General features: G+C 37.5%; 3 protein-coding genes and 1 long non-coding RNA gene across 4 annotated transcripts; 3 read left to right on the forward strand and 1 right to left on the reverse strand.

Annotated features, from left to right (window-relative positions):
* The first annotated feature begins 23,113 nt into the window (after positions 1 to 23,113).
* LOC121386296 lies at positions 23,114 to 25,367 on the forward strand. The gene is made up of 4 exons (XR_005959628.1): positions 23,114 to 23,216; positions 23,792 to 23,876; positions 24,041 to 24,294; positions 25,245 to 25,367. It is a non-coding gene; the product is annotated as an uncharacterized LOC121386296 (long non-coding RNA).
* A 1,031-nt stretch (positions 25,368 to 26,398) lies between these two features.
* Positions 26,399 to 32,536, forward strand: LOC121386293. Its single transcript, XM_041517145.1, has 3 exons — positions 26,399 to 27,192; positions 27,534 to 27,761; positions 32,226 to 32,536. The coding sequence occupies exons 1-3, from the start codon at positions 27,169 to 27,171 to the stop codon at positions 32,280 to 32,282; spliced, it is 309 nt and encodes a 102-aa protein (XP_041373079.1). The 5' UTR covers positions 26,399 to 27,168; the 3' UTR covers positions 32,283 to 32,536.
* An 18,350-nt stretch (positions 32,537 to 50,886) lies between these two features.
* LOC121386011 (asialoglycoprotein receptor 2-like) lies at positions 50,887 to 58,349 on the reverse strand. Its single transcript, XM_041516805.1, has 7 exons — positions 58,326 to 58,349; positions 57,442 to 57,712; positions 56,995 to 57,054; positions 54,994 to 55,188; positions 53,744 to 53,829; positions 51,625 to 51,727; positions 50,887 to 51,316 (listed from the first exon to the last, which is right to left on the reverse strand). The coding sequence occupies exons 1-7, from the start codon at positions 58,347 to 58,349 to the stop codon at positions 51,024 to 51,026; spliced, it is 1,032 nt and encodes a 343-aa protein (XP_041372739.1). The 3' UTR covers positions 50,887 to 51,023.
* Positions 58,350 to 58,541: 192 nt separating this feature from the next.
* LOC121386012 lies at positions 58,542 to 91,278 on the forward strand. The gene is made up of 6 exons (XM_041516806.1): positions 58,542 to 58,668; positions 73,481 to 73,696; positions 77,264 to 77,539; positions 85,935 to 86,023; positions 88,222 to 88,327; positions 90,744 to 91,278. The coding sequence occupies exons 1-6, from the start codon at positions 58,542 to 58,544 to the stop codon at positions 91,028 to 91,030; spliced, it is 1,101 nt and encodes a 366-aa protein (XP_041372740.1). The 3' UTR covers positions 91,031 to 91,278.
* The last annotated feature ends 52,901 nt before the right edge of the window (positions 91,279 to 144,179 follow it).

The following is a 144,179-nucleotide window of genomic DNA, read 5'->3' on the forward strand; positions in this document are numbered from 1 at the left end:
CATGGCTTGAATTTAACGGCAGCCATGTGGTAAATTGCTATATGCTGCGATGCCCTGAAAATTAAACAATCTCACGTCCAAACTAGCTGTACCATATTTTGCAGCTTAAGATACCTTAAAGCAGGATAAAGCCGATATCTTAAGACAGTAACCAGTTATTTCTTTTATCCTGCAATCCTACAGGAATAGTCGGAAAATCATTATTTATTCCAGTTTTGTGTACACAAATCGAGTATTGTCAACCTACCAAGTCTTTTGCCGTATGACGTCATTATTTGTAAGATGCTAGCTACTTTCTGTTACATTAAAATAAATATACAAGTTTGGTATTGTTATCGCAAAACTACAAGTTATTTGTATAGACCGGACACCAAACCATATATACGGCGTAATGAATTGTTTGCCGTCATAAACCACAACACGCAACTACCGCGCTCCCATTATTGACTAAGCGTATGTTTGTTGAAAATCTAATCTGTAATACTATAGTTGAGACAGGCTTATGTCACATGACCTATATTTCTGGTCAGTGACAGAAAATATAGAGATTTATCTAGTCATCATATCTTGCCAATGTATACTCTTCAAAAAAAGAAACGCAAAAGGGTACAAATGGGTTATAACTCCGATTTTATGTTTCCTACCGGTTCATGCTTTGTGAATATAAGGTCATTGCATGTCCCAAACACATTCCCATTCGATAAAACGCAGCTACTGTACAATAAAGTTCCAAAATGTGCATATTCGCAAAAACGCAGCCACGTGCAAACCATGTCACCACTGCACGTGCGTTGTCTGCACGTGCAACATGAACACCGACAGTATAAAAGTGCAGGGTGTTCGCTTGCCTGGCCTCTGTATCTGGCCGACAGTTGACAATCCAGGACATGCCACGTCTCAGTGAACCGCAGAGAAACAATGCCATCGGCCGACTAGACGCAGGCGAATCCAGAACGGCCGTTGCCAGGGCATTCCATGTGTCCCCAAGCACCATCTCCAGACTGTGGGACCGTTACCAGCAACATGGATCAACACGTGACCTCCCTAGATCCGGTCGACCATGGGTCACTACCCCCGGGCAGGACCGCTACATCCGGGTACGCCACCTTCGGGAACGATTGACTACTGCCACCTCCACAGCCGCAGCAATACCAGGTTTGCGCAGGATACCCGACCAGACCGTACGGAACCGCCTACGTGAGGTAGGAATTCGTGCCAGACGTCCAGTTCGAGGTGTCATCTTAACACCACAACACCGTCGACTCCGACTGCAGTGGTGCCAGATTCATCGACAATGGCCTCAACTGCGATGGAGACAGGTGTGGTTCAGTGACGAGTCCCGATTTCTGCTCCGACGTCATGATGGAAGATGTCGCGTGTATAGGCGTCGTGGTGAACGTTATGCGGCAAACTGCGTGCAGGAAGTGGACAGATTCGGCGGGAGTAGTGTCATGGTGTGGGCAGCCATCTCACACACTGGCAGAACTGACCTGGTCCACGTGCAGGGCAACCTGAATGCACAGGGCTACATTGACCAGATCCTCCGGCCACACATCGTTCCAGTTATGGCCAACGCCAACGCAGTGTTCCAACATGACAACGCCAGGCCTCACACAGCACGTCTCACAACGGCTTTCCTACAGAACAACAACATTAATGTCCTTCCTTGGCCATCGATATCACCGGATTTGAACCCAATTGAGAATCTATGGGACGAGTTGGACCGACGCCTCCGACAGCGACAACCACAGCCCCAGACCCTGCCCGAGCTGGCAGCAGCCTTGCAGGCCGAGTGGGCCACCATCCCCCGGGACGTCATCCGTACTCTGGTTGCTTCAATGGGCAGGCGGTGCCAGGCAGTTGTCAACACACGCGGAGGCCACACCCGGTATTGACTCCAGATGACCTTGACCTTGCTGGTGTGTCCTATCACTTACTCACAATGGACTAGAGTGAATTGTGAATAATCCTGCAACATTTGGTAATTATCGGACTCACCATTCAATAATTAAATCAATTCTCCAAATGTTACGACAATGTGGTTTTGCGGTTCTTCTTTTGAAGAGTATATATAATGTGATTGCAGGATAAATGTTATTGGTTTCCAAGAACAAAATAATTCTATACTTAGACACGATGATGCTGACTTGTTTATTACCAGATAGTTCTATACTTAGACACGATGATGCTGACTTGTTTATTACGAGATAGTTCATTGAATGGGTTATATAAATAATTCTATACTTAGACACGATGATGCTGACTTGTTTATTACGAGATAGTTCATTAAATGGGTTATATAAATGATTCTATACTTAGACACGACGATGCTGACTTGTTTATTACCAGATAGTTCATTAAATGGGTTATATAAATGATTCTATACTTAGACACGACGATGCTGACTTGTTTATTTCCAGATAGTTCATTAAATGGGTTATATAAATGATTCTATACTTAGACACGACGATGCTGACTTGTTTATTTCCAGATAGTTCATTAAATGGGTTATATAAATAATTCTATACTTAGACACGACGATGCTGACTTGTTTATTTCCAGATAGTTCATTAAATGGGTTATATAAATGCAGAGGGTGGGACATAGCCCAGCGGTAAAGCATTCGCTTGATGCACGGTCGGTCTAGGATCGATCCTCGTCTGTGGACCCATTGGGCTGTTTCTACTTCCAGCCAGTGCTCCATAACTGGTGTAACAAAGGCCGTGGTATGTACTATCCTGTTTGTGGGATGGTACATATAAAAGATCCCTTGCTGCTAATCAAAAAGAGTAGCCCATGAGGTGGCGACAGCGGGTTTCATCTCTCAATATGTGTGTGGCCCTTAACCATATGTCTGACGCCATATAACCGTAAATAAAATGTGTTGAGTGCGTCGTTAAATAAAACATTTCGTTGTTGTTGGTTGGTGGGGTGTTTTTTTAGTTTGGTTTGTTTATTTTGTTAAAAAAAAATTTGTGGGGGTTACTATTATTACTCTCCTTCAATAGAAAATTACAAAGTGCATGCGAATATACAGAAATTGTAGCAGCGGGGGGGGGGGGGGGGGGGCATGACAATAGCGAGGGAAGTTTAAACGGGGGGAGGGGGTCGAGTCATGCTCCCGCGGAAAAACACACACACACACACACACACATATATATGCTTGGTGCGCGGTCGGTTTGGTATCGACCCCTGTCGGTGGGCCCATTGGGTTATTTTCTGTCCCAGCCAGTGCATCACGACTGGTCTTTCAAAGGCCGTGATATATGCTATCCTGTCTGTGGGATGATGCATATAAAAGATCCCTTGCTACTAATGGAAAAATGTAGCAGGTTTCCTCTCTAAGACTAAATGTCAAAATTACCAAATGTTTGACATCGAACAGCCGATGATTAATAAATCAATGTGCTCTAGTGGTGTCTTTAAACCAAAACAAAAAACAAGCTACGTACGCACATTTCTGTTATTTCTGTTTTAGCGAGATCTATGTGGCTCATTGGCAGGCCTACAGTGCTAGCGTGAGGAACTATAGGCGCTAGGTTCGATGTCCTTGGGGGTATACCTGTTTTGAAATACCTGGGTTTATTACGTATAGGGGAATGTCAGAGTAACTCTCCATTCCTGAAAAATAATTGAGACAAGGCCCGCTAGGGCCGAGTCTCATTATTTTTTTCAGGAATGGAGAGTTAGAGGATATTCCCCTACTTAAAATACACCACTAAATAATAACTTTATACCAATATATGTTAGTATGGAGTTTAACACTAGTGATATTGGTGGGTTAATTAAGTAGGGTTTCATCTCTTCATTACTGAAAAATAATGGAGCGTTGAGACAATACTGTGACGTCACAGGTGTATTTTAACATTACCGAATGTCCTCGACACGTTTTTCGGGAATTATTATTATTATATATGTATATATTTTTTATTTTTTATTTTTTTATTTTTTTTTTTATTTTTTTTGGGGGGGGGGGGGGGGGGGGGGGGGGTTGTTGGCAACCCAATGAAAAACATTTTTAAAGCCATAAAAAAAGAATGAACGAAGGTATGATTGTTTAATGATATTGAATGATGTTGAATGTTAATTTATTGAACCGAATTATTATTAATAAAAAATAAAAAATAAAAAAATAAAATTGAAAGTAAACATCTGCGAACGACCAACACAACATGCCAAATTAAAATCTTTGAAAAGACAAAAACAAACGCTGTTGTCAGACCATGGAAACAGTGCATTAAGCTGTGGTAAACAAACCAACATTGCTAAAAACGAATAACATATCTCAAAACACTATGACAGATGTTGGTAGAACTTATGTAGAACAATGTAGAAAATTGTAAGATATACTGAATTTGTGCTGTATTCGCCATTCTCAAGGAGACACTTCAGAATGTTGGCACCCCTGCACCACGACGAGAAACAGCGCACACAGGGGCCACAAAAAGAGGCACCTGAATATATTTAGGGGCGGGTCCCCTGCACCCTGGATCTGCCTTTGGTTGTGTTGAAACAACGCGCGCGTGTCACGACATTGTTTTTCTGTCAGGAGAAAAGGCAGGCGCAGATCCGAAGGGGAGGGAGGGTGCTGGGAGTTCGTGCACCTTCCAGAAATTCGAAGTAGCACCCACAATTACGTATTTAGCAAAAAATTCCATTTAAAAGGTTTGTGTGGGGTTCATGTAGTATCTTGGTCAGCTTGATGTTTTCGTGGAAAGCTACCATATAGATAAATTATGTCAGTCTAGGCGGGATTTAGCTCAGTCGGTTGAGTACTCGCTTGACGTGCTTGCGTCGCAGGATCAAACCACCTCCGCGGATCCATTCAACTGATTGGGTGTCTTCTCGTTTCAAGCAGCTGATCAAAGGCCTTGGTTTGTTTGTTTGTTTGGTGTGTGTGTGTGTGTGTGTGTTGGGGGGGGGGGGGTCTGTGGGAAAGTGCATATAAAAGATCCCTCCTTGTTGCATTAGGAAAAATGTATCGGGTTTTCTCTGATGACTACGTCAGATTTAACACGTTTGACATCCAATAGCCGATGATTAATTAATCAATGTGGTCTAGTGGTGTCGTTAAACAAAACAAACATGTCTGTCTAGGTCAACATCTACATCCCTAACTACCTTCCCCATCCATTTGTTCCTTCCACATTCCCCTTGTCTAAACCATTCCCACAAAGACGGTGCGGATAACTACCACATGCCCCTAACTATCTTCCCCATCTATTTGTTCCTTCCACATTCCCCTTGTCTAAACCATTCCCACTCAAAGACGGTGTGGACAACTACCACATGCCCCTAACCATCTTCCCCATCTATTTGTTCCTTCCAACTTCCCCTTGTCTACACCATTCCCACTCAAAGACGGTGTGGACAACTACCACATGCCCCTAACCATCTTCCCCTTCTATTTGTTACTTCCACATTCCCTTTTGTTAGACCATTCTGACACAACGACGGGGTGGACAACACTACATGCCCCTAACCATCTTCCCCATCTATTTGTTACTTCCACATTCCCCTTTGTTAGACCATTCTCACACAACGACGGGGTGGACAACACTACATGCCCCTAACCATCTTCCCCATCTATTTGTTACTTCCACATTCCCCTTTGTTAGACCATTCCCACACAAAGACGGTGTGGACAACTACCACATGCCCCTAACCATCTTCCCCATCTATTTGTTACTTCCACATTCCCCTTTGTTAGACCATTCTCATACAACGACGGGGTGGACAACACTACATGCCCCTAACCATCTTCCCCATCTATTTGTTACTTCCACATTCCCCTTTGTTAGACCATTCTCACACAACGACGGGATGGACAACACTACATGCCCCTAACCATCTTCCCCATCTATTTGTTCCTTCCAACTTCCCCTTGTCTACACCACGACTGGTACATCAAAGGCCGTGGTATGTGCTATACTGTCTGTGGGATGGTGCATATAAAAGATCCCTTGATGCTACTCGAAAAGAGTAGCCCATGAAGTGGCGACAGCGGATTTTCTCTCTCAATATCTGTGTGGTCCTTAACCATATGTCCGACGCCATATAACCGTAAATAAAATGTGTTGAGTGCGTCGTTAAATAAAACAGTTCCTTCCTTCCCCTTGTCTAGATCATTTCCACATAAAGACGGGGTGGACAACATCCACATGCCCCTAACATGTCGGAAGGTAGTCCCTTGCTACTAATAGAACAATGTAGCGAGTTTTTTCTCTAAGACGTTGTCAAAATTACCAAAAGTTTGACATCCAATAGCCGATGATTAATAAATCAAGGTGCAATAAATCAACAAAACAAAAGGTTAGCTTTAACTCCATCGTTTGCAGCCTGAGTACTCTGCCGTTCGAGAGCTAGATGAACATTTTTGACGGCGATCATAACCTCAATGTGCTCTAGTTGTGTCGTTAAACAAAAACAAACTTTAACATTTATTTACATCTAGATACGCCTGTGGTATTACCGGTGTTCGTGTCATCTTGGTGTAATTCGATTGTTAATCACTCACCAGTGCACCATGACTGGTATATCAGAGGCCGTGGTATGTACTATCCTGTCTGTGGGATGGTGCATATAAAAGATCCCTTGCTACTAATGAAAAAAATGTAGCTGGTTTCCTCTTCATGACTGTCAAAAATGACCGTATGTTTGACATCCAATAGCAACAGAAACAAATAAAATCGTAGCCTTGGATTATAACACACATCACATATATTTTGGGGTGGACCTAAGAATTGTTTTAGTATGGATATATGTATATATTTGTAGGCATAAGAATTTGTAACAGTCCGTTAAAGCTTATGCACACAACATTGATTTATTTCATCACTGGGATATAGATACATGCATATGTTTTTTGTTTTTTTTAACCATGAACATGTATAAACTGCATCTGTGAAACCTTCCAAACTGATCACCAAAGGAAACGCAAATATCATTTTCAGCTGTAACATCAGATTTTGTTTTTAAAGAAGGGATTAACACATTGAGAAGAAGTTAGTTTTGTTTAACGACACCACTAGAGCACATTGCTTTATTAATCATCGGCTATTGGATGTCAAACATATCGTAATTTTGACACAGTCATAGAGAGGAAACCCGCTACATTTTTCCATTAGCAGCAAGGGATATTTTATATGCACCATCCCATAGACAGGACAACACATACCACGGCCTTTGATATACCAGTCGTGGTGCACTGGCTGGAACGAGATATAGCCCAATGGGTCCACCGACAGGATCGATCTTAGACCGACCGCGCATCAGACGTGCGCTTCACCACTGGGCTACGTCCCGCCTCATTTAGATTCATGTAGAAGAATCACAGGTTGATTATACAATACATCATTTATAAGAACTGAGCGTTTGTAATCAGATAAACCTATTCTAATTACAAAACTAAGGCCAGTATTTTTTTTATTATTATTCGGTTTACGACGTAAATTTTGCTCAAATAAAAAAATTTAAAAGTCGTATTTTTCACTTTTATTTTTTATTTTTTTGCCGCCGACTTCCACAAATAGCTCTAAAGAGAAAAAAAGTTACTATTCTAGTCTGTTGTGGCGCATTTCGTAAGGTAACAGTGAGAGAAAAAAAATAATCACCCCTACTAATACACTCCAAACAGGGTTCTCCCCCCACCCCCCTCCTCCTACCTTTGTGCACAAAAGTTCTTGTTCGTGAACCTAAAAATTTTAAAATACTGGCCTAACCTACAACCTTCATTTGCAGAAGTTTGTTTTCGTTGTTGATTATTTTTGGGTCCTCTGTATAAGATAAGTACGTTAAAACTGGTCCCTAGGCAAAGCCTGTTTATCCTAGTAGCACATGTAGCACGTGCTACGGGCCCCGCGCTTCACGGGGCCCCGGGGTGATGTGTACATTTATTTTCTTCAGGTCATTTTCCCCTCTCTACACGAGGGGGTTGCAGAATATATATCCTGGGAAGGGGGTACCCGCTGTTATTTCATATGTCGTTCCTACCGGCCTGTAAAATGCTGCTGCTGTTGTTGTTGATTGTCACCATGATGATGATGATGATGACGATTCTTCCCCTTTTTCATAGAACGCTCAGGGGTGATATCGAGCTCAGTCTATAGAGCGTTCGCCTGAGGTGATTGCGTCGTAGGATCGAATCACCTCAGCGGTACCACTCTCTGATTGTTTTTACCCGCCCAAACCAGTGCAACTCGACTGGTATATGAAAGGCCGAGGCATGTGCTGTCCTGCCTGTGGCAAAATGCACATAAAATATCCCTTGCTGCTAATGAAAATGTCGCGGGTCAGACTATGTCAAAATTACCAATAGCCGATGCTTAATAAATAAATGTGCACTAGTGGTGTCGTTAAACACTAAGAACAAGAAGTTTGTTTTGTTTAACGACACCACTAGAGCACATTGATTAATTAATTGATTTTTTTTCTGATGCAGCAAGGGATCTTTTATATGCACTTCCGCACAGACAGGATAGCACATACCACAGCCTTGTATATACCAGTCGTGATGCACTGGCTGGAACGAGAAATAGCCCAATGGTCCCACCGACGGGGATCGATCCCAGTCGTATGTTGTTGTACACTGCAGGTTCTCTTTTGGGCCGAACACTTCCTCCTGCAGGGGTTCGTCTGAAGGTTGCATAGTACCAAAGAAGATAGTTCCGTGTCAAAGTTTGAGGCGCACCGTAAAAGCAGGTGTGGGTTTGATTGGTAGTAATATGTCACATTGATTATTTGTGCAAATACTATTATCCATTGCCAATAAATAAATACACTTTTATTTGTTATACAGTTGTTATGCAGTATATACCAGTGGCAAAGCGTTCGCTTGATGCGCGGTCGGTTTAGGATCGATCCCCGTCAGTGGGCCCATTGGGCTATTTTTCGTTCTAACCAGTGCACCACGACTGGCACATCAAAGGCCGTTATCTGTGCTATTCTGTCTATGGGATGGTGCATATAAAAGATCCCATGCTGCTAATCGCAAAGAGTAGCCCATGAAGTGGCAACAGCAGGTTTCCTCTGTCAATATCTGTGTGGTCCTTAACCATATGTCTGACGCCATATAACCGTAAATAAAATGTGTTGAGTGCGTCGTTAAATAACACATTTATAGTAGCTGTCTCTGCTGTTAAGGTCTGGGTGTTTTGTTGGAGCCACCGTGATGCTGATTCTACAGCTATGTTCCCTTCTTGGGTAAATGACGAATTAATGAAAAAGAAAGCAGGGTGCCTCAACATGCATGGGCTGGTTTTGAACAGTGTTAGGGTTTGGCGTACGGGCTTCCATTGTTATTTTTTGCGGAGAGGGGGAGGCTGAGTTTTGCCAGAATTTAAACGAATCTCGTACGCTGGGATATATAAATTATAAAGACCCAGTAAGGTATCTACTAGCCATAAACCAGATAGCGCCATTTCCCTACCTTTCCCCCTCGTCTCCCCTCAGCCAATAATCCTGTCTCCAATTCATTTTATTTCAGTGCTTATAATCAACTTAGGTTCAAGCACGCTGTCCGTAGCATACATCTCAGCTATTTACTGAGTATCTAAGCCTACACCGTCTACAAGGATTAGGTCATCTAGGCCTACACCGTCTACAAGGATTAGGTCTTATAATGGTTAGTAGTTAGTGAGAAAGGTGGTGTCGTGGTTGAGCTATCGGACATATAAGGCTGGTAGGTACAGCGTTCGCAGCCCGATACCGGCTCCCACCCAGAGTGAGTTTTAACTACTCAATAGGTAGTTGTTAGACCACTACACTCTCTTCTCTCTCTAACCACTAACTTACTGTTCTGGACAGACAACCCAGATAGCTGAGATGTGTACCCAGGAGAGTGTGCTTGAACCTTAATTGGATATAAGCACAGAAATAAGAGTAGAGAGAGAGAGAGAGAGAGAGAGAGAGAGAGAGAGAGAGAGAGAGAGAGAGAGAGAGAGAGAGAGAGAGAGAGAGAGAGAGAGAGAGAGAGAGAGAGAGAGAGAGATTAAAACCCATTCCCGCCGACGTAAATTTTGCTAAAATAATTTTTTTTTTACAGTCGTATTTTTCACTTTTATTTTTTATTTGTTTTTGCCGCCAACTTCCACAAATAGCAACCGACCTCAGTGGCGTCGTGGCAGGCCATCGGTCTACAGGCTGGTAGGTACTGGGTTCGGATCCCAGTCGAGGCATGGGATTTTTAATCCAGAGACCGACTCCAAACCCTGAGTGAGTGTTCCGCAAGGCTCAGTGGGTAGGTGTAAACCACTTGCACCGACCAGTGAACCATAACTGGTTCAACAAAGGCCATGGTTTGTGCTATCCTGCCTGTGGGAAACGCAAATAAAAGATCCCTTGCTGCTACTCGGAAAGAGTAGCCCATGTAGTAGCGACAGCGGGTTTCCTCTCAAAATCTGTGTGGTCCTTAACCATACGTCTGACGCCATATAATCGTAAATAAAATGTGTTGAATGCGTCGTTAAATAAAACATTTCTTTCTTTCTTTCTTTTCATTCTAGGTGGGAGCCGGTGCCGAGGTGCGAACACAGTACCTCTCAGTCAGTAGCTTAATCACTACGGCACCGGGTCTGGCGTCCCATTTCTTTTGATCCCTGATTTTAAAATGACAGGACAACAGTCATATAATGAGATCTCGCGAGTATTAGCAGATAGCATTGATCCGATTGGCTGTTGGGCACTTAGCACTGTCTTGGTTATAGTTTCTGTAGCGTGCTCTACAAATCGATAACGGCGCGTTTTCTAAGATGAAAGAGCGCGTATAATTTGTTAGCCGAGAGCAGGCGGATGGATCTCTCTTCCAATAGAAATGTCTGTATAAATTAACAGTGTATTTACTGAGAATGGGTATATTGGCACTCAGTGGTGGATGCAGGGTTTTTCTAGGGAGGAACCAACGCGTGTGCGGAGCTGGTCCCCGGTCCCAATTTTACAAAACATCGTAAGCCTAGTTTTGCACGTAAATCTACGACTAAATCAGTTCGTATTATAGTATTATAGCAGGTCCGTAGGAACCGGGGGGGGGGGGGGGGGGGGGGGGGGCAGGTGGGGGGGGGGGGGGTGTGGGGGGGGGGTTCCTGGGGCCTGGGGGGGGGGGGGGGGGGGGGTTTAGAAATGGGGGGGGGGGGGGGGGGGGGGGGGGAAAACTGGGGGGTCCGGGGGGGGGGGGGGGGGGGGCGCGGGTGGGGGGGGGGGGGGGGTGGTTCCCCAACTTGTGAGCCTTTTTTTTTTTTTAATAGTTTGTACCCGATCCGTCAGTGTCCCCCCCCCCCCCCCCCCCCCCAAAGTCGTTCCTACGGGCCTGTATAGTACAACAAATATAGTTAGAAATACACGTATTTCATTTTCTTTTGTCCCTAGAAAACTCCATTTTCCGTAAGTTGCAGACGTAAACTTACGATGTTTAGTGAAATAGGCTCCCGGGTATTGGTGGTCGAACCCTCCCTGCTCCAAACAAATTTTTAAAATGTATTTTATAGCGCAAAAAACCCGACCCCCCCCCCCCCCCCCCCCCCCCACAAACATACACAGCAAGTACACTTGTCACATTTCCTGCACACGCGCCTGAGGAGGTACAACATTTAAAAAAGGCATCGCCAATATTCAGGGAGGAGATACAACGTTTAAAAAGGGCAAAAGTATATTGACATTTATTATATCACTGGGCTACGTCCCGCTCCTTGTGGTTAAGATAATAAGATTTAGTTCCTTGATCTGCCCCTAATTCTGAAAATAATGGATTGACCCTCCCCCAGGACTTAGGCCGTAGGAGCCGGGTGCCTGTGCCCTACCCCCACCCACCCCCGCCAACTGAGGACAAAAAATATACGATTGTTTTTGTCCTACTCTGTATAAAAAAATCTGCTTGTGCAACATGACGACTCGTTTGGGTGTTATTTTTAAAGATACCTACACCCCAATTAAAAAGAATCTTACTAACACCAAATGACGAAGTTAAAGCTATAATTTGTTTTGTTTAACGATCCCACTACGGCACATTGCTTTATTAATCATCGGCTCTTGGATGTCAAACCTTTGGTGAATTTGACATTCAGTCTTAGAGAGAAAACTCGCTATATTTTTCCATTAGTAGCAAAGGATCTTTTGCATGTACCATTCCACAGACAGGATAGCACATACCACATCCTTTTATATACCAGTCGTGGTGCACTGGCTGGAACGAGAAATAGACCAATGGGTCCACCGACGGGAATCGATCCTAGACTGACCATGCATCAGGCGAACGCTTTACGACTGGGCTATGTGCTGCCCTGGGCCCCGTTCCACGAAGCAATCTTAGCACTAAGCTCACCTTAAGTGCATAACTACTCAATGCACTTAAGGGGATCGTAGCGCTAAGATCGCTTCGTGGAACGGGGCCCTGCAGTGTTTTAAGATGACCATGCAAAATATGACTTCGTGATGGAGCCTCACTTGAGTTGTGGTAGGTCACAGGAGTTATTCCCCTTGATATATAGACCTATCCAGTCAGTGATTTACCACTGGTGAATATACGGGGGTAGGAGGGAGGGGAGGGGGTGGGGGACAGCTAATTTATCAGGAAGGGGGCTGAACCAGTATTGTTTTTCTAAGGAGGAAATATGTAGAAATATCCCTTCTGGTGCAAAAATGTATGGCTTGAAAATTATTGATCGGGTTGGGATGGGCGGTACTGTCGCTTCGCCCTGTTACCCTTTGGTCTTGGCATGTCGAAAAGTTTGATATGCGCCAATATTCTGTTTGTGACAGGCCCGTAGACGGTTAATCGGATTGCGTCTTCCCCACCTTTAGAATATGCTGGAAGCTGCTAAATAATATTGTGAATGTGCCTTAAAGGGACATTCCTGAGTTTGCTGCATTGTAATATGTTTCTGACTAATAAAATATTTCTACGATTAAACTTACATATTACATATATTTTCTTGTTTAGAATAGCAGTGTCTGTATATTCAATGTGTTTCTGGTCGTCTTAATATTTGTGAAAAGCCCAAACTGGATTTTGTCTTCAAATAATTTCGTACGTACGAAAAAAAATCTCTTTTTGGAAATAAAATGAAATTTAACCTAGTACAAATATTAGAACGATCAGAAACACGTTTAGTATACAGCCACTGATATTTTATGCAGAAAAAATATATTTGATATGTAATTACAATCGTTAAAAAGTCTCTTTTAGTCGATACCATCTTAAAAATTGCAGCAAACTCAGGAATGTCCCTTTAATTAAATATCTGCCCACCCCCACCCACATTGGCTACGTTTTTTGTTGAAAAAGCCCATATACGAAAACAAGAAGATGAAGAAGAACAACGAAATGAAGCTTGTAACACCATTAGAAGATTTTTAATTTATTTAGCTATTGGATTTCAAACGTTTGGTAATTATGACACGTAGTCGCCAGTGAAAACCCGTTACATTTTTTCTTTAACAAACAAACAAACACTTTATTATTTCATTGGCCATATTACATGACATGACGAAGAGAATATTTGTCAGACAAAAAACAAACAAAAACACAACATAATGTGACACTCGAGGAATACAGTAGTTTCCTGCAACACATTAAAAAATTTAAGAGATTGTTTTAAAGATGATTTTTACAAACTGAGATAGATTTCTTAATACTGGCAAACTTTTACTATTAAACAATTCGTGAACTTTTTTTTTTTTTTTTTTTTTTCTTTTTTAGAGTATTTGGCCTGAACAAGTATTTTGACTTAATATATTTCTTATGAGTATCGACAAACAATTAATTTTTATTACAAAGAGTAGATTTCCTTTATTCTCGTGGTCTATTTTTCCACCTGCCCTTTTCAACAGGGAGTTGGTGTTTACTTAATGTCAATTATGTAATAGGTATTGATAGTTTCTTAGGTAAAAAAAGATGATATTTTTTTTCTAAATTATTATTACATTTAATAATACGATAAAAAAGAGATTTGGGGGAATCGGATACTATAACAAAACAAGGAGAGGGCACCGTAATTTGGGTAACTTGTGCCCAATCCATTTGCAGTGGCAGATCCAGAAAATGCATTGCGGGGGGGGGGGGGGGGGCAGTGACGAGATGGAATGCCAAGGGAACTTTGGGGGAGGTTTTGAGGGGGATCATAAACAAATGAAAATTAATATATAATAAAATTATAACTATCGCAACATTTAACGGGGGGGGGGCGGGCCCCTACCCCCTAGATTCGCCTCTCATTTGTACATTATATGCAATAAAATATGTTTCAATCAATCAACAAAACAGAGAATAAATTCCATTCGGCTAAATTATGTGCCAGTTTTTAACACATTGATACGGTATTCTTTGTTTGATAATCTATTTAAGCCAGTTTATATTAGGAACAGTTTAAGACGGATCTTTATCGATTGATTGATTGATTGACTGGTTGGCTGGCTGTCTGCTGTTTGGCTGTCTATCTGTTTGTTTTTCTGTCTGTCTGTCTGTTTGTCCGTCTGTCTGTCTGTGTCTGATTGACTGATTACTTGATTGGTTTGTTGGCTGGTTGGCTGATTGCTTGGTTTGTTTTTTGTTTTTCGTTTTTGATTGTTTATTAATTGGATAGTTAGATGTAGTTAGATTATTTATTTTAAAAATAATTTCCTTCGGCACTTATAAATTTATTAAATTTTTATCATGAAAAATTATAATGACTAAACATGATAAAATGAATTCAGTAACTAGATTGCCAAAATGGGCCTAAATGTGCACAGGACACAAAAAAACAACATTTAAAATAAATTGAGCAAATAATAACAGGCCCGTAGGAACGACTTTGGCAGTGTGTGTGTGTGTGGGGGGGGGGGTGGGGGGGGGGGGGGGGGGGGGCACTGACGGATTGGGTACAAACTCTATATCAGATTTTGGTTACAATGAATTATATAGGCATACAAGGTGGGGGTGGGGGTACACGTGCCCAACCCCCTTGCCCCACCCCTCTCCCGGTTCCTACGGGCCAGTGCATAATTAGAAAACAATGAGACTCAGTATTTTTGTCCATAGGACAAATTTAATAAAAAAGTCTAGACTCTCTGTAAGAAAGAAAAGTAAAAGTGTTTTAGAAATAACATGTTTATGGGTTGTGTAGTGGTGTAGGAAGGAAAAAAACAATTTAAAGTGTGTATGTGGTGGTGGCGGGGGCACGGGTGCGGGGCGGTGCTGGGGGGGCCGCGCGCGCGCACACCATGTACCTAGAGCTTCCTAACGTAAGAAGAAAAGTAAAAGTATTTTTTAGAATAACATGTTTTTATGTGTACAATTTAGTGGTGTAGGAAAGGTGCCAATTTAAAGTGTAGTATGTGTGGTAGGTGGTGGTCGGGGGCCGGGGCGGGGCCGGTCAGAGTTTTTTTTTTCCGCGCGAGAGCGCGCACCACACACACACACAAACACACACATGTGCACATACAAGTACATACATATATACATAACATGCCCAACCGGGTACCCAACCCCCTTGCCCCACCCCCTTCCGCTTCCTATGCCAGTGAAATTTAGAAAACAATCAGCTCAGAAATAAATGAATGAAAAAGGCGCTCTCTGTGGGAAAGACTATAGTAATATAATACAAATCGACATTTGGCGGGTTGTGTACATTTTAAAAGAAAAAAACAAAAAGTAAGATGGCACACTGGAGGGAACAGTTATGTGTTAAATCCAAGTAACAAAATGTCCATAACAAATTCCAAAATAATGAAGCGTTGAAAACACACCAAGACACAACGTTCTGTAAACGATCACCGACTTCCGGTAGTGCTTTCTTTTGCGTCCGCGTTCTTCCTATATAAGAACGCCCCGTAACCAACGACAATAATTATTGTAGTCTTCCACTTCAAATGTTGTTGGAAACGGATATGTCTAGGTCCCGGTCTGGGCCTGTTGCTTCCCAGACCGGGTCCTTCCAGTCGAAGTATCCACTGCTGAAATGACAAATAAGGAGAACTCTTGGGAAAGGACTGGGCAAAGGACTTAATCATGAAAATAGTGGATGTCATCTGCACCATCGATTACAAAAAAAAAAGGAGGAACATTTGCTTGGGCAATTCAAAAATAGATTGCCACTACCCACATGGCAAATGTTCCTCCGGCATCGCTGAAATGACAAATAAGTACAAGTCTTTGGAAAGGACTGGGCTAAGGAATTCTGATTCGACGGAAAGGTACAAAAAGCACTGGCCTCACAGGTCGTTACCGTCTAGGCTTTGCCAAGGATCATCAAAGTCCATCGAAAAGTAGATCATCAAAGTCCATCGAAAAGTAGATCATCAAAGTCCATCGAGAAGTGGATCATCAAAGTCCATCGAGAAGTGGATCATCAAAGTGCATCGAGAAGTGGATGATCAAAGTGGATCGAAAAGTGGATCATCAAAGTGCATCGAGAAATGGATCATCAAAGTCCATCGATAAGTGGATCATCAACGTGCATCTAGAAGTGGTTCATCAAAAGGTGCATCGAGAAGTGGTTCGCAGGGTGCATCGAAAGTTACATTGCGAAGTAGATCGCAAAGTGAATCAAAGAGACCCGCTAAATCACGATGTACATCGCGAAAACTATCTAACTCTAGGACAAGCCAATCCGGACTTCTTTGATCCCGATGTGCATCGAAAGGTGCATAGATCTAGGAGTGGATTATCGAGAAGTGGATCGCTGTGTCCAAAAAGGCGACCAACACGGGATGAAGTGGATCACGAGAACGAAAACGACTGAAGCGTTGTTCATCGCGACGTGCATAAAAGAAACCTGCTAAATCACGATGATAAACGCGAAAACGATCTAAATATATGAGAAGCCGATCCAGACTTCTCCGGTCCCGGTGAGCATCGAAAGGTGCATCTAGGAGCGGACGATCAGGAAGTGGATCGCAACGTCCAAAACGGCGATCGCCACGCGATGACGATGACGCAGTTCGTCATACAAGGGCTCCAGGGGAAAAAAAGAAAGAAAAGAGGTGCAACAGAGGCGAAGGCAAGAGAGGCGAGAAAGAGCATGAACAAAACAGTGTGCAAACACGTTTGATATTCAGCGGCTTTAGTGGTGACATTAAAGAAAAGAAACTTTAACTTTTTAACTTTAACAAATCACCAAGCGTTCACACATCTCTTTTCAGGGCTACCAAAGCGACTTGAATGTCCTTTTGGTACGAAGGGAAATGTTTTGTTAACATTGCTTAACAGTTTCGGGGCGAGACGTAGCACAGTGGTAAAGCGCGGACAATTTGAGATCGATCCCCATCAGTGGGCCCATTGGGCTATTTCTCGTGTGGGATGGTGCATATAAAAGATCCCTTGCTGCTAATCGAAGAGTAGCCCATTAATGGCGACAACGGGTTTCCTCTCTCAATATCTGTGTGGTCCTTAACCATCTGCTTGACGCCATATAACCGTAAATGTGTTGAGTTCGTCCTTGTCATTTCCTTCCTTCCTTCCTCCCTTCCTTCCTCAACACATTTAATTACATGTGGCGTCAGACACATAGTACAGGGCCACACATACTGAGAGAGGAAACCCGCTGTCGTCACTTCATGGGCTGCTCTTTTCTATTAGTAGCAAGGGATCTTTGTATGCACCATCCCACAGACAGGATAGTACATACCACGGTCTTTGGTGTATGTTACACCAATTGTGGGTCACTGGCTGGAACGAGAAATAGCCCAATGGATCAGCGCATCAAGCGAACGCTTTACCACTGTCTGCGTCCCACCCCTTTTTGGCATAAATAAAAATTAAAATAAAACCACTTGAATGTTATTTTTGCATGAATAAAAAAACCAAAAAACAACCAACAGCACCAGACCCCTCCACAAACACAGACACACACACACACATACCCCCCACACCAAACCCACCCACAACAAAACCAACCCAAACCCCCCCCAAAACCCCCCCCCCCCCCCCCCCCCCCCCCCCCCCCCCCCCCACCCCCCCCCCCCCCCCCCCCCCACCCCCCCCCCCCCCCCCCCCCCCCCCCCCCCCCCCCCCCCCCCAACCAAAAACAATAAGATTCTAGTGCACGTGTCCTCTCTTTGGCTGAACAAAGCCGTGCTACACTATTTTAAAACGTAATACCAATAATATTCAGTGGCGGATCCACTGTGAAACCGAACAGGGGTTTCAATGAGGTTGTGAAGCTGGCGGATGAGGGAGGAGAGGTGTAGTACATTTTGCATTCTTTTTATTAAAAAAAAAATTTTAAAATTTTTAACGACACCACTAGAGCACATTGATTTATTAATCATCGGCTATTGGATGTCAAATATATGGTCATATTGACACAGTCATAGAGAGGAAACCCGCTACATTTTTTCCATTAGTAACAAGGGATCTTTTATATGCACCATCCCACAGACAGAATAGCACATACCACAGCCTTTGATATACCAGTTGTTGTTCACTGGCTGGAACAAAAAATAGCCCAATGGGTCCACCGACAGGGATCGATCCCAGACCGACCGCGCATCGAGCGAGCGCTGTACCACTGGGCTATGTCCCGCCTCTAGTGGAGAGGTGTAGTACATTTTGCATTGTTTTTAAAAATAATTGTTGTTTAACGACACCACTAGAGCATATTGATTTATTAATTATCGGCTATTGGATGTCAAATATATGGTCATAATGACACAATCATAGAGAGGAAACCCGCTACATTTTTTTCCATTAGTAGCAAGGGATCTTTTATATCCCACAGACAGGATAGTACATACCACAGCCTTTGATATACCAGTCGTGGTGCACTGGCTGGAACGAGAAATAGCCCAATGGGCCCACCGACGGGAATCGATCCCAAACCGACCGACCGCGCATCAAGCCAGCGCTTTATTACTGGGCTACGTCCCGCCCCATGTTTTTATATTGTCCATTTTCTTACACACCCGTTGGTGAGAACACCATGCGTTATTTTTGGTTACATATGGTTGGTAACACATGTGCGTGCGTTAACAATTTCAAGACATACGACTGGCTGCTCCTACATGATGGAAATCGATTAGACTGTGACGTATAGTTAACCTTATTTGCACGTGTCTGTAACGTGTAAGTCAGCTACAAGTGCAACGGCTGTAAATAACTTTTAGAAACAAAATATGTTAAAATTGGCTTAACAACTGGGTTATGAGGATATGTAAGAAATAGAATAATACATTCGTGTCCGTTAGATACCATTTATCGTTGTTTAAAAACGTATCGAACTCGCTTTCGCTCGTTAGATACATTTTAAAGCAACTCGTTGTGATAGAAATGGTATCTAACGGACAATCATGTATTATTCTCTATGTCCATCAGAATATGCATGCATTAAAAATAAAAGCCAGTTCTTTGTCAAAATGAGGATAAGTTAACATTCAAATTCACAATTTGGCGTCACGTGTTAACAAAAAACAATAGTAGTTGACAAAATATCATTCTTCTTCTTTTCTTTTAAAATATAATTTCAAACAAAATATAAAAGTATCTTTTTAATTATTATTTATGCCTGATGGTAATTTAGTGTTGATCTGGCTCTACGTTGGGCCGACAGCGCGTCGCTATGGGCAAAATTTCTTTATAATGAGCTGTTGTGTATGGGTTTCTTTCTTCTTCTTTTTTCTTCTTTTTTTTTTAGACATATCTACATAATTATTATTTATATCCAAAGATAAATTCATGTTGCTTTAGCCACAGAAAATATTGCCATCGCACCAACGGCGGACCACTGTAAGCAAAAAAAAAAATTTATTTTTTTTATTTTTTATAATTCAAGCAAAATATGGACAAATCTGTACATAATTATTATATATGCATTGTGGTAAATTAGACTTCAACTACCCATGAAAAAATATCACTGTTGTGCTGATGCAGAGCCAACAGCGTCCGCTGTAGACCTACATGAATCCAAACATATTTTATGAGCTTTTTTTTTCTTCTTTTAAAAAACTGTTTTTACAAAAAAAATGTATACATACAAATATACCCCCCCCCCCCCCCCCCCTAAATTTAGTTACAGTTATATTTTTATTTATTTTAAGTTGGTTAATCCTAAGAATCCCTTCGGGAACATGTGTGGCCTTCACGACATGTTACTGTTGTCATATTTTGTGGTTTCGCCGGTTCATAACATTTGCTATTACACTGAACGCATACGATATATATTGATATTCCAATCAAATAATTTCTTATAAATGTTTATTTTTGCGCAGACGCAGTTTAATTACAGACGTCATTAATATTAATGAGTTCATCCATGATCTTGTTCACGATAAAGATGGCGTTCGTAAATTGTGACACTACGCTAGATTCTGCTGTTTCGTCGTCTTGTGGAAGTTGTACAAACAGATCTAACACTTCATCATATAGAGTATATATTTATTTTAGAAAACCTACACTTTAAATTTAATTTGTTTAATATTTATAATTCATATTGCACCGATAATGCAATTCAAATTTGTCAACTTTTAGGTTATTTCGGGCAAAAACGTAGTTCGATCTTCCTAAATTGTTATAGCTGTTGTTTGTCTGAAATCAAATCCTTTTGTACATACACCCCCATCAAAATTAGTACTAGAGGAAACACATACTGTCTAAGGGTTGTCCAATTTAATGTTGCCAGGTTAAGTGTAGTTAGCGACTGAACAAACAAAAAATCTTGGTTAGGGGCTTAACTTTCCTATGTATTTACTAAAATGTAGTCTATCATTGTGTAACCATTTCTGAGTGCCCATTATTGATCTATTAACATCGGCTGTTAAACAGTGGAAACACCATGTGAATTGTTTGATAAGCATTAGAAGATGTTTGTTGATACTGAAGGCAGAGAAGTGTAATAAAAGTGCAGTTGTGCTTGTATTTTGCATTACTGATCAATGTTAAAACATAGTAACTAGCACTAGCTGATTTAATTAAAATGCTTTGTATTTGGCTCAACATTAAATTTTTGTGTCTAGTTTGTTCCTCACAAACTAAAGTTCTAGAGCAATGAAAGTTGATTTATAATTGCATTTATTAGGGTTTGCACGCATTCTGGAAAGTGCTTAAAAATATATTCCTCCTGGAAAGTGCTTAAAACTGGAAAAATCAGTCAACCTGGAAATTCCTGGAATTTAAAAAATTTGTTTCTACAAATAAATTTTTAATTTTCAGATTCAAATCATGTTCAGTCAAACTGGAAATTCCGGAATGCGGCACAAAGCAACGCTTTATTAGAGGCACTGATTTTCCGTTTCAGATTTTTCCCTTTTCCGTTTCATAATGTTACAGATTCCGTTTCAGTATTAAACAAATTCTGTTTTTGTTTCACACACACACACACACACACACACACACACACACACACACATACACACACACAACAATTAATTGCTGGTATAAAATAAATATGCAATGAGGCAAAACATGTCAGTAGTTTGTATTTATTTTTGGTTTAAATTTAACACGAATACGCCACGACACAGACTTCGGACATTTTCGGTTTTCTTTACGATATGATCGGAAAAATAATTACAAACGATCACACTATAAACCACTTCCCTTGTATAATTTATTTTGAACAAAGCCTGGAATACAATATGCAATTACTGCATTCCTTTGTGAGATCGGAAATATGGCAATGCCTCAAATGTTAAAAATTAATAAGCAAACATAACATAATATATCTTTCACTTGAGTAAATATCAGACAATTTTAGCTCACAATGTTCGGTTTCTCCCGTTAAAGCGCCGGGAATAAGCTAAGAAAACACGACTGGTAAAACGTCTAGATACTTTACATTTGGCATAACATACAAAGGTACTAGTGTCATAGCGGTGTCCATAGTTTCTACTTCGAAAAATAAATTTTAATTAATCAAATGCGCTATTTAAAGTTAAATAATGTTTTGGAAAAAAATCGGGAATTCCGTTTCAGATAGGTATTTTCACGATTCCGCGATCGCGGAAAATCAGTGCCTCGACTTTATATTTACTCGCCCATTGGCTAGTGAATGGAAAAATCCACTAGCCAAATCACTGTTGTTACTCGTCAGGTAACATTTCAGGTATTAGCATAGATACATGTTCATGTACATATTTAATAAAAGACAACAAACTTTAAATACTAACCTCAGATGCCCTTTCAAAATACAGATTAAAAATCTAATGGTTTACCATCCTATAAATATGACACCATTATATGTTGGATAGTCTTCTAGTCACTAATTTATTTGTCTGAGCCCGATTTCGTAATTATTAGCCACTAGATCATCGTCTTTCTTTTTAGACAATGTTTGACCATCAGAATCGTTGTCTGAAATTCATCTACATACACTTGAAATAAGCGGTTATTTTATTTTCGTAGTTTTTTTGTTTGTTTTTGTTTGTTTTGGGGGTTTTTTAAAGAAAAAAAAAAAATGTTTTTGTTTTTTTCCCCCAGGTGACATAGCTAACAAATTTAGCCGGAAAGTGTTAATTTATAGAGTTGCGTTTTTTTTTGTTTTGTTTTTTTTCTCTGTTTTTTTTTTTCTTGTGGCTTGCAGTTTTCTGACAAGTGTACCGACAACGTTTATCGATAGCGGATACTAAGACAAATTATACTTCCATTGACGGTTCACTTTACATTACAACAATATACTTTTAGAAAATATTTGTTGCCATCTAACATTCAGCATAACATTTTGCGCAAACAAAGAGGTTTTTTATTTTAAAAAATTATAAGCAAAACATGTTGGATATATGGAGTCACCCGAAAGTGTTATTAGAATTTACTTGCAATCGGATTTTTTGATGTGTTACTGGGCTTACAGAATGTAAAACATCATTCGGAACTCGCTGACTTTGCCTAGAAGTGTAAATTGGATACCAATGAGCAAATCCTGTGTTTAGTTCAAACATACAAGTTACAACGTGAAACTCTTGCTCATAATAAGAACTACTTCAATATTTTTAGTTTGTTTTCGTGAGCATCCTTATAAATGAGTCAGTAATAATAATAATAATTTACAGGGCTTGAAATTAGGATCTTGATGTATAGCCTTATTTATTTTTCGCATTTACCTTCGACAAGCTGTCATTTCTTTCTAAGTTACATATCTAATATTAAAAAAACAACAACAACTTTGTCGAAGTATTTAAAAACTAGGGTCTGTGATGATAATATTGTCAACATATTTTTTAATAACTGGATTTTGGCAACATCCTATTAACCAGAAACTATGATGGTGATTGTGAGCACAGAAGTGCGATGTATAAACATTTTAGTCATGTGACAGGTATCCTGCATCTAACATTCAGCTTGGGCATGCTCATTTAGGAATTAGGATTAGCAATTCTAGAAACTGGAATATTCAGCATCCCAAACGAGTGATATATAATTCCGTTTTGATGGGATTCTGACAATTTATTTAGTGGGAATGTATATTTACATATATATATATATATATATATATATATATATATATATATATATATATATATGTAATACACACAAGGGATGTGCCAAAGCCAGGTGGTGCTGGGCATGGCTGCACTCCACTGAAATTTACTACCGGGAACTTTTAAGAAATTTGGACTTCACCTGGCACTAACATTTTGTATGTAATTTTTTTTTTCTTAAAATTTTACACTAAAGTTTGTATTATTATTTTGCTAGACAACATTGGTTTCACTTCGGCAACCTTTTTTATTGACGCTTGATCACAGTTACACTTTTACCACTGTATTAATGTAATGTTAACTTTAGTCAGCGAGCTTAGCAGAAAAATGATGGCTAGACTTGTCCGGCACCTAAATTTTTCTAGGCACAACCCTGATATATAATTATATTGTCCTTTCTTTTTCATATAAGACTGTCTTTGGTGTAGGATCAAGAAGTAGGCCAGAACTTAATTGCAGACCCGACAGTGTTCTGCAACACTTGTCACAACATAATGGTAAGTTTGGACCAAAGTATTTTTTATTAACTACTAAATGTTTAAATCATATGTGAACATAATTTATAAATGTGATTTTTCAAAGTGTAAGTTGATACATGCAGCAGTTGTGTAAACCACAGTTATGTAAATTATATTTTTATAAATTCTTGCTGTATTTTCAGACTGGAAGTCTGCTTTCATTGATCTAATGAAAAACTGTGCTGCAGTCATCAGGGCTGATGGAACACTAGCAGCAGCAATAACGGGGATGGGTCTTTTGTCATTTCTTATGACTCTGGAGTCTTCTTTATTGGGCATGTCAAGTCCAGCTTTAACAGATGGGATTTTTTTTTTTTCAGTCTCTTCCAGATTCATGGACATTTGTATGTCCGTTACTTTGAATCTGGAAGGCTGTCTGGATTTTTCAGATCCAAAGGTTTGCCTTTAAACTGGATTTTATACTAAAATCATTATGTAAAAAGCCAGTTACTTTGAATAGCCATGGAAAAAACCCAACTCATAACAAATTATAATTTATTAGCACTCACTGATAAAAGTAGAAAATCGTTGGCAGATATTGTATTTGAAATTATGATATTACACGAAATGTTTACAATGGTCGAAATTCATTTTATGGAATGAGAAGCAACCTTTGCTTCTCAAATTTTAATCTGGAGGCGAATGCTATAACCTGAGAAGCAGTTGTAGGAATCAGTGTCAAAATTAAAGTCCTTATTAAAATTATAGTGTAAACTTTTTCATCTGTCACTTAAGACTAACTTACATACATGTAGATAAAACATTTATATTATTAATCCTGAAAATGGAAGAATTGTGGATATTTCTGGAATACTCTAAAAATTAAGATGGAAGGTAAAAACAGCTTGTCAAACTGATTACAGTATCAGAAAGCATACTGTGCATTTTGAGCAGCATTTGCTTTCTGCCTCAAGTCAATTTCGAGCTTTGGTTTAGATTTACTATAAAGTGAAATAAGCGGTATCACATCACAAAGTAATGTGGTTTGCTAGTCCGATGCATTTTTGAATTGCAAACATTCGCGATAATATTTTCTTTATTATTTTTTTTTTTTTTTTATTTAAAATAAAGAAATGAGGTATGTGTGGCATTCAATTTAATCCTTTGGTGTAGATTTTACAAAGAGGCACACCCAGGTGTCTAATGTTGAAATTGTTTTCAGATGTGAAAAGTAAATGTGTTTCTATTGAGTTTTGTATGGACTCTGTCAAAGCAAAAATGGATGCACATTAAGGACCCAAAACATAAGTCCAAACAGGCATTGCCTTAATTAACACTACAAGTTTCAATTTGCTATATTCGTGGGGATGTTTCACTTGGTAATGATTATTTGTATTGTTTTAACAGGCCTTAATATAATACGGAAGTCGGTTGGTGGCAGTTACCACACACATAACATTTTCCATCTTCAAGTCTTCAATGCCACTGACATTGAACAACACCAAAAGAAGATCAAGGAAAGACTTGAGGGAAAAAGAAAAGCGCAAAACATTGGTAACTATTAAATGTATTTACATGTATATATTTAGTTATGCATAATAAGTGTAGTCAAACCTGTTTTGAGAGGCCACCTCTATTAAATGTCACTTCAATTCATTTATGTTTTTTATGTGTTCCCATTTTACTAGTATCACATTAGGTTCCAGTTTATGTAATGTATTTTCAGAAAATATCATTTGAGTAGTATACTTTAACCAGTATTTAATGCCAATAGTTTGGTAGAGTGCGAACTTGTTCTGAATATGGACATTAAACTTCTTTAATTTGACTTGACTTGTAGACTGCAAAAACTTTCTCTCGTTACTGTGTAATTGATACCACAGAAATAGCAAATAAACTTTGTTATTTCAACCTCGCTTTATCTTGAGTGGTTTCTTTTGGCCTCTTCGGCATTGAGATAATGACGTTTGATTGTGTATGGTCAGTGTTGAGTAGAACTTTCTTTAGCTTCTTTGAGTAGTGTAACAACATTATTGAGTGTTTTATTCTATTTCAGGTTTTTAGTGCTGATTTTTAAACAATTACGGTTTGAAATGAAAGCTATTGTAAATATTCCACCAATTAGTATTGTAATTAATTGAACAAATAATTCCAAAATATGTACAATTACCAGCAGTAATTACTGTACCAATGATGGAATTTTAATTTACAGTAAATATCCAAGTGCTACTAAAATGCAATAAATTAACTGTTCATGTACTTTTTTTTGCCAGCTTCATTAAAAAGGTAAGCAGTATTATACTTTGGCTTGTGGTGTGGGCGTATTCTTCATTTCAAAAAGATAGTCTTTTCTGGGTGTCATGCTTCACTGAAAAAAGAATCTACTCTTATATATATATACTAGTATATATATATATTTTAAAATGTTTTAAAATTATGTGTCTCTGTGCATTTAAAAAAAATACATGACTGCACATTGTATATACATGTATTCTTTCCATTTAGTAGCTTTTCTTACCTTTCTTTTATTGTCTTGATCGTATGTGTGGTGGTGTGTACTATACTAATTAATATTTCTTCCTTATTGCTGAAATAACAACTTTTCTTTTTCATCTGCTATTTATTATAAAGTAGAATGTTGGTTTACTTTTTTTGTGTGTGATTAAATCTGATCTGAATTGTCATAATCTTCTTTAGAAATAAAGTACTTAGTTATCGTAAAGATTTGATCAATATATTAATAATAATTTATTATTTCTTCATCATGGAGAACATAATATGGATATGAAAGTTGTGTGGTACATAATGCAGTGACTCTGTTTATGATGCTGGGGAATGGATGGAGAGTGGAAGCTTTTTTGTTTATTTCTTTAATATGTTGGATTGGACTGTGCTCAAAAATGGTGCTAAAAACTCTATGAAATAAGTGAGTTCAGATAATCTCAGACCACACTTTGTGTCAAATATGATGGTTGCTTGCCAAACAAGCTACAAGATTAGCAAGCAGACTAGTGTTATTAAATTTCATAAAAGTCATTTTACGACAAAGAATTTTTTTTTGTGGTATTTGAACCAGCTAGTCCTTCATTAAAGCTTTTTATTAATGTTAGTAAATTAATTATTTTCAAGCGTTTTGGTATTGGTTTACAGTTAAACCTCAGAAAGAATTTGGCCAGAGATTTCACAGCATTATGGTGGAAAACAAGACTGGTGTTTTGAAGTCTTATATGAACTTAATGGCCTTGGTCCAACAGCAAGAATCCACTATGACAGAGACGAACAGCCAGCTTATTGGAACTGTACTCCATGTCATTAGGAAGGATTCCCACAAATGCAAACCACCAAGCTCTGGAAGGTTAATCTTGTGTACTTTTGAATTTAGTTCAGACCAAAAGTTCATCATGAAACAATTTGTCCTCATTTATCTCACATTTATTAACATAACATAATGGTTATCTATGTATTCAACAGCAACATTTGGTTAGCAGTAGTGTCTAGAGCGAAATGTAGCTCATTGTAAGAGCATCTGCTTACAATGCATGAGATCAACAAATTCATCCCCCTCAACAAACCTCTTAGGTTAGTTTCTTAATATTTTCATGCTCAGGTATAAAATGTGTGTATATAATTTACTCTTGTAGGTAATCTGGAACAAATTTATTTGTTTAAATATACATGTATCTCTTTAATCAACAGAAACATTTCTTTGATGAGGAATCTGGTTTGTGGCAGTTTGAGTCTCTGAGCAACCACCAACCACTGGAAGAAGGTGATCCTGTACTACAAGCAGCCATGAGACATCGATTTTCTTTGCTTGATGGCTTGAATGGTGCTCAGAGAGATTTTGAGGGAAATCTGTGGAGAGACCGATCGGGGCCATTTTCCTTGTATCTTCCTGCTATCTATGGACCATGTCTTTGTGGGGTTTGTGTAGTTTCTTTGTTGACTCTGTTATTACTCCTAAAAGTAGAAAGATAATACATCAGGGGTGCAGAAAGTACTCTCCCGTTAGCCAAATGCGAGTGAAAATTCTGAGGGATGAGTTAAAAAATGTATCTGCCAGTCCTATGTGCAATCTGTTTTTGTTTTTGTTTTCTTTCTGACTGATTGTGTAAGTAATATAGTTATGTTTTGGCAAATCCTGAACTCGGCATCAGCCATGCCACAGTTTCAAACTATCTTCAACTGCTTACGAAATATGGAGTCAAATTAATATGTACGTAATGAACCGAATTGTTACGGATCAATATAATTTCGATAATCAAGACATTGTTTATTGGTGATCTATTTTTACTTTTAAGTTAAATGTATAATAGAAATGAATGTCAAAATGTTTTGGCTTTTGTGGATGATCGTATGAAGTGAAGTGTAAACATCATAGTGTCCTACAGGTTGGTGGAGTATTATAAATTCTGGTGGGCTAGTAGATTCTAACTGTTACTGGGCCGGATGGCTGGTGAAATATTTTCCATTTCTGCACCCCTGTACATGTATGTAGAATAAGATTCTGTACACAGATATATTCTGAGATGTATGGTTTTCACGTAAGAAATAGGAATGTATGTTGCTATGTATACATATTCTTTACAGGACTGTAATACTGCAAATTTATTCAACCAAAATTTGTCACTTATATTAGAAATCAGATATCACTATATGTATTCTACATTACTATTTCATACCTACTAAAGAAATACAAACTAAATCTCCTTCACAGTTTGAATGTGGTTTAATAAACGTAGCAGTTCTTTTTTAAAATGTATCCACCAAAGTTACAGTATGTTTAGTTTGGTTATGGTTTTCTTTTAGTCAGTTTTCCAAAAAATTTAGCATTCTTCAGGAAGATATTTGAAAGTAGGATAATTTTAAATATACAGAATACTGTTAGCAGTAATTAGTTTTGGTATCTAGATTTTCTTTTAAAACACTAAAATTTAATAAAATAGAGTTCAATGCCTTTTTTGTTTTGTTTATTATTGGCGAAAGTTTTTAAACTCTTGCCACTGGTTTTGGAATCTGGTATCCAGATCTAAATTTAAATCCACTATCTCCAGGATACGGAGAATCTCTAACCCAGTGTTCTAAAATGTCTATTATTAATTATTACAAACTTATGGCTTGGAACTGTACTATTGGAACTGCCACTATCAGGGCTCACCAGTTGCTAATTTTCATAGTAAGTGACTAAGACATTTAGTATTTGGCTAATATATATTTTTTTTTTTAACTGACCATCTTGTAGTATTTTAAACACAAATACTCAGTGTATTTGAAAACTGGCTAGAACTAAATTATTCCCAATGTGAGATCTGCAGTAGCCTACTATTAGTATCGTCAATGTCCCTAACTGCGTTATGCTTCCAATTCTGTTCACTTTGTTTTCTTGTGCATGGTTCGCGCAATCAACATCCGATTTGTTGTCATCGGCATGTCGTTCATTTATGAGAGTTTTCTTTACAGTTCACGAACATTTTCATAAATAATAAAGTTCAGAAAAGTAAGTATGTGTATAAATACAAACTTTACAAACCCCTAAAACCATAAATTTTACTAAGTCGTTTTTTTTTATTCCTTAAAATTACCGATATCGGGTCCACATGATTGACTTAAAACATTTGGTGCATGTCAGATGTCCTCACACGTGCCATATCAACAAGACCAAAGCATTTAATTTTTATGATTTTTAAGACCCCTGTTGTTAGAATTTGTTTTCAATTATTACATTCGATCTGCAAAAGGTACATGTATGCTACATTTTTGTGCCTCTGTTGTAGTGAATAGTATTCATAATCCATTCATAACAATTGTAAATAATTTTGAGTGTATAAATTGTGTTAATTAAGAATCAATTCATTAATTTGTTTTATATTTTACAAACTATTCACTGGTATAAACGTAATGCCTATCAGTATTGACATCAAGTGTTATTCATGTGTGTTGATAAAACGCGGATCGGACCAGAACGCTTGACAAATTGAATTTTTCCTTTAAAAAAAATATTAATCTAAGTATTCGTCAACTGTGCATAGTTAAGAAACATTTATTTTTTCATTTAGTGGCTTTAAAAATGGAAAATGACTAACAGCACATGCGTGTTACCATACTTTTTGCAAACGCATGCGCCTGAACGCAGTTAGAAACGTTGCACTCTTTCCTGTTTACCGGAGGGTGTTTCACTTTTGTTTACTAGAATAGTCCAATGGATTTGTTTTACATCCAAATTGTTGATTTTTTATGTTAATTGATTACAATCTATTTTGTTTCACGTATCGTAGCTGAAAACTGTAGAATAATATTTCCGTAAATATCGTATTCGTGTTTTTGTCGTTAGGTGAACGCAGTTTGGGACGTCAATGGTACTACTAGTAGGCCTACTATGAAAACAATTTTAGTGAGGATTTGGTTATTGTTAAAGTTGATTAATCAAAACGTTTTAGAAATATAAAATCATAACCAAATATATTTATACAACTTCTAACATTTTCACACAAAACAAATAGGGCCTACCATGTCTCCATTTGAAATTAAGTATGATCACGTCCAAAAGACCCAAGACATGATTTGCCGCCATTACATTAAATCGGTCACTTCCGACAAAAATTACTTTCATCCGACTATTCCCGAATCCAGCAAACTTATAAATATGCATATTTTTGTAAACTATATTTTGATTGGATCCAACCATTTGGTACGTGAACACCCTCGTTGTGATACACTGGTTGGAACAAGAAAAATCCAATCAGCTGAACGGATTCACTGAGGTAGTTCGATCCTGCGACGCAAGCACCTCAGGCGAGTGCTCAACCGACTGAGCTAAATCCCCCCTTGCCCCCTCCCCAGTATTAAAGGGACAGACCCTTGTTTCAACCCGTGAAAATTAACACTAAGTTTAATTAATCTACAAACCTGTAACACATTTGGATAAAGTTACAATTGAGTGAAACATGAGTCTGTGACTTTGAAATGGTGAAATACCCTCTAAAATAGATTAAAACACGACTCCATAACTGTTACTTCTCAGACGCACGTGCGTTTCTAAAAATATGAGAAATGCATTTTGTGATATTAAAAACACCAGGATGACCAAAAACATTTTGAATGTATGGGAACTGATAATTTAAAGGCATACTGTCACGGATTTAAGGACCCAATTTCTCTAAAAATGGACAATAAATAAAAATTACATTAATTGTTGAAAACCAAATCTAGCTATCGCATCACCGTAACGGAACCATGATGGAGTGAAATCCATATCATCCCTCTCGGATATTTTAATTTTTGAATTATGGACCATTGCCATAATTCAATTATTTTTACAAAATGTCAGTAATAAATGGAGTATGGTGGTTATGAAGATGGTTGAATAAGGTACAATTAGGGACAAATCAAATTATTTTTGTTCAGGTAATACTTTGTTAGACCATTAAATAGGTCAGTGGTCTGTGACAATATGCCTTTAAACCACAAAATCCGAGTAAAGTATGATTTCAGTTATCAAAAACAGCTCTAATAGTAAAAAAATATGCATCAGTGTTTAAAAACTAGGGTATGTCCCTTTAAAAGTTAAATTAATCATTGCAATTTGATGGCAATTTGTTTTTAAAAAAAACTGTTTTATTTTATTTACATGACATATTGTGTAAAGATGGGTAAACTTAATAACGGTTTTTTTTACGTGGTTTAGCATTACTCAGTATATTAAATATGTATAATAATATTATTCACCTTCGAGGCTCGTTGCCTTTTGATACAAATTATGTAAATTTAACTCATCGGCCATTTTCATTAATGCTTCCGAAAAGATGCGATGATTTCCAATGGCTGTAACCATTTTGTCGAAATGTTCTGATTAACAGCGCCACCTGCAACTGGCGGGAAAAGATAATGCGCAATGGTGGTCATTTGCGAAGAATGATTTCATCAGCGTTACTTGACATACATGTAAATGTATCTATGCATATGCTTCTTTACTTAACATTGCACTTTGATAAAGACTGATACACAAAATTAACTTTACATTATTACGTAAATAATGCACATATATTAATAATGTTTTTAATGATTTGTTAAATGTTAAATTTAATTTAAAGTTTTAAAGTCACAGTGCCCACGGTCATTTTTAATAAGTAATTCTGGATATATTTCGTTTTTATTCATATATGTAAATTTTTTAATTTGTGAAGGTTCAAATTAATATAATTATATTTTGGTATAATCGTGAATGAATGATTATACTTTTAGTTTTCCCATTTTTTCCCCATTTCCCATTATTTAATTGCTACAATATATTTTTTAAATAAATTTCACCAGAAGTAAATAATTTAAGAGCTTGTCAGGTTGATTGATTGCATTATGTTATGATATACATGTGCACACTTGTTATTTCAGAATGTCGAAGACCACACTTTGCACAGATGGACGAAGTGTTTCGCCTGTAAAACCTGAAGATTCGGCAGTAAAACCGAAGGAAATGGCACGTTAAGTGAGATCTGTATCGCCATTTTCAGCACTCGCAGATGAAGGTTCTCCTGTTCTTTTGTATCTCAAAATGTTTTCGGAAAGAGTTGACCCGTACCCCTCTATATCAAAGGCTCTAAAGACGAATACTAACTCTAAAACTAACCCTAACCATTGAAAGTGGGGTACGGGTTGAACTCATTCACAGTATTCTGTTTATAGTAATAAATGGTATAATTATACGTCTGTTTAAGCACACGTTTCAGGCCTTAGATTTCATGAAAAATCACGGAACAAATTTTTTTTTCCAGTGGTTGTTATATTGAGTCATTGTTCGAGATTAAAATTTTTGGACAGTATCCCAGTTGGATATTAACATTTCAAAATCTGGTATCCCACCTGAGAATTTAGTATTATATAGTATCCTGGTGGGATACTGGGTTCTTGAAGTCTGGTATCCAAAATTAAATTCTAGTATCCCCAGGATATCTGGATTCCGTTAATCTCGAACACTGTGAGTACGACTATTCAGTAGAACCTAAAAACGGTTTCCACTCGGTTGCCATGTTCACAAGGCACGGAACCGAATGGTAAGGTGCTCGCTTGATGCGCAGTCTGTTTGGGATCGATCCCCGTCAGTGGGCCCATTGCACTATTTCTCGCTCCAGCCAGTGAACCACGACTGGTACATCAAAGGCTGTGGTATGTGCTGTCCTGTCTGCGATGGTGCGTATAAAAGATCCTTGCTGCTAATCGAAAAGAGTAGCCCATGAAGTGGCGACAGCATGTTTCCTTCCTCAACATCTGTGTGGTCCTTAATCATATGTCCGACGCCATATTTGTAACCGTAAATAAAATGTGATGAGTGCGTCGTTAAATGAAACATTTCCTTCCAAACAATCATTGAACATTGGTGTGTATTCAAATATAAGATCCATATCCAAGTATCAATGTTAATACCATTAGAAGTGATAAGATTGAAGAACCAAGTACTGATGGATTTTGTGTGTGTAACAATGGTGAATGTAAAGTACAACTTAATAAATTTTTCGCAACCAGCGTTACCGCTAGAAATTTATTCTAAGGTTACAATCTCAATGTTCCTCGATTGATGGAGATTTTTTGAGGGCATTACAGGCAACCTTCAACCACACATCAGGATTTTATCACGTATTTTTCTAGACTGATAATCGGCATCATTCAGAACCATTCCTCAAAAGCTATGTTGTTTTTTATTCCCAATTTTGGAGTAAACTTTTTCCAATCGGTATAAATAATTATCTTTTTTTTATTATTATATAAATGCATATTTTGAAAACACTACATAAAAATAGATATTAATTTGAATAAATACCAGTATATGTATAGTATTAGTGTTTTCGATTCTAACAAGGTTTACTCAGTCTTGGATGTTTTTTAAAATTAAATGAAACTGAAAATTTTGTAAAACAACACTACAATTCCCAAAGTCAAAGCCATGGATGTCAAGTCAAGTTTTAGAAATAAAACCCTGCCCATTCAAAATAAATAAGTGTCAATAGTTTCATGTTTTTGTAATAAATCAACTTTCAGGAGTCGCATTTGTGTATGATGACCAATTACTAACATGCTGGCTTGGACGTGAGTTTGTTTAATTTTCAGGGCATCGCAGCATATAACTGCAGGCCTCCCAGACCTCCTATATTTCCTATATTTTTTATAGGATCCTATAAAACTCCTATATTGAGATTCATTTCCTATATTTGACTCGATTGCTTTGCCAAAATGCTGATGAATAAAATATGTTACTGAGTTATATTCACAGTGAAAGGCAGGCAGCCTGTCAGAAATTCAGAAGATGCTTTGAATGTGCACCAACTTTCATATTATCCTGGATACCAGCATGGACTGCTGGCAAGCCTTGGTATATATTTGTTCAAGGTTGAAGATTAACATGAAAACAATGGTCGCCAGCAGGGCCACTTGAAGAAAAATCTTACTGGCCCTTCTCAAATTCAGCTAGCCCTCCAATTTAACTGCACAACCAAAATCAAAACTAGAATGTTTTTTGTTGAATAATAACCATATATAATAATAACCATGTATATAGTCCATTTGCGTCGAAAGGAAAACGATGAATTGGCATGTAACTTAATAAGGATGAAGTTAAAATTCATATTAATAAACATATTATTAAGTTTTAAACCCATACCAACCCAAATAACTTTTTTTCAAAAAATAAATCCATTATATACTACTCAAAAGAATTTAAGGGTCAAAAATTTATAACCAAATAAGTTTCAGAGTGTATTAGATTGATGATGTAAACTACACCAAAAATTTAATTTATTGTTCCATATTTACAAAAAACCCACAGATAAACGTCACTGTATACAAGAAAGTCACATGACATGCTGTCAAAGTTGAAGGTTGTCAAACATGGATTTTACACATTAGAACATTCGTTTAATAGTGTGTGAATCCACCCCTGGCGCGAATACACTCGACACATCGTTGCCTCATGCTGTTGATCAGACGTCTGAAGAACTCTTGGGGAATGGCCTGCCACTCTGCCATAAGAAGTTGACCCAGATCATGAAGGTTGGCCGGAGGGGCATGGTTATCCCGAACTCTCCTGCCTAATTCGTCCCAGGCGTCTATTGGGGCCAAGTCAGGCGAATATGCTGGCCAATCCGTCCTGGCGATACCTTGTTGTCTGAGAAAGTCCGTTACCACCCTGGCGCGGTGGGGTCTGGCATTGTCATCCTGCAGAACTGCCCCGCCGCCAATCTGCTGAAGGCCTGGGAGAACCAACGGCCGGATAATCTCATTCAGATAGCGGATTCCATTCAGATTGCCATCCACCACATAGAGGGGGGTCCTGTGGTGGATAGAGATGCCGCCCCACACCATGACGCTGCCACCACCGAACCGGTGACGTTGTCTAACGGTAACGTTAGCGAAGCGCTCCCCAGGACGTCTGTAGACACGAACCCGACCGTCGTTGAACTGGAGACTAAACCTGGACTCATCAGTGAACATCACTCGACGCCACTGAACACGTTGCCACCGCAGATGAAGCATGCACCAGTGACGTCTGGCCGTTCTGTGACGTGGTAGGAGTGGTGGTCGAACAGCCTGGCGACGGCAGCGTAGATTATTGGCTCTCAGACGATTGCATATGGTTTGATCAGACACTCGAGTTCCAGTCGCAGTCCGCAGATTGTCACGTAATCAGCGTGCAGTGGTTGTGCGTTGACGTAGAGCCATATTGGTGATGTAGCGGTCCTCTCTATTTGTAGTGCTTCGGGTACTTCCCGAACGTGGACGATTTCGAACAGAATTCGTTGCTTGGTACTGTTGCCACAGTCGGCCAACGACACTCTGACTGACACCGAGTCTCAGAGCAACATTTCTTTGCGTATTGCCATCCTGAAGCCAAGCAATAGCCCTTCCTCGATCTTCGATAGTCAGTTGACGTCGTACCATTATCGAATTTGGAGTGTGCACCGTACACGAACGCAAGCTCCAATTATACGGAAATTCAGCATTGGGAACATGGAATACACATGCAAAGCGTGCAAATGAAGCGCTTTGTGAAAAAGCAAGTTATGGGCACTTAGCAGACCTTTCGCTTTCGCCCTAATTTACGTGCAAATGTAAGCATGTTTTCGCCATTAGAACTAGTCAACAGTGTCAATGACAGTGGATTTTAATTCATTTATGGGTTGCTTAGACCCACTTTCGTCAAAATGGAACAATACCATGCGTGACATTATGGTCTAGCTAATATAATTGACATTCAGAAAATAATGTCGAAAATATCGTCTGACCCTTAAATTCTTTTGAGTAGTATATAGATAAAAATGTTTCATTACAAATTACAATTAAATGATACAGATTAAATATCATTTTAATACGGGTAAAGAAAAATGCTAGAACAGCCAATTTATGCAGCTTGATGTGCATTGTCTCTGAAGTAATCGATAATGCAGAATAAAGAAACTAAAACCTTCAAAGGTAGTACTGCTGCGTGTTTTAGTAAATTAGTCTGGAAGTGGCAGTCCTCTATGGCGATTCAAGAGGGATGAACTCTCCGGTAAAGGAATCCCTTGGATGTTCCATCAAGATTTAACCCATGCAGTTTTATAAATATATATTTTTTTTTAGTTACACTGAACTTCCACCAAAAAGTTATTTCAGATGGTATGGATTTACAATATAATAAATTACTACGTTTTTATATGAATTTTATATTTGCATGCCAATTACTAGTATTAATTGACTTTTGGAATAATCCCTGTAGTAATGGGAAAATGTCATTATTAGTGTGAATTAGAACTACAAGATAAATTTTGATTTTGTCCCAGAATAAAATACTAGTAAGCTAATTAAATAGGATTAATTTGTACCATAACATTTAATAATGTCAAAACATAGGTCTATTAGATAATTATGGTGTATCCAGTCCATTCCAATAAGCCGATGACTTTAAAAAATATAAAATAATTCAAGTATCTACAATATTTAGAGCTATATTTGTTTACAGCCCCAGACCAAAATCATAGAAGCTGAGGCTGAGTCTGGTCAGTTTGACGCTGTCAAAATATAGAACATGTTTAATAATATTGTCTCCTACCAGAATTGTAGTTCGCGCCAGCAGAGACGCGGTGTCTTTTGTCACATTGGTCATTCGATTCAGTTTTAGTGCGTTTCTTTTTTTTTGACTGGTACCATACTCGCCACTCTAAAATCGATGGTCGCCCAACGGACTACCATTATAAAATGTTTAGTCGCCCTAGCCTATAAAGGTCACCATAGGCGACTGCTGATTTTTAACCCTGCAAAATAGGGAGAGACTAAATCGTAGACACTGAGAGTCGTCAGCCAGTGAGAGTCTACTGAATATTCATGAGCAAACGGTTGATCGACATCGAGATTTTACGACATCGAGTAATGTTCTGGTGTGTATATATAAATTATTCTAACTGTAGATATTAATGTAACAAGTATTTAATAATATACAGTGTGGTTAATAAATTATGTAATTGAATGTTACGTAGCGTATATCAATGTCGTTGTTTGTTGTTTTCCTACTCTTCTTCTGTGGGATAATCCCGCCAATATTTTGATGAATTTTACACCAGTGGTTACGGTTATCTAAATGTCAAAATTTTAATGCACATCTGTACAACTTAATTTCATAAACAAATAAACAAACAACAAAACAAAAATCATTCATCAACTACAGAATAATAATTTAAAATAATTATCTGTAATAACAATTGTCCTAAATAAAAATAATAACAATACAACAGTAGTTACGGTAGGTTTTTGGAAAATTATAAATTTAAGATTTCAGTAGGTTGGATTATAAATACATTATCTCACTACCAAGTTCACATGAAGTCATCCACTGATGTAGTTAACAAATTACACATTTCTTGGCTAATGTCTATTTCCTCAAAGTAAAAATTTACTTTTGTAGACACAAAATTAATCAATTATCTAAGTGATCAGAGTAGATTTCTGTTTCTTTATTTTTTAAAATATGATTTTTATTAAATAGATTTGAATAAAGTACCACTGAAGGTTCATTTACCTTTAATATACATATACATACATGGGACAATTTGTGGGAGGTCAGAAAGGATTAAATTATCCCCTGCGCCAGTGCGTTAATATCTATGTATGTAATAGTCAACCTCGACATACATACAATATATAGATATTCATACATCAATACATACTAGCCAGTGCCAGGTCTGCCCACTGTTTCATGCACGTAAGCGGGATCGACCGCGTAGATTGTAGGCCCCATGCATATGGTTGAGTTAAAGAACTTCCTTTTTATGGAAGCTTCGATAGCTCAGAGTGTACTGTGGTTAGTCTTGCAATTTGCGGGTGAATCGGTGCCACAGGTTCGAGTCCCAGCAACGGCATGGGACAATTTGTGAGGCCAGAAAGGATTTAATTATCCCCTGCAACAGTGCATTAATATCTATGTATGTAATAGTCAACCTCGACATACATACAATATATAGATATTCATACATCAGTACATACATACATACATACATACATACACACACATACATACGTGTCTGTGTGAGTGTGTGTGTGTAACTGGCCTCGGTGGCACAGTGGTTAAGCCATCGGACTACAGGCTGGTAGGTACAGGGTTTGCAACCCCGTACTGGCTCCAGCCCAGAGCAAGTTCTTAAGGACTCAATGCATAGGTGGTAAGGCTACTACACCCTCTTCTCTCTCTCTAACCACTAACCAACTAACAACTAACCCACTGTCCTGGACAGATAGCTGAAGCGTGTGCCCATGACCGCGTGCTTGAACCTTAATTGGATATAAGCACGGAAAAATAAATGTGTGCGTGTGTGAAATACATATGTATAAGTAAACACTGTTTTTTTTGTTTAACGACACCACTAGAGCACATTGATTCATTGGATGTCAAACATTTGGTAATTCTGACATATAGTCTTAGAGAGGAAACCCACTATATATTTTCATTAATAGCAGGTAATCTTTTATATACACCATACGACGGCTTTTGATATACATGTACCAGTTGTGGTGCATTGGCTGTCATAAGAAATAGCACAATGGTCCAATAAAAATGGATCAATAATAGACCGACCATGCTTTACCAGTGGGCTACGTCCGGCCCCTCCAATTTATGTAGACACTGAAAATTAAAAATGAATATGAATTATTCATCAACTATCTAACTGATCAGGGTAGATTTCCATTTTATTACATATGTGCATTTACATTTCCATTAAAATTATTATTTTTTAAGTAGATGTGAATAATCTTACTGTATGTTTACTACCAATGTCAGTGGTAGTTTTCAGAAAAACAGAGACGTAACATTTCAAAAGGGTGGATTTTATGGTACTTAACTACCGAAAGTAGTTTTCCTTTAATATGTTATATTACATTACACATATGTTGGCTAATGTATATTTCAGCTACGTAAACACCATTTAATGTAGACATGACAATTCAATATGAATGTGATGGCTTAATCTATTATTTAACTGATCAGGGTAGATTTTCTTTTCATGTGTGAAAGTTTGAATTTTAAAAAAAGAAAGATATATTTTTTTTTTTTTTGTAATATGATATCAATAATCTTAATGCATATTTACTATCCATGTCAGGAGTGGTTTTTAGAAAAGATGACTCTTAAAATTTCAAAAGCGTGGATTTTACCATACTTAACTACTGAGGGTACATGGACATCATCCACCGAGGGTAGTTTTCCTTTAATATGTTATATTACATTACACATATGTTGGCTAATGTATATTTCAGCTACGTAAACACCTTCTCATGTAGACATGACAATTCAATATGTATATCATGGATTAATCCATTATCTAAATGATCAGAGTACATTTCCAAATTAAAAGATATTATTATTATTATTATTATTATTTAAAAATATATGTGAATAACCTTATGGTACATGTATGTTTACTGTCAGTGCTAGGGATAGTTCTAGGAAAATGAGACGGTTAAGGTTTCAGTAGGGTGGATTTTACAGTACCCAATTACCGGGGGTACATTATCGTCCACCGAGGGTACTTTCCCCAAAAGATGTTATATATTAATTTACATATTTGTTAACTAATGTATATTTCAGCTAAGTAAACACCTAATATAGACATTATATGTGATAGATTAATCCATTATCTAAATGATCAGTGTAGATGTCTAAACTGTATGTAATGTTTTTATTTTGTAATCAAATATATGTGAATAACCTTACAGTATGTTTACCATCCATGCTAGTAGTGGAGCGACTTAGCTGATCAGTTGTACACTTTTCTGTGAAAGCATGAACATTGAGAAATGGTTAGAGTAACCCAATACAAGGATATTTAGTCCAGGGCCCACTGGAAATTGCACCCTGTATGGCTGCCATCTTGAAATCCAAGATGGCCACCATTGTGGACCTGTTTTGTTTAATATCTCCTTAACTAATACACATATTGAGAGAGTTGAAATGCCTATACCACATGTTTGGGGACTAGGAATCCAGTGGTGACAGAAGTGTTTGCAAATAGTGGCTGCCATCTTGAAATCAAAGATGGTCGCCGTCCACATGCTATTTTGCCAATCTGATTAACAGCTCTACTGGGTCCACCATTAGATCTAACAGCATTGCGTGGACTCTCATGTCCAGGTGACATTTCATCTATAAATAACAATTTAAATATCGACCAATTACACTTCGCCTTTTATAGCGTTATTCGGGAGCATACAAATTCTAAAAATATCGGGCGAGACTATTTATGCAATAGGCGACTTTGTTGGTCTATTTCAACACTGAAAAAACAGGGGGGAAAGTGCAGTAATAAATTCTGGATTGTATACTAGTACAGATAAACAGATTTTATGACTATACCATCACAGATTTTTGGTGTTGTGTTGAAACAAATTTTATATAATTTTTTTATATTGAAATTAGTTTTCGGCATACTTCGTAATTCACCCGAATCATTTCGTATACCCTCGGCATAATCCCGAATGTTTTAAAATTCTTTTCAAATCTCTGGCATGATTTTGCAAGTAAGGTTTTGATTGGTCGAATGAAAGGTCAGCTGGACATGAGCTCCAATGGGCTGCTGTTAGATCCACATGTTTCAAACAGTGCACCACAACTGGTCAAAGTCCATGGTATGTGCTTTTCTGTCTGTGGGAAAGTGCATATAAAATATCCCTTGCTGCATTAAGAAAAATGTAGCGGGTTTCCTTTGATGACTATATGAGTCAGAATTACCAAATGTTTGACATCCAGTAGCCTATGATTAATTAATCAATGTGCTCTAGTGGTGTCGTTAAACAAAACAAACTTCTTCTTTATATCTGTCAAATTATTTTACTATTATTAATTGATTATCTTAAACCCACAAGTTTTTTTAATGACTGTTAATCATTTTACAAATATACAGTGGCACTTTATTTTTAACAGTTCCATCTCCTTAGGTACATTGCCTGTATTGGTTGGCATCTTGAAATAATTAAAATTAACTTGTATAGAAGAACTGAACTACTTTCATCGTATTCCATGACCCCTAAAACCATGGGTTAGATGCAAGAATACATTTCAGTACCGAATAATAAGGAAGTTATTGTAATTTTCTCAATTTGGACCACCATATTACATGGCCCATTTAGTTAAATCTGAATTTTAATAGCACCATTGCCCTCCTTGGCTCCTACAACCATAGGGTAAATGCAATAATTTTTGTTTATCTGTCAATTTATAAGCAAGCTATAGCCATTTCCCTGATTTTGCCACCATTTTGTCTGCCATCTTGGATTTTTCTTCAGTAGATTATTGATGTGCATCAAATTGTGCAGACTTTGAACCCAAATTGGCATTTGGCTATTCACATTTTTTTTGTTTTTAAATTATAGTAATAATTAGTTTTTTTTAAAATAATTTCTTATAATATGGAAATCTACCCTGATCATTTAGATAATGGATTAATCCATCATATAATTATTTAGTTGTTACTGTCTATATAAGAAGGTGTTTACTTAGCTGAAATATATATTAGCTAACAAACAAGTAAATAGAGAATAATAAACGAGTTACCAGTTATTATCAAATTTATGTCCCTCGTGAAATAATTTTCAGTTGTTACGAGCTTTAGCGAGTGATAAATGAAAATTATTTCACGAGGGACATAAATTTGATAATAACTGGTAACTCGTTTATTATTCTATTTATTACCTCAGCTATTTTTTCTTTCTTCTAAAAACCTTTATTTTCCACGCAAATGCACGAAGGCCAACCTGTATAGAAATGATGTAAACCACTAAATATGCACTGTTCTGAGAATTACTATAACTTTGTAATTTAATCACGTTCATAGATAATTAAAAAACCCACACAAGTTCTATTTATTCTGCTTCAAACTCTATAATGAATTGCATTAAAATGACATTTTGTTATTAATTTAACACCAAAAACAGAGACCCGTAATGACGTCATATTTAGTACCGACAAAGTCATTGGTTTGTAAGCGTCAAATTGTCCAATAGTATTGTTCGTTAAACCAATGCAGAATATTTCTCACTGAGAAAATATGGAAAATATTTTCCCTGTTATGAGTGACCGCTGGGGTAATAAATTAATATATACCATATTTTTGGAAAAGTATCCTCGGTGGATGATCTTGTAACCCCGGTAGTTAGGTACTATAAAATCCACCCTATTGAAATCTTAAGTGTCTCATTTTCCTAGAACTATCCCTAGCACTGATAGTAAACATACAGTAAAGTTATTCACATATATATTTTATTTTTTTTAATTAAAAAAAAATATAAAAAAATAATAGTAATTTCTTATAATTTGGAAATCTAGCCGTATCATTTGGATATTGGATTAATCCACCATATACATATTTAATTATTAGTGTCTACATAAAGAGGTGTTTACTTAGATAAAATATACAATAGCTAACAAAGAAAGGAAATATTTTATTTAACGATGCACTCAACACATTTTATTTACGGTTATATGGCATCAGACATATGGTTAAGGACCACACAGATATATATAGAGAGAAAACCCACTCGCCATTTCATGGGCTACTCTTTTCGATTAGCAGCAAGGGATCTTTTATATGTACCATCCCACAGACAGGGTAGTACATACCACAGCCTTTGATATGCCAGTCGTGCTGGAACGAGAAATCAATAGCTAGCAAATACTTAAATCTATATACCATATTAAGGAAAAAGTAGGCCTACTCTCGGTGGATGATATTTTACCGTCGGTAGTTAGGTACTGTAAAATCTACCCTATTGAAATCTTAAGTGTCTCAATTTCCTAAAACTATCCCTAGCACTGATAGTAAACATCCAGTAAGGTTATTCACATATATTTAAAAAAAAAAAAAAAAAAAAAAAAAAAAAGGTTTATAACCCAAATCTTCCATTTAAGCTTAATCTTTTATTAAAAAGACAAAGAGGATGTAAGGATATGTACAACGTATTAAACTCTAAATCCATAACTCCAAAATCGCAAGCTAAATACACCAATCAAGGTTTTATTTTTTCATCAAGTGAATGGGAAGACTATTATTTACTTCCTTTTCAGAGCACTCAGGATTCAACATTAATATGGTCTCAATATAGACTAGTTCACCGAATCTTAGCTACGAACACTTTCTTATAATATATTATTCACTATGTTGAGTCAAACATGTGTAGCTTTTGTAAAAACCATCCAGAAACTATACCACATCTATTTTTTGAATGCAATAAAGTTCACAACTTATGGGTTGCAGTTCAAAACTGGATATTGACTCAGACTGGTATTATAATTAATTTCAATAAAGATAATGTTATCTTTGGTATTATTAATAACGAAAAATCTAACTTCCTTAACTGGTTAATTATTAACATAAAATATTATGTTTATGGAACTGAGATACAAAAAAAATATTTAGAAATCAAAGTTGTTAAAAATCTGTTGAAGCAAAAGTTTGAAATAGAAAGATTTATTTTATATAAAAATTGCAAATACAAAATGTTTAATAAACAATGGGATAATTTATTTAATGACAACGATTAAATGAAATATATGATGTTAGCTTAAATTTGTTCTTGTTTATGGCCCAGGGGTGGGGAAAAGCCCTTTTTTCCGGTCTGGGACCGAGCCTCGATCTCTGAGACCGAAATTATTTTTTTAAAACGCGCGTTTGCCGGTCCCACTTTTGTCATTCTTGTCGGGTCGAAGCACCTGTCCATTTCTATTATTGGAACAAATTCCTATGGGTTAAGTGGATCGGCCAGCCCAGACATCGGTATCTCATGCATTATTTAAAATAATAAATAAATAGTGGTCTGGTGTTTCAGACGTTTGTGATTTTAAAGTCTGCCTAAGTATATAGCCAATCACTGAAGTCGGACCTACAGTAGTGTCAATCGACTGCCACTAGGCTAGACATTTGTCAAAATCGCTGAGTCAGTCAAGAGATTACACAGACATTAACGATAGCACCATTCTTGGTTTAGAGAGCCATCAAGGTATTACACTCCAATTAAAACAAAGGACCCAGAATTTGCAACTGGTTACAATCAACATCTGTCAACACCTGTGTACGGAGCTCTGTCGTGTCGAGTGTCTTAGTCCGAAGCAAGAGGCTTTTGTGCAATACAAACTGCTTAAAATAGCATAAAATAAAATGAAATAATCTATAAATGTATTTATTGTTGACTGTTCAATGTAGTGTATCCAATAATTATAAAGGATTTTAAAATTAACAAAAGGTTTCCAACTTTTTTTTTAAGCAGTGGGAGTAAGCAGAACAGCTACATGTACTGTTGTCTCAAGAGCCAGTAGAGGTCAAATTTCATCCAATCAGTGATGACGTTATTACTCTCTTTGTCTAAACATGTGCTAGCTCAGGCTGTCAAACGCTTCAACGGTGCCATCTTTTATTAATTTTCAAGATACAGTACTGAATACTCTTACTTTTTATACATATATGGGAATTAAAATTCATAACTTTTATTCCTTTTTTATATTATTTATTCTGTTATGTAAAATATATACAATTTGTGGGGGTTTTCACTGATCATATGTGATTAATTTTTTTTTTTTTTTTTTTTTAATGTTTTCATGTTAATCGTTTCACGTTCATGATTCAAGAAAACTATACAAATATCACTATGATTTTTAAAAAAACTATTTGGCAAATATCGTTTTTTAAATGTTCTTTTAAAAAAAAAATCCTCTCCCTCCCCCTCCCCCCCCCCCCCCCCCCCCCCCCCCCCCCCCCCCCCCGGTAGTGACGACATCGAGTGGGACCGATTGACAATTTTATTTTTCCCCACCCCTGCCTGAGTATGGCCTGTTTGGAGATAGCGGAAAACAAGCAAACATAAACATACACCTCACGTATAACCTTATCTCGTCTTCTACCTCTTTCTCCTCTTTCTTATCCTCTTTCTTCTCTTTATAATATCCCAGATTAAACCAATTACATGTATGTATATTTACAACTCTTGTACCCACTTATATTGATGCATATATGTATGTGTATGTATGTGTGAATCTATGTATGTACATAGGTGTATGTATCGGAGGACATCCGGGTACATGTGTACGTATTTGTTTGTGTATGGATATATGTGTTGTATATTTATTATATGTACAGCAGTGATTTGGGGCTCCCATCCCTAACACTGTTATGTTTGTGATCTGGGACAATAATAAAAAATTTTTTTAATAATAATAATAATTTCTTATAATTTGGAAACCTACCCTGATCATTTAGATAATGGATTAATCCATCATATACATATTTAATTATTAGTGTTGATATAAGAAGGTGTTTACTTAGCTGAAATATATATTAGCTGACAAATAAGTAAACTAATATACCATATTTTAGGAAAAGTACCTTCGGTAGATGATCTTGTACCCTCGGTAGTTCGGTACCATAAAATCCACCCTATTGAAATCTTAAGTGTCTCATTTTCCTAGAACTATCCCTAGTACTGATAGTAAACATAAAGTACGTTTATTGACAAAATTGATATTAAAAAATGGTAATAATAAAAATAGAAAAAAATAAGAACTTGTTATAATTTGAAAATCTATCCTTATTAGTTAGATAATGGATATACATATTTAATTATTAGTGTCTACATAAAGTGTTTACTTACCTGAAATATACAATAGCTAACAAATACATAAATTAATATACCATATTAAGGAAAAAGAAAGAAAGAAAGAAATGTTTTATTTAACGATGCACTACTCAACACATTTTATTTACGGTTATATGGCGTCAGACATATGGTTAAGGACCACACAGATTTTGAGAGGAAACCCACTGTCGCCACTACATGGGCTACTCTTTCCGATTAGCAGCAAGGGATCTTTTATGTGTGCTTCCCACAGGCAGGATAGCACAAACCATGGTCTTTGTTGAACCGGTTATGGATCACTGGTCGGTGCAAGTGGTTTATACCTACCCACTGAGCCTTGCGGAGCACTCACTCAGGATTTGGAGTCCGTATCTGGATTAAAAATCCCATGCCTCGACTGGGATCCGAACCCAGTACCTACCAGCCTGTAGACTGATGGCCTACCACGACGCCACCGAGGCCGGTCTAAGGAAAAAGTACCCTCAGTGGATGATCTTGTACTGTACTGTGGTTAAGGTACTGTAAAATACAGCCTATTAAATTCTTAAGTGTCTCATTTTCCTACAACTATTCCTAGTACGGATAGGAAACATACAGTAAGGTTATTCACATACCCGGTATATTTTTACAAAAATAAAGGAAGGAAGGAAATGTTTTGTTTAACGATGCACTGAACACATTTTTATTTCTGGCTATATGGCGTCAGACGGGAAGGGATCTTTTATATGCACCATCCCACAGACAGGATAATAGATACCACGGCCTTTGTTACACTAGTTGTGGAGCACTCGCTGAAACAAGAAATAGCCCAGTGGGATTGATCCCAGACTTACCTCACATCAAGCGAATGCTTAATCCACTGGGTTATATCCCGCCCCACTTTTACAAAAATAGAAAATGAAAATTACAAATAACAAATTGTAAATATATCCTGATTATTTAGATAATGGATTAATCCATCATATTCATATTTAATTTTCAGTGTCTGCATAAGAAGGCATTTATTTAGCTGAAATTAACATTACATATAAAATGGAAAATCTACTCTGATAAAATTGAAATCTGAAGTTTATCATTTTTGCCTGTAGGTGGTAGATTATGAATTAACCCACGATTATATATTAATTTTTACATATACTGTATATATATTCATGTTTACATATCTGATACAGACGTTACCCCCCAAAAAAAAAAATTAATACAAAAATAATAATAAATAAATAAAAATAAAACCCACAACCAAACCCACCCAACAAAACAAAACAAAAACAAACTATGCGATATATTATTTTATTCACGTATTATTAATATTGTGTCACGTTTACAAACGATTATCTTTACAGTGTTTGTAGTCACTACGTAGGTACGTCAAAACATCGGAAGTACAGATTAGAAGAAAAAAACACATTTATGAAACTGATTTGTATTACTTAATATTTTATTAAATGCTCGTTACAATAACACAGATCTATATTTGAATTTTGACATAATTTACTAGGGAATTAGACCTACTCGTTCATATTTATGTTTATTTCCCGCGGAAACATATCGGACTGGTTTGTGACATGGGGCGTGGCTTACGAAAAAGGGCGTAGCTTAAAATCGCATTTCGCGAGATGTTACATCCTAGTGGCTACGATTAAGGCTGGTAGGTACAGGGTTCGTAGTCGTTATCGGCTCCAACCCAGAGCGAGTTTTAAGGACTCATTGGGTGGGTGTAAGACCACTACACCACCTTTTCTCTCACTAACCACTAACCCACGGTCCTGGACAGACAGCCTAGATAGCTTAGGTGTGTGCCCAGCACAGCGTGCTTGAACCTTACTTGGACATAAGCATGAAAATAAGTTGAAATGAAAATGTTCCTAATTTGCTTTGTTGGTATGCATGAATTTATGGTCGGATGATGTGTCCTCTATATATATGTAGGTGGCCCGCTAAAAACACCGATAAACCCTACTGCATTTGGAATTGTCCAGCAAGTATGAGAATCAATCTAATTAAAATTAGCTCCACTATTACATGTGGATCTAACACCGGCCAGTTGGAGCTCATGTCCACCAATCAAAACCTTACTTGCAGAATCCTGCCAGTGATTTAAAAATAATTTGAAAACATTCCGAATTATCCTGAGGGTATACGAGATGTTTCATGTGAATTACGAATGCCTTATTTAGACCAGTAGAACACATTTTAAAGGGACACGCCCTAGTTACGGCTAGTTGTTAACCATTACGGCGTTGTTTTTCGCTATTAAACCCATTTTTTTTCAGAAATAAAATTGCACTTTACTTACCGTTTATTATTTAGAATATACATTTCCATTCACCTGAAGTGTTTTTTGGTAATCCTGGTGTTTGTAATACCACAAAATGCATTTTTCGTATTTCTGAAAAACGGACGCACGTTTGAGAAAAAACCGTTGAGCAGAACCGGTCTAATCTATTTTTAGACGGGATATTTCCATTTCAATGTCACAGACGTTGGTATACCACGTGACCGTTATCATTTTGTTTCGGTTTGTTTTCTCGTGCACGGTTCGCGCAATCAACATCTGATTTGTTGTTCATTTGTGAGATTTTTCTTCACAGTTCGTGAACATTTTCAGTAAAAATAAAGTTCAGACAAGTAATTATCTCAATACAAAACGTTACAAACCCTTAAAACCAATAATTTTGCTAAGTCCTACGATATCTGGAGAGGGGATACAACTAGGACAGAACAGTTGGAACATGTCCAGGAGAGGTGAAAAGAACGCACCCCAAGTCTGTGAAATTTGTCGTGACGTAGGGATTGTTGTGCTTCGAGCGACATCTACCGGTGACATCAGAATACAAACTTTCAAAATTATTTCAAGCAATTGGGACATGGGGATTCCCATGGTATTTATCGATATAAAACCTGCTTTTTCACTCCATTTGATAAAAACGTGATCTAAGTGTGTTACAGGTTTGTAGATTAACCAAATTATAATTTATTTTCGCTCGATGGAACTAGGGTTTGCGGCTTTAATCGTAGTCCCCAATGTCCAGGTAACATTTCGTCTGTAAATAATAATTTAAATATTGACCAATCACACTTCGCCTTTTATAACGTTATTTGGGAGCATACAAATTCTAAAAATATCGGGCGAGTCTATTTTAGTGGCCGCAGTACAGCGAACCATACCAATACGTACGGGGTGGGTTATCAGTCTTCAATTTTACATTAAAAATTATTTATTTATTTATAAAAAACCCCAACTAAATCAGTCTTCAGTTTTACATTACAAATTATTTATTTTATAAAATAAAACATGTTTTAAGGCATTCGTAATTCACACGAAACATGTCGTATACCCTCAGGATAATTCGAAATGTTTTCAAATTATTTTTAAAATCACTGGCAGGATTCTGTAAGTAAGGTTTTGATTGGTGGACATGAGCTCCAACTGGCTGATGTTAAATCCACATGTAATAGTGGAGCTAATTTTAATTAGATTGGTATGAGAATATGGATATTTGCCACATCAAGTGAAAATTGTAGACCCGTAAGTTAAATATTGTTGCAACAGATGCAAAATTTTAAGTCTGTTGCCATTTTATCAATATTTGACTTATGGGCCTGCAATTTTCATTGAATTGGGCAGATATCCATATGGATATGGATGTAATGGATGTGAAATATCAAAGTTACACTAACCATACTTTTAAAACAAGTCTATGTTCAGTAGAAGCGCTGGCTTGATGCGCGGTCGGTTTGGGATCGATCCCCGTCGGTGGGCCCATTGGGATTTCTCGCTCCAGCCAGTGAACCACGACTGGTACATCAAAGGCTTGGTATGTGCTATCCTGTATGGGATGGTGCATATAAAAGACCCCTTGCTGCTAATCGAAAATAGTAGCCCATGAAGTGGCGACAGCAGATTTCCTCCCTCAGTATCTGTGTGGTCCTTAACCATATGTCCGATGCCATATAACCGTAAATAAAATGTGTTCAGTGCGTCATTAAATAAAACATTTCCTTTCCTTTCCTATGTTCAGTAGGGTTATCGTTTTTATATACATGTGTGTGTGTGGCGTGTGTGTCTCCATAAACTGTATTTTACAACTATATTTTATAAATATAGGAATAAAAGAGAATAATGTATGAGTGGCCGTCAGATATCATTAATATTAAAACGAGTTGTTTTAAAATGTATCTAACTAGCGGAAGTTTGACACGTTTTTAAACAAGAGTTGTAAGATAAATGGTATCTAACGGACACCTATGTATTATTCTATTTCTTACATATCCTCAAAAAACTTAGTTTTAAGCAAATTTTAACATCTTTTTTGACTAAAGATATTTACAGCCCTTTCATTTGTAACTAACTTCCGCGTCACAGACAAATGATTGTCAGGTTAACTATACACAGTGTAATTGATTTCGATCTTACTGTGTTTTTCATTGGATGTATGGCACTGGTGACCTGGTCATCACGTACGAGAAGCCGATCGTATGTCTTGAAATTATCAACACACGTACATAACGAATGCAGGGCTGCGTTCAGCCAGACCGAGCGGAAAAACGTCCGCCAGGTTGGTTTGAGGGTGGATAGTGGTTTACGTAGTAGACCCCCGATCTTCCCATTTCCGACGCCTACGGACGTATAACACCTTGGGCTATCACTTAGCGAAATTTTACTCACCCTCACCCCCCCCCCCCCCACCCCCCCCCAATTCCCACCCCAAACCAAATAAAAGAACCAGAAATAAACCAAATGAAACCACCTCCTTCAAACCCCCGCACCCCCAAAAAACCCCACCAACAACACAACAACAGCCCCATGACCCCCCTCCCCCCCCCCCCCCCCAAACAAAAACAAAAAAAAATAAAACAAACCCCAACAACACACAACCAAGAACCAAATACAAACAACAACGTAGCATACATATGATGCAAATTTAGTTTATTTCCAAATCGTAGTTTATTTATGTACGTCAAGCCAATGCAAGGCCATATGATGCAAATTTAGTTTATTTCTAAATCGTAGTTTATTTACGTACGTCAAGCCAATGCTGTGTCCGAAATCTACTTGGCACATTTGCCACAGGGCGATGTTGGAAAGGTCGGGCTAACCTCACAAACATATCGGCCGTTATTACTGCATCTTTCATCATACCATTGGAAAACTGCGTTAGTGTTTGGTCTGTCAAACGCCAGACAGTGACTGGCTTGGGTGTCAGAACCTTGCCCACTTCTCCAGTCTGAGAAAGCACTCGCAGTGTTAGGAGGTCCTGATGGGACACCCGTCACAGCCTTAGGATCAATCCACTTCCACGTCATTTGATCGTTCAGCTTGTGTAGTCCAGCATAAAAGCTCCCTGAATTAATAAAACGAAAAAGTCATTTGAAATTTAAAAATACAATAACGTTTGTTTTGTTTAACGAAACCACTAGAGCACACTGATTAATTAATCATCGGCTATTGGATGTCATCGGAAAAAACCCGATACATTTTTCCTAAAGCAGCAAGGGATGTTTTATATGCACTTTCCCACAGACATGAAAGCACATACCACGGCCTTTGACCAGTTGTGGTGCACTGGTTGGAACGAGAAAAAACAATGGATCCACCGAGATGGTTCGACTGTAATACTAAAAATGTGAAAATATTTAAGTGTTTACTTACATTTATTACTACCAGCAATGGTAGCAAGTCTTCCCTTTATGAAATTATTTTCATCTTGACTCTCAATAACAGCTAAGTCGGCTCCCATGGTTTGACAGGCAAGCTGTAATATACAAGAACAGTTCAAATTATTATCAACAGTAATCCGCTTAGGGATTTGCATTTATGAAAAAAAGGAACAAAATATCACAGGCCTCGGTGGCTTAATGGTTAAGCCATTGGACTTATAGGTGGCAGGTACTGGGTTCGCGTCCTTATACCGGAGGGGTGAGACGTGGTCCAGTGGTAAAGCGCGTGTTTGATGCGCGGTCGGTTTGGGATCGATATCCGTCACTGGGCCCATTCTCACTCCAGCCAGTGCACCACAGCTGATACGTCAAAGACAATGGTATGTGCTATCCTGTCTATGGGATGGTGCATATAAAAGATCCCTAGCTGCTAATCAAAAAGAGTAGCCCATGAAGTGGCGACAGCGGGTTTCCTCCCTCAATATCTGTGTGGTCCTTAACCATATTCCCTGACGCCACATAACCGTAAATAAAATGTGTTGAGTGCGTCGTTAAATAAAACATTTCCTTCCTTCTTACTAGTTCCCCAGAACTTCTACAGAAAACCTATAGGAGATTATACTTCAAACAAGGGGCGGGATGTAGCTCAGTGATGCAGCGCTCGCCTGATGCACGATCGATCTAGGATCGATTCCCGTCTGTGGGCCCATTAAGTTATTTCTCGCTCCATTGGTGTAACAAAGGCCGTGGTATATACTGGTCTATGAAATGGTGCATATAAAATATCCTTTATCTGCTAATCGAAGAAGAGTAGCCCATGGCGTGCCAACAACGTGCCGACCCTTTCTCAATATCTGTTTGATCCTTAACCATATGTCCGAAGCCGTATAACCGTAAATAAAATGTGTCGAGTACGTCGTTCAATAAAACATTTCTTCAAACTTATCTTCTTGCTTATATCCAATTAAGGCTCAAGCATGCTATCCTGGACACACACCTCAGCTATCTGGGCTCTATGTCCAGTGTAGTGGGATAGTGGTTAGTGAGAGAGAAGTCGATATAGCAGCCTTACGGGTTGTTAAAACTCGCTCTGAGTGCGAACCCAGTACCTTCCATCCTTAGGTCCGATGGACGGTATTTTGATATACCAGTCGTGGGGGGGGGGGGGGGGGGGGGGGGGTATTTGTTGGAATGGGAAAACCTATCGAGCTCACAAAGAGTTATAAATCCTGCGGTCCATCACTACAAACACGTTGATGGAACTGAAACGGCCACACATAAGTTATCTTCCCATTTAGTTGATCCAGAAATATATCCGCACAAGTTTGCTGTTAGTCTGTGATAACATTATGGCAACCGGCCTCGGTGGTGTTGTGGTTAAGCCATCGGACTATAGGCTGGTAGGTACTGGGTTCCAGAGTGAGTTTTAACGACTCGGTGGGTAGGTGTAAGACCACTACACCCTCTTCTTTCTCACTAACCGCTAACAACTAACCCACCACTGTCCTGGACAGACAGCCCAGAGGTGTGTGTGTGTGCCCAGGACAGCGTGCTGGAACCTTAATTTGATATAAGCACGAAAATACCTTTTAGAAAAAGAAAGAACATTGTGGCAGACAACTTTGAAGTGGCAAGTATTGGGACTGAAGTTAACAGGGTAGAGCATGTAGTTTGCATGTGTAACTTGTTAACATTGATTGACCGGCTTCGTGGTTAGGCCATCGGTCTACATGCTGGTAGGTACTGGGTTCGGATCCCAGTCGAGGCATGGGATTTTTAATCCAGATACCGACCCCAAACCCTGAGTGAGTGCTCCGCAAGGTAATTCCAGCTCGTGCAAATATTTTTTTTTTAATGTAAAATGTGTGTACTCCGACCAGGCTTAGTGGTTTAAACCAATATCAAAGGAGAGAAAGCACATGTGTATGATTTGTAACAGTATATATATATATATATATATATATATATATATATATATATATATATATGACTGATACTAATTATACACCTAAAAACTCCAACCAGGGCCCGAACGTCCGTGGTTTTGAGTAGTTCGAGACCGTTAGCATTTGCTATGTTTGACCCGTGACATTTAAATAAATAAAACATACCCGTGCAGTAAACCAGGATTCAACGAAGTCATCAGCGAAGTAATAGCAGGAATCTTGATTGCGTTCAAAACCCATAGGGCAGTTAACTGAAATGTATATGTCAATAAAATAATATTAAAATGCGTATGGCATCCATGCACTCAGTCCTAACGTAAACGGTATTGTGGTATTCTAGGCAGGCATACATCATGCTAGAACTGTAATATATCTGATTGGATTACAAAGTGATATAATATGACAATTTATATAATAAGTATATATGCAAGTAAAATTCTAACAAAAGGTGTATTCCTCAGCAACCATAACACAACATAATTTTTATTACCAAAGTTAAAGTTTGTTTTGTTTAACGACACCACTAGACCACATTGATTTATTAATCATCGGCTATTGGATGCCAAACATATGGTCATTTTGACACAGTCAAAAAGAGAAAACCCGCTGCATTTCCCCCCATTAGTAGCAAGGGATCTTTTATATGCACCGTCCAACAGACAGGATAGCACATACCTCGACCTTTGATATACCAGTTGTGGTGCACTGGCTGAAACGAGAAATGGCTCAATGGGCACACCGACGGGGATCGATCTTAGACCGGCCGCGCATCAGGCGTGCGCTTTACCACTGGGCTACTTCCAGTACCCTATTACGAAAGAGACGGGATACACAAAAGGTCTTAAAGGAAAATTTTGATAATAAATTAATAATATATATGAGATAAAACTGTGGAATGATCAGACTAATATCATTGTTTTCACATTAATAATGACATGGATAAAATGTGAAGTGTGTTTTGTTTAATGACACCACACATGAAGAATAGAATAATGTTTTCTTTAACGACACCACTAGAGCACACTGACTATTAATCATCGGCTATTGGATGTCAACCAATGGTAATTCAGACAAATACTAGTCTTAAAATTAAATCCTCTACGGCCTTTGATATTCCAGTCGTGATGCACTGGCTGGAACGAGAAATAGCCCAATGGGCCCACCTACGGGAATCGATCCCAAACCGATCGCGCATCAAGTGAATGCTTTGCCACTGGGCTACTTATCGCCCCACCCCCAGGAGCACAATGAATAAATAACAGTCGCTACTAGATATCAAATATTAAGTTTCTGAATTTCAAGAGTACTAGAAGAGAACAGACAATATACAAAAGCATGACGAAAGCATGACGTAATAAAACTAACAGTTAATATAGCCACCTTTTAAACATTAAATGACCCTCGGCTTTACTTACCAGCCGGAGTTGCATCCACCTCGACTTCGCAGAGAAGCAGTGCATCACAAAAGAAGTTAAAATGTGTTGGTTGCAAGTTAGACTTGCTGATTCTGATGTATTGGCCTTTGGTACCCGTCGTACAGGTCAAGGTCGTGGAGGTTGCAGAAGCAACGGGCGTGGAACCTATAGTCGCACACAGCTGTGCACCAGCTCCTGTTTAGAAAATAGCATGCTATAAGAAATGTTGCTTTAACATGATGCTCTTCTAGACCCAATTTTACAAAACATCGTAAGCCTAGTTTTGCACGTAAACGTAACTCTACGACTAAACCATAACTCATGTTACTAATAATGGTACTACTAATATAGTTTGAAGTTCTCATATTCCGTTTTCCTTTGTCCCTAAAATGCTTCATCTTCCATAATGATGTGATTTTCTGTGTGTAATAGATGCCAAACACTTGTAAATGTATAACCGGTATAACTACTAGTCGCAGACGTAAACTTATGATGTTTTGTGAAATGGGCCCCTGCGTTAAAGGGACATTCCTGAGTTTGCTGCAATTTTTAAGATGATATCGACTAACAGAAACTTTTTAACGATTGTAATTACATATCAAATACATTTGTCTGCATAAAATGTTAGTGGCTGTATATTAAACGTATTTCTGTGTTTCTGGTTGTCTTAATATTTGTAAGAAGCCAAAACTGGATTTTGTCTTCAAATAATTTCGTACGTACGAAAAATATATTTTAGGAAATAAAATGAAATTTAGCCTAGTACAAATATTAGAACGATCAGAAACACGTTTAATATACAGCCACTAATATTTTATGCAGAAAAATGTATTTGATATGTAATTACAATCGTTAAAAAGTCTCTGTTAGTCGATAACATTTTAAAAATTGCAGCAAACTCAGGAATGTCCCTTTAACTGTTCACAACGAACCACACTGTTAAAAAACACCCTACCGTTACGATAAATTACTATCCTAGCCCTAACTACCTCTAGATTTTCCCCACACTTCGTCCATGAGAGTATTCCACAAAAAAACAAAATGGCAGCCGGTTAAAAGTTATATAGGTAACATCCCACATATAGGATAGCACATACCACAGCCTTTGGTATACCAGTCGTGGTGCACTGGCTGTAACGAGAAATAGCCTAATGGGCCCACCGTCGGGGATCGATCCTAGACCGACTTCTCATCAGGCGATCTGGGCTACGTCCCGCCCCACGCATGCATAACGTATCCGTCATAGTTAGATTATAAACTAATATTTGGACAACAGTTTATTTTTAACAGTTAATAACGAGTAACAGACCATTCTATTTTAAGATAAAATAAAAAAACGTAATTGTGACTGTTCAAATGTAATGGAATCACCGGACTCGATGGTGTCGTGGTTAAAGTTGGTAGGTACAGGGTTCGGAGCTCGGTACCGGCTCCCACCTAGAGCAAGTTTTAACGACTCAATGGGTAGGTGCAAAGACACTACACCCTCTTCTCTCTCATTAACAATTAACAAGTAACCCACTGTCCTGGACAGACAGCCTAGATAGCTGAGGTGTATGCCCAGGATAGCGTGCTTGAATCTTAATTGAATATAAGCACGAAAATAAGTTGAAATAAATAAATAAATAAATAGTAATGGAATCTTACATAAATATTAACTGTGTAAAGTTCTTGAGTGATAAACATTTAATTTATTTCATTTATGAATTGATAGTCACACTTCATAATGTTAAAAATGAAGCAGGAGAAGACATGAACAAAAATAAGTGATTTCTGGCTATAAATAATGCATGTGATAATAATATTTAAAGGTGTACATACAATCATAGTGGACATAAAATTTTTGTTTTAAACACCGATTCTATTTTATTACTCAGAATGTTTTTTTTTTGTGTATTTCTAGAGTTTTCACTTGGTGTGTCATTAAACTGTGGATTGTTAATGAAAAATCTTTGTTTTGGCTAAGTGATGTTTTACCGTTATGGTTAAATATGATCTTACCGCCTCCTGTAGCGGGGTCCGTTGCGAATACTTCAATCTTGACGTCGTGCAGGCGACCTCCTGAAACAGATATAAGAATCGAGGGTAGACATCTTGTTTCAATAATTGAGCTGACGCTTGACATAAGATAATATGTCAAAATAATCTGATATAAACGCCATATACGATTATTTCATTGCTGTTGGCCGCAGGTGTTTTGCAGACGCACACATCCAGTCTAGACGCTCTCAATGAAAGTAATGTATTTCGATTGTTTTAGCCGACCGCACGCACGCGCCGCATCCAGTCTATGTGAGCCTTTAAGAAGGCAGTTATTGTAGTGGCTAAATTATTATAAAATAGTTACATTTTACAACCTGATGAATACGGTTACGACGTCTACGCTTATAAGGACTTAACGGAATTATCCCCCCCAAGACAAAAAACTCAAATCAATCTTGAACGTACGTGCTTGGTCTGGGTTGTGGATAGTAAGAGAGTTGATGTTGTGAGTTCGTCCAAGATTCACCGTCCAGTAAGGATTCTGGTTGTTGCAGGCGGTGTGTGTACACGTGTCCCGAAAGAAAATCTTTCCCGTGTTCCCGTCCACGGCTCGGTCTGCCGTGTATACTCCACGCCACGTGGAACTCTGGGTAGCTGTAGCTCCTTGAGCAACATTTACCCCTAGAACAAAAGAAAGGAGGGAAATTAACTTTCCAGATAATGTTGTAACCAACAGCTATTATTTAAAAAATGAAAATAGAAAATAAAACAACCCCCAGAAAAAACGAAACAAACAAAACCCGCATAACAAAAAATCCCCACCCCACCCCACCACCACCAACAAAAAACTCGCCATTGCCTATTTCACAACCAGAAAAGTCGTCATAACATTTAGTAAGTTCAAAATGTTCTCTAACATATGTCCACAACTTATAGCTCAACGATTACTAGCGAATTCTGTACCGAAATTGATCCAAAGCAAAAAAAGAAGAAGAAAAAAGACATACCCCCAAACAAAAAACACCACCACCACCAACAATAACGACAACAAAATAACCCCACGAAACACACCGCCAAACATAAAATAAATAATAATATATAAAAAAAACATTCCATACAAAAGAAAAAAAGGAAAAAAAAGAAGAAAAAAACAAAAAACAACAACCTCAAAACTAACAAAAAAACAACAAACAAATAACAACAAAAAACCCCACAACTAGAACAGAAAAAAACGCCAATAGATTAGGTTTAAAAAACCCCACATCAATAATGTCTATATCACGTATCCAGTATATATACATGGGATAGGATAAATTATTTGAGGGCCTATAACCAATGAAGTGACATACAGAGATACGCCTGTTTAACTCCATTGTGAAGTCGGTGCTACTGTATGGAACAGAAACATGGAGGACAACTAACACCACCATCAAGAAATTACAGACCTTTATCAACAACTGTCTAAGAAGAACCCTCCAGATCCGTTGGCCAGATACCATCAGCAACATAGACTTGTAGGAGAGAACACACCAACTGGCTGCTGAAGATGAGATTAGAAGGAGACGATGGGGATGGATTGGTCATATGCTCCGGAAACCAGCATCGAATATCACCAGGCAGGCTCTGACATGGAACCCACAAGGCAGAAGAAAAAGAGGCCGCCCAAAGAGCACATGGCGAAGGGACCTCCAGGTGGACACCAAGAAGACAGGATACACCTGGAGGCAGCTTGAAACCAAAGCCCAGGGCAGACAACTCTGGAAAACTGTAGTCAACAGCCTATGCCCCAGAAGGGACGACGGGCGTAAGTAAGAAACCAATGAAGGTTCAAGCTCGTCCATCCTACACCCAATACATGGAGGGGACTGAGAATATACCGGAAGACCGTATTACAAACATTGGTCTGTTAGTAGTGGTTCGACTTTAAACAGTCTTTAGTAATAAAACCGTGATTTTATTAATTAGGTAATGTATATAATATGTAGTGGTGCCCAAGCTGTTTTGGGCTGGTGTTCGGCTTAAGATGTCCTATCTGGGACATCTTGGGTAGTTGGAACATTTTGGGCTGCTACAGTTGTTTAATGCTTAATGGCAAAAATTGGAAATAAATAACCTGAATTTCTGCATATCTGATAATTTGGTTTTAAAGCACTTTAAAGGGACATTCCCTAGTTTGCTGCATTGTAAGATATTTTCCACTAATAAAATATTTCTACGATTAAACTTACATATTAAATATATTTTCTGGTTTAGAATATCAGTGTCTGTATATTCAATGTGTTTCTGGTCGTCTTAATATTTGTAAGAAGTCCAAACTGGATTTTTTATTTTTTTTATTTTAGGAAATTTTTTTTTTTTTAACCTAGTACAAATATTATAACGATCAGAAACACGTTTAATATACAGCCACTAATATTTTATGCAGAAAAATATATTTGATATGTAATTACAATCGTTAAAAGTCTTTGTTAGTCGATAACATCTTAAAATTTGTAGCAAACTCAGGAATGTCCCTTTAAGTAATCAAACGGGTGTAATGATAAGGCGACAGGTATAAAATTGTACATTGATTGCAGCCTTTCTGGTTTTGAGATATTAATTACTTTATACTGTTTTAGGACATCACTTACCATAAGCATTTTGAGCAGCAAATACAAGGATTAAACTGATACAAGCAAACATCATCTGAAAAAAAAGAAGACAATTACAGAAATAAAAAGTAATCTAAAAGAAATATCTTCATCATAATCTCTGGGCGGGATTTAGCTCAGTCGGTCGAGTGCTCGCTTGAGGTGCTTGCGTTGCAGGATCGAACCACCTCGGATCCATTGGACTGATTTTTGTCTCGTTCCAACCAGTGCACCATACCTGTCTGTGCTTTCCTGTCTGTAGGAAAGTGCATATAAAAGATCCCTTGCTGCATTAGGTAAAATGTAGCGGGTTTCCTCCGATGACTACGTGTCAGAATTTACCATCTGTTTGACATGCAATAGGAAACCCCCTACACTTTTCCATTAGTAGCAAGGGATCTTTTATATGCAGGATAGCACATATCACGGTCTTTGTATTTCGGAGGCAGTAAAAATTCAGGGCATATTATAGAGTGTTCTGAAGTTAGGCAGAATTGGCGCTTTTAAACGAAAACAATAACGTGCATTAGATTCGCCATTGGCGCGTGCGGAATGTAGCGTGAAAGAGCGCTGATTGGAGATGCGATTGGTCGTAGGATCAATCGCCCCCACCCCAATGTTTTGTCCTGCTGCACGACTGGCACATCAAGACTATGGAATGTCTATGTAAGATATCAGATCTGTTACAGGTTTTTGTTAAATTTTGTTCTATTTTAACAACACATTAATTTATTAATCATCGACTATTGGATGTCAAACATTTTGTAATTTTGAAATAGTCTTAGAAAGAAAACCATTTCATTTTTTTCCATTAGTAGCAAGGTACATTTTATATGCACTAACCCACAGACATGACGGAACATACCACTGCCTTTGATATATCAGACGTGGTGCAGTGGAAGGAACGAAAAATAGACCAATGGGTTCGATCCTTGACCGACCGCGCATCAAGCGAGCGCTTTACCACTGGGCTATGTCCCGTCTCCCAGCTTTTTATAGGCGTCTCTCTCTCTCTCTCTCTCTCTCTCTCTCTCTCTCTCTCTCTCTCTCTCTCTCTCTCTCTCTCTCTCTCACTCACTCCCTCCCTCCCTCTCTCCCTCTCTCTCTCTCTCTCTCTCTCTCTCTCTCTCTCTCTCTCTCTCTCTCTCTCTCTCTCTCTCTCTCTCTCTCTCTCTCTCTCTCTCTCTCTCTCTCTCAATTCGGAGCACGAATAATCACGAACATGAGTCATTTACACGTCTGTAGGGAGAATTTGAAAAATGTGGCTTGTGGCTGGACGAATTTGTAAGTGGTGATAAATACATTCAGATATAAATGTACGTGACCAGGGCCCCGTTCGACGAAGCCATCTTAGCGCTAAAATCACCTTACGTGCATAGAAGGTAGTTATGCACTTAAGGTGATCACCGGCCTCGGTGGGGCAGTGGTTAAGCCATCGGACTACAGGCTGGTAGGTACAGATTTCGCCGCCCGGTACAGTCTCCTACAGCGTGCCTGAACCTCAATTGGATATAAGCACAAAAATAAGTTGAAATGAATGAATGAAGATGATCTTAGGGCTAAGATCGCTTAATGGAACAGGGCCCTGGTTTGAAAGACATCACTGTTTCAAGCAAGAATCTAAGATTTAGACCGAAATACCATACAGTTTTGAAGTAGAATCAAGTACTTTTAATAAAAACAAAAGACCCCCTCATCACCCCCCCACCCCCCAAATTATTTGAAAGAAATGACTATTTCAAGCAAGAATCTAAGATTTACCATACCATACAGTTTTGTAAGAGGCTCAAGTACCTTTAACGACATACAAAATATCCACTCCCCCCTTTTCCCCCCAAATATTTAAACGAAATTACTATTTCAAGCAAGAATCTAAAATTTAGAAAGAAATCCCATACCTTTTTTGTAGTAGAATCAAGTACCTTTAATAACACATAAAAGATCTCTTCACCCCACCAAAAAAAAACCCCCAAACAAAAACAATAACAACAAAAACCACCTCGTAATCATCCTGACCAACCAACCAACCAACCAACCAACCAACAACCCGCCAGTCTTACCTTGTAAAGATCTACTTCTACAGCAGTAGTTGGTGTCCCGTCAGTGTTGGTAAAAACTGATGCATGGTGCAATAATTCTCTCTCTCTATATATTGCCTATCGAGATAATTAAATTGGATTATTAAAAATCACAGTGAATGAATCGACATTGGGTACTATACAGACAGTCAAATTTAGGCGTCATTTTGAACATTTTGCCGTCTTTATTATTGCTTTGATGGTACATTAAAAAGAAAATTTGTAAAAAAGATATAGGAATATATTTTTTAGTGTACTAAGTCGATATAGCATGTAGTCAAAAGAGGGATACAGCTGTCCATTTTGATTACACCCTTTCCATCATAAAAAACTGATATCGTGGTGCGTAATCACGCTACACTAACTCTTAATGTCTATTATAAACGTTTTCTTTGGAATTTTTACTGAGTCTCTACGTGCTATACTACTCATTAAATATAATAATATAGATAGGATGTTTGGCAATTTGTAAAGTTTAGGATTAAGTGTTTTCTTTGCTGAATGTTAAATAGTACGTTCAAAGAAGAAATTAATAGTCTTCACTTCTACGCCGCAGATATTCTCAAGATTTTATTTTTATTTTATTTTATTTTTTAAGGTGTGTGTGTGTGTGTGTGTGTGTGTGTGTGTCTGTGTGCGTGTGTGTATGTGCGTATGTGTGTGTGTGTATGTGTGTGTGTTTGTGCGTGTTGAAGGGTGGAGGTGGGGATGTAGGTCGCTGCCGGTGTACACTTTGTAAGCAAAATCAGAACACAAATAAATAGTCATGTACCAAACTGTGAAACTTGCAAAAATTTGTATTTAAGAATTGAGGGCGCGTGATAAAGTGCACAGATATCAGTATAATTAGTGATGTGTGTGTGTGCATGGGCGGATCCAAGGGGGGGGGGGGGACCAGGGGGACGCGTACCCCCAAAAAATTGTTCAAGTGCCCTCAAAATGTCCAAGTGCCCTTTTTGTTTGTAGAAGTTTTTTTTTTTTAAGTAAACAATAATTATATTGTAGATAAATGAAATCAAGATTTTCGTGTACATGCGCAAGCTTGCAGATATGTGTCTGTGTTATTGAGTCTCAATGGGGCCCCATTGAGGTTCTAACGCGAGTGACGCCAATTTACTTCATTATTGCTAGTATATTATGACGTAGAACTGTAGGAATTCATATTAATTGTAAATATCAAAACTTGTAGTAAGGTGCCCTTTTGACGAGTCAATGTGCCCTTCTTTTTTGGCCCCCCCCCCGTAAAAATATTTCCTGGATCCGCCCATGGTGTGTGTGTGTGTGTGTGTGTGTGTGTGTGTGTGTGTGTGCATGTCCAATTGTGTGTATCTGGCTAGAAATATAATACACATTTGGTGTCTCCGTCTGGCCTGTATTTTCATATTGTTATCATTATTAATTATTGTTGTTGTTGTTATTGATGTTATATAATTCGTATCTCTCTGTTTGCTGTTTGTTTGGTATAGGGCAATAAACTAAACTGAATTGAAATTGAATACAGCCCACTGACCTGCATTAGGTGTTTATATGTGTGTGTGTGTGTGTGTGTGTGTGCCTGTGCGTGCGTGTGCGAGTATGTGTTTGTGTGTCCGATTGTGTGTGCGTGTGTGGCCAAGAACCCACACCGACCCATAATCTGCAGATTATGCTTACCCTCGTTAAAACGCGAATTAAAATGTATGGATCCACCGAGGTGATTCGATCCTGTGACGCAAGCACCTCAAGCGAGCACTCAACCGACTGAGCCAAATCCCGCTCTACTCCCACCCGACTCCATTGATCCAGAAAGACACATTGGTAGCAGTATACAGTTATGGGGGCGAGACGTAGCCCAGTGGTAAAGCTTGATGCGCGATCGGTTTGGGATCGATCCCCGTCAGTGGGCAAATTGGGCTATTTCTCACTCCAGACAGTGCACCACGACTGGTGCTACAAATGCCGTGGTATGTGCTACCCTGTCTATGGGATGGTGCATATATAAGGTCCCTTGCTGTTAATCGAAAAGAGTAGCCTATGAAGTGGCGACAGCGGGTTTCCTCCCTCAATATCTGTGTGGTCCTTAACCATATGTCCGACGCCATATAACCGTAAATAAAATTTCCTTCAGTATACAATTAGCTCCCTTGTGTACCCGTAAAGAATTCGATTGTTGGTTTTGCACAGATCCATGTCTGAAGGCTAATTATTTGGAATAGGAAGTAAATTCTAAAGCTAAGTGATAGCCAAGGAGTTATATAAAAAAAAATGACAATTGGATTGTCACCAACAGTGCAAATGGTTTAGCTGTAATGAGGTTTGATATTTATATATCGGGTTTTCCTTGTGACAAAAGTGGGGAGCGATCATTTTGGGTAATTTTCAAACCAGCTGATTTTGTGAAAAAGTTAATAGCTAAACCTTTATTCAAGTGAGGGGTTTTGTAAGGTTTGATGAGCAAAATTTCCATAAATATATGTGTGATATCCGCTAAAAGATCCCTTATTACTAATGGAAACATGTAGCGGGTTTCCTCTCTAAGACTATATCAAAAGCACCAAATGTTCGACATCCAATAGCCGTTGGTTAATAAATCAATGTGCTCTAGTGGTGTCGTTAAACATTTTTTTTTTTAGCCACCGCAAACTTGTTAACGCCAATGTATATATGACATCTCGTTTTGTTATCTTCTGCAGAGCTTCTCGAATATCCATGTGACATGTTCTACTTCCAAAATACAGCATAACTAGACACAAAAACGTACAGGCCATCAACATTCTCTCACCTAGATTTCGCAGTCCAGAAAAGGGATCAAGTTTTCACTATGAATACACCTATATTAAATTGAACATGTTTTTGGATTCTTGTTCAACGAGGTCTTAAGTTTCCAAACTAATAATAATAATAATAATAATAATAATTTAAAAAAAAAATAATAATTAAAAAAAAATTCATAAACTGAAATGAAGAAAGTGTCCACTGCGATCTCCGCGATCCCAGATTATGTAGGTATTATGTGCCTCACGATATATCACGATATTGGCATCCGTGTCACCATACGAATGTTATTTACAGCACTGATAACAGTGGTTTGAAGAAATATAATAGATTCAAGAAAATGTGGTACAAATTGAAATTAAACTTTATATTACTACTGTTTAAATCGCAAATATATAACCACATCCGTCGAGACAGATACATAAAAAGAGTTAAAGGGGCCGTCCTGAGTTTTGCAATTGTTAAGATGTTGACGAGTAACCGAGACTTATTAACGACGGAAATTAAATATTAAATATATCTTTCTGCATAAATTATTAGTGCATGTTTCTGATCATCCTGATGTTTGTACTAGGTCAGCCGTCATTGCATTTCCGAATTTCTTACGTACAAAAATATCTATCTATCTGTCTGCCTGCCTGCCTGCCTGACTGTCTGCTTGCCTGCCTGCCTGCCTGCCTGCCTTCCTGACTGTCTGCCTGCCTGCCTGCCTGACTGTCTGCTTGCCTGCCTGACTGCCTGCCTGCCTGTCTGTCTGCTTGCCTGCCTGCCTGACTGTCTGCTTGCCTGCCTGCCTGCCTGCCTGCCTGCCTGCCTGCCTGCCTGCCTGCCTGCCTGCCTGCCTGCCTGCCTGCCTGCCTGCCTGCCTGCCTGTCTGCCTGCCTGCCTGCCTGCCTGCCTGCCTACCTACCAACCTACCTCCCTCCACCACCCATCCCTCATCCATCCCTCCATCCATATATACATGCATATATATATATATATATATATATATATATATATATATATATATATATATATATATATATATATATATAGTTTATGAACTCAGGGCATGTGCACGTTATTTCTACTTCTCTGGGCTTTTTGCCTACCGCATTTTGATTTATTGCTTTTCAAGCAACTGATAAAGCCAGTTAATTGAATCAAATACCCTCAGGTTGTGTGCTCCTTTGACAACTGATAAGATCGTCGATTTTCTTTCGTAGATTTTTTTTTATTACTTCTATTGTTTTAATCATATTGACGTATATATAAGTATATCAGAATTTAACTAAAATGTGACACGCTGGTAACTGTGTAATTGAAGACCAAGTGTAGAATTTCATCTTTGCAAGGTAATTTCTACTAATTTTATCATATATTATATAATTATATACACAGTTGTATATTTTAAAAAATGCATTATGTAATGAAGTCATCTGTACTAGAATACAGGGTTGTAGCTAGCGGGAGATGTGTGGGGGGGGGGGGGGGGGCAAGGGGGAGGGGGCACTTGCGCACCCCAGAAAAAACATCCGGAAAGCATTATAGAAACTTAAATAAAATTATTTTCTTAACCGTTGAAGGAGTTTTTGACTATTAACTACTCAGTTGCCCCCCCCCCCCCCCACCCCAACACAAAATCCTATCTACGGTCCTGGAATGTATATATCGGAGGGGGGGGGGGGGGGGGGCTCCAGAACACTCGTACCCCTATTGTACTGATTAATAACTCGGTACGTTTACTAATGGAAACAAATAAGGGAACACATAGAAAGTAACAGAACATGTTGGCTTTAACCAAAGACCTCGTCCTTAGTACGAGGAAGTTAACTGTGTTACTGGCAGTAAGTACTCGAGTCCAACAGTACTGACATTCAGTCCCACATTACAAAACTATTTTGCGCCACACATTTATGGATGTTACCCATTTGTTATAAAAACATCAGGTATGTAGGCAGAATGCTTCTTATATCGACCACAGATCACAGTTATCTTCCCATGTGGAAATTTGTCCGCGCAAGTAGTCTGCTGTTTGACTTTGATTATTTCATGGCAGACAGCTTTTAAGTGGCAACTATTCGATTGAAGGTGACAGGGGAGAGCATGTAGTTTGTAAACATGTGTAACTTGTTGACACTGAAGACTTGTTTGTGGTAATTCTGGCCCATGCAAAAGTAGTGCTTTTTGTGTAAAATGGGATACTCAGGCTAGGTTTAGTAGTTGTGTTTGTTTAAACCAATATCCTGGGAGAAAGATCTGGGCAACAGAGGTTGTCCTTTTCAGGGTATGTTTCCCTCAGGCAGGCAAAGGTACATACAAAACTCCATAGGCCTGTTGATATTAATAAAAATGTTATAGCCACTAAGGCTATATAGAAACATATAGCGTAATTAATTGTGGTCTGTGGCCATATAGCGAAAGAATTGAGATTTCATGCCAAAACATGTTATGTCATAATCGAATACATTTAAGGTGGTGCAAAGAAATGAACGATCGAACGAATGAATGAATGAATGAATGTTTAACGACACCCCAGCACATATAGGTGGTGCATACCTGGTGCAGAGCGAGGACCACTGTGTCTCAATGCGATGGCGTATGTAAGTTAAATCCCCCATCCATTAAAAGCAGGTGGCCTATAAGATAAGTTCTAACTTAATGACATTGGGGAGTCTTGTGGCAGTACAGATTATTCCAAGATTTTACGAAATGATCATCAGTGAGGATGATAAAGCTATCATTAAAGCTTGTTTTACTAAAAAAACAAACGGACAAGGCACACCGTGGATATTGAAGTAATTTCACCAAAAACACTGAAATACTAGTTCTGTAAACTATTGTATGAGGAAGATTGAAGACACTGGATACACAGGAGACTGAGATCAGTGTATGAACAGAAGACTGAGATCAGTGTATGGACAGGAGACTGAGATCAGTGTATGAACAGGAGACTGAGATCAGTGTATAAACAGGAGACTGAGATCAGTGTATGAACAGGAGATTGAGATCAGTGTATGAACAGGGGACTGAGATCAGTGTATGAACAGAAGACTGAGATCAGTGTATAAATAGGAGACTGAGATCAGTGTATGAACAGGAGACTGAGATCAGTGTATGAACAGGAGACTGAGATATGTGTATGAACAGGCGACTGAGATATGTGTATGAACAGGCGACTGAGGTCAGTGTATGAACAGGCGACTGAGATATGTGTATGAACAGGCGACTGAGATCAGTGTATGAACAGGCGACTGAGGTCAGTGTATGAATAGGAGACTGAGATATGTGTATGAACAGGAGACTGATATCAGTGTATGAACAGGCGACTGAGATATGTGTATGAACAGGAGACTGAGATCAGTGTATGAACAGGAGACTGAGATCAGTGTATGAACAGGAGACTGAGATCAGTGTATGCACATGAGACTGAGATATGTGTATGAACAGAAGACTGATATCAGTGTATGAACAGGAGACTGAGATCAGTGTATGAACAGATGACTGAGATCAGTGTATGAACAGGAGACTGAGGTCAGTGTATGAACAGGCGACTGAGATATGTGCATGAGCAGGCGACTGAGATCAGTGTATGAACAGGAGACTGAGATCAGTGTATAAACAGGAGACTGATATCAGTGTATGAACAGGAGACTGAGATCAGTGTATGAACAAGAGACTGAGATCAGTGTATGAACAGGAGACTGAGATCAGTGTATGAACAAGAGACTGAGATCAGTGTATGAACAGGAGACTGAGATCAGTGTATGAACATGAGACTGAGATATGTGTATGAACAGGAGACTGATACCAGTGTATGAACAGGAGACTGAGGTCAGTGTATGAACAGACGACTGAGATCAGTGTATGAACAGGAGACTGAGGTCAGTGTATGAACAGGAGACTGAGGTCAGTGTATGAACAGGAGACTGAGGTCAGTGTATGAACAGGAGACTGATACCAGTGTATGAACAGGAGACTGAGATCAGTGTATGAACAGGAGACTGATACCAGTGTATGAACAGGAGACTGAGGTCAGTGTATGAACAGGAGACTGACTGACTGATCAGTGTATGAACAAGAGACTGAGGTCAGTGTATGAACAGGAGACTGAGGTCAGTGTATGAACAGGAGACTGATACCAGTGTATGAACAGGAGACTGAGATCAGTGTATGAACAGGAGACTGAGGTCATGTATGAACAGGAGACTGAGGTCAGTGTATGAACGGGAGACTGAGGTCAGTGTATGAACAGGAGACTGAGGTCAGTGTATGAACAGGAGACTGAGGTCAGTGTATGAACAGGAGACTGAGGTCAGTGTATGAACAGGAGACTGAGGTCAGTGTATGAACAGGAGACTGAGGTCAGTGTATGAACAGGAGACTGAGGTCAGTGTATGAACAGGAGACTGAGGTCAGTGTATGAACAGGAGACTGAGGTCAGTGTATGAACAGGAGACTGAGGTCAGTGTATGAACAGGAGACTGAGGTCAGTGTATGAACAGGAGACTGAGGTCAGTGTATGAACAGGAGACTGAGGTCATGTATGAACAGGAGACTGAGGTCAGTGTATGAACAGGAGACTGAGGTCAGTGTATGAACAGGAGACTGAGGTCATGTATGAACAGGAGACTGAGGTCAGTGTATGAACAGGATGGGTTATCCTGTGATGATCTGTTTACGTACACCAAGGTAAGGTACTTGAAACAGCGTTCTGGCATTATATTTTGAGGGGGCGGGACGCAGCCCAGTAGTAAAGCACTCGCTTGATGCGCGGTCGGTCTGGGATCGATCTCCGTCGGTGGGTCCATTGGGCTACTTCTCGCTCCATCCAGTGCACCACGACTGGTATATCAAAGGCCGTGGTATGTACTATCCTGTCTGTGGAATGGTGCATATAAAAGACCCCTTACTACTAATGGAAACATGTAGCGGGTTTCCTCTCTAAGACTGTATGTTTGACATCCAATAGCTGATTAATAAATCAATGTGCTCTAGTGGTGTCATTAAACAAAACGAAACTTTATATTTTTGACTTGCAGTGTTGATTCTGAATGAATGAATGAATGAATGTTTAACGACACCCCAGCACGAAACATACATCGGCTATTGGGTGTCAAACTATGGTAATGCAAATAAATAAAGTGATGATCAACATCAATATAAAAATTCAAGACTTAAACAAAAACAGTGTAAAGAACTGTGCAAAAACACAAATATCACAGAATTTTACGGATACTGAATTTTACTCAAAACTTCAATTTTGTGCTGTATTGGCCATTCTCAAAGAGAATGTTACACCCCTGCACCACGGTGAGGTTACAGCACACGCAGGGGTGTTGATTCTGTGAGTAGTTAAAGGCACCCGACATGCGTACTTGAAATGTTTACCACAAATGGGTATTACCCATATGATATATGATATCCGATGCATATATATGTGATACCCATATGATATCCGATGCAAAATATTATTAGCTTGGTACAAATATTATACGTTCCAAGTTATTAATGAGTAAAGATGAGTACAGGGTTTTGTTAGAATGTTTGTGTTTCCATCTTCTTGTTTTGTTTCAGTTTGATCTGAGGGTTTTGTTGTTGTTGTTGTTGCTGTTCATTGCTGTTGTTGTTGTTGCTGCTGTTCATTGTTGTTGTTGGCGTTGTTGTTTCGTGTTTTAGTTTGGTTTATTTTTGTGGGGGCCGATATATAGAGAACAGGCCTTGTAAGTTAACATATTTGTCGCAGACAATTTTATTCTTTGATGAGAAAAAATTCGTTTTCAGTCAAGCTAAATATATGAAGAAGAAAAAAGCCGTATCTAATGTCAGTACATCAAATACATTATTCAGGAATATATTAGATAAGTTCGACAAAAGTTAATAGAAAAATTAGAAAACCGTGTATACTAGAATCGATGCTGAACACTCATTTGGTTCCTTTGTGATTTTCTAAAAAAAACCCGCTAAATTAACTTAAGAACTATATTTTCACTCTTTTTTCTAATTCCAATATGATATTACTTATACACACAGAATGACTACAAAAGCAAATTATTAACTTTTTCTTTGAAAAACATGCTATTATTTATATGCCTTAAACAAATTACAACAGAATATTAAATTTAGTAATAGTTTAAAGAAATGTATATTTTTGACAAATGGAGAATCTTTAGAGGACGACCAACGGAATTTGAGATCGATTAATTTGTAATTATTTATCTCAAATAAATACAAAACTAGCGAAATATGACACTTGTAAGTTATAGCTGTGACACTGCACCTTTAACGCGTACTATTTTTCGTTGCAGCCAGTGCACCACGACTGGTATATGAAAGGACGTGGTATGTGCTATCCTATCTGTGTGATGGTCCATATAAAAGATCCCTTGCTACTAATGGACAAAAAATGTAGCGGATTTCCTCTCTAAGACTATATGTCAAAATTACCAAATGTTTGACATCCAATAGCCGATGATTAATAGATCAATGTGCTCTAGTGGTGTCGTTAAACAAAACAAACTTAAAAAAAAACATTTATCGCCTATGATCGTCAACTGTCACGAGGAAAAGGACCTTTGTTTTGAAGCTGACAGAATGTCCCGTTTTCATTCTCATTTTTCATTAGTGTAATTTATATGTTATATTATATTATGTTATGTTATGTTATGTTATGTTATGTTATGTTATGTTATGTTATGTTATGTTATGTTATGTTATGTTATGTTATGTTATATTATATATTATTTATTTATTTATTTATTTTAGATGAAACTGTTTTGTATGGGATTAATCATCATCTTTGCTGCCCGAAATGTGTATGGTAAGTGATGCCTGGAAACATCGAGGTAATTTGAAGCACAATAGTGCTTCTACAAACATATACATATCAGAAATGTGTTTTTTTATTGCATAAAGTATTACCTAATACTTATAGCAATATAAACAAAAACAATATTATTATGTCATGTTATGCTTTCTGTGTTGATTGCATTTCTTTGAAAAGTCTCTTTCACCTTGGCTTTTTAAGTTCGTGTATTACCCTGTATTTGGTTATAGGTATATATCCATACGCGTTTTCAAAGAGTAACCAAGCCCGTATCTGAAGTGGGGGTGAGGGTGGTGGTGGTGGTGGGCTGGGGGTCACGATAACATTTTCTGGTTCATGCGACAAAAAGTAAATGTTTAGGGTCTCAAGTGGAGAGTATACCCCTCCCCTCCAGTTCCTACGGGAAAGTAACAGACAAGATGGAGATGTTCTGCACCTGTTTTGTACTATACCCAAGGCCGCACCTATCCTAAAACAAATATGTGTCGGTAATAAAGGAATCGAGTCTCAGCATTATATATCCGGCCCGGATCCAGCGGTTGGCAGTGTCAGAAGTTAGACCTGTGGCGACCGTGCGTAAACCTTAAGTTGACACAGACAGATAGTTTATTAAATATTACTGGTAGTAAATCTTAAGGAAGAGACAAATTTTACTTGTAGAATACAGGAAATTGCATTTCAGGACATTTAGTTTTGAAAAATGTACGGAGGAACATACCCACGAACCCCTCTAGAAGATTTGCTTTGCGCCTTCAATCTCAGTCAACCCCCAATGTCTACCTGCTTCCGCCATGCCTGTTAAAGCCTCACTTTATGTACACAATAATAATACGCAATTTAAAATACAGTATAAAAGTACAAGTACATAAGCCATTCCTTAAAGGAACGATGATAATAGTTTGAAACTTTTATGTTTATGTATCTTTTACGTGTTATATATATATATACACACACACACATATATAACACACGTAAAAGGAAATGTTGTATTTAACGACGCACTCAACAAATTTTATTTACGGTTATATAGCGTCAGACACAGAGTTAAGGACCACACAGATATTGAGAGGAAACCCACTGTCGCCACTACATGGGCTACTCTTTCCGATTAGCAGCAAGGGATCTTTTATATGCATTATCCCACAGACAGGATAGTACAATTATCAAAACAGTACATTTGACAACACCATTGTTAATGCATTGGTAGACATCATCACAAATGACTTGAATTATAACGCTTATGCTGTTCATAAATGTTTTGAAATGATATTCAGACATCTTTATTGAAATCCGCAAGGTTGACATAAACAATATATTCATGTTAAGCGATGGTTGTGTGATAAAATCAATCGATCAAAAAATAGCATTTACAGACACAAGCACGTCTGTTAATAATTTCTGTATCCAGACTGAAATGTGTGGCTGGAGGTGGAGATGTTATGTTTCCAGACATGGGGTAAGCATCTAAGTGATGCTGAACAAGCCGTGTTATAATTATCCGCGTTCAGAGCAGTGAAAAATGGTGCCATTATCAGCAACGTAAAATATTTGGGACTACTATAAAGCAAATCTTAAAAGGCAACTAACGAATACCATTAGATCATGCAATCACAAGAGCAGTGGTATCTTCTTAATTAAAAAGGAATTCACACAGTATTGTAGGCCAGAAAGAAATAAAGTAGGCCTGTTGGGTAAAAGTGCTAGATGACTATCAGCCAGAATTGCATTACATGCATGCGCATTCGCTCGGGCTGCATGGCTGAGGAATGAGACAACTATGGTTTAAGCAACCTCTTCTGGGCATACACCATAGATAGAAATATTTTCTTTCGAATATTTGTTAACCGTTTTATTGATGGGTGGGTTTATGTGCACTTGCCCCCTCCCCCTCCAAAAAAAAAATAAAAAAAAAGAAAGAAAGAGCTATCGGTCCGTGCCGTTTCTTTATACACACGTTCATATGTGTGTACATGCATATATAGTTCTCAGTGCAGCCACTGTTCTACGACTGGTGTAAAAAAGACCGTGGTATGTACTATCCTGTCTGTGGGATGCTGTATATAAAAGATTCCTTGCTGCTAATTTCCCCTCTCATTATCTTTGTCTTCCTTAACATTCATTCCTTCCAAAGCAGAAAAAAACAAAAAACGAATCGATCATACAGCTGCCACTTAATAGTTTCCTATTTCACGATACATTGGGAGAACACATGTCGTCTTTTGGGTATTTTTCAGGGAGAAATGTTGCCGAATTCGCCGAAACTATTCAGAGTTCAACATTGCAAAGAATATACACAGCGGACCGAGCCGTGGATGGGAACACTGGGAAGAAGTTTTTCCAGGACACGTGTGCACACACCAGCTGCAATGACCATGACCCTCACTGGACTGTATGTCTGCAACAGCAGCACACCATCAACTCCATTACCATCCACAACCCAGATAAAGCACGTAAGTTAATAAACATAATGCCAACGTGTGCGTTTGAATCTGTAAGTGGCATGTGCCGTAATACACACACACACACGCACGCACGCACGCACACACACACAGACACACACACACACACACACACACACACACACATACATACATACATACATACATACATACATACATATATATATATATATATATAGTCAAACTTCGATAACTCGAACTTGAAAGGGACGACGCAATACTTCAAGTTTCATGGAGGTCGAGTTTTCAAAATTAGTATAGCACACCTCAGAACTGAAACTGCAATACAGATGAATGCTTTCGTTTGACAGTGTAAGAAACATTCGCTACAATGTGCTCCCCATCGACTGAAGATTAAAACACTGAATGCCGAAATATATATATATATATATATATATATATATATATATATATATATATATATATTACTCTTCAAAAGAAGAAAACGCAAAACCACATTGTCGTAACATTTGGAGAATTGATTTAATTATTGAATGGTGAGTCCGATAATTACCAAATGTTGCAGGATTGTTCACAATTCACTCTAGTCCATTGTGAGTAAGTGATAGGACACACCACCAAGGTCAAGGTCATCTGGAGTCAATACCGGGTGTGGCCTCCGCGTGTGTTGACAACTGCCTGGCACCGCCTGCCCATTGAAGCAACCAGAGTACGGATGACGTCCGGGGGATGGTGGCCCACTCGGCCTGCAAGGCTGCTGCCAGCTCGGGCAGGGTCTGGGGCTGTGGTTGTCGCTGTCGGAGGCGTCGGTCCAACTCGTCCCATAGATGCTCAATTGGGTTCAAATCCGGTGATGTCGATGGCCAAGGAAGGACATTAACGTTGTTGTTCTGTAGGAAAGCCGTTGTGAGACGTGCTGTGTGAGGCCTGGCGTTGTCATGTTGGAACACTGCGTTGGCGTTGGCCATAACTGGAACGATGTGTGGCCGGAGGATCTGGTCAATGTAGCCCTGTGCATTCAGGTTGCCCTGCACGTGGACCAGGTCAGTTCTGCCAGTGTGTGAGATGGCTGCCCACACCATGACACTACCCCCGCAGAATCTGTACACTTCCTGCACGCAGTTTGCCGCATAACGTTCACCACGACGCCTATACACGCGACATCTTCCATCATGACGTCGGAGCAGAAATCGGGACTCGTCACTGAACCACACCTGTCTCCATCGCAGTTGAGGCCATTGTCGATGAATCTGGCACCACTGCAGTCGGAGTCGACGGTGTTGTGGTGTTAAGATGACACCTCGAACTGGACGTCTGGCACGAATTCCTACCTCACGTAGGCGGTTCCGTACGGTCTGGTCGGATATCCTGCGCAAACCTGGTATTGCTGCGGCTGTGGAGGTGGCAGTAGTCAATCGTTCCCGAAGATGGCGTACCCGGATGTAGCGGTCCTGCCCGGGGGTAGTGACCCGTGGTCGACCGGATCTAGGGAGGTCACGTGTTGATCCATGTTGCTGGTAACGGTCCCACAGTCTGGAGATGGTGCTTGGGGACACATGGAATGCCCTGGCAACGGCCGTTCTGGATTCGTTTTTGCGAATATTCACATTTTGGAACTTTATTGTACAGTAGCTGCGTTTTATCGAATGTAACCGTGGGAATGTGTTTGGGACATGCAATGACCTTATATTCACAAAGCATGAACCGGTAGGAAACATAAAATCGGAGTTATAACCCATTTGTACCCTTTTGCGTTTCTTTTTTTGAAGAGTAGAAACGTTCAAAATAGTTTGACATGATCCACTCGTTTGAGAGAGAGAGAGAGAGAGAGAGAGAGAGAGAGAGAGAGAGAGAGAGAGAGAGAGAGAGAGAGAGAGAGAGAGAGAGAGAGAGAGAGAGAGAGAGAGAGAGAGAGAGAGAGAGAGAGAGAGAGAGACACACACACACAGCCAGACAAACACAGATATTATTACGACTGTTCTTTGGCGGTAAGTATGTGTTACGTAACGTGTCCCTCCGCCATGTACAAACACCGACAACCTCATAGTCTTCGTTCAGCTTAGTCGACGATCTACACTATTCTATAATTAACACCTGTATACTACCGGACAACGACCAAGGTATTAGTTTGAGAGGTCGAGCTTTTCGAGTTTTCGATGTCTGTTATTACTAGTTTGTATAGGAATTCGACCAGGACCATCGTTTCAATTTGAGAGATCGAAGTTTATGATATGTTGTTCAAATATTTATCGATAATTCGGAACTCCTATGAGCAGATGTATTCGTTAGTATTGGAAATCAGGGAGTAACTTCGCCAGTTGATTTTCAAAGCGATATAATTTCAGAATGCATATCTTCTATATTTTGTGAACAGCATAAATTATCTCAATAAGACCAATTTGTTTAAATAAAGGTTTTCATGTATACAGTAGGTGTGTTTTGAAGATAAAAAGATGTGTGCCATGCAAATAAGTTATTAAACCATAATTCAGTTTTTATATAGCATTTACATTTATCGAAGGAGTACTAAGATTTGAAGGGGAATATGTAAACAGTGACCGTGACAGTGTAAATTATTATTATGTGTAACTTGCGATTTCGTCAAAGTTTCGAATTTTATATATTTCTTGTATTTCGAATATCGCCTGTTTTCCCGGTTCTTTTGATTTAGATTATGTATTAATAACTAGTAACTGACTATCACTAAACAACAAGGATGGACATTTAGCAATTATTTTATTAAACAATAAAACAACAACAAATAGCGCGCTTTCACAAAGACAATAAAACAAATAAAACATTGCAAAGACAAAGTAGAAAGAGATAGACCGCAATACATGCTCGACAGTGAAATGAGATTTAACAAGGATTTAGAAATAAAGAAAGCAATTTACATTGCTCGGCTGTGGGGAGATTAAAGATAGTAATGAACTAAGGTGTTCGGCCTCTGTGGTAAAAGTTACCGGAAAAGATAAAAACTGAAGGAAGGAAGGAAACGTTTTATATAACGACGCACTCAACACATTATATTTACGGTTATATGGCGTCAGACATATGGTTAAGGACCACGCAGATATTGAGAGAGGAAACCCGCTGTCACCACTTCATGGGCTACTCTTTACGATTAGCAGCAAGGGATCTCTTATATGCACCATCCCACAGACAGGATAGCACATACCACGGCCTTTGATATACCAATCGTGGTGCACTGGCTGGAAAGAGAAATAACCTAATAGGCCCACTGACGGGGATCGATCCTAGACCGACCGCGCATCTGGCGAACGCTTTATCACTGGTCTACGTCCCACCCCCCAAAACAGAAGGAAAAGAGTCAGAATAGGACAGGAATTAGCAAATTCGTAAATGGTTACTTTTACAACTCATTCCGAAATTCAACATGGGTGCCTGCCTTATGCATAAATTAACAACAAATATTAATATTAATTAAACAACAGTTACTAAACCGATAGTGTAATAATTCAGATTTTCAAAAATGTGTAACCATAATTCTGCATATTATCCCATAAAATAAATCACGTTATTTCAACATATTCTCAAAAATAATTAATTACTGTTTAATCGTTTTACCGGTTATAGGAGGTCGCCTGAAGAACATAAAGATAGAAGTGTTCCAAACGAATCCTAGAAAAACTGGTGCGATTGCACAACTCTGTGCAGCTATAGGTCCCACACCCGCTCTTGATGGAACTTCGGTGACTCTGCTCTGTCCAAACGGTACAAGAGGTCAATACATCAGAATCAGCAAGACTGTCATGCAACAAGGCAATTGGTGGCAACGAGGCAGGCGGTGGAAGAATAACAAATGCGATGCACTACTTCTTTGTGAAGTCGAGGTGGTTGGGACACCATATGGTAAGTTTAATAACAAATGCGATGCACTGCTTCTTTGTGAAGTCGAAGTGGTTGGGACACCATATGGTAAGTTTAATAACAAAATTAATGCGATGCACTGCTTCTTTGTGAAGTCGAGGTGGTTGGGACACCATATGGTAAGTTTAATAACAAAGTTAATGCGATGCACTGTGTCACGGAACATGCTCTTAATTTGTTTCGTCTGTGGCGATTTAATTGTGTTAGAGGGCCGTGTGCAGTTTATTGCCCGTAGCCCAGGTGGACAACTTGTTACGTAAGACTTCTGCGCGACCATCCTCGATCTGGCGTTCCAATATGCACTTAGCCCCGCTGTGGAGGCCATGTGGCGAGTAGTTACGTAATACCTCTGCGAGTGCGGTTTCGACGACCGTGATTTTGGCGACGATGGCGTCAGTAGTCTGACGATCAGAGAGAAATAATACCGACTCTAGTAGAGATGAAATATGAGATGATACGTGAGGTGCCGCCTTGTTCCCCCAGGCCAATTCTGATTTTGGAATAAATAGCTAGGATTTAGAGATATCTAGGAGAACGATTAGGAAGGCTCCGAAGGAACGTTAGTCCGTTTGGACTTTGGTAAATATCATTTCTGCTCTGTGTATAACCTTGATGTGATTGATGTGACTTTAAATATTTTAATACTGTATTATACCAATATTCTTTAGACAGTGTCTTCGGTCATCTGACGAAGTAAATCGTAGACTTTTTGTTCTAACATTATATGAGTATTTGGTAATATAAAGCTTAGCCAGTCATCCTAGAAGACCTGGGTACACTGTAGGTTATTGTCTTTATTGTGATAAGTATTAATTCTGTGTCACAAGGTTACTGAATGAGTAGTTAGGGGTAATTAAAAATTAACCCGTTAGGAATAGAGCTGTAATTCCTTTATTAATTAAGTTCCCCAAGAAGCGTTCCTAAATTATCACACGTTACTGAACGAGTAGTAAGGGTTAATTAAAAATTAACCAGTTAGGAATGGTGTTGTAATTCCTTTATTAATTAACTTCTCCTAGAAGCGTTTCTCAATTATCACACGTGTGGGTGTGGTGTAACGGTGAAGTGATTCGCATATTGTGTAACTAGACACCTAGAGATTAACTAATTAAGTGATCAGTTCTGGTTGTTATTATTGTTGTTATTAATTACTACTACGGCTGTACATTTGTCAGCGTAGATTAATACAGATTCCAAAGTGTATTGTGTTTTTGTGTTGTGTTTTCTAGAGAACTAACGTGCTATATTATATATACTTTATATAAGATCGTATCTCTGATCATACCTAGAGACGAGCCATACTAGGTTTAACAGCCTGTTACAGAGAGATCTAATAGATATACAAGTAGGAGAGACATTTTGATAATCGTGTTTATTCGGTTACGGGAATTATAGAATCCCCGTGACAGGAGTAGAAAATTGGGGCGCTCGTCCCGGATCTGAAACGGGACATGCATATTTAAAAAAGTATTGTTTGTAAATGGGGGCTTTATAAATTAATTTTACAAATTAACCAGAAGTAGCACGTTGTTCACTAGAAAATTAATTAATAATAAGTGCGTCATATCTAAACATGGATAAGAATTTGCTGGATAGGCCTACGCTCAGTGTAGTGGAGATTAAGCGAGCACGTAAGGCCGAGTTAGTTGAAATCACGGGTGAGCGAGAAATTGATTTAACATCAGCTAAAACTTTAGGTGATATAAAGACAATTATTATCCAGGAAGTTTTTGGTGATAGGCCTGTTATGGAAGACAGTGAGATTGTTCCAGAGATAGAGATAAATGAGTTAAGTGTGGAACAACAATTAGCTTTTAAAAAGCTTGAGTTAGATAGAGAGAGAGAAGAGAGAGATAGAGATAGGGATAGAGAAGAGAAAGAGAGAGAAAGAGAAGAACGTGCATTAGATAGAGAGAGAGAGAGAGAGAAAGAGAAGAGAGGGATATAGAGAGAGAGAGAGAAAAAGAAGATAGAGATAGAGAAGATAGAGATAGGGATAGAGAAGATAGAGAGAGGGATAGAGAGAGAGAGAGAGAAAGAGAAGAGAGGGATAGAGAAGATAGACATAGGGATAGAGAATTCCAGTTAGCAAAATTAAAAGTGGAACATGAGTTAAAGTTGAATACTGAAGAAGTCAGACGAGAAGCCGGAAATGGGTTTAACATGTCGGAGGCTTATAGATCAGTGCCGGTATTTGATGACGAGGAGATAGATATGTTCTTTCAACTTTTTGAACGGGCCGCTAAGCAGCTAAATTGGCCGGAGTCTAAGTGGACATTGTTAGCAGTGTCTAAGTTTAAGGGGAAGGCTAGTATAGCATATAATTCAATGAGTGATGAGCGAGCAAGTCAGTACGACTTAGTTAAGGCTGCAGTGTTGAGGGCTTATGAATTACGACCTGAGGATTATCGTTTACGGTATAGCGAGTTGAGAAAAACGCAGGGTCAGTCTTATAGTGAGTTTTGTGGCTAAGAAGGCAGGGATGTTTGATAAATGGGTTGTTTCTCATCAGGTAGAGTCATATACCGAGTTACGGGAGTTGTTGATCTTACAGGACATTAAAAAATGGATTACCAGTTAGCTTACGTATTCATTTAGAGGATCGTGATGTCAAAAAGATAGAGGAGGCAGGTATAGTGGCAGATGATTACGTGTTAATACACAAAGCTCAGGCAGTACCGGGTAGCTCTTTACAACAGGGTGATAAGAAGAAATTTCAGCCAGGTTTTTCCCGGGAAAGTAACTATCGGGGAGAGTCATCTAGTTGGTCAGCTAGTCAGGCAAGGAATGCACCTGGTGGGCAAAGTAAGGATAGACCTGCATTATCAGCCAATGCACGAACTTTTCGTCCACATTGCAGTTACTGTAAAAAGGATAACCATCTTATCGGGGACTGTTTTAAAAGGAAACGCGATAATGCGCAAGTGGTCGGTTTAGTGAGGTCAGCTCCGTTAGCGAGAGAGTTAATGGTTAGTCCCATGGCAGAGAAAGTAAACCCGTATGTGTCCACTGGTATGGTTTGTGATGTGAAACAAGAGTTGTGTCCTAAGGCAATATCAATCTATAGAGATACCGGGTGTAGTCAGAGTCTGATAACGCAAGAGTGTTTAGCTGGTATTGAAAATTCAGACATAGGACGTAGTTTGGTTTTAACCTCGGTTACTGGAGAAAATATGGTTGTCAGGTTACATAAGGTTTTCTTGTGTTCGAAGTTTGTGACGGGACCAGTCATTATGGGTGTTGTGAACGACTTGCCTGTTGAAAACATAGGAGTTTTGTTGGGAAATGATTTGACCAGTCAGTGTTGTCACCCGAAATGTGACCAACTGTTAATTAAAGACAGCACGTTAGCAATCGAAGAGTGTGAGGTTGATGAGATTAAATATCCTGCGTGTGTAATGACTAGGGATATGACCAGTAGGTTATCACGGGATCTAGAGGATATTTGTGATTTGTCTGATACGTGTGTGAGCCATGAAAGTGGAGTGGATGAGGTTGTCAGTAAAATGGTAGATAAGTCAACTGACAAAGTAAATGTGGTAGAACATGTTGATCTCCCGCAGAGGGGAATTGAACCAGTTGTGTTTGATAGAGGGGACTTACCTTGTATTAGACAAGAGTTAGTACTAGAGCAGGGGGCTGATCCAATTTTGTTGGCAGCTCGCACTACCTTGTTAACTGTGGACAAGGGAGCATTAATAAATAAGAGAGTTAGAAATCGGAGGTTGCCGGCGACCGAACTAGCTAGGACACAACTGAGCCATGCTCAGAGCAAAATAAAATCAGTGTTTGATAGGAAGGCTAAGAGTCGGGAATTTAAACCAGGGGATAAGGTGCTGCTGTACCTTCCCATTAAACGGGGTTCTGTGCAGAATAGGTATTTCGGGCCCTATGTTGTGCACAAACGAGTTAATGAGACAGGGTATATGATAAACACTCCTGATAGGGTTAGGAAAAGTAGGTATTGTCACATCAATTTGCTAAAAGGTTATTTTGACAGACTGCCAATAGTTCCAGAGAGACCGGTCCAAATTGAGAGACACTCAATTTCCTGTGATGACGTCAAGACTGCAGAGGTCAAGTTGGCCAACGGCCAGATTCTAGCAGACTTGAACCCCCAGCGAGCAAAGCTGACTACATTGATACAAGACAATGTTTCCATTTGTCGGGACGTTCCAACGGTTACCGACACCTTAAGCCAAGATGTGCGCTTGGAACCTAACGCTACACAGATTCGACAGCATGCCTATCGGAGAAAACCTGGAAAACGTGCGACGCTGAGAAAGAAGGAAGCGAAGTTCCATTGGTCAGGTGAATGCGAGAAGTCATTCAACCGTCTCAAGCAGAGGCGCTACTCGTCTTCCGTGATGGCAGCACCAGACTACCGAGTGCCTTTCAAGCTAGCTATGGGTGCCAGTGACGTGGGTGCTGGAGCTGTGCTGTTCCCAGAAGATGAAGACGGACTGGACCATCCTAATGAAAGCCTCCAACCAGAGAGTTTTGAGATGGAGTCTTCGTCTGCAGGAATTCCCAATTACCATTGGACATATCAAGGGCACATCCAATGTAATCGCTGATGCCCTGTCCCGAAGTTGAACGTTATGATAATGTGTTGACATTCTTTATTTCTGTTTTGTTTATATATATTTTATTTTGTATACCAGGGACTCAGAGACTCAGTTTGATTACTGGTAGTCACCTTATTATTACATGTGTTATAAATGCCCGTATGCGTCGGTTAACGCACCCCTTTGTTTTAATGTAGTATATTTCCCTATTCCTAGAGTAGAGGAAATATCCTTTTTGAGGTGGGGGTGTGTCACGGAACATGCTCTTAATTTGTTTCGTCTGTGGCGATTTAATTGTGTTAGAGGGCCGTGTGCAGTTTATTGCCCGTAGCCCAGGTGGACAACTTGTTACGTAAGACTTCTGCGCGACCATCCTCGATCTGGCGTTCCAATATGCACTTAGCCCCGCTGTGGAGGCCATGTGGCGAGTAGTTACGTAATACCTCTGCGAGTGCGGTTTCGACGACCGTGATTTTGGCGACGATGGCGTCAGTAGTCTGACGATCAGAGAGAAATAATACCGACTCTAGTAGAGATGAAATATGAGATGATACGTGAGGTGCCGCCTTGTTCCCCCAGGCCAATTCTGATTTTGGAATAAATAGCTAGGATTTAGAGATATCTAGGAGAACGATTAGGAAGGCTCCGAAGGAACGTTAGTCCGTTTTGACTTTGGTAAATATCATTTCTGCTCTGTGTATAACCTTGATGTGATTGATGTGACTTTAAATATTTTAATACTGTATTATACCAATATTCTTTAGACAGTGTCTTCGGTCATCTGACGAAGTAAATCGTAGACTTTTTGTTCTAACATTATATGAGTATTTGGTAATATAAAGCTTAGCCAGTCATCCTAGACGACCTGGGTACACTGTAGGTTATTGTCTTTATTGTGATAAGTATTAATTCTGTGTCACAAGGTTACTGAATGAGTAGTTAGGGGTAATTAAAAATTAACCCGTTAGGAATAGAGCTGTAATTCCTTTATTAATTAAGTTCCCCAAGAAGCGTTCCTAAATTATCACACGTTACTGAACGAGTAGTAAGGGTTAATTAAAAATTAACCAGTTAGGAATGGTGTTGTAATTCCTTTATTAATTAACTTCTCCTAGAAGCGTTTCTCAATTATCACACGTGTGGGTGTGGTGTAACGGTGAAGTGATTCGCATATTGTGTAACTAGACACCTAGAGATTAACTAATTAAGTGATCAGTTCTGTGTTGTTATTATTGTTGTTATTAATTACTACTACGGCTGTACATTTGTCAGCGTAGATTAATACAGATTCCAAAGTGTATTGTGTTTTTGTTGTGTTTTCTAGAGAACTAACGTGCTATATTATATATACTTTATATAAGATCGTATCTCTGATCATACCTAGAGACGAGCCATACTAGGTTTAACAGCCTGTTACAGAGAGATCTAATAGATATACAAGTAGGAGAGACATTTTGATAATCGTGTTTTATTCGGTTACGGGAATTATAGAATCCCCGTGACACACTGCTTCTTTGTGAAGTCGAGGTGGTTGGGACACCATATGATAAGTTTAATTATGCTTGGGGTGTTTTGTAGGGGTTGTTTTGTTTGGGCGTGGTAATGGTGTTTGTTTTGTTTTGTTTTGTTTTGGTTGTTTTGTTTGCTTGTTTGTTTTGCTGTTGTTGTTGTTGTTGTTGGTAGTGGTGGTGTTGTCCCTTATGCAATGTTAGTGTGAATATAAATACTAAGCCTAAAATAAAACCTAGTCTTCTTGAATAATAATCTTGGTCATTTACTATGCAATATTTCTGTTCCAACTAGGGGTGGAACGTAGCCAAGTGGTAAATCGCCAGCTTGATGTGCGTTCGGTCTCAGATCGGTCCTCGTCAGTGAGCCTATTGGGCTATTTCTCGTTCCAGCCAGTGCACAATTAGGGTGTATACTACCAAATCAAATCCCATAGACGACTATAGTAACATATGTGGCTAAAACTCCTACCTGCAGCTTATCAATCGACATAAACGCCACGGATATAAATACTACCACCCCTCACCCTTAAAGTGAATCAGAAAAAAATGGGGATCAAGCTGCTCATTTCTGAGAAAACGGGTAGCGTCTATGACTACCCTAGTTCTGCACAAAATTCGAGTACTTTTTTTTACAGGTATCCCATACATGTTTCAAGCGCAAGGCTACTTGACACAGTGGTACTAGATGAAATAAAATTGCATATTGTTTTTACCCAGATGAAATTATTATTTTTTACAACCAACACACTCACATTTATCACCAATCACAGGACTTGTGGTGTTCACTTCTCAATCAAAAGTTGGCTGCACCTCGAACTTTGACCCAGTCGGAAGTTATTTGGTTTAGTACTACCATTACTGGTATATCAAAGGCATGGTATGTGCTATCCTGTCTGTGGGATAGTGCATATAAAAGAACCCTTTCTGCATTAGGAAAAATGTAGCGGGTTTCCTCTCTAAGACTATAGTCCCGGTTTCTGAAATTGACGTCATTCCACGTCACTGTAATTGACATTGCTATTAACATCGATTGGGAAGTCAGTGGCGGATCCAGAAAATCCATTTGGGGGGGGGGGGGGGGGGCAGTGACATGAGGTGGAATGCCAAGGGAACTTTGTGGGAGGTTTGGAGGGGGATCGTAAAAAAAAAAAGAGAAGAAAATTAATATATAATAAAATTATAAATATCGCCGGGCCCCCGCTTTCGCTCGGGGAATAAAACAAGTCCTAAACTCGTTTCATAAATTTCGTATAGCACTCCTGCGAATGTTAATTTTATTTATTATCCACAAACTATGATTTCGAACAAACGGATTATGATGGATTAAGAAATGGAGTATGCACAAGTTATACAACTTACTAGGCCTTCTCCATAATGCATACATGTCACGACAGTAATATATTTATGCAATTTAAATATGAACAGAAATAAATATTACTGAAATAGAGAAATAAAGAATGAATAAAGGAAACAGAAAAAAGACGCAATAAAGTTATCTATGTGTTAGATATTTAGACAGCAGGTTTGCTACAAAAACACAAAACACAAAGGCATTACAATGATTACATAATGCCTAAAAAGAGAAGAAACACAAGGAGAAAAAACCTCCATACATTATTTACTACTTAAAGAAAACGTTTTGTTGATGTACATATTCTGAACAGCATTGAAAACGCACCACCAAGATATATTGATGTCCAAAAGAAACTTTACAAGACTTGAAATTGTATTATAGAAAACCAACAAACCGTATGGTGGGATATGAAAGTGTCATGATGATCAACATCTAAACGTCACAATGCACTTCGTCATACATGCAAAGTGTTAGTAAGATGGATTCTAAATTGGTTATTTTCGAATAGACTGTTAAACATAAACATAAAATTTTAAACCACGGCCCAAAAAATTAAAGTCCAACTAAGCCCCAAAAGGAGGTACCTGTCCTAGGAGAGGTTGGCGGCGGAACTCATGGCGAAATGACGACACTTCCACATATCCTGTCTCCATCAGTGCTGGTGCTGCAGGGGGAGGGGCCGCCACTGCCAGCTGAGCTGACAGCTTAGGCCCCCTCTTAGGCAGAAGGGACCGCCGCCGGCATTTTAGCTGCCGGTTTTGTCACCCAAACCGCCCCTGCCGGTCTCGACTTGTTCTTTGAAACAGGAGGGACCAGCCGCCTTGGGACGCCTTTTCCTCCTACTGCTTGTTCTCTTCGATCTATTGTCACCGTAATACATGTCTTCCGTATCCACCAAACAAAGTGTCACCCATATGTGAATATTCAACAAATATATTTTTCAGTTGACTGCCCTAAGGGTTTTGAACGCTTTCAGGATTCTTGCTATCACTTCTCTGATGATGATGACGTCGAGTCCTGGTTTCAAGCGCGGGTATGTGTGCTCCATTTTCCACAAAACGTATGTCCCGTAGGTCGATAAAGTTTGCATCATAGTTAAACTTTATATATTTCAAATTAACGACATTATTTTAATCATGAATTTTCTTTACGGAATTTAATATTACCATTTTAAAAAATGTTAAAAAAGTTATTAGAATATAGCTTTGGTTACGTTTATGTGTTTGTGTGTATGTGTGCATACGTACATATATGTGTACCTATATGTAAAAACCTTTATTATCTGTAATCTTTACTTGTATCTTTCTTTCTGACGTTACGAAATAGGGAAATTATTTATATTCATTTGTTGTAAGTATAAAAAAAATGATACATAGTCATATTATTTATAGATTATGTTCACACTTTGCTAAGAAATAAATATACAGTACAGATTTCAGGTCCCCTAAACTTCACATTATGTGTTCTGGATTAAAAATAATTCTAAACATAGTTCTAATTCACTCTGCATATAACGCGAAATTTGATTGGCTAATCAAATCCATTTGCGGCAGTATAACCAATCTGATTAAAATTAGCACTACTGGTCTACCACTGTTGTATTACATGTAAACACGTATTTTTAGTCCGCTATAATTATTTTATAAGGCGGATGACTTCAAACACGATAGTAGTGACCAGGTTTTTGTGAACGCTGCGTTCATTCGGAGAATTATTTAAACGATTTTAAACAAGAAAATGCATTGATTGAATTAGAGGGGGCAGGACGTAGCCCAGTGATAAAGCGCTCGCTTGATGCGCGGTCGGTGTGGGATCGATCCTCGTCGGTAGGCCCATTGGGCTATTTCTCGTTCCAGCCAGTGCACCACGACTGGTATATCAAAGACCGTGGTATGTACTACCCTGTTTGTGGGAAAGTGCATATAAAAGATCCCTTGCTGCATTAGGACAGATGTAGCGGGTTTCCTCTGATGACTACGAGTCAGAATTACCAAATGTTTGACATCCAATAGCCGATGATTGATTAATCAATGTGCTCTAGTGGTGTCGTTAAACAAAAACAAAATTATTGAATTAGAATGGAGATAACTATGTTGCATTTGGCCATTTGCGGACGTTCCTGCTGGTTATACAGTCGCAGATACCTCTTTGACAGTCTCAGTTCCGCATCGCCGGTAAAACTCAATTTGCGCCTGTATAATTATCTCCCAATTACAAGGAATATGTGTTACCAGGAATTATTTATTTTCATATAATAGGTGTAATGTCTGATTCACGTAGAAATTATGTTTAATTCCTGAAATTCAGTGAATTTACATGTACAATATATATGATAATCCTGCTGAATATAAAATTATTGATAAAGTATTGGGAACGTAACTTTGATATTCCACACCTATTACTATATGCATATTTGCCACCTTCGGTGACAGTTGTAGGCCAATAGGCCAAATATTGTTAAAATAGCAACATATTCAAAATTGGAAGTAAACCAAAAACTAAAAACAAAAAACACGCGACGCCACAAGCTAAGTGGCCCCACAAACTATAACCCTACTGAATATGGAATTGTTAAAAAAGTATGGAGAAACAAGAGGAAAGGATAAAACCCTCAGAACCCAGCGTTACCTATGCAAAAGACAAAGCCGACATGAGACCAAAATGCCATCGACAGACGCAGAGGTTTTTCTAACTAGACTGTATAAGGAATTACGAGGGTCTAAGTGGTATCGTTACACCGGTGTCATCATTCAGAATGTGGGTTTACATTCTCCAGGAGAGATTCCATGTTGAAACCGTTTCAACAAAATAGTACTAAATAGCCACCACCATCACAGCAACACTGAGCAAAAGCCACCGCCATCTAACTTGACACACATTTCCCTGGTCGGAAACGCTTTTAATATGATGACGATTATGAATGGTGGTGGTGGTCATGGTGACCACGATGATGATGATGATGGTGGTGATGATAATGATGATGGCGGTAATGATGATTGTGATGATAATGGCCATAATGATTGTAGTGGTAGTGATGATGATGATAATGATGATAGTGGTGGTGATGATGGCGATGATGATGGTGGTGGTGGTGATGATACTGATGATGATGGTGGTGATGATGGCGATAATGATGATGATGATGGTGGTGGTGATGATAATGGCAATGATGATGATATTGGTGGTGATGATGATGATGATGATGTCGAAGATGATGATGATTTATTACAGATTTCCTGTCAGACCATTGGAGCCGATCTGGCCGTTATTGAAAGTAAAGATGAAAATGATTTCATTGCGGCAAAAATATTGGCCCTGGCTGGTAATAATAATAACTGTAAGTAAAAATTAAAAATATTAATGACTTTTGTATTACGGTGTTAAATATAAAGGGCGGGACGTAGCCCAGTAGTAAAGCGCTCGTTTAGGATCGATTTCCGTCGGGTTGCCTATTGGGCTATATCTCATTCTAGCCAGTGCACCACGACTGGTATATCAAAGACCGTAGTATGTGATATCCTGTCTGTGGGATGGTGCATATAAAAGATCCCTTGCTAATACTGGAAACTTGTATCGGGTTTGCTCTCGAAGACTATATAATGTCAGAATTACCAAATGTTTGACATCCAATAGCCGATGATTAATAAATCAGTGTGCTCTAGTGCTTAGCTTTTTTAACTCTAACTTTCATAAATACCTGTCACGGGGATTCTATAATACCCGTGACTGAATAAAACACGATTGTCCAAATATCTCTCCTAACTGTATATCTATTAGATCTCTCTGTAACAGGCAGTTATACCCGCTGTGGCTCGTCTCTAGGTATGATCAGATATACGATCTTATATAAAGTATATATTATTATAGCACGTTTAGTTCACTAGAAAACACAACAAAAACACAATACACTTTGGAATCTGTATTAACCTACGCTGACAAATGTACTGCCGCAGTAGTTAATTAATAACAACAATAATAACAACCCAGAACTGATCACTTAATTAGTTAATCTCTAGGTGTCTAGTTTACACAATATGCTAATCACTTCACCGTGACACAACACCCACACGTGTGATAATTGAGAAACGCTAACACACACACGTGCGATAATGGAGAAACGCTTCCAGGGGAACTTAATTAATAAAGGAATTACAACACTATTCCTAACTGGTTAATTTTTAATTAACCCTAACTACTCATTCAATAACCTTGTAATACAGAATTAATACTGGTACCTATCACAATAAAGACAATAACCTACAGTTTACCTAGGTCCTCTAGGATGACTGGCTAAGCTTTATATATATATATCAGAACGGTGAGCCTACAGAATACTGCGTCAGATGACCGGCAGCACCGTCTAAATCATATTGGTATAATACAGTATTAAAATATTTAAAGTCACATCAATCACATCAAGGTTATACACAGAGCAGAAAATATATATTTACCAAAGTCCCGTCTGAACTAATATAGATCGTTCAGTGGACGGACAGCGATCCCCTGGAGCCTTCCTATCGTTTCTCGTCGATATCTCTTCTTTCTTTTTTTTTTTCTTCTTTTTTTTAAAAGAGATTTACGTGCACATTCAGAGCAAGCTGTTGTAGCCTTGGCCGGTTCCCTCTGTCCAGGACAGGAAAGGGTTGGGGGAGGATTGTAGAGAGGGAACGCCTGCACTGGCAAGTGCAAGGGAGCACCAGCAGTCCAATGTTGGTGGCAGGCGGGTATTTGGTGCTATGGAATTTTGAAAGTCCCGTAGGATTATGTCAAAGAGGAAGAGGTGCGCGTTTTGCATGAAGGAAATTTGGCGCAATTTTTATGGTCGTTCTACTTGAAATAGTGAAGAGAGCCAATAGGTTTTGCTTTTAGTATTCCGAAAGTGGCTCTTTATTATGACCGTCTTGGTGCTGTAGGGTGTCTCCCTAGGTTGCCCATAGGGCCCTTAGAAAGGGCCTGATCTCTTCTGATCGTGGCATGACAACCCAGGGTAGACTCGAGCAATTGGTCGATATCTCTAAAATCCTAGCTATTTATTGAAAACTCTCAGAGACAGCGAATATCGCCTCGGGGTACAAGGCGGTACCTCCCGTATCATCTGATATTTCCACCTCTCCCAGAGTCGGTATATTTTTCTCTGATCGTCAGACTGGCTGTCGCCATTCGCCAAATCACGGTTGTAAAAACCGCACTCGCAGAGGTATTACGTAACTACTGGCCACATGGCCTCCACAGCTGGACTAAGTGCATATTGGAATGCCCGATCGCGCGAAGGTATTACGTAACAAATTGCCCATCTGGGCTAAGTGCATTTGGAACTGCACACGGCCTTCTAAAACAATTAATATCGCCAAAGGCGAAAAGAAATTAAGAGCATGTACCGTCACAATACCCTATGACTTAATGTCCGTTTATGACGAGGGACCATCGTCACCTTTCATGAACCGCCATGCGTAAATGTCGCAAGAATCAGTAACAATATAACTGTTCAACCCAACTTTCAATAATACCATGGCTAAACCATTGCACTGGCGTAGGAAACGGGGGGGGGGGGGGGGGGGGGCATGTGGCCCCCTACTTTTCAGATATTATGCTTTATATTAGCTTTATAATAGTGTAAATATAAAAGTGCCCCCCCCCCCCCCCCCCCCCCCCCCCCCCCCCCCCCCCCCCTTTTGGCACCTTCCTACGCTACTGCATTGGACGCTAACTACATATTATAGTACTTAATTTCTTTAATTTCTATTCTAATTCAGGGTCCTTTTTTGCGGGACTACACAAGCTGAACGATCAAATGACGTGGATGTGGATTGATCCTAACGCAGTGATGGGTGTCCCGTCAGGACAACCTAATGCACTAAACCCATTCTCCGACTGGCGTGATGGCCAGGGTGATGACACAGATGATCAACACTGCCTGACATATTTCAAAGACAACCTTAAATTTACATGGGATCATGACGAATGCTGTCATAGCCACCGATATATTTGTGAGATCAGCCCGACCTTTCCACAGCCTCGTTGCCGCGGGTGTTTCCGGTAGATCTAATTAATAAAAGAACCTGGGTCCGTACTTATAAAACTTTCAGAGCCCAGACACAATCTCCGTTGATACAATTTGTATGGCGTTGTCATGACATTAGTGTTTCAGACTCTATTAGAGTCTCGAGTCTAGACTCTAAAAGTTTTATAAACTCCAGGCCTGTTCGTCTACACGATGTCGTCTTTTTCCTGTCCTGGACGAAAGAGTCATTCACAAAATATGGACCTTATTTGATAAATAAACTACAACTGCAGCATAAAGTTGCATGGTTCGTTGGTTTTATTTTGACAAAACAATGAGTCGGATTTATTTTAAACTAAGAAATAGTTAGTATTAGTATTTTCCTGTTGCTAATTATGGAATAGGGATTAAATACAATAATAATATAATGAAATGTTTTGTCAACATGCTCTTTCTAAGAAAAGAGGGTTAGCAAATCTCAGTGAGGTAAATGATATCCTTGATTCCTGAACATTCATTCATATATATATATATATATATATATATATATATATATATATATATATATATATATATATATATATATATATATATATATATATAAGGGAATTCAATATAACTAGACTACTTCCTGGTAGGAAGATCTATCTTATATTTATAATACTGCAAGATCAGGTAGCAGTACACAGTTAATTCACTTGTGTACCCGTACGCAGTTAATTCCCTTGTGTACCCGGGCGCGCAGAGTTCGCTTCTTGGGTTTGCACAGTTCCTTGTTTAAAGGCTAATTATTTGGAATAGGATGTAAATTCTTAAGCTTAGTGATAGCCAAGGAGTTATTTTTAAAAATGACAATTGGCTTGACACCAGCAGTGCAAATGGTTTAGATGTAATGCGACTTGGTATTCATACACCGGGTTTTCCTTGTGACAAAAGTAGGGCGTGATCATTTTGGGTAATTTTCAAACAAGCTGATTTTGCGGAAAACTGAATAGCTAAACCTTTATTCAAATCAAGCTTTTTGTAAGGTTTGATGAGCAACATTTCCATAAATATATGTCTGATATCTGCCAACTCCCGCTTGGGTGTGGCTTGTATAGATAGGACCATTGCCAAAAATACACCCACAATTTTTGGCATGCAGTTCGGACACATTATAATGGAAGTAATACAAACATTTAACTAAAAATATATAAAATAAGTCCTCTTTATAATTATGACTCTTTTTGTTATTTCCTTGAGACTCAAAATACCTGTTTGTCTTTATTTTTAAACAACAGGTGGACATTTAGGATGCTATGGGCTGGTATGCATAAATCTCTGCTGAAGATTCACAAATACCCTTGGTCTTCTACCTCTGTCTCATTAGTAACGTCAGCCGACAGAATGCTTAGTTAACTGCAAGATCATGCCTGTCCACAGCTTACCGAAGTAACAGATACGGGATGGATATTTGTCAGTTGAGTTTCTTCTACTAAAGATAATGTCTCTTCCGCCCATCTCATAAGCGTTTTCTAAAATAATATCATGTTAATGCTCAAATAACGTTTTAATAGCTAGCAATTCAGTTATAGAAAGACAGGTTTACGTGCAAGTGAAAAATGCCACATTCGCCAGTCTGATTGCCTATTTTTGTAGTGGAAAATTCATATCTGAGCCTGTAAATTATAAAACGGGCATTCTAAATTATCATTTTAATACAGTAATTGTGTTTTCTCGCCTTTAACAAAATGCCAAATATTAACTTGAGTTGTAAAGCCGCCATTTTGGTTTTGCTTACTAGGGTTAAAACCTACAATTTACTTAGACAGACGTCTTTTTTTTAAATTTACGACTTCCATAGTATGGTTCGAATGTGCTGTGCAACCTTTAAACAGTGTGTAACGTTATTTGCCGGTCATAATTTTGGAATGGTACATTTGCATGGATGTAGGAATGTGCCATTAGATATATATACGTTTATAAATACATATAAACCATCGCTGGTGTTACAAAGTGATGTGTGTGTGTGTGAGGGGGGGGGGGGGGGGGTAATTGTCCACCCTTCTTCCCCCGCTTCCTACACCAGTTATTTGGAATGAGTTATATAGCCTTACCGGAACGTCAGTGAGTGACTAAATTAAAATCGATTATGGATAATAAATAAGATATTAAACTCGCTACCATTTCGTATTATGTTTATGTCCGTCATAAAATAATTTTAATTATCACTCACTAAAGCTCCTGGCAAATGAAAACGACCTCACTCGGGACATACACATAATACGAAATGGAAGCTCGTTTAATATCATCCAAAAATACGCATTCATGTGCCTTCTGCTCACCAAAGAGGAATACGTCTGAACTACGTTTGTCTTCCTTGAATGATTTATTCATTCTAATTTATATTTTGTGCTTTTATCCAATTAAGCTTCAGGCACGGTGTCCTGGCTACACACCTCAGCTATCTGGTCTATCTGGTCCATTTGGTCTATCCAGAACAGATGGTTAATTGTTAGTGGTTAGTGGGAGAGTTGTCATACATCTCCATACTGAGCCGTTAACGATGCCTCTGGATTGGAGCCGGTTCCCGGGATGTGAACCCAGAACCTACCAGCGTTGAGTCCGATCACTTAACCAGTCTTCTGCTGAGGCTGTTTTCTTAAATGTGTGACTACAATATTTCAATTTATCAATTCAGCAGCCTTCTTCCATTGGACCATCGACTGTCCACAGTCGATTGAAACTAATGCAAATATTGTTGTTTGTTTGCATCTATTTTCTTTTTCCTTTTGTTTTTGGAGGAGGGTATGGGTGGGGTGGGGGATGGTGGTTAGCGTCTAGACAGTGGCAGACATTAATAATAACACATGAAAATCTGCTTCTTGATATAATTTGTTTTACCTTAATACTGTTAAATACTAGTACATGCTGTTGTTTAAGTCTTTTGAGCAGGAAGTGTATTCGACCTCCGAACCCATCCCCATGCACAGACCACTCCGCCCTGTCACCATCCTCCAACGCTTGTGACAAATATGATTCCCTTTATTTGTCTCTGGTGCATTACAACAAAATATTTACTTAATATTAGTAATGCAACAGCTCCATATTTCTGTATACAACAACAACAACAACAACAACAACTTTGAAAATCAAACGTTGGTCTATGCTACAGATTTAAATAAAAAAGAAAAAAAAGTTTATTAACCCCAGAGCAATTGGCCAACTGGCAATGCCAAGGTTGGGGAGCTTTGCTTCATTGTCTTACAAGGAAAAGAATGTGCCAATAAAAGAAAGCTAGCTTCAGACAGATTGTTCCATGATTTGAGAGAGAGAGAGAGAGAGAGAGAGAGAGAGAGAGAGAGAGAGAGAGAGAGAGAGAGACAGAGAGAGAGAGAGAGAGTGCAGAGAGCGGAGCGAGACGAGAGAGAGAGAGAGGGAGGAGAGAGAGAGAGGTGAGGTAGGTTTCCAGTTTTTTCTAGCTAGCTTCAGACAGATTGTGCCATGATGAGAGAGAGAGAGAGAGAGAGAGAGAGAGAGAGAGAGAGAGAGAGAGAGAGAGAGAGAGAGAGAGAGAGAGAGAGAGAGAGAGAGAGAGAGAGCGAGACAGAGAGAGAGAGAGGGAGGAAGAGAGAGAGGTAGGTTTCCAGTTTTTTCTAGCTAGCTTCAGACAGATTGTGCCATGATGAGAGAGAGAGAGAGAGAGAGAGAGAGAGAGAGAGAGAGAGAGAGAGAGAGAGAGAGAGAGAGAGAGAGAGAGAGAGAGAGAGAGAGAGATGTTTCCAAACTAGTTGTTGTTTTTGGGAGTTTTTTTTCAAACAGATTAAAAAAATACTGCCAAGAAGACGAAGGTTCATCATATTCTTTAAAATTACAATTTTTATAAAATATATACTTTTCAGTTTGTATTTTATTTTAAAATAAATTAGCTACAGCAAATATTGGTATCAATTTAACATAAACTGAAATTTAAAACCCCCCAAAACAACACACCATTAAGTGGTTGCAAAAGGTTTAAGGAAACTCTTCATTACAGTAATTATTCTTATTTACCAAGTGGAATATATGGTATTATTTTCAATATGCATCGACTGTGGTTAGGTCTCTACCCGTCTGTGGGCCCATTGGGTTATTTCTCGTTCCAGCCAGCTAGCAGGACGTAGTATGCAGTATCCTGTCTGTGGGATGGTGTATATGAAAAGTATCTTGCTGCTAACTGAAAAGAGGAGCCCATGGAATAGCGGCAGCGGCTCTTCTCTCCAATTCCCCTGTGCGTGCTGTAACCTCACCATTCCATAGTACTGAATCATACCTGAAGACTTATTTATGTTCCTTGAATGGCAAACCAATGAAAAAAAGCAACAAATACTGATTTATATTTAAATAAAAATAACAAAATATTTATATCCCCAAAATACTGATCATATCTATTGATGAAAAATAATTCTAAATTATATTTTAAGACAACAATTTAATTTTCAGTCATTTCTTAACTGGATTTAGAATTTTAAAATTTGTTTGTACCAACATTTTTCTTTAATTTAAAGGCTGTACTTTTAATTTTGGGGGATTATTTTATTAATTATATTTTAGAAAGGCAATAAAAATGGTAACAAAACAGTATCCTAGATCTGTGAACCAAAAAAGGTTAAAGTTTGTTTTGTTTAATGACACCACTATTAATGGGAATTGGTCATCTGTAAAAAAGAAGAAATCTAGAGGGGTCTCGAAAATTCTTGAAATCCTAGGTTAAAATCTGTACCACCTGACACATTTTGGAGGAAAGGACGATTAAAATGTGAGGAAATGCAATGGTCCATGAGAGAAAAACAGCGGATCGAGGACAATTCCTACCCTTGTTAATTAATTATCGGCTATTGGATGTCAAACATTTGGTCATTCTGATGATTAGTCATGAGAGGAAATAGGAAATGTTTTATTTAACGATGCACTCAACACATTTTATTTATGGTTATATGGCATCGGAAGTCATCAGCGGAAACACACTACATTTTTCCTAATGCAACAAGGGATCTTTTATATGCACTTTCTCACAGACAGTGAGAATGGCCAATACAGCACAAATTGAAGTTTAGAGTAAAATTCAGTATCCGTAAAATTCTGTGATATTTGTATTTGTATTTTTGCACAGTTCTTTACACTGTTTTTGTTTAAACCTTGAATTTTTATATTGATGTTGATCATCACTTTATTTATTTGCATTACCATAGTTTGATACCCAATAGCCGATGCATTTTTCGTGCTGGGGTGTCGTTAAACATTCATTCATTCATTCATTCATTCATTCATTCATTCATTCATTCATTCTCTCCAATTAACCATATACCCGAGGCCATATAATCGTAAATATAATGCGTTGAGTGTGTCATTAAATAAACCATTTCTTTGGTTCTTCTTGTGGTGGCTTGGTTGTTTTATTACATACCTATTTAATCTTACTATAGTGATAAAGATATTTTCAAACCGTGTGATAAATTTATCTTATATCGCACATATGTGCGATCTTGACTGGTAAAAGGGGAAATCCCTTTTTGTTTTTACTGAAGTTAGCGCCTTTTAACGTCATTATATGCTGTACAAATTACGTCACGTCGTATTTGAAACATTACACAAGATTGCCGCTGAGTATGATTCTTAAAGTTAAGTAAATCCATAAAAGGAGTATTGATAATAGATTTAATAAAGTCTAATTATGACATAAAATTAGAAACTGTCTTTATATAGAAGTAAACGAATGTATGTCATAAATACAGAACTTCACATGCGTTGGTTTGGCTTATGCATTCCACTATAGAGTGACATATGCTCGTTGGAACCTTGAGTATTACATGTTTGGACCATACAGTCAAGACAGAATAAAAGATATTTCTAGTATAGAGAATGAATGGATGAATGAATATTTAACGAGATCCCAACACAAAGGAAAATCGGCTATTGGGCGTCAAACAAAGGTATGTGAACAAAGGAATGAATGAATGAATGAATGTTTAACGACACCCCAGCACGAAAAATACATCGGCTATTGGGTGTCAAACTATGGTAATGCAAACAAATAAGGTGATGATCAACATCAATATAAAAATTCAAGATTTAAAGAAAAACAGTGTAAAGAACCGTGCAAAAATACAAATATCACAGATAAGAAACTGACTTTTACTCAAAAAGTCGAAACACAAATCCTACCAATAAAGCAAACGGAACCGTGTTGAATAACGAATGTTCAAAATGCATTTATACGGCCTTACTTCAAACTCTATTATCAAAAATGTTTTCTTTATTTTAAAGGGACATTCCTGAGTTTGCTGCAATTTTAAAGATGTTATCGACTAACAGAGACTTTTTAACGACTGTAATTACATATCAAATATATTTTTCTGCATAAAATATTAGTGGCTGTATATTAAACGTGTTTCGGATCGTTCTACTAGGTTAAATTTCATTTTATTTCCTAAAATATATTTTTTCGTACGTACGAAGACAAAATCCAGTTTGGGCCTCTTACAAATATTAAGACGACCAGAACACATTGAATACACAGACACTGATATTATAAACAAGATTAATATATTTAATATGTAAGTAGAAATATTTTATTTTTCGGAAACATCTTACAATGCAGCAAACTCAGGAATGCCCCTTTAATTATAAACAACACATGAACGAATGTCCAACGACACTAGCACAAAGTTAACACCAATAAATGAAACTGTTTATTGTCAAATCGTAGAAACAGTGTATAGAGCTCTTGTGCTTGTACACACAAGTTAAAGTTTGTTTTGTTTACCTATTTGTTTACGTATTGAATTACATAAAATGCTAGACTTTTAATATTTACACATTTTCCAATGGACTTAGAGCCATATATCCAAACCCAGTGGGCTACTAATACCGTTTCAACTCATATTCCACAAACGCTAGAGGGATAGCAATTTTGTTTAATAATAACTTTGAATTACGCGTTCATAAAATGAAATCAGATGGTTCCGGAAATTTCTTAATGTTAGATATTACAACAGAGGGAGAAAGAATAACATTAGTAAATTTATACGGTCCGAATTCAGATAATCCTGATTTTTTTCAGTTTATACTGGATTGCATTGTAGATTTTGACAACGCTAAATATATAATATGTGGTGATTTTAATCTAGTATTAAATCAGCATTTAAATAAAATATATTATTTACATGCTAATCACCAAAAAGCTCAACGCATTTAAAAGACCAGTTTACAGACTTATATCCAAAACTTCGAAGATATATATGGCGAAAAAAACCCACCGTTGAAACAACCTAGACTAGATTTTTTCTTATAACAAATAATTTAATAGTTATCGATCAGATGACGCCAGATAAGTTTTAAAATTTAATCAAATAAAAAAGGGGTACTGGACTGTGGTAGTTTAACAATTCACTTTTAACAAATAACCCCTGCTTGTGCTGTAACATTCTCTTTGAGAATGGCCAATACAGCACAAACTGAAGTTTAGAGTAAAATTCAGTATCCGTAAAATTCTGTGATATTTGTGTTTTTGCACAGTTCTTTACACTGTTTTTGTTTGTCTTGAATTTTTATATTAATGTTGATCATCACTTTAATTATTTGCATTACCATAGTTTGACACCCAATAGCCGATGTATTTTTCGTGCTGGGGTGTCGTTAAACATTCATTCATTCATTCTAACAAATAAAGAGTATGTTAACAAAAGAAGAAAAAAAAGAAGAAGTAAAGTTTGTTTTATTTAACGACGCCTCTAGAGCACATTGATTTTTTATCTTATCATCGGCTATTGGACATCAAACATATGGTCATTCTGACACTGTTTTTAGAGGAAACCCGCTGTCGCCACATAGGTTACTCTTTTACGACAAGGCAGCTAGGGATCTTTTATTTGCGCTTCCCACAGGCAGGATAGCACAAATCACGGCCTTTGTTGAACCATTTATGGATCACTGGTCGGTGCAAGTGGTTTACACCTACCCACTGAGCCTTGCGGAGCACTTACTCAGGGTTTGGTGTCGGTATCTGAATTTAAAATCCCATGCCTCGACTGGGATCCGAACCCAGTACCTACCAGCCTGTAGACCGATGACCTAACCACAACGCCACCGAGGCCGGTATGTTAAAACAATACAAGAATGAATAGAACATGTTAAACATTAATGTGCAGTACCTGTATATATATAATCCTTTAAGTTTAAAATTGATTCCAATAGAAGATATACAATTTATAATAAATAACCAGCTTTTAAAAGAAACATTACTTATGGAAATAAGGGTAAGACAATAGCTTTTCACTCGTATAAAAAGAAAACAAATGAATTACGAAAAAAATATTTGTGCTGAAATTAAAACAGAAGAAAGTGAAAACATTGACGTAGAAGCAATTAAAGAAAGAAAGAAATATGAATTAACAGAACTAAGAAAAGAAAATTGAAGGATAGTTATATCAGATCAAAGACAAAATGGATAGAAGAAAGTGAAAAACCATCAAAGTTCTTTTCTAATTTAGAATCTAGAAGTTATTTTAGTAAACTAATATCAGCTATAAGATTAGATAATGGATAGATAATCGATGACAAACAAAAATATTAAAATAAACCAAATATATTTTACAAAAACTTTTATTCTGCACCTGCTGGGGAAAATAATTGTAATCTAATAAAAAAAATTGGTAATTTTAAAGGGACATTCCTGAGTTTGCTGCAAATTTAAAGATGTTATCGACTAACAGAGACTTTTTAACGATTGTAATTACATATCAAATATATTTTTCTACATAAAATATTAGTGGCTGTATATTAAACGTGTTTCTGGTCGTTCTAATATGTGTACTAGGTGAAATTTCACTTTAGTTCCTAAAATATTTTTTTTTCGTACGTAAGAAGACATATTCCAGTTTGGGCTTCTTACAAATATTAAGACGACCAGCAACACACTGAATATACAGACACTGATATTCTAAACAAGAAAATATATTTAATATGGAAGTTTAATCGTAGAAATATTTTATTAGTCGAAACATCTTACAATGCAGCAAACTCGGGAATGTCCCTTTAAATTGAATAAAGTAAGTGATGAGGAAGCAGAAGAATGAGAAATAAAATATTCGGAAATAGTTACATTTTTGAAGGGAATAAAAAAAAAGACAAAAGTCCTGGGTCTGATGTTTTTTCCGCAGAGTTCTTCAATTTGTTTTGGATCGACATTGGTTATTTCATCGTTGAATCTATTAATTATAGCTATCCTCCCAAGGAAATGTCACATGTTCAAAAATTAGGCATAATTACTTGCATCCCAAAAGAAAATAAACCTAAGTAATTTCTTTGAAATACTGGAGACCGTTAAGCTGTACTTATAAAATGGCTTCTGGGTGTATAGCTAACAGAATAAGGCAAGTACTAGATAAAATAATAAATACATATCAAAATGGCTCCATTAAAGGAAGATACATTGGGGGAAATATAAGACTAATACATGTATACGATATTATGTACTGCACTGAAACACATAATATACCGGGGTTGCTGCTACTAGTAGGCTTTGAAAAAGCATTTGACTCCGTATCGTGGTCATTTATAAATAAAGCACTTTACATATTTAACTTTAAAACGTCTATTAAAGATTGGATCTAAACGTTATATAGTAATTCTTTATCTCGGGTAATGCAAAACGGATTTTTGTCTGAACCATTTCATTTAGAAAGGGGATGCAGTCAAAGGGACTCACAGGTTGCTATATATGTTTATTATAAGCGCTGAAATTCTGGCAAATCTTGTTAGAAATTGTACATCAATTAAAGGGACAGAATCTAGTTTTTAAACACTAAGGCATATTTTTCACCTAGACACTACTTTTAACCCGTAAACATGGACGCTAAGTTTTGTTAAAGTTACATTATCTGGTTACCATATTATAACATCATGTACAAATGTGAAATACAAGCTCAAATGCACTTTTAAAAAAGTCGTGTGTGTTCGCTATGAACGGATATCGTCAAACGTATACGCTTGATTCGTCGCCTGTGCCGCCATAGCTCGGGAAAGCACAAACGACAGCCTGTTGTCAGTTTCAGTTAACACGTGCGTTTGCCGATTTCAAATTGTAGGGTTCGACTCAAAAAATTAAAAAAGAAATCTTGCGCTGTAGTACCGGTTTGATCTTGACAACGTGTTATCGACAGTCGTACCTTCCTATTTCAGAATTGATATTTTATATAAGTGTTAGTAAAACTTTCAAAGTTTAGTTTGTTTACTAGTAACACATTAATCATGTATATATTTTAAAAATAAAATATACTAAAGTAGACAATGAACTATTTTAATTTTACGTGTTAAAATCGACAAATTCAAATAAATATTATTTCGTTTGGAAAGGGTAAAGTTGGAGGTTAGAGTTGTTTAACGACATCAAAGATAAAGCATATTGATTTAATAATCATCCGACCCCATACAACCGTAAATAAAATGTGTTGAGTGCGTCGTTAACTAAAACATATCCTATTCTTCTTTCCATCTGCTGTTGGATGTCTAACATTTGGTAATTTTGACATATAATCTTAGAGAGGAATCGGGTGCATGTGCAGGGGGAGGGTATTGGAGGGTATTGGAGGTCGAAACCCTTACTTGCCCAAGCTTAAAAAAATTTGAAATGTATTTTTTGGGGGGAGCATCGCTTAACACAGTCTATAACCCCAACCCCGCTGAAATCCTTGCACACGCGTCTTGGCAACACGCTAACAATTTTTTAGCAAGGGATTGTTTATATGTACCACCCCACAGACAGGATATCACATACCATGGTCTTTTTGTATACCCGCCGATGGGGATCGATCCTAGACTGACCGCACATTTAAAAAACCCACCTTTTTAGGTCTAAGTAATGAATAAAAATAACATATAGTCTTGAAAAATGTTACGTAAATCGAACACAGTACCCTCTTCCTCTACCTCTAGAGCGTTACGTAATTAGTAACACCCTCTTACATGTAACGCGTATGCCAACAGCTGGCCACTGTCCAAATTTCAAGGCAAATCCCCCACTTACCGACCCCTGGAAAAGCGTTGTACCATACCTCTATGGATATAAATATGTTTTGGAGATATGAGACAGTTAAATTTGTTCAAAAATTGCGAAATCTCACGTGATCTCTTGTTGGGGAATTCTATACTTGTGATAAGCCAATGAAAACCGAGATCGGTACGAGCCCGTCAAAAGTGTTCCACTTTCAAAATCATGGCTTTGTTTTTGACCTGGATAAGCCAGCGTAGTGAAACCAATGCGGAGTGCGACGTCATATATGCACCGAAAGTAATTAGATTTTCTGTTCTATATGCTTAAATAATAAAAATATTCCAGGGAAAGTAGTTTTAATTTACCTGTTAATCAAAAAGGTCACAAATTTGGAATGAATGAATGAATGTTTAACGAGACCCCAGCACGAAAAATACACTATTGGGTGTCACACTATGGTAAAAGAAAATCAAATTTATCACAGATAGATACTGACTATAACTCAAAATTTTAATTTGTGCTGTATTGGCCATTCTAAAATCGCGACTCCATAACCGTTACTTCTCAGACGCACGTACGTTTTCAAAAAATATGAAAAATGCATTTTGTGGTATTAGAAACACCAGGATGACCAGAAACACGTCGGTTGTACGGAAATGGATAATCTAAATAATAAAATATAAGTAATGTTTGATTTCAATGCGGATCATAAACGGCTCTAATAGTGACAAATATGCCTTAGTGTATAAAAACTAGGGTCTGTCCCTTTAAATTTAAGGTATAACTATAGATGAAGAAGAGTATTTAATATATCAATATGCGGATGATACCAGTTTCATTCTTGAGTCCCTTCATAGTACACTAAGAGTTTTAACTGACTGTGCTCATATTTCAGGGTTAAAAATAAATTATTTAAAATCAAGCGCTACCCGGATAGGCAGTAAATCAATGATTTTTTACCATGCTAGATGGAAACTAGATTGGGGCCAACTGAATTTAAACTAGTTGTAACTACTGGTTACTAATTAATATAAAATATTATATCTATAGTATGAAAATGCAAAAGAAATGTTTATGTATTAACGCTGATAATGGCATACCACAACAGGAATTTAGATGGAAAGGTATATTCTTTTAAAAACTTGTAAATACGATGTATTTAATAATCAATGGAATGAATATTTAACGACACCCCAGCACGAAAAATACATCGGCTATTGGGTGTCAAACTGTGGTAATGCAAACAAACAAAGTGATGATCAACATCAACATAAAAATTCGAGATTTAAACCAAAAAACAGTGTAAAGAACTGTGCAAAAACACAAATATCACAGATAGATACTGACTTTTACTCAAAACTTCAATTTTGTGCTGTATTGGCCATTCTCAAAGAGAATGTTACACCCCTGCACCACGGTGAGGTTACAGCACGCGCAGGGGTTCTCAAAGAGAATGTTACACCCCTGCACCACGGCGAGGTTACAGCACGCGCAGGGGTTCTCAAAGAGAATGTTACACCCCTGCACCACGGCGAGGTTACAGCACGCGCAGGGGTTCTCAAAGAGAATGTTACACCCCTGCACCACGGCGAGGTTACAGCACGCGCAGGGGTTCTCAAAGAGAATGTTACACCTCCTGCACCACGGCGAGGTTACAGCACGCGCAGGGGTTCTCAAAGAGAATGTTACACCCCTGCACCACGGCGAGGTTACAGCACGCGCAGGGGTTCTCAAAGAGAATGTTACACCCCTGCACCACGGCGAGGTTACAGCACGCGCAGGGGTTCTCAAAGAGAATGTTACACCCCTGCACCACGGCGAGGTTACAGCACGCGCAGGGGTTCTCAAAGAGAATGTTACACCCCTGCACCACGGCGAGGTTACAGCACGCGCAGGGGTTCTCAAAGAGAATGTTACATGTATGTATGTATGTATGTATGTATTGATGTATGAATATCTATATATTGTATGTATGTCGAGGTTGACTATTACACACATAGATATTAACGCACTGGCGCAGGGGATAATTAAATCCTTTCTGGCCTCACAAATTGACCCATGCCGTTGCTGGGACTCGAACCTGTGGCACCGATTCGCCCGCAAATTGCAAGACTAACCACAATACGCTCTGAGCTATCGAAGCTTCCATAAAAAGGAAGTTCTTTAACTCATATGCATGGAGCCTACAATCTACGCGGTCGATCCCGCTTACGTGCATGAAACAGTGGGCAGACCTGACACTGGCTATGTATGTATGTATGTATGTATATGTATTTATGTATATGTATTTATATATATGGGTATCTGTATGAATATACTTTCATATATGCGCAACTTTGCACGAAATATCTTTTTTTTCTTTTTCGACTCCATATAACCGTAAATAAAATGTGTTGAGTGCGTCGTTAAATAAAACATTTCTTTCTTATTTACTTTATTCTACAGTAGCTTTTTAATTAAATTTTTTTTAATTCAATACTGTAGAAGTGTTTAAATTAATATTCATTCGTACTAGACATGTCTATGTAATTACCTCCACACGTCGCTACTAATTATATATATATATATATATATATATATATATATATATATATATATATATATATATATCTATCTATATCTATATCTATATATATACTGGGTGTTGTAGTGATTTAGGGCCCCAACCCTAACACTATGTATTCTTCTAAGACAATAACATTATTAAAAAACAGAAGTTTAACGACAGCTCTGGGACACATTAATTTATTAATCATCGGCTATCGGTTGTCAAATATTTGGTAATTTGGTAATTCTCAGAAAGAAAACCCGCTACATGTTCCCATTAGTAGCAAGTGATCTTTTACCGCAGACAATATAGCACATATCACGGCCTTTGATATACAAGTGTTTTAGCACTGGCTGGAAGAAGAAATAACCCAATAGGCCCACCGATGGGGATCGATCCTAGACTGACATGAGGCGAGAGGTTTACCACTGCACTACGTCCCCCCTGCTGTACACAAATAGTTAAAGGGACATTCCTGAGTTTGCTGCATTGTAAGATGTTTCGGTCTAATAAAATACTTCTACGATTAAACTTACATATTAAATATATTTTCTTGTTTAGAATATCAGTGTCTGTATATTCAATGTGTTTCTGGTCGTGTTAATATTTGTAAGAAGCTCAAACTGGATTTTGTCTTCAAATAATTTCGTACGTACGAAAAAACCTATTTTAGGAAATAAAATGAAATTTAACCTAGTACAAATATTAGAACGATCAGAACCACGTTAATATAGGCTACAGCCACTAATATTTTATGCAGAAAAATATATTTGATATGTAATTACAATCGTTAAAAAGTCTCTGTTAGTCGATAACATCTTAAAAATTGCAGCAAACTCAGGAATGTCCCTTTAAAACAATAACACAGAATGCTCAAAAGACATATTATTAATAAATATCACAGATCAATACTCACTGAACTCCTTTAAAAACGTTAAAGATATACTGATGATTGTGTATATTCTTATGAGGACACCTACAGTATTCCAAAATATAGAAAGATAATCCTATATGGGCATTGTTCTCTAGAAACAACCAGCCGACCCATTCGTAACACCCCCTCTAACACAAAATGTATTTATGTTGCAATGCAAAGACGTATAACGTTACTGCTATAGTTGTTGTTTCCTCCTCTGCCACCACTACTACTATGTTATCAACATTATTACTACTACTAACATTATTATTAAAGGGACATTCCTGAGTTTGCTGCATATTTCTACGATTAAAGGGACACACCCTAGTTACGGCTAGTTGTTAACCATTACGGCGTTGTTTTTCGCTATTAAACCCATTTTTTCACAAATAAAATTGCAATTTACTTACCGTTTATTATTTAGAATATACATTTCCATTCACCTGAAGTCTTTTTTGGTAATCCTGGTTTTTGTAATACCACAAAATGCATTTTTCGTATTTCTTAAAAACGCACGCACGTTTGAGAAAAAACCGTTGAGCAGACAAGGTCTAATCTATTTTTAGACGGGATATTTCCATTTCAATGTCACAGACGTTGGTATACCACGTGACCGTTATCATTTTGGTTCGGTTTGTTTTCTCGTGCACGGTTCGCGCAATCAACATCCGATTTGTTATTGTTCATTTGTGAGATTTTTCTTCACAGTTCGTGAACATTTTCAGTAACAATAAAGTTCAGACAAGTAAGTGTCTCAATACAAAACGTTACAAACCCTTAAAACCAATAATTTTGCTAAGTCTTACGATATCTGGAGAGGGGATACAACCAGGACAGAACAGTTGGAACATGTCCAGGAGAGGTGAAAAGAACGCACCCCCAAGTCTGTGAAATTTGTCGTGACGTAGGCATTGTTGTGCTTCGAGCGACATCTACCGGTGACATCAGAATACTAACTTTCAAAATTATTTCAAGCAATTTCAAGCAATTTCCCATGGTATTTATCGATATAAAACCTGCTTTTTTACTCCATTTGATAAAAACGTGATCTAAGTGTGTTACAGGTTTGTAGATTAACCAAATTATAATTTATTTTCGCTGGATGGAACTAGGGTGTGCGGCTTTAAGCTTACATGTTAAATATATTTTCTTGTTTAAAATATCAGTGTCTGTATATTCAATGTGTTTCTGGTCGTCTTAATATTTGTAAGAAGCCCAAACTGGATTTCGTCTTCAAATAATGTCGTACGTACGACAAAATATATTTTAGGAAATAAAACGAAATTTAACCCAGTACAAATATTAGAACAATCAAAAACATGTTTAATATACAGCCACTAATATTTTATACAGGGAAATATATTTGATATTTAATTAAAATTGTTAAAAAGTCTCTGTTAGTCGATAACATCTTAAACATTGCAGCAAACTCAGGAATGTCCCTTTAATTAATCATTAACTCTTATATAAAATTACTTCTTAAAAAAAAAAAATTGTCTCATTTTTTAAATGTAGTTTGGTACCATATTTTATTTATTTATTTGTAACATTATTGTATTAATAACCACGAAATGTATATTGTATGCTTCAGCCAATGGTCGATTTCAGCTTCAGCACAAGAAACTGATTGATTGATTGACTAATGACTTAGAACTTAGAAAACGGCATTGGGTTTAGCCACGGTACAACATTTCGTTTCAACTTATTTTCGTGTTTATATCCAATTAAGGTTCAAGCACGCTGTCATGGGCACATACCTCAGCTATCTGGCCTGTCTGTCCAGGACAGGAGAGTGGGTTAGTTAATGTTAATGAGAGATAAGAGGGTGTAGTGATCTTACACCTACCCATTGAGTCGTTAAAACTCGCTCTGGGTGGGAGCCGGTACCAGACTGCGAACCCTGTACCTACCAACCTTATGTCTTTAACCACGACACCACTAAGGTACACGGTACAACAGGGGCAGCGTTTCTAAGTGTTTGCTGCTTCCTTGTGTGTAATCACAGACATCATCTTCATGATTTATCATACTCGGAAGATAGTCCACTTAGCAAACTCTTAAAGGGACATTCCTGAGTTTGCTACAAATTTTAAGATGTTATCGACTAACAAAGACTTAACGATTGTAATTACATACCAAATATATATTTCTGCATAAAATATTAGTGGCTGTATATTAAACGTGTTTCTGATCGTTATAATATTTGTACTAGGTTAAATTTCGTTTTTTTCACCCTAAAATATAATGTTTTCGTACGTACGAAATTATTTGAAGACAAAATCCAGTTTGGACTTCTTACAAATATTAAGACGACCAGAAACACATTGAATATACAGACACTGATATTCTAAACCAGAAAATATATTTAATATGTAAGTTTAATCGTAGAAATATTTTATTAGTGGGAAATATCTTACAATGCAGCAAACTCGGGAATGTCCCTTTAACTGCTGAACAAAGCATAATAAACAACAAACACAAGTTACATTTGTTTTAATGTATCAGTTAACATCCAACCAATGTGGACAAAATGCTATTGTTTTAAAAACACTTGACGCATGGCTGCCGTGGAAAGGTCGGACTGATCTCACAAATATACCCATAGGTATCATAGCAATCGTATTCGGCCCATTGGTAAAGACCTGGATCGCTATCGTAAGTAAGGATCGCACAGTCGTAGGTAGTGGGGTCAACACCTTCCCCATCCGCCCAGTCTGAGAAAGCGTCCGCTGTGTTAGGAGGTCCTAATGGGACACCCATCACTGCGTTAGGATCAATCCACGTCCACGTCTTATGATCGTTCAGCTGATGTAGTCCGATGAACACTTCCACTGAATAAAGAAAATGAAAGTGATTATATAGTTTATGTAATTAGCATCCGTCACATGTATATTTATGTAATTTATACCTGTTGTCGTTTACAGGTTTTTAAAAAATGATTTTAGTTGTAATCTGATTTTTAATATCTATATAAAAGTATTTAATTTTAAATTATGTATTTTCATTTAACATCATCTATATTTTAATCTTACTTGGATTTTGTTCTAATATCCCTGAATCTACCTGTTAACTTGAAGTTACAACTAATCCTGGTAACCTTTCTACAAACTGCCGCTGACATGGCAATTTAATGCTTAAGGTAGTACTAAACCAAATAACGTCCGGCTGGGTCAAAGTTCGATATGTACCCGACATTTGATAGAGAAGTGATTGGTGATAAATGTGAGTGTGTTGTTTGTCATAAAAATAGTTTTATCTGGGCAACACATGTATGCAATTTTATTACATCTAGTACCACTGTGTCAGGTAGCCTTGTGCTTGAAACATGTATGAGGTACCTGTAAAAAAAGCATTCGAATTTTGTGCGGAACTTGGGTAGTCATAGACGCTACCCATTATCTCAGAAATGAACAGCTTGACCCCCATTTTTTCTCTGATTGACTTTAAGGGTGAGGAGTTGTAGTATTTATATCCGTGGCGTTTATGTCTATTGTAGGTAGGAGTTTTAGCCACATACGTTACTATTGTCGTCTATGGGATTTGATTTGGTAGTATACACCCTTAAGGACTGGAATGGAGTCCAAATATATATATATATCTATTTTGGTTTTGGACGCCCGCTCTATTTGCAACTAATTCATTTCATATTTAGGCCTGATGCAAACAGTTTAAAAAAATATATATAATTGTAAATTTAGTTATTATGATGTATTAAAAAAATCTTCTTTAGCTTCAAATTCAAATTGTAAATGCCATAGACTTATTACCCCACCAACTCCACTGTCGTGGGCACATCCACAGGGGAACCTCGGATGACAGTCGTGCTTGAATCTCCAGTGGATGTAAGCACGAGTCAGATGGTTGACTGACTGACTGACCCGTTTAATCATAGACTTAAAGCCAATGAAATTTAATAAATAAATGTACACTAATCATAGACTTAAAGCCAATGAAATTTAATAAATAAATGTACACTAAGTTTAGCTAATCTACAAATAAGGTTGTAACAGAAAAAAAGCTAAAGTTTGTGATGTTTAAATCGGAACATACCATACAAAAGTTACTAGAGCTTGTTTCGATAAGCATTATTTCTCAGACAAACGTGCACTTTAAAGGGACATTCCTGAGTTTGCTGCATTGTAAGATGTTTTCGACTAATAAAATACTTCTACGATTAAACTTACATATTAAATATATTTTCTTGTTTAGAATATCAGTGTCTGTATATTCAATGTGTTTGTGGTCGTCTTAATATTTGTAAGAAGCCAAAACTGGATTTTGTCTTCAAATAATTTCGTACGTACGAAAAAACAATATTGTAGGCAATTAAATTAAATAACCTAGTACACATATAAGAACGATCAGAATCACGTTTAATATACAGCCACTAACATTTTATGCAGAAAAATATATTTGATATGTAATTACAATCGTTAAAAAGTCTCTGTTAGTCGATAACATTTTAAACATCGCAGCAAACTCAGGAATGTCCCTTTAAGAATTATGAGAAATGCATTTCGGGGTATTACAAAAACCAGATGTATGAAAATGAATATTCTAAATAATAAAATGTAAGTACTTCTAATTTAAATTATTAAAATTGGATTTAAAAGTGAAAAATACATCGTAGTGTTGAAAAAACTATGGTCTGTTACTTTAAGAATTGGGGGGGGGGGGGGGGGGGGGGGGGGGGGGGGGATTTAACTCAGTCGGTTGAGTGCTCGTTTGGGGTGCTTGCGTTGCAGGATCGAACCACCTCGGTGGATCCATTCAGAAGATTGTTTTTTTTCTCGTTCCAACCACAACTGGACACAGGCCGTGGTATGTCCTTTCCTGTCTGTAGGATGGTGCATATAAAAGATCCCTTGCTGCATTAGGAAAAATGTAGCGGGTTTCCTCTGATGACTACGAGTCAGAATTACCAAATGTTTGACATCCAATAGCCGATGGTTAAGTAATCAATATGCTCCAGTGGCGTCGTTAAACAAAACAAACAAACTTTAAGACTTGGGAATATATTTTAGCTTCTTGGAGGTCGAGGTTGTCTGGGTGTGGTGATCTTTTGTCTGATTAATTTTTTTTATTATTATTGCAAATTGCATTAAAGTAACAGACCCTAGTTTTCAAACATTAGGGCATAGTTTTCACTATTACATCCTACCGGCCTCGGTGGCGTCATGGCAGGCCATCGGTCTATAGGCTGGTAGGTATTGGGTTCGGATCCCAGTCGAGGCATGGAATTTTTAATTCAGATACAGACTCCAAACCCTGAGTGAGTGCTCCGCAAGGCTCAATGGGTAGGTGTAAACCACTTGCACCGACCAGTGATCCATAACTGGTTCAACAAAGGCCATGGTTTGTGCTATCCTGCCTGTGGGAAGCACAAATAAAAGATCCCTTGCTGCTAATCGGAAGAGTAGCCCATGTAATGGCGACAGCGGGTTTCCTCTCAAAATCTGTGTGGTCCTTAACCATATGTCTGACGCCATATAACCGTAAATAAAATGTGTTGAGTGCGTCGTTAAATAAAACATTTCTTTCTTTCTTTCTTTCTTTCTAATACCACCACAAGCATTTAGCATATTTAAAAAAACCCGTACCTACCTCTTAGAAGTAACGGTTATGGAATGAATGAATGAATGCATGTTTAACGACACCCCAGCACGAAAAATACATCGGCTATTGGGTGTCAAACTGTGGTAATGGGAAAAACAAAGTGATGATCAACATCAATATAAAAATTCAACAGTTAAATAAAAACACAGTGTAAAGGACTGTGTAAAAATACAAATATCACAGATAGATATAATTAAAACTTAGAATAAAATTCAGTATCGCGTAAAAACTGCAATAAAAGTTCTGGATGGAATCGAAATGATTCCATCACATTTCTTTGTCCAAATAAATCTTTTCGAGTTGCTGACAACTGCTTACACTCCACCAAAATGTGTCACACAGTCAGAAGACACTGACAGTGCTCACAATGATGTGGAGGATCTTTCTTTAAGATAAATGAATCGGTCAAGTAAGTATGACCGATGCGGGCACGACACAAGACTATTTCATCCTTCCTGCACTGTCTATAGGAGGACTGCCACTCTCCCAAGACTGGCTTGATAGCATGAAGCTTGTTCGCAACCTCACCGTCCCAATCACGTTGCCAAGTCGAAAAGATAAATTGGTTGATATTAAGTTTAAAATCAGTATAAGGTACACCAACCCTGGCATGAGGCAAATCCAAAGCAGACTTGGCAGCAAAATCTGCCTTTTTATTATCCCTGATGCCAACATGGCTGGGCACCCAACAAAATACAACATCTTTATTGGCAATAGATAAAAAGACACACTTTCGTATCACCATCCCAATTAAGGGATGGTCCAGCTTCATATTGCGCAAAGCTTGGAGACATGAAAGTGAGTCGGTTAAAAATAATAAATTTGGATGCACTAGAATCCTTTATTTCTTCCAAGGCTTTAATGACTGCCCAAACTTCAGCACTAAAGATCGATGCCGAGTCAGGCAGTGTCGTGGAAAGTATTGTGTCTGATGGAAAAACAGTAGCACAAGCCACAGAATTCCCATCCCGTGATCCATCTGTATACACAGGAATGTAATCACGGTACCCGTCTTGAATTTCCATGAACAATTGTTTATATACCACAGCATCTGTACGATCTTTCTTCAGATGCGCAAGATCAAACACAATCTTAGGTGATGTAATACACCAAGGTGGTAAAACAAAATATGAAGGAGTTTCCAAAGTGTCAGTTAAATCAATGTTGGAAAGCGACAAAAAATGCTTAAAGGGACATTCCTGAGTTTACTGCAATTTTAAAGATGTTATCGACTAACACAGACTTTTTAACGATTGTAATTACATATCAAATATATTTTTCTACATAAAATATTAGTGGCTATATATCAAACGTGTTTCTGGTCGTTCTAATATGTGTACTAGGTGAAATTTCACTTTAGTTCCTAAAATATATTTGAAGACATATTCCAGTTTGGGCTTCTTACAAATATTAAGACGACCAGCAACACACTGAATATACAGACACTGATATTCTAAACAAGAAAATATATTTAATATGGAAGTTTAATCGTAGAAATATTTTATTAGTCGGAAACATCTTACAATGCAGCAAACTCGGGAATGTCCCTTTAATGCGAAGACCAAATGTACGAATAACATCTAGCCTTGCATCAAACAACTTCATATATTTGTTATCAAACACCGCATCATGTGCTGGATGTTTTGGTAAAGATTTAATCTTGGCAGCATACTGCAGAGAAAGCTTGGCACGTCTAGCTCCCAAACAAGGTTCGTGTACATCAACGTAGAAACTCTCTACAGGAGATGTTCTAAATGCACCAAGACATAGCCTAAGTCCCTGGTTGTGTATAGGATCTAGCATCTGCAAGTAAGACTTGTGTGCCGACCCATACACAATGCATCCATAATCTAGTTTAGACCTCACATGACCTTTCGGTCTGCTCCCCATTCTGTATTACCAATAACTTTTAAAATATTCAGAGCTTTCAAGCCCTTCTTTTTAACATATTTGAGATGGGGCACAAAAGATAGCTTCCTGTCAAATATAACCCCCAGAAATTTAGTCTCCTCCACAACTGGAATTGGATTTTTGTCCAAAAACAACTGTGGATCTAAGTGGAGACCTCTTTTCTGGCAGATATGCATACAAACCGTTTTTGCCATTGAGAATCGAAAGAAACGTTTATGGAGACGCGCTCAGGCCTGTTTGTAAAAGTGTATTTCCCAGTTTCAAAGTCACAACACTTGTTTACCTCTGTTGTAACTTTATTGAACTGTATTACATGTTTGTAGATTAACCAAACTTAGTGTCTATTTTCACGGATTGAAACTAGAGTATGTGATTTTAATGACATGACGTAAAACTATTAATACTATGTTAATTACAGAATGCAAATATCTAAAGAGCTCGATCAATGGCAAAGGCCCATGAATTGTCTGCCCCCTCTTAGAGGGCGCGTCGGTATTGTACACACTATATTCTCGGTATAAACAGCTATTCAGTAATGTGTGTGCCTGAAACTCTTTTGGATATAGGCACCTTGATAAAGTAAAGTAACAGTAACAGTAACAGTAACAGTGATGTGTTTTAAACCCACTGATCGCATCACATTACTTTGTCCGGCATTGTACCTACAGAAAAGATGGTCATATTTTCTCGGACGATGGGACATTGCACAAAGAATAATTATAAACTTAACAGCGGATTGAGTCTGTGACAAAACAACAAAAACAAACCGTGTATCACTGGAGAACGAGACGTTTGTATGTCATTGCCAAACACCTATCCATTCTCGGTGTGCGGGTGGTTTTGTTTATTATTATTATTATTGTTTAATTTGAATAACATTTAAAGGGACATTCCCGAGTTTGCTGGAATTTTTAAGATGTCATCGACTAACAGAGACATTTTGACGACTGTAATTACATATCAAATATATGTTTCAACATAAAATATTAGTGGCTGTATATTAAACGTGTTTCTGATCATTCTAATATTTGTACTAGGTTAAATTCCATTTTATTTCCTAATTTATTTTTATTTTCGTACGTACGAAATTATTTGAAGATAAAATCCAGTTTGGGCTTCTTTCAAAAATTAAGACGACCAGAAACACATTAAATATACACACTGATATTCTAAACAAGAAAATATATTTAATCGTTTAATCGTAGAAATATTTTATTAGTCGGAAACATCTTACAATGCAGCAAACTCAGGAATGTCCCTTCAATTGAATTATTATATTTTGTTCTTTTTCATGTATGTTATGTGGACATTTGTTTATTTATGTGTTTTGTTCACCGGCTTTTGGGTGTGTGTGTGTGTGTGTGTGTGTGTGTGTGTGTGTGTGTGTGTGTGTGTGTGTGTGTGTTGTGTGTGTGTTTATTATTCCTTTGTTAATCTGCTTATACTAGTTGGGTATCTGTTTTGTATGATGTAATATCTATGTAGGATGCATTTTCTTTTTATACTAAGCATATCTGAAATTATTGACAAAAACACTACCAATGGAGGCTGTGATGGTGGTATAAAGAAATAATTCAAATGAAAGTCAAAATGTTAAAATTTAAGTAATGGGTAGGAGTAGCCTGGGTGGTGGCCATGGGTTTACCTTCTCAGTGTCTAGGCCAAGTGTCAAAATGACCATGGGCCGAAATTATGAAGGCTGTTTGTTTTTAAACGTAGGTGTTTAACACCAAATTAAAAATGTATGTTATACAAATATTCATTTTCCTTTTATTGTTGGTTATTCTAAAGGGACTGTTGTTTTGCAATGTGAGATCTAATTTAATACTTAGTCCATGATCCAGGCAAAATGTGACTACCAAAAATGGGACTAACAGCCACTATGATTTTCAGTTGGTCTGATGAAAATACGTGATGGCCATTTCAGAAGCCCAGCTAAATATGCATCGAATTTTCTCAAATGTTTTAAAATATATAAAAGGAATCCTATAAAATATACATTAGAATATACAGAATGCAATACTGGACAATATTCAGTCAATTGATTATGCGTAACTACAACCATTTTTGAACAATAAAAATTACCGCCATTTTAAAAAAATGACCGCCCTTTACATATTTAGCTGGGTCTCTAAAATGGCCATCACATATTTTCATACAGTTCAGACATCAGGCTAACTGAAAATCATAGTGGCTTTTAGTCCTTCGATTTGGTAGTCAAACCTATAAATTCCAGGCCTGGCTCATGGACTGACCCTAAATTTTTCGACCATGTCTCACTGTCCAATAATATAGGTTTGCATAACAACAAAATACGTTCCAAATTATAATCCAGAATTTATTTATATGGCCTGAAACTGGAAATTTTAATATTTGTTCAGTTTATTTATTATTACTTTAAAAAAATAAAATAATGGTTTTCTTCTTTTCCTTTTTTTTTTGGTGGGGGTGGGGGTGGTGTCTACCTAGACTATTTTGAGACTATATAGCAAAACCTGTCTTAGACTATATAGCAAAACCTGTCTTGAAACTGATGTAATTAGTATTAAGTGCAATTGGTAGCTGTACATATATACACTTTAAACTATTAGTAAACCATAAGTGTACGTTTTATACATAGAGTACACTTATACAGGTATATGAAGAAGAAAACCCTATGTTAAGCGAGTCCTAATTATTTTTGGCCGTATCTGGTTTTAGAAATCCACATTTTTAAAATACTGTTTATTTAATTTAGACTGTTGCAGGCTTTGGAGAGAAAAAAATGTTATGTCTAAAGCAGTTTTCATTTGCTATTTATTTCATTATCAGTGAAAATCAAAAGAATGAATGAATATTTAACGACACCCCTACACGGAAAATACATCGGCTATTGGGTGTCAAACTATGGTAATGCAAACAAATAAGGTAATGATCAACATCAATATAAAAATTCAAGATTTAAATAAAAACAGTGTAAAGAACTATGCAAAAATACAAATATCACAGATAGATACTGACTTTTACTCAAAATTTCAATTTGTGCTGTATTGGCCATTCTCAAAGAGAATGTTACACCCCTGCACCACGGTGAGGTTACAGCACGCGCAGGGGCAGTGAAAATCATGGAAAGTCGTGAATTTGCTTGGCAAATAAGTGCATGAACCATAATTAAGATAATTTATAGTTGAGTTTTCTTAATATTAAGTACTTAAAAGTAGAATATCTGTACATGTCAAATACATTTATGTTAATACAGGTTCAGTAAAATCTGAATTTCTATCAGATTATGTTATTTTGTACACTAAAATTAAATTATTTACATTAAATTTTAAAAAAAAATATTGCAAAAAATAACACTATCATTTCTAATTTTAAGCAAATGTGCATGAAAAAGCATTGTTATATTTCTACTTACAAGTAAAAAAAAAATAAAAAAAAATAGAAAAAAAAAAACAAAAAACTGTATATTTAATATTTTAAATTTCCTATTTATGTTTTATCATTTGAATATTTAATATTTATTTCTGTAATTCTACGTATATTATTGATTTTTAAAATTACTTTTGTGCGTGTTAACCATAATTTTTAATAGATTTTATTTCACTCAAATAATTTATTAAAAATAAATATGATGTTGAAAAATTGGTAAAATTTACACTACTCTGCAAATTAATAATTTGTGGTTTTAAACGCGAATATTCATATGAAATTGCGATAACAAACATTAAATAGAACCTGGAAGTAAACAACAGCGAATAGTTGAACGTGGCGTTTTACAAATCAAAACGTTATTATTAAATGCTGTTACCGTTTGTCATTGCAAACACTCAAGTATTAAGAGTCAAATATGTACACATTTAATGTTTTTTGCATGGTGGATATTTGATAGAAAGTTGTCAGAATTGTTTGCAGAAATCGACATTGCATATATCGAATACACTGTGCACAAATGATCAAGAACAATTAAAATAACAGAGTATGGGTCGACGGAGACTCCATGTACCCAACTGCCGTATGTCCGTTTTATGACTTTATATATGTTTATATACGTAAAATATAGAATAAAGAAGTGTTGTCTTTTTTAAATCCTAGAATATATATATAATACTACTAATGAAAAAAATGTCGCCACAATCGCCAATTGAGGTTAAAATATAAAAGTGGCGATAAAATCATCAATATGACAAAAGTTTGAGGTAATTTTTTTAATGAAAAAACCCTAAATACGAGCCTAGTTTTATAGACAGATACACACACACACGCACGCACACACACACGCGCGCGCGCGCGCGCAAACACATGTAGGGAGCTTCCAAGGCAATATTTAAAAAGTACCAAATGGTTGACATCCAATAGCCGATGATTTATAAATAAATGTGATCTAGTGGTGTCGTTAAACAAAACAAATTAAAAAAAGAATTGGTACCAGATATACTTAATATATATATGTTGTATGTGTTTCGTTATCTCTCTCCCCCCCCCCCCCCCCCTCTCTCGATTTCTCTCTCTCTTTACCTGAGTGTATATAATATTGTCTATAATATGGCATAATTAGTGGATCACTGGTTGGAATTGGAAAACCATATATGTACACAAAGGGGAACTAACTGCCCGATTGTGAAATACCGAAAATATATAAAGTAATATATAAACTATTAAATACAGTTATAAGATTTGCTGCGTTTATACTTACAGTTTGTACCTTGGGCTAATAGGATTCCTCTTATGAAATCATTTTCAACTTGGCTTTCAATAACCGCCAGATCGGCTCCCATGGTCTGACAAGCAATCTGCAATTAATATATATATATTAAAATTGTTAATAACTATTAGCTATGGATCTAACAGCAGCCCGTTGGAGCTCATGTCCAGTTGACCTTCATTCAAGAATATCTTATATTTCCAATGCAATCAAAGTATGTGATATTTTTCAGATCACATACTTTAAAGGGACATTCCTGAGTTTGCTGCAATTTTAAAGATGTTATCGACTAACAGAGACTTTTTAACGATTGTAATGACATATCCAATATATTTTTCTGCATAAAATATTAGTGACTGTATATTAAACGTGTTTCTGGTCGTTTTAATATTTGTACTTTGTTAAATTTCATGTTATTTTCTAAAATATAGTTTTTTCGTACGTACGAAAATATTTGAAGACAAAATCCCGTTTGGGCTTCTTACAAATATTAAGACGACCAGAAACACATTGAATATACAGATACAGATATTCTAAACAAGAAAATATATTAAATATGTAAGTTTAATCGTAGAAATATTTTATTAGTCGGAAACATCTTATAATGCAGCAAACTCAGGAATGTCCCTTTAACAATTTTATAACTTTGCAAATTAATTAATCCAGGTCACGGGACTGTTTATTGACATTTCAGCAAACGTACTAGGGTGACACTCCATACTTGACGTATGCATTCATAGTCATGAAATAAAAACATTTCAACAGAAACCTTACACTCAAAGCTGTTCAGCGTTCAGAAGAAAAAAAAAAACCCCGTTAAGCACTATATTTATGTAAGGATACCTAAAATGACGTCATTCGTCAATATCATATATTAGGAATAAAAATAATATATTATGCTTGCCAGAGGCTCACATTATACACGTTTTATTCCTAATATATGATATTGACGATGCCGAAAAACACTCTGGTAATAGCAAGAGGTCGTTATAAACGAATTCCGTTGCCCATAAAATTCATTCAATAACATAAATATATCTTCCTGGTTGATGTAAAATGCGATAAATTACGATTTCCGTGTTATAAAAGTACAATTTGCTTATATATTGGACTATAGTTATTGTTTGCTGTATTGACGGTCTGGACCATATATTATGAAGACCAAATATTATTTTCTGATCATTCTTTTTGCTTGAAGATTGTTGATTAAATACAAACAAACATACCCTTGCATCGTACCAGGAATCAACCGTATCATCCGCCAACAGATAACATGATTCTTGAAAGCGTTGAAAACCCTTAGGACAGTCAACTGCAAAATATTAAACTTTTTTTTTCAATGTGCATGGTAAATTAAATCTAAAACGCCTTCAACTGAGTCGCATTTTCTAACCCTTACTCCTCTCAGTCACGGACCTATACTTATGTTGAACATCCCAAAGGCTCAGATAATGTATCACTGACAGTGAATAAATTGATTCTTTCTAAATAGGATCTTAATCTTCGTGACAACCAATAGCCGATGACTAATAAATCAATGTGCTCTAGTGGTGTCGTTAAACAAAACAAACAAATCTCCGTGTCTGAAAACTGCAGGCAGTTCCATAATGTTTGTGTGACATTTATGTAAATGTGATACTTTGTATATTATCCACAAACTGTGGTTTATAACACACGTCAAGTATGGTTGTAATTTCTTCACAAAGAATATTAATAACATTCAACACGGACATTTGCAATGAAGCCAATAACCACCCAATCACGACAGCCGCAAACTTGCAACTCGGTGGCATCGTGGTTAAGCCTTCGGATATAAGGCTGGTAGGTACTGGGTTCGCATCCTGGTATCGGCTCCCACCCAGAGCGAGTTTTAAGGACTCAGTGGGTAGGTGTAAGGCCACTACACCCTCTTCTCTCTCTCACTAACCACTAACAATTAACCCACTGTCCTGGACAGACAGCCCAGATAGCTGAAATGTGTGCCTAGGACAGCGTGCTTGAACGTTAATTGGATATAAGCACGAAAATAAGTTGAAATGGACATAAGGCTGGTAGGTACTGGGTTCGCATCCTGGTATCGGCTCCCACCCAGAGCGAGTTTTAAGGATTCAGTGGGTAGGTGTAAGACCACTACACCCTATTCTCTCTCACTAACCACTAACAATTAACCCACTGTCCTGGACAGACAGCCCAGATAGCTGAAATGTGTGCCCAGGACAGCGTGCTTGTACGTTAATTGGATATAAGCACGAAAATAAGTTGAAGTGGACTTAAGGCTGTTAGGTACTGGGTTCGCAGCCTGTTGTCGGCTCCCACACAGAGAGCACACATGTGTACATACATACACACACACACAATCTAATTAAAATTAGCTCCACTATTACATGTGGATCTAACACCAGCCAGTTGGAGCTCATGTCCACCAATCAAAACCTTACTTGCAGAATCCTGCCAGTGATTTAAAAATAATTTGAAAACATTCCGAATTATCCTGAGGGTATACGACATGTTTTGTGTGAATTACGAATGCCTTAAAACATGTTTTATTTTATAAAATAAATAATTTGTAATGTAAAACTGAAGACTGATTTAGTTTTTTTTTTTTATATAAATAAATAAATAATTTTTAATGTAAAATTGAAGACTGATAACCCACCCCGTACGTATTGGTATGGTTCGCTGTACTGCGGCCACTAAAATAGACTCGCCCGATATTTTTAGAATTTGTATGCTCCCAAATAACGTTATAAAAGGCGAAGTGTGAATATTTAAATTATTATTTACAGACGAAATGTTACCTGGACATTGGGGACTACGCAGTGTTGTTAGCAATCCGATTAAAATTAGTTCTACTGGTCTAAATAAGGCATTCGTAATTCACATGAAACATATCATATACCCTCAGGATAATTCGGAATGTTTTCAAATTATTTTTAAATCACTGGCAGGATTCTGCAAGTAAGATTTTGATTGGTGGACATGAGCTCCAACTGGCTGGTGTTAGATCCACATGCAATAGTGGAGCTAATTTTAATTAGATTGACACACAGACACATACTTATATACATGGATAGATAGATAGATAGATAGATAGATCGACATTATATATATATATATATATATATATATATATATATATATATATATATATATATATATATATATATATATATATTGATAGATAGATAGACATATACAATGTAGATATAAAGACAAATAGATGGATCAATATTTCAGTCATCCTTAATTATATAGGAGATGGTTATCACATGAAGGAAAGCAAAGAACGATATGTCTATATTTTATATGATATGATATCAGAGGGGAGTATGACCTCGTTGATAAGAAATGATGTCATATTAATGCGGGTTCGTAATCTGGAGATAACAGTTTTAAATCGATATTTTCTTATTAAAACCTTCATTATAAAAGCTATCTTGTTAATTTGTAGTGTTAAATATTACATGAAACAAACACGGCAAATATAATAGTGCAGTTTATTTATGATAACATGATCACATAAAGAAGTTACTTTTTTCATCAATATCTGTCTGTGCCTGTAATATTTACAGAATACTCAACGAGTTACGAGGCATCACCATTTGTCTTGCACGAGCGCACTGATGTTGTCCTTCCATCACCAAAGGCTCGGGAAGGACAACATAAATTCACTCGTGCAAGATAAATGGTATCGCTAAATAGCGAGTTGGGTATTCTATTTATTACTCATTTCAATATTAATAATTTTATGGAAGATTTTCATACCATACTGTTGTTATGTTGAAAACAAGTTTGCACATTGTGAACACGAGAAAGCCTTGCATCATAGCTGTGTCGTACGTATCGCTGATGACGTAAGTTAGTTGTAGACATGACTGCCATCACAGAAACTATACTTACATACAACTAACCGCCTATAGTGAAGCACTGTTTATGACGTCAAAACGTATTTAGGGGAAGAATATTTTTCTTTCCCTAGGGAAAGCTCAGTTTTCTTTCCCCACTTCTATCTTCACATATGGGTAATAATAATAATAATAAAATAGTTTATTTACCGAATGGGATAGAAAATATACACCCTCGGTGGTGAAAATTTCGACCCAGGGACTCGAGTTACAATTGCCACCACCTGTGTATACTGTGCAGCTGTAAGCATAACGCATGCGGACCTTAATCCGCATCCGTAATTTTAACTGGTTTTCATTTATTTATTTATTATTGTTATTATTATTAAACTTTTTCTGTTTTTGATTTTGTTTTCTAGCAATGATGGCATTTTCTACATAACGATCAGCATGACTTACACAGGGTAGATATACGCATATAATATATAGGTGTTTCTTTGACTGATAACCACATTATAAAACATTATTCGTATCCCTATTAAGCATTTATCATAGTTTGACACCCAGTAGCCGATGTATTTTTCCAAATGGTAATGTCCCATCAACCTCACAGAGAATTAGTTAATCAAACTTGTAGTGATGACTTACACAGGGTAGACATACGCATATAATATAGGTTTTTCTTTGACTGATATCCATATTATAAAACATTATTCATATCACGATTGCCGTCTTAGACCGTAACCTTACCAAATGGTACTGTCCCATCGACCTCAACTTCACAGAGAATGAGTGCATCCAACTTGTAGTAGTGATGACTCGTGACAGTCTTGCTGATTCTGATATACCGACCCACTGTGTTGAATGGACAGGGCAAGGTGATCGCGATTCCATCAGCGATGGGTGCGGAACCTATAGTCGCACAGGGATGTGCAATCGCTCCGGGTTTCCTGGGATCCGTTTCGAACACTTCAACCTTAATGTTCTTCAGACGACCTTCTAAAACCGGTAATTAGAAAGTAAACATGGTTTAATCAGAGGGCCAGAGCGAATAAAAATTGTTTAAAAGTACACGGAAAGATATATTTGTGTATCATATATTTTCTGAATCAGGAACCAGTCTAGTTTATAAAATTTAAAAGTAATGATACCAACGTCATCTATCTTGCCCCTGGATGCTATAGATCAGATTGTGACCCTTTCGCCAGTCTTGACCCCCACAACGACTAAAATGCATGCACACGAGCCTGAGGTGGCTCCGTAAAAGAAGAAAGAACAACAACAAAACAAAAAACACAAACAAACAATATAATTAATGTTTTTTAGTGAGTTCATGTTCCAACTACGCCTTGTCCTTGTATATTATTTGGTTATGTTGTCAAAATATTTTGTTTCATCTAGGAAAAACATTTATGGTCTCATTACATAGATGTCATCTGCCATTGAAATCCATGTTAAATTGACCAACTTCAAATAAAGATTGGCAATAGAACGGGTTCTCGTAGGCACTAACAACATACACCATTACGAACATACATTACATAAGCATTTATTTTCCAAAATTGAGAGCATTTCCGTCTCAGCTTGCAGCTATATAACCGCATCTGGCTGTAGTACCGGTCCGAACAGCTGGTTCACAATCACCGGCTCTTCGCTATACACACGTCCCAAAAAGTCCATGCACGATATTACAAAATAACATGGGCAAAATCCAGCCAGAAGGCGTAGAATTGAAAAATACCAATTGTTTTAATTCTTCCCCAATTACTAGAAGTGAATATGGCAACCACAAGATATTTCACTATTAGGAACTATGATGGACCGTGGTGAATGAACTCTCACCCGGAAGTGAACTCTGTAGTGGGACCTAATTTTGAAACGTTTTGATATGGTCCTAGCTTGTTATTCATAAAAAAAACAAATATTATTGATACTATGGATTATAAAGAAATTATTACACTCGCGTACTGATTTTACAAAACTCGTGTTAGAATTCATATATCACCCGCGCTCTCGATCGGGTGATACAAGAATCCTGACACTCGTTCCATAAATTCAGTACGAGACACAAGCTCGTATAATAATATCTATTTATGAAATGTGATGTAACTGCCAAGGATACCCTTCCTTTATATTACACTATGCAGCGACTGAAGCCGCCCTCTTGCCTTCATCACACCTTATATTGCCTTCAACATTCAACACCCCCTCTGCTGCTCATATCACATTATCTACTACCCTCATCGCGGCCTCTATTGTCCCTCGTTTGCCACCATCGCAGCCTCCCCGTCGGTGTACCCATTGGGCTATTTCTCGAAAATAGTATCCCATGAAGTGGCGACAGCAGGTTTCCTCTCTCAGAATATGTGTGGTCCTTAACCATATGTCCGACGCCATATAACCGTAAATGAAATAAAACATTTCCTTCCTGCCATAATCGCAGCCTTTGCTTCCCTCATAACTACTCTTCTGGCAACTCAGTAGACTACTGCCCATATCACATCCAATACAGCTAACACCGATACTGTCCTTACCGCGGCCACTACTGGCCACCATCGTAGTATCTATTCCATAACTACGGATTACGGTTGACACGCCCTTTCTGATATTCTAACAAAAGGAATAAAAGAGCGTCAGGTTACATGGTTAATTAATTACCTGCTTTATCTGGGTTGTGAATAGTAACAGAGTTGATTTTGTATTTCTGTCCCAGACATACAGTCCAGTACGGGTTTTGGTCGTTAGAGCTGGTGCGTGCACACGTGTCCTTGTAGAACCTCTTCCCAGTGTTCCCATCCACGGCTCGGTCTGCTGTGTATGTTCCTTTCCATGTTGAACTCTGTTTGGCTTTGGCACCTTGAGCGACATTTACCCCTGCAATAGAGGACAGGAAAGTCCAACCTGTTTAACGATTCCCACTCACCATTTCATGTGATGTTGTTATATGCATCTATATGCTAATTGTGACGTAGTCTGAAGAAAATAATAAACCCTCCCATGATTTAACGAACTCATGCCCTTCATATTAAGAAAAACTCAATATCATGTTTTTTGTTTGTTTGTTTGGTGTGGTTTTTTAATGTTAAAGGTTAAGTTAATTTTAAAATTAGTTTTGCAAAATACATTTCTTTCCTTCCACTAATGTTCTATTAATAGCCATCTCTGCATTCAGATGTCCATTTGTTTACAGAAGCTTTGGAAAGGTCATGGCGTCCTAACAATGTATAATATATGCACCAAAAAGAGTGAATGAATGAATGTTTGACGACACCCCAGCACGAAAAATACATCGGCTATTGGGTGTCAAACTATGGTAAATGCAAAATTAAAATAAAAAAAATTGATGATCAACAGCAATATAAAAATTCAACAGTTAAAGGGACATTCCTGAGTTTGCTGTAATTTTTACGATGTTATCTACTAACAGAGACGGTTTAACGATTGTAATTACATATCAAATATATTTTTCGGCATAAAATATTAGTGGCTGTATATTAAACGTGTTTCGGATCGTTCTACTATTTGTACTAGGTTAAATTTCATTTTATTTCCTAAAATATATTATTTCGTACGTACGAAATTATTTGAAGACAAAATCCAGTTTGGGCTTCTTACAAATATTAAGACGACCAGAAACACATTGAATACACAGACACTGATATTATAAACAAGAAAATATATTTAATATTTAAGTTTAACCGTAGAAATATTTTATTGTTCGGAAACATCTTACAATGCAGCAAACTCAGGAATGTCCCTTTAAATTAAAACAGTGTAAAGAACTGTGCAAAAATACAAATATCACAGATAGATTCTGACTTTTACTCAAAATTTCAATTTGTGCTGTATTGACCATTCTCAAAGAGAATGTTACACCCCTGCACCACGGTGAGGTTACACCCCAGCACGAAAACTACATCAGCTATTGGGTGTCAAACTATGGTAAATGCAAACAGTAAGTGATGATCTGCACCAAAAAGATGAAACTGCGTACAAGAATAAAAGAGGATGTAACATTGGACATCATTTTAGTCAATTATGCGTCATATCGGGAAAATATCCTGTAAATATATACCCTGAAATATTTTACAAGCTTTGAATCGTCACTGAATGTCATAATCCTGATGAAACAACAGTGTCCAAATGATGGCGTCCGTTTCAAAATCGTCATTCTGTGCCGTTAATTAAAAAATATGGCGAATGTCCATTGAAGACTGACAACATATTGCTATTATTGAATGACATGTCATCATCAGTATACCGGAAAGTGACAAAATCCTTTTGGATAAATTCCTTTATTTTGACCAGGAAAACAAATTCATATTAATAGAGAAACAATCGACACGTAATGGAGCACAGCTGGTTCTGGTGGGGATTCCTACCAGCTGTCTGTATGTCTGAAACCGGTTGTCACACATATCATCAAAATATATTCTTCAACAGAACAAAACTTTATTACAACTCAGGCCGTTATGCAACAATAACAATATTTTACAGTGACAAGACGGGTTTTACAGGAGATACTGTAGAATAATATGATAATATGCTATACTGAGCAACAGAAGAGAGAACCGCGAATTTTATTAGGGATCAATTAACTAATTGAAAGGTCAGGTGACTAACTTGGTATTATGATTATTGTTATTATTGATTGCACGTTTCTGAGTTGTGTTCGAGATAAAACAACATCATGTTGTCGCAGGATATTACTCACCATACACACTGTGAGCAGCGTAGATGAAGATTAAGCAGACACAAAAAACCTGCATCTGAAACAAAAACATCCAGAGGTTAGGACTTCATATTTATGATGATGATGATGATGATGAATGATGATGATAATAATAATAATAATTAATGATTATTAATAATAATAATTAATAATATTATCATCATCATTATCATCATCACCATCATTATTATTTCGTTTACGTTATTTTTTATTTTATGTATTTGATTTTTTGTTTTTGTTTTATACCAGTAAAAATGCCAGTAGTTTTGACCTTGTAATTTATTTACAGACATTTCTTCAGTAACTGATGTTTGATATATTTAAAAAATAGTATTTAAAATTACCTTACGAATGGAACTCGCCTATTGCTTGGATACCCAAAACATATGAAAGCTACTAGCACTTAGCATCATTTGTCTAACTTATGTATATTATATATTGAATGACGTCTAAATTATTCAAACAACAATAAAACAATCAACTGAACATACGAACAGGTGCTATCTTTTTCGGTCATCTGAGTTTGTACGGTCATGCTTCAGGGTGTTCGTACACACTTGAAACGCATAGTCCGAGATAACCCGGCATTCTTGTCAAGATCTGGGCGGGACGTAGCCCAGTGGTAAAGCATTCACTCGATGCGCGGTCGATCTAGGATCGATCCCCGTCGGTGGACCCATTGGGCTATTTCTTGTTCCAACCAGTGCTCCACAACCGGTGTAACAAAGGCCGTGATATGTACTATACTGTCTGTGGGATGGTGCATATAAAATATCCCTTGCTGCTAATGAAAAAGAGTAGCCCATGAAGTGGCGACAGCGAGTTTCCTCTCTCGATATATGTGTGGTTCTTGACCATATGTCTCACGCCATATAACCATAAATAAAATGTGTTGAATGAGTCATAAAACATTTTCTTCCTTGTTGTCATGGTCTGGTAAGTACCCCCGTTCAAACAAAGGGCGTTGCGCCCACCCTAGAGCAAATGCACGTGTAGACACCGTGGAAACGTGACTTTGAAACTCTTATTTCGGTACCCTCAGGCCGGCAATCGACAGCATATGGGGAATTATTGCACAATAGTTATTTACAGTGACAAGATGACACCAGGAGTTCTTCTGTATACTCATTTTAAAAATCAAGACATATGGTGACAAGACATTCAAATATAGCAGAGATATTTTTACAAGTCAGTATTTCTAAAAGTATCAAATAATATTGAAGATGTTTATCTAGGGCTTACGGAATTGACTTGTAATTTCAGAAATGAATTTTGACATTTTACGGAGGGTGCTCATGCTATTACAATTAAACAGTTCTTTGAATTTAAGTGTACTATTTTAGGTTTTTTTTTAAAGGGACATTCCTGAGTTTGCTGCAATTGTAAAGATGTTATCGACTAACAGAGACTTTTTAACGGATGTAATTACATATTAAATATATTTTTCTGCATAAAATATTAGTGTTTGTATATTAAACGTGTTTCTGATCGTTCTAATATTTGTACTAGGTTAAATTTCATTTTATTTCCTAAAATATATTTGTTCGAAATTACTTGAAGACAAAATCCAGTTTGGGCTTCTTACAAATATTAAAACGACCAGAAACACATTGAATATACAGACACTGATATTCTAAACAAGAAAATATATTTAATATTTAAGTTTAATCGTAGAAATATTTTATTAGTCGGAAACATCTTACAATGCAGTAAACTCAGGAATGTCCCTTTAAAATAATAATATGGCTTTATAAGCATTTTGCGTGTATTCATAAAATAATTACATTTAAATAAGTAGTGATATTCATCTCCAATATCATTTTCTTCATACAATGTACATAATGTACATAATCTGTTTTCGAATGGGATGCTATTCCCCCCCGATATCCGGTTTAGAGTGCCTTTTTAAAGGGACATTCCTGAGTTTACTGCATTGTAAGATGTTTCCGACTAATAAAATATTTCTACGATTAAACTTACATATTAAATATATTTTCTTGTTTAGAATATCAGTGTCTGTATATTCAATGTGTTTTTGGTCGTCTTAATATTTGTAAGAAGCCGAAACTGGATTTTGTCTTCAAATAATTTCGTACGTACGAAAAACCCCCATATTTTAGGAAATAAAAAAAATGAAATTTAACCTAATACAAATATTAGAACGACCAGAAACACGTTTAATATACAGCCACTAATATTTTAAACAGAAAAATATATTTGATATGTAATTACAATCGTTAAAAAGTCTCTGTTAGTCGATAACATCTTAAAAATTGCAGTACTGTCGAAGGCGATGCATAAACGTATTTAGCAGCATAACTGTGGCCCAATCGCAGTCTGATTCAGAAAAGGCAATAAGCGACTAATTTGTGTAATCGCAAGGTCGACCTGAGCTAGGCTTATGGTTGACAAGATATTGTTAAAGGGACATTCCTGAGTTTGCTGTAATTTTTAAGATGTTTGAGCTTCTTACAAATATTAAGACGAACAGAAACACATTGAATACACAGACACTGATATTATAAACAAGAAAATATATTTAATATGTAAGTTTAACCGTAGAAATATTTTATTGTTCGGAAACATCTTACAATGCAGCAAACTCAGGAATGTCCCTTTAACAGCGCTCATTTTGTGCATTTGTTTCGACTATATCGTTAAAAAGCTCGTCTGAAACCAGCATATTAACCATCTATAGACAATCTGCATCTAATAGTGCCATGTTTTATTTCGAAGAAGTTTGTTTTTGTTTAACGACCCCTCTAGAGCACATTGATTTGTTAACCATCGACTACTGGTTGTCAAACATTTGCTAATTTTGATATATAGTCTTAGAGAGGAAACCCGCTATTTTTTTCATTAGTAGCGAGGAATCTTTTATTTGCACCTTGCCACAGACAGGATAGCATATACCACGGTCTTTGATATACCAGTTGTGGCACACTGGCTGGAACGAGTTATTCCGAAGAATTACCGTACAGAAAATATTAACACTGCAGTAATGAAGACAAAAGTTTGTTTTAACATACATTAAATATTAATTTATTATTGTTACAATTTTATACAATTGGATTATCATTATCAGCGACAAGAATAAATAGTATTTATTATTTTTGTTTATACATATACATATGTTCTTTTTATTTATTTTGTGTAAAATGTGGCTCATGGATTCATAGATTGGTGATGGTGATGGTGGCAAAACTATTATCGTGATGAATATGATATTTATGCACAATGTCATTAATATACAGATAATCTTTAACACTTTACCATTTCATTATTTTAAATTTTAATCCATAATAAAGTACAGGTTAGAGGACTGGTTGCTTTGCGATGTTTGTATGAGGATACAGGAGGTGTACCTTCCATCTAACCCCTTAATCCACCACTGGGGGTAGTATTAGTACGTATTATGTAATGATTAACATGAAATTGTTATTTTTCATTTATAGTGTAGTAGGCTAATGGCTATAGTTTAAAATGAAACAACTTACCTGCAAGAAGAAGTTTGTTTTGTTTAACGACACCACTAGAACACATTGATTAATTAATCATCGGCTAGTGGATGTAAAATATTTGGTAATTTTGACACGTAGTCATCGTAGGAAAACCGCTACATGTTTTCTTATGCCGCAAGGGATCTTTTATATGCATTTTCCCCACAGACAGGGAAGCACATACCACGGCCTTTGTCCAGTTGTGGTGCAATGGTTGGAACGACAACAAACACCAAACAATTGAATGGAACCACCGAGGTGGTTCGATCCTGCGACGCAAGCACCTCAAGCGAGCACGCAACCTACTGAGCTAAATTCCGCCCCACTTAACTGGAAATTATTTCAGAAGTGAACTAATAGTTTATTATTTCACTTATTTCAGGAAGGAAAACAGAAAAAAAATCGTGCAATGCGAGACACGTGAAATTGTGTATGAAAGTCAGAGGCGGATCGGGGGGGGGGGGAAAGAGGGTCCCGCCCCCCTAAATTTTGCGATAGTTATAATTTTATTATATATTAATTTTAATTTTTTACGACCGCCTTCCAAACCTCCCCCAAAGGTCACTTGGCATTACCTCATGTCACTGGGCCCCCCTAAATGGATTTTCTGGATCCGCCACTGACAGTAATACGCTAATTCGGAATAACAATATTGTATTTCTCGTACATTTTGTGCAAAACGGTTACGATGAATTGTATAGGATGTATTTTATTAGTTTAAAAAAAGGTTTTATTGACACTTCTTAAATTGTGGCTTTAAATTTTGCATAAGTGTACTAGTACATAATATGGAACATGTAAAGTACAATGTTTGAATAAATAATATTTCTTTACAAAATTATAGTCTGAATGTCCAGCAATGCATATTATTTAACAGCTTGAAATTATATTAAAAGTGGTGTCCTAATCGCGATATATTTGTGATCTGGGACAATAATAATAAAAATAAAAACAGGCGAAAAAGAAGTGGTGTTCTGTTTATTTTTGGAGGAATTCATAACGAAAGAAAGAATAATTAACTACGGAACATATTTTGACGATAACATCTTTAAGTTCAGGCAGTGAACGTTTCGCGATCTATTTGATTGGTTACCGACGTGACCATTTGGTTTAAATTGAAGCGCATAAACCAGTCTAGCGGACGTTTTTCTGCTCGGTCTGGCTGAACGCGGCCCACGCTTCGTCGTGTACAGGACACGTGTGCAGTTGTGTTTTGTAGTGGATTATATGCGCTGATAGCTGTTTTACAGCCCTGAATAGATTTAGAAATTTAGAATATTTAGAAATGCATTTTTCTAATGTGTATACTCATTTTGAGTATATTTGTGATATTGAAAATCTGAAAGTATTTGACAAATATTGTAGAAATTATTTACAGGGGGAATCCCCTTTAAGATACGTTTATCTGTACTTAAAGCGAATGAAGATCAAACACCCAGAGGGAAAATACCGTTTTCTTGTCTTGCATATCACTCAATATACCTACAATCAGATCATATATATATATATATATCCCTGAGGCACCACCATTAGATAATTACGTTAGATTGCCTTACTTTAAAGCCACTGGCAGTGTTGGGAATTGTGAACAAAATGTAGTGTTCTCCATATCACCAACCAGCTTGACTTTGCGCCATATGCATCCTCGTTATTTCAAAAACATGTTCGCCATGTCAAATAGGATCTCGCCATGCCAACAAAACTTAATATTTTAATTCACGTTTAAACTTTCTTTCACATATGTAACCCATATAGCTCCTAGATGCTATTGGAGCTGGATGTCACCCAGTGATAAAATGCTCACTTGATGCACGGCCGATCTAGGATCGATCCCAGCCCATTCATCTGTTCATCGTTCCAGCCAGTAATCCACAGCTGGTATGTAATATCATGTATATAAAAGATCCCTTGCTGCTATTCGGAAAGAATAGCCCATTGCGTAGCGGCAGCGAGTTTTCTCTTATTTTATCCTGGGCACACACCTTAGTAATCTGGGCTGTCTGTCCAGGACAGTTGGTTAGTTGTTAGTGGTTAGTGAGAAAGAAGAGGTTGTAGTGTCCGTACACTTAACCATTAAGACCTTAAGAACTCATTCTGGGTTGGAGTCGGTACCGGGCTGCGAACCCTGTACGTACTAGACTGTAATACGATGGCTTAACCATGACGCCAACGAGGCCGGTAGGTCAGGCCAAGCTCAAGAGCACATAACCTTTTTTGTTGATACTGTCAAGAAAATACACTGTTGAAATACCATTTATATTTGTTGCTATTGTGGCGGTTGCTAGACGATTTCATCGATCGGTTGGTCACCATTGGTTGGTGAAATTTACTATAGTTGTATAGAGAAATGCATTTAAACTATAATTTCGTCAACTTCTTCTCCAAAACTATTTTACTAATTGTAAGCAAATCTTGTTTCAAGCTTCCTTGGCACATGGAGAAACATGTGTGGATTTGGTCATTCTGACAAACAGTTACCTGAGGGATGGGGCCCAAAAGCTGAAAATTAAGCCAACTGAGAAAGGTTCTTTTCTACTTCCACTAATGTATGTCCCCAGGTAGGGGGTGATTTTTTTTCTACTGTCATATAAAGAAATGCATTTAAACTGTAATTTATTCAACTTCTTCTCCAAAACCAGTTAACCAATTCTAAGAAACTTTTGTGGGAAGATTTCGTAGAACCTGGAGAGACAGATACATATATGGATTTGGTGAGAAGATTTCGTAGAACCTGGAGAGACAGATACATATATGGATTTGGTGGGAAGATTTCGTAGAACCTGGAGAGACAGATACATATATGGATTTGGTGGGAAGATTTCGTAGAACCTGGAGAGACAGATACATATATGGATTTGGTCTTTCTGACTCCACACACCTTCATGGGCCTCATGTAAAATTAAGCAATTTTAAAAATATATATATTCTTCTGTACTTCCGGAAATGATATAACCGGGTAATTTTCATGTATTTAAAGATCAATATATGGTTTATCTAATTTGTGAACAATATTTATATAAAGTAATGCACTTAAACGGTAATGTATTCAGATCTACTAAACTATTTTAAACAAAATTTGGTAGGAAGCCTCTTTGACCCACAAAGAAACCAAATTGTGAAGTTTGTAGTTCTTACCGGAGTGTTGGGGCCGAAAAGAGAAAAAAACTAAGACTTAAAAAAATCTTATTTTCTTCCATAAATGCCAAGCCTGGATACAAGGAAAAATAAATTTGTGAATTTGAAAATTCAGATATTCCCCTTCCCCTCCAGAAAATAAGGGGTAGTGCCCAAAAGGGGAAAATTAGACAAATTTAAAAACAATCTTCTTCTCTATTTCCCGATATGCTATTGATATTAATATAATTTCTCTTTTTTATATTTTTCTTTCGTTGTAGTTTTAATGTACCGTTCTTCGCCACCCAATAGCCGATATTTTAAGCTCCTGTCGTTAAACATTCATTCTTGAACGGTATTTGTACGACAGAGGTGTACTATGGTTTTTAGTACGTGCAGTAGGCCTAGACACTGAGAAGCGTCTAAATTGTACAGTATTTTTGACATTACTTTTGGTATCATGCATCATTTTAAAACTAAGTTGCATCAAAGTAACGATTCTACCACAAAAGACAATGTAATAAGATCTGTACATATTTTCACTTCTGAGTTGTGAATACATTTCCGCTATTAAAGTGGGACATTGTCTATGAATCTCCCGATATTATAATATATGTATGTCTTAGTATACTGGTTATCATCATGATACAAATCGCCAAGTTCATTTTAAACGGTATTTACAGTTATCGCTAGCCCTGCGCAAGGTTAAACTAATCCTTTAGGCCATTTACTTAGGTAATTTGTATGACCGATTGTTATTACCCCCATCGGGTAAACGTAATGATAAAAATCCTTTGATATATATTTTTGTTTTACTGTAAAGATATCACAAAATCAGTGATATTGCTAAGATACGTTGTTCTGTATATAATCATTTTAAAAACAATGTTTTATAGTTCTATTAACCCAACAGTGAAGTCCCATTCCATGCAAAATATACGCCTAAAACTTCAACCCTACCAGCTTAAGCATGACCAAGTTTGACCTGCATGGTTTTAAAGGGACATTCCTGAGTTTGCTGCAATTTTTAAGATGTTATCGACTAACAGAGACTTTTTAACGATTGTAATTACATATCAAATATATTTTTTCGGCATAAAATATTAATGGCTGTATATTAAACGTGTTTCGGATCGTTCTACTATTTGTACTGGGTTAAATTTCATTTTATTTCCTAAAATAAATTTTTGTTTGAAGACAAAATCCAGTTTGGGCTTCTTACAAATATTAAGACGACCAGAAACACATTGAATATACAGACATTGATATTCTAAACAAGAAAATATATTTAATAAGTTTAATAGTAGAAATATTTTATTAGTCGGAAACATCTTACGTTTGTGTGCCAAACGAGAACGAATGCCGCTAACAGCCATGATATTATGTTAGAGCTGCTTTGAGCATGCAATAAAATGCCTGACCTGAAAGTCTTGTCTCGTGAAAATGTAACCGCTGCTTGACAAATTCACGTATTTTACATTTCCACAAAACAAGTTGGTGTAATTGTATTTGTCTATTAAAGCTTTCTTGTACACTCACGCATGTTTGCTGAGGTAATCCACGAGTATCGACCTCGGTGGCGCAGTGGTTACGCCATCGGACTACAGGCTGGTAGGTACAGGGTTCGCAGCCCGATACCGGCTCCAACCTAGAGCGAGTTCTTAAGGTTTCAATGGGTAGGTGTAAGACCACTACACCCTCTTCTTTCTCACTAACCGCTAACAAACTGACAACTAACCCACTGTCCTGGACAGACAGCCCAGATAGCTGAGGTGCGTGCCCATGACATCGAATGAATGAATGAATGTTTAACGACACCCCAGCACGAAAAATACATCGGCTATTGGGTGTCAAACTATGGTAAATGCAAAAACAATTGTTTTATGATCAACATGAATATAAAAATTCAACATTTAAATAAAAACACAGTGTAAAGGACTGTGTAAAAATAAAAATATCACAGATAAGATATAATTATAATTTAGAATAAAACTCGGTGTCACGTAAAAATTGTAAAATACGTTTTGGATGGAATCGAAATGATTCCATCACATTACTTTGGCCAAAAATATCTTTTCGAGTTTCATGAAGATGCTTACACTCCACCAAAATGTGGCGTACGTCAGAGTACACTGACAGTACTCACACTGAGGTGGAGGATCTTTATTTAAGATAAATGAATGGGTCAAGTGAGTATGACCAATGCGGGCACGACACAAGACTACTTCGTCCTTCCTGCACTGTCTATAGGAGGACTGCCACTCTCCCAAGACTGGCTTGATAGCATGAAGCTTGCTCGCAACCTCACCGTCCCAATCACGTTGCCAAGTCGAAAAGATAAATTGGTTGATATTATTTTTAAAATCAGTATAAGGTACACCAACCCTGGCATGAGGCAAATCCAAAGCAGACTTCGCAGCTGAATCTGCCTTTTCATTACCCCTGATGCCAACATGGCTGGGCACCCAACAAAATACAACATCTTTGTTGGCAATAGATAAAAAGACACACTTTCGTATCACCATCCCAATTAAGGGATGGTCCAGCTTCATATTGCGTAAAGCTTGGAGACACGAAAGTGAGTCAGTAAAAATAATAAACTTGGATGCATTAGAATCCTTTATTTCTTCTAAGGCTTTAATGACTGCCCAAACTTCAGCACTAAAGATTGATGCCGAGTCAGGCAGTCTCATGGAAAGTATTGTGTCTGATGGAAAAACTGTAGCACAAGCCACAGAATTCCCATCCCGTGATCCATCTGTATACACAGGAATGTAATCACGGTACTTGTCCTGAATTTCCATGAAAAACTGTTTGTACACAACAGCATCTATACGATCTTTCTTTAGATGCGAAAGACGAAACACAATTTTAGGTGGTGTAATACACCAAGGTGGTAAAACAAAAATATGAAGGAGTTTCCAAAGTGTCAGTTAAGTCAATGTTGGAAAGCGACAAAAAACGCTTAATGCGAAGACCAAATGTACGAATAGCATTCAGCCTTGCATCAAACAACTTCATATATTTGTTATCAAACACCGCATCATGAGTTGGATGTGTTGGTAAAGATTTAATCTTGGCAGCATACTGCAGAGAAAGCTTGGCACATCTAGCTCCCAAACACGGTTCGTGTGCATCAACGTACAGGCTCTCTACAGGAGATGTTCTAAATGCACCAAGACAAAGCCTAATACCCTGATTGTGTATAGGATCTAGCATCTGCAAGTAAGACTTGCGTGCCGACCCATACACAATGCATCCATAATCTAGTTTAGACCTTACAAGAGATCTATACAGACGGAGCATAACCTTTCGATCTGCTCCCCATTCTGTATTACCAATAACTTTTAAAATATTGAGAGCTTTCAAGCCCATCTTTTTAACATATTTGAGATGGGGCACAAAAGATAGCTTCCTGTCAAATATAACCCCCAGAAATTTAATCTCCTCCACAACTGGAATTGGATTTTTGTCCAAAAACAACTGTGGATCTAAGTGGAGACCTCTTTTCTGGCAGATATGCATACAAACCGTTTTTGCCTTTGAGAATCGAAAACCATTGTCAGTTGCCCATTGATGAAGTTTATTCAAACAAAGCTGCAACTTACGTTCAATGATACTCATATTGGACGATCTATAGCAAATCTGAAAATCATCGACATATAACGAGCAATCCACACCAGGTGTTAAACACTGGGAGATGCTGTTAATTTTCACAGAAAATAAAGTTACAGACAGGATGCTACCTTGAGGCACACCCATCTCTTGTGGGTGAACATCAGACAAAGTCGACCCCACCCGGACTTTAAAAGATCTATCTCTTAAAAATTGAGATATAAAAATAGGAAGTCGACCTCTAAGGCCCATGCCATGGAGGTCGTTTAAAATCCCATACTTCCACGTGGTATCGTAAGCTTTCTCCAAATCAAGAAACACTGAAACCAAGTGCTGATTATGGATGAAAGCTTCCCTACAAAACGTTTCAAATCTAACAATATGATCAACCGTGCTACGTCTAGATCTGAATCCACACTGCACGTTAGTGAGCAATTTGTGGGATTCAAGATACCAGACAAGTCTACGATTGATCATTCGTTCCATGGTTTTACAAATGCAACTTGTCAAAGCGATAGGGCGATAGCTAGTAGGATTGGTTGGATCCTTACCAGGCTTGGGAAAAGGAATGATAATAGCTTTCCTCCAATCAGAAGGAAAGTCTCCAGAAATCCAGATGTTATTAAAAATATTCAACAGAACCATCAAAGATGATTCAGGTAAATGTTTCAATAACTGATAATGAATTTCACCCGGTCCTACTGAAGTATCATGGGCTCGATGAAGAGCATCCTGCAATTCCTCCATAGAGAAACGCCTTTTCAGCTTTAGTTCTGACAGATGTAAAGTCATCTGTACTGAAAGCAGAAGATGAATTATGAGAAAAGTTATCTGCCAATGCATTGGCAATGTCATGATGAGACGTAACATCCGTATCATTGACAGACAAATGATGAACTGTATTACTGGATTCTTTACCTTTGATTTTACGGATCCTATTCCAGACAGATTTCACTGATGTTTGTGAATTCAAGTTGGAGACAAAAGTTCTCCAAGATGATTTCTTACTCAGTCTAATCTCTCTGCGAGCCTTAGCCCTAGCAATACGAAATGCATCCAGGTTGTCTGCTGTAGGTTCACGTTTGAACCGCTCAAGCAACCCGTTTCGCTTCTTGAATGCATCTTTGCACGTATCATTAAACCATGGTTTATAGAAACGCTTTGGCACTGCCGAAGTCTTAGGAATAGTTTCATCTGCAATGTCCTTCAAGATGGAAGTGAACAAAGACATGGGATCATCAGCATCAGTAATGGCAAATTGTTGCAGACGAGTGCTGCATAAATGCTGAAACTGACCCCAATTTGCCTTCGCCAACTTCCACCTTTGAACCCTTTCGAGCGATGGAGGTCCATCATTCTCCAAAATAATGGGAAAGTGGTCACTACCACAAAGGTCTGAACTGTGAAGGACTACAAAGGGTTAAATCTATAGAAGTAAAAGAACCACTTGCAGAATGAAAATATGTTTGACTTTTATCATTAAATAGAAGTAAGTAATTTTTGAGAATTAAGTCTTCCAATTGGTTACATCTAATATTGATATCCTCACATCTTCACAAAATGTGGTGACCATTAAAATCTCCCATAATAATAAAGGGGGAAGGGAGCTGATTAATAAGATCTTGAAAATCCCTTGGTTTAAAATTAAAATGGTTACCGAGGAGGTAAATAAACTGAACATAAATACATTTGTATTTAGTGATACTATACTTTGAGGAATGTTTTCATTAACAAGAATGGAAACACCCCGAGATGCTCTATTTTCAATTTCATGAAACTTAAGATAGAGGTTAAATCCTCTCATTGTAATATGATAGTGTCCTTCAGGAAAGATTCCTGAAGACACACTGCAAGAGGATTATGTTTTTGAATTAAAATACTTAATTCATCAAAATTGGGCCTAAGCACACGACAGTTCCATTGTAGGAATTTATTTGCCATTGTGTGGAAGTACAGGGATTATCTTTGGTTTGGGAGGTGATCTATTTGATTGTGAATAATCAAGTGATGAAATTTCCATCTGATCACCTAAACAATCTAATGCTTGATATTGACTGCTAACGGGGATTGACCGCTGTTCAGACTTTTTTAATCGTCCGGAACAGCGATCCTTCTGGTGCACTTTGGTGTCCGTGCTTGTTACAGGTCTACTGGAGTCAGACTGCCCAGCAGCAGACCCTTTTGGCGGATTCACACCTGAGATGCTTTACTCACTTGTTTTTGCACATCCTTTGCTGCTTGTTTTTTAAGCCTTCTGGATATCAGAGATCTTTTTAAAGTGATTAGTATCATTTGGCCAGGTCAAATCTGTCTGAACCGAGACAGTTGCTGTCGAGACTCTAGCTGCTGCAGCATAGGATTTCCCAGCTACAACAGGTGTTGCAGTCTCAACTAATTTCCTGGCCTCGGTAAAAGATAGATGTTTTTCTACTTTAATCTGCTGCACCTGTTTTTCTATTTTCCATTTTGGACATTCACGAGAGTATGCAAAATGCTTACCCTTGCGGTTGGTACACACCATGTCAGCCTGGCATGTCTTGCTTTCATAATCAAACTGACCACAGCGGGCACACGTCAGTCTGCCACGACATGTATTTTGTCCATGTCCATATCTTTGACACTTAAAGCACCGCAAAGGATTGGGAATAAAAGCTGAAACATATTTTACAGTAGCCAGCCTTAATAGAGTCTGGAAGGACAGGCGTATTAAATGTCAGAATTAAAGTATTCGTCGGAAACTAACTCGTCATTTCGACGAACCTTTATCCGCTTGACACCTCCCAAATCTCTTGTTCTAATGACACCCTTCGATGAATTCAAGGATGAATGTGCACTTACCTTGATTTTAATATTGCACAACATCTTTGATTTCAAAAGGCATTTTGAATGACTCTCTGCAGAGCATTCCACCAGCAATGAACCATTTCGAAGCCTTTTAACGCTTTTCGGTTCACTAGCCAAGCCTTCGAGACCCTTTAGTACAGCAAAAGGTGACAATTTTTTCAAGGCTCCGTCATCTGAAGATTCAATGACAAGGAACATTGGCCAAGCTAGAGAAGAAACCACTTTCGATTTCTTCAAAGTCGATATAGTCGTGGATTCTTTATCAGATGAAGAAGAATCCGAAACTTCGGTGTGGACCCTTTTCAGAGTCCCATCTGAAATTACAGTGCTTTTTGAATGATCCATAATTCAGGTCATGTGATTCATCAACCATGCCCCCACCCACCACGGAGTCCAACAAGGGAACACGACGCTGCGGATAACCACCAGACAATCATGCCAGGGATACATGGTTGACATACTTGGGCAATAAACACACAAATCACCCAATTGACCCTAGCCACCGCCCATAGAGCAACAAATACAAATGGTAAACCAAACAGTGTTTCTTCTTGACTATATAAACAAAACAAAGATTGTTTGCTCTCGAGCTTGGCGTGACTAGCCGATTGATCAGGTCGGGCCTTCCTGACCTCCCGTCTACATGAACTTTGGGCCAAAGTGGTGTATTGTCAATGGCAATATACTCGGTTGCAGGCGTTAACCATAACTCAACCACCAGGATCCCATCATTCACTTCACGGGTCGCACCTCACGGCAAACGAGGCGCCTCATACGAGGAGTTGTGCATTTATTGGCCATTCTATAAAAGAATGTTCACCTCTGCACCACGGTGAGGTTAATGCACACGCAGGGGTCATTTTACAGATACAGATATAATATTATACAGTCTATTTAGAAAAAACAACCCCTCTAACTTTTGGAGTCTTTGTCTATACTCTTCTGTTGATAGTTTTTTTGGTTTCAGGTCGGTTTTGCTTGCATGGGTGACAACAAGACAACGCTGGATTCTGAGTATTTGTATCTTTCCTCTCGTTTTTCTTTTTTCCCCCACTTGTAATCGTACAGTTCTAAACCACAATTAACATCATACATGATTTGGCTTTTTCCATCATGATGAATTAGTAATGAGGTTGGCGTTTGCTGTGGCCTTGTAGTCTCTACAAACTGGTTCCACTTATCGGGAACATACAATTTGTACTGGTTAAACATGTTGGTCCGTGGAAAGTCCTCGATACGAGTAGTGTCGAGTGCCCCAAAACAAATATTATTTTAGGTCTTGTTCCATAGCATTTTATTTAATTTGTGTGTATTTTATGAATGCTTAAAGGGACATTCCCGAGTTTGCTGCATTGTAAGATGTTTCCGACTAATAAAATACTTCTACGATTAAACTTGCATATTAAATACATTTTCTTGTTCAGAATATCAGTGTCTGTATATAAAATATAAAATGAAATTTAACCTAGTACAAATACTAGAACGATCAAAAACACGTTTAATATACAGCCACTAATATTTTATGCAGAAAAATATATTTGATATGTAATTACAGTCGTCAAAAATTCTCTGTTAGTCGATAATATCTTAAAAATTTCAGCACACTCAGGAATGTCCCTTTAAAGACCAGTAGCTCTATTGCAATAAAATATTATTATAATTTTCACTAAACAGTTACAATATAACCCCCAAGGTTACGGGGCGATTCGTAGGCATTTTGTTTAATCCCTGGACGTTTCGTACACACTGCCGTTTTATACCCTAGACGATTCGTACCCAATACATTTAGGACTGGTTTTATGTTGAATTGCACAATGATAATGTTTGGTCTGCCCGAGTTAGTTGTTCGCTTGAGGGAAAAGAAAGAAAAAAATATTTTATTTAACGACGCACTCAACACATTGTATTTACGGTTATATGGCGTCAGACATATGGTTAATGACCACACAGATATTGAGAGAGGAAACCCGCTGTCGCCACTTCATGGGCTACTCTTTTCGATTAGCAGCAAGGGATCTTTTATATGCACCATCCCACAGACAGGGTAGTACATACCACGGCCTTTGATATACCAGTCGTGGTGCACTGGCTGGAAGGAGTAATAGTCCAATGGGACCACCAAAGGGGATCGATCCTAGTCCGACCTCGCATCAGGCCAATGGGCCCACCGACGGTCGCTTGAGGGAATTTAACTGGGTTTTCATTCCAAGGTTCAAACATGCTTAGTGTGGGCACGGACAGACAGTAATGTCTTTAAAAAAAACCTTTACGATATTTGACGATACTTGTTCATTCCACATTTTGTGCAAATGACGAGTATGACTTGATGTCGCTTGGTGTGTTTCATTTTAAATGCTTCTATTGATTTAATATTTAATTGTGTGGTATGCAGTTTATAATCTATATCTATCAAGGTCGCCTAAGACTATGTAGGCTACACTAAAATAAACGAAACGACATTTAAAGGGACTAGACTGAGTTTTTAGACTTAGTAAGACTTCAGTTTATTTTTCCCCAACATAAACAAACAGGGTACATTTTAGTTGTTGTTTGGGTTTTTTGTTCGATTGTTTGTTTTGTTTTGTTTTTTGTTCTGTTTTTGTATTGGTTTAGCGTCCTGATAAAGTCATCTTAAAGTTATCTTACAGGCCACATGCTTTTAACGGAGGGGGATTTAACTGACAGATGCCATCGCATTGAGATACCATGGTACTCGCTTTTCACCAGGTAGGCACCACCTATTTGTGCTGGGGTGTCGTTAACGATTCATTCATTCATTCATTCTAAACAAGAAAATATATTTAATATGTAAGTTTAATCGTAGAAATATTTTATTAGTCGGAAACATCTTACAATGGAGCAAACTCAGGAATGTCCCTTTAACATAAGCTAATGCCTGTTGGCCAATCCCCAGACCACTACTATTTTTGAACGGCAATAAATATTGTTTACTCCCCCCCCCCCCCCCCCCAAAAAAAAAAAAAAAAAAAAAATAATAAAAAAAAAAAGTTAAAAAAAATAAAGGAGAAAAAGATAACCCGAAATATGAAATTGTCTTAAAAGTAAAAATTATAGGCAAATTCAAAATTATAAGTAAAAAACAAAGCGACGCCAAAAGCTACTTATTTATCTACTATTGTTTACAGTATTCACGGAAAATGAATTAAAGGTCAAAAGAATAGAAAAATATGAAGAAATCACGTTGGAAGTCATTAGAAAATCGATTTCCTCATGAAAACCCCCAAAAAACATTTGATGGCAGTTTGTGAGTAAGACGGTTGACACATTTACCACCTTTTCAAGTACATATAATTCCACTTAAGGGATCACACCGCTATTTCGAATTTAGTTCTATGAAAAAGAGTACCTCTTTTCTTTATTTTATTATGTTGGTGTCTGAACAGATTTGACAATATGATTATGGAATATTGGAAGGGTAACATTGCCTCTTGATTTTGGCATATTAAACTGACAGATGCATATCTGCTTAGCTACAGGCAAGACCATTGTTTACTATGCCTGTGGTACATATATTTAACGAGAGTAGCCTCCCCTCCATTAGCCCATGTGCTTAGGAGTCTGGATAATTGAAATTGCAGGTGGCGAAGTATGAATTGTATTTGCTTAAATCCTGTCACAGAGGCTGATCTCTTCATGTCAGGTAGTATATAGCACCTACTGTTAATAACTTAGTCAGTGCTTGGCTTTATATTTGTACTGTCACCAATGTATAATCAATAGTGGTGAGATACCTTAATGTTTGGCGTCGCATTTTGTAACTTACAATTTGAATCTATTGTTATTTTAACATTATTTAACCAACGGGTCTATAATTCTCATTGAATGTGGCAAATATCTGTATAGTAATGAGTGTGAAATATTATAACTACAGTTACCATACGTTTTAAACAATTCCATATTCAATACGGTTATCGGTTTTTTTTTTGGTGGCCATTTAACTTTTGGAATTGCGTTTCTTTACTTACAATTTTGAATCTGTTGCTATTTTAACAATATTTAGCCTATGGGCCTACAATTTTCACTGAATATGGCAATATACATGTAGTAATGGGTTTGGAATCAAAGTTACAGTCCCCATACTTTTAAATAATTTTATATTGAATAGGGTTATCGTTTTTTGGGGGGCCACACTTTAAAATTAGTCTTTTAAAATGACCCTGCAAACATTAAATTCTACACTTGGTCTTCAAAATGACAATTACTAGCGTGTCACTTTTTAATCAAGTTCTTATGTACTCATATATAGATATGTGACGTCAACATCAATAAAAAAGAAAAGTAATACAAAATAAATCAAAGGAAGAAAATCGAGGACCTTATCAGTTGTCAGAAGAGCACAGAACCTAAAGGTATTTGCTTCAATTGGCTTTATCAACAGCTTCAAAAGCAACACATCAAAATGCGGTAGACAAAAACTCAGGGAAGTACTGGACGTTAGTAGACAGAAGGCACACATGCCCCGAGTTCCTGAGTGAGTGAAGACATATTATGATCAGATATATTTAAAACGACTTAATCTAAGTTTGCTGCATTGCAAGATGCTTCCGAATAATAACATTTTGTAACTAGTCTCTCTCTCTCTCTCTCTCTCTCTCTCTCTCTCTCTCTCTCTCTCTCTCTCTCTCTCTCTCTCTCTCTCTCTCTCTCTCTCTCTCTTATAAGAACAATGTCGAATTTGTCTTGATCTAGACTGTTGTTACCGTGGTCTTATTCTACCGACGTACATGCAACTGTTAATTGATCTACCTATAATATATATTCTTCAACTATCATTGCCTGATACAAAATATTAGTATCATTTGTATGATATAATATGTAAATATTGGTATAA

Source organism: Gigantopelta aegis, chromosome 12 (assembly GCF_016097555.1).
Source record: "Gigantopelta aegis isolate Gae_Host chromosome 12, Gae_host_genome, whole genome shotgun sequence".
NCBI lineage: Eukaryota > Metazoa > Mollusca > Gastropoda > Neomphalida > Peltospiridae > Gigantopelta > Gigantopelta aegis.

Excerpts from the sequence above, each read along its gene's own strand:
- LOC121386293 (XM_041517145.1), top strand. The coding sequence starts at position 27,169 with ATGCAAACCACCAAGCTCTGGAAG. Across the intron at positions 27,193-27,533 it reads AAACCACCAAGCTCTGGAAG|AAACATTTCTTTGATGAGGA; the intron begins GTTAATCTTGTG and ends TTTAATCAACAG. Across the intron at positions 27,762-32,225 it reads ATGGACCATGTCTTTGTGGG|AATGTCGAAGACCACACTTT; the intron begins GTTTGTGTAGTT and ends TTGTTATTTCAG.
- LOC121386011 (XM_041516805.1), bottom strand. The coding sequence starts at position 58,349 with ATGGAGTTAAACAGGCGTATCTCT. Across the intron at positions 55,189-56,994 it reads GGACCCCGCTACAGGAGGCG|GAGCTGGTGCACAGCTGTGT; the intron begins GTAAGATCATAT and ends TTTTCTAAACAG. Across the intron at positions 51,728-53,743 it reads AATCCTGGTTTACTGCACGG|CTTGCCTGTCAAACCATGGG; the intron begins GTATGTTTTATT and ends TGTATATTACAG.
- LOC121386012 (XM_041516806.1), top strand. The coding sequence starts at position 58,542 with ATGGGGATGGATTGGTCATATGCTCCGGAAACCAGCATCGAATATCAC. Across the intron at positions 58,669-73,480 it reads CATGGCGAAGGGACCTCCAG|GGAGAAATGTTGCCGAATTC; the intron begins GTGGACACCAAG and ends GGTATTTTTCAG. Across the intron at positions 77,540-85,934 it reads GGTGGTTGGGACACCATATG|TTGACTGCCCTAAGGGTTTT; the intron begins GTAAGTTTAATA and ends TATATTTTTCAG.